The sequence below is a fragment of the Podarcis gaigeae genome (genome assembly GCF_964106915.1).
Source record: "Podarcis gaigeae genome assembly, chromosome: 18".
NCBI lineage: Eukaryota > Metazoa > Chordata > Lepidosauria > Squamata > Lacertidae > Podarcis > Podarcis gaigeae.
In genome coordinates, this window is record NC_139696.1 from 3,990,906 (window position 1) to 4,106,741 (window position 115,836).

A 115,836-nucleotide genomic window follows, 5' to 3' on the forward strand; every position below is an offset into this window, starting at 1 on the left:
GCCCTGTCTAGGGAAGTTTTTAATGTTTGATGTTTTATCGTGTTTTTACTATTCTGTTGGGAGCTGCCTGGAGTAGGTAGGGAAACCCAACCAGATAGGCGGCGTATAAATAATAAATTATTATTAACTGAGGATCTGTTTGATAGTCACAGCTTTTGTGTGCGTGTTAATTGTGGAGCACTGTGCTAACCCCGAAACCCCTCATTTTTCCAGTCTGTCGACGGCCGCCAAATCAGAGTTGATCAAGCGGGCAAGTCGTCTGACAACAGGTCCCGCGGCTACAGAGGCGGCTCAGCTGGCGGCCGGGGCTTTTTCCGCGGAGGCAGAGGCCGGGGCCGGGGCTTCTCCAGAGGTGAGCCTGAGCTTGCAAGTGGCCTCTGTACTTTCAGACTTTGGTTGCGTTGAGCTGGATGCAACTCAAGCCTCTGTTCGGTTCTCCTTCCCCAGGAGCCGGTGGAGACCGAGGTTACGGTGGCAGCCGGTTTGAATCGAGAAGCGGGGGATACGGTGGTTCTAGAGACTACTATGGTGGCAGCAGGTAAGCCCTGGGGAGGTTGGGTCAAAAAACGGTCCCGTTTGCCCGCTGGTTGTAGCTGTGCCTTGTGAATGAACATCTTCTCGTCTCTCCCCACAGCAGGAGTCAAGGCAGCTATGGCGACAGGCCTTCAGGAGGTTCCTACAGAGACAGCTATGACAGTTATGGTAAGCCCTAGATCAAAAGGGAAAGGATACACTGACGTGGGAATGCCTGGAGCCTCTTTTTGATTTTTGCAGGGATGGTAACCTTTGGAAAAGTACCGTTAGGTTCGCTTTGGAGCCTATTTGCCGGCAAGCCTCTCCTTGCCCTCCAAAATCGCCACTCTTCTGGCAGGCCTCTAAGCACTCGCGCCACAGAAAAGCAGGGAGGGGAACCCCCGCCCTCATTAATGCATGCGCCACGCTTAGTCGGACCCAAAGCCAAAATTGCGAGTCGTTCGTGACTAGCGTTTTTTTCCCCCAGAAGCTGGAAATGACGCCAGAGAAACCCTCTCGAAAGCCCAGGAGCGAAAAAGAAAGGGGTGGGAGATAAGGAGAGATAGCGTTGGTAGCCTTGAGGTGCTGCTTTGCAAGCGAGTAGGGGAGGAAAAAATTGCTGGGACCTTTGTCTTTGCTTCAGTGCCTTTACAATTCTGCCTGCTTCTTGTCCTCAGCTACACACAACGAGTAAAAAACCTTCCTGGCTCAAGATCGTCCTTCCAATGGCTGTATTTATAAAGATTTTGGGAGCTTCGCTGAAATCCGTTCTTGTGTAGTCATCTCCTTTGTATTCTCACTTTTGTAGTAAACTCTCAGTTCTGACCTTGTCAAAACAAAAACACAGCCTGGCAGCTTCTAATATGCGATGGTCTGTTCAGACTCAAAGAAAGCTCTGGGTTTTTCCTCTCTCAAGTGTTTTAACGTTGTTGTTTTTTTAAAGCACTTAAGATTTTAGTTCATTTGTGAGCAGAGGTCTGTGTGTGTTTGGTTGTGTGTCCTTTAGTGTGTGTTGTTTTGTTTTTTTATTAAAAAGACGAAGGTTTTGGGGCCCCATTTCTGTGGATTTTTGGGTTTTGTTTTGAGCGAGAAAGGACCGTAATTGTTCAGTAGAAGCTGAGCAAGCTGTGAAGTCGGTTTGTTTTAGTGCATCGTTTTGTAACAAACTTTAGTGTAGCAAGGTAGGCGCTGTAGCCTGGGTATGACTTTATAAACGACTTTAAAAGGCAACCCACCTTGGTATACCTAAAGCGAAACTTTGTTTGTATGTTCAACCTGCAATTTAAGAGACTTTTGCTTGTATGCCATAAAACGTATCCCAGAAAGACTCTGCAAATCTTAACTCGCAAGAGGCTCGTGGAAAAAAAATGTTTATTTCTGTTGTCCTTTTTTTACTGGAAGAAAAGTATATGCCTAATTCAATTGATGTTGTAATTTTGAAGTGGTTTAAAAAGGATTTCTTGTACAGTTTTCCTTTTGGCTTCACGAAGCCTATTAAAAGTCCATCTGAAAAAAAATATTATATCTGCTCTTGAAATTTTACATCTTGCTGCACAACACAACTCTGGATTTGAGCGTCAAAAGTGTACAGTCAGACAGGAAGGGCAGCTAGCTGCAGAGAGGATTTTCAGGCTGGCTGTTGTAACGGTGGTGAAAACAACGCAAATCTTACTGTACTTTTAAGGCCTAGATAGACGCCAGGTCAGGTTGAGGGTGATTGAAGCTGAAGCAAGAGTAGCTAAAGGAGCGTAGCCACCTCCTTTCCCCATCCATGGGGTCCGTTCTCAGCTTGGCTGGAACGGATCCAACCTTTGAAAAATAACAACACGGCTCCCCATTGTCATTTGCACCCATTGTCATTAGCGTGTGAGCAAGAATTAGCTGACACCTTTGGTAGCTTGAAAAGCCAGCCAGACGTTCTTAGCCGACAAGGGAGCCTCGTTCTAACCGGGGTCAGCTGCTGCCGCCGCCGCCGCTGCCAATTCCTTGACAGTGTTCCAAGGCCGATAACTGTGACCTAATTTAGCTAGCTTTGTCGTTGCCTTCTTAAGTTCTGAGAATTCTCTGCTAGCGTATGGAAAACGGCAGTGCCTTGACGAAAAAGCGAAGTGTTGTGCATCCAACAGAGAGAGAGAGAGAACCTCTGGGACGAAAGCTGCTCTCTTGGCTAGTTCATATGTGGGGATAGTTCCGTAATTCGAGGTAACTCCTTTCCTCATGTCCGCATTCTTCCTCCTGTTGAGAGCTCATATTTATATATATATTTTTGAAAGTGAATGTTTTAACCCGTCTGAAAGCAAAAATTTTCTCTGCCAATTTTGGTCAGCTGAAAAAACAACCACCCTTTTTTTAAAAAATCCTCTTTTTTTTTAATCTCCTGTACTGAGTCTTGGTTTTTGTGGCATAAATTCCACGTGGGTCAGAAGGGGTGTTGCGTTCACAGCCATTTCTTTGCCGGTAGGGTAGATGTCAGATGGGGGGAAAAAAACAAATTCCCCCCCAAGGGACTAATGCTCATCTCGGGATACTCTTCGTTAAGACTTAAGTCCACGTAACTGTAACGTTCTCTGCCATCGTGTTTGCGTTTTAACTTTTCCCCCGTAGCCCACGCTTATTCCTAAGCAACCGTTTTCCTCCGCGACTAATGCTTTTTGTGGGGGGGGGGGGTTCAGCTGCCATTGTCCAGTCCGAGGGGGACGCAGGTTCAGTCTCGGAACGCTTGACCCCCACGCTGGACTCTTGAGAGTCAGTGCGGGTTCGCAGAACCCTTTTGTGGGGGAACTGGTTGCTGTGGGGGGGGGGCGGATTGTGTGAGGGTGGGCAGGGTAGAAAGCATAGAGGTTTTGCCGTGTGTGGTATAGATATATTTTTGTAACCCGAGTTTGTCTTGGCAGGTTGACGGAGGAAAAAAAGACCATTGATCAGGAAGTGGTTTTGAGGCTGAGCGCAGAACATAGACCGTAAGCCAACTTCGACTCTTTAGCAGGTAAGGTTCTTGGTGGTTCGCTAGGCGTATGGGTTTTGTTTTCAGATTAATGCTGACATATATATATCCTAAGTTTTCTTGTCTGGGGTGCTAACTGCGTATTCCCCCCTGATCTTTTCTTTCAGTCGCGTGCTGCGTGGAAGAGGACCGGCGAGGAGCACACCGGCCTCCAGGCTGGGCAGCAAAAGCTTCGAGAGCTGTTTGCATTTTTTTAAAATGGATTCAACAAGGCTAATAAAACACAGGGCTACAAATATGGCTGAGTTGTGCACATACGCTGAAGGCAACGGGGAGCCATGGCGGGGGCGTGTTGGCAACACTTGCACCCCCAAAAAGGCACATTGTGGAGTCATTACTAACCTAGTTGAATTACAGAGGAGGGGAATGTAGCTCTTAAGAAAACTGCTTAGGGATGGCTCTAGCCCTCCGTATCTAGGAAGCCTTTAACCCCCCACCTTATTACCCTAGATCCTTTATTTTGGGGCTGGGTCCCGAGAGAAGCCTCCCAGGTTGTAAAGAGTTCTGGCAGAGCGACGCTGAGCATTTAGGAATGAAGGAACCCTTTCCCAGAAGGCTGTTCTGTGAACTAGGGGACATTCCCGACACAGCGCAGGAGGAGTCTGAGGGTAAAACGTCCTTCTACTCTGTACAAGTTAGCTGAGAGCTTTTGAGGCTCTTGGGTTAAAGGGATATTTCTTGGAGAGTGCAGGGAAGGGGCGAGCTTTGCAGCTCACTACTACATTATTGCTTATTTCGTAACCCGTGCTCTGCTTCATTGCAGTATGCGAGAATAAAATCGTAAATAAATAGAAAAGTTTAAATCGGCAGTAAATCATAAGCTTCAAATTCCAACCTTCTACGTATCTGGGAAGGCTTCGCTAAACATGTTTTAATTATGCGCTAGAAAGAGTACAGTAATTGATAAGTATAGGTGCCCTGGGTTCTCCCTACAGATAAAGCTCATTGGCCACCAAAAGCTGGGTTTCAGAAACAGCATATACCGTATTTTTCACCCTATAGGACGCACTTTTTCCCCTCCAAAAATGAAGGGGAAATGTGTGTGCATCCTATGGGGCGAATGCAGGCTTTCGCTGAAGCCTGGAGAGCGAGAGGCGTCGGTGCGCACCGATACTTCTCGCTCTCCAGGCTCCAGGAAGCTATCCGCAAGCCTTGCGCGCCCGGGGGACCTCCCCCCAGGCGCGCAAGCCTTGCGGGCGGCAGCCTGCAGCACAGAGCACGGTGCGCCCCTTGGAGGACGCCCCGTGCTTCGCGCAGGTGTCCACAAGCCTTGCGCGCCCGGGGGAACTCCCCCCGGCGCGCAGGGCTTGCGGACACCTGCGCGAAGCACGGGGCGCCCTTTGGTGTCCGAAGCATGGCGCCCCGAAGCAGAGCGCCCCGCGCGCCGGACAGACATCGGCCAGCCCCACAATCTCGGGGGACAGCGGGGAGGCGCAGAGCCGCCATCCCACTGTTCCCCGACCTGTTCCCCCCCAAAAAAGTAGGTGCGTCCTATGGGACGAAAAATACGGTACCTAAAACACTCAGCCCCAGTAAACAAAAACAGTAGCTTTTGAAGGGTGTAACTTGGTGGATTTATGGCTCTGAATCTGCCCAGCTCCCAGAACTGAAAAGCAATTTGCCATCACCCTGGCTGCCACATATCTCTGTGTGGCAGGAGGCAGTGTCTCCAGTTTGCAAGCTTGCTCGCTTCAGCTCCTGCCCATTTTTAAAACCAGCTTTCGATCAAGTAATTTCCCAGCCTTAAAATGGAAAGTGGGGTGGGTTTGTTTTTTTTTAAGTGTAAAGAGCTTTGTATTAACACTGCAGCCCGAATCTGCTTTTAAGATTTGACCAGAGAGGTTCCCAACGTGACTCTTCATTCAATCATTTAAGGCTGTCTCTGCAATCTTTAAAACACACAAACAAATGGGATGTGGAGAGAGGAAGAAATCAAAACTTGGGCATCAGTTCTTAAAAGAGTTTACCAGTTGCTCAAACCTTTAATTGTGATTTCTACCCATATGTCCTAGGCAGCCTTCTGGAGCACTGGAGAATTTAGTAAATTTGTACAATGCCTTTTATCTGTAGATCTTGGGGGAGTTCACAACATAAAAATATAGGATAAACATCATAAATCTCCCCTCTACCCCACAAACATTTAATGAAAAGGACTTTAATAAGGAAAAGATCTGGTTGAAGAGGAATGTGTTTCGCCTGGTTCCTAAAGCTGTATTAAAGGCACCAGCTGTATCTCCATGGGGGGAAATCATTCCTTAAACTCTTATGTAGGTTTGCAGCCCACTAAATTTAGAGTAGACCCAAATCTCTACTTGCCAGTTTAACAAGGAAGTTTGAGGTAGCTCAGTCCATAGGGCACGAGTCACTTGATTGCAGGGCTGTGGGTTCGAGCTCCTGGTTGGGCAAAAAAAGTCACGGGGTCCCACTTTATGATTCCATGAAAGGATGGAGTAAAATTGCGAGAGAGGAACATAGAAAAGCCATAGCGGCAGACTCCTCACTTAAACATGAGCTGGCGCACGTTGACAAGCCGTGTCCTTCAAATTGATCTGCTCAGAATATGACATAACGCTACATCAAAACCCAAGTCTTATGCCTGACTTGACAACCTTTTAGATCCTTGGGAGATTGCCTAGCCGATGGGTAGGCAAACTAAGGGCCGGATCTGGCCCAATCGCCTTCTCAAACCGGCCCGTGGACAGTCCGGGAATCGGCGTGTTTTTACATGAGCAGAATGTGCCCTTTGATTTAAAATGCATCTCTGGGTTATTTGTGGGGCCTGCCTGTTTTTACATGAGTAGAATGTGCTTTTATTTAAAAATGCATCTCTGGGTTATTTGTGGGGCATAGGAATGGGTTCATTTTTTAAATTTGAAATATAGTCCGGCCCACTACACGGTCTGAAGGACGATGGACCGGCCCAAAGCTGAAAAAGGTTTTTGCTGACCCCTGGCCTAGCCTTAAATCTCCCAAGGTCGGCTAAGGTTCCCCATTGCCCATTGTCCTTTAAGTGTGAGCATAGACTAGTAGCCTTTGACACCCCCCTCTGAATTTTGGCCATCCCATAGTTTAATTGCACTGCGGGAAGATGTGCTTTGCCTGCTCTGAATCTTTCGGCAGAGGGGGGCCAGATTTCTAAAAGCCATGTCTCCAGATGCTGCTCTCAATTGTCATCTTCTGGCATCCTTTAAAGGCAGGAATGCTTAATTTGAGGGTCATGGGTTCAAGACCCATTGGGCGGGAGGTTGCTGCATCACGGGGTTGGACTAGATGACTTTGGGTGGCTTCCAACTCTTCCACAGTTCTGCAATTTCAGACAAACGGGGCTTTTTTCATCTCACCTGCCTGTTGCTCCTCCCTGGGCGCGCACAACATTTTCCAGGAGAGCTGGGTGCCCTCTTTATTCTATTTGCGGGCAAAAAAGCAGGATTTTTAAAACCTGTGCCTGTTTTTCCCAGCAGAGGGTGCTTTATGGCAAGAGAAAAAGATGACAGAACGGTGATGGCCGTGTTTAGAAATAATCTCTGCGGGGAAATAACATACTTGAGGTCACGAGTTGGGGGACCCCTTGTGTGCAGAACTGCGGCTTGATGCTTCCTGTGTTTTCTAAATCGGTCCTTTTATTTAGAACAATGAGGACTAGATTCTTTATTCCCAAGGAAGGGAGGATAGACAGTGGTTTTGCATGCAGGATGGGCTGAGAAGGCCTGAAATCTTGCAGCTGCCAGTCAGTGTAATAATAATAAATTTTATTTATATCCCACCCTCCCCACCCGAAGCCGGGCTCAGGGCGGCTAACAACAATAAAATAGTACAACATTCTAAAATCATTCATTATAAAATTAATTCAAATCATATTGATGGCAGCCATTGGGCTAGAGATTCTGTGAAGATTGTCAAAGGAGGGAGTCAGGCTGTGCCCTGGCCAAAGGCCTGGTGAAACAGCTCTGTCTTGCAGGCCCTGCAATAATAATAATTTTATTATTTATACCCCGACCATCTGGCTGGGCTTCCCCAGCCACTCTGGGCGGCTTCCCAAAAAATATTAAAATGCTGTAATACATCAAACATTAAAAGCTTCCCTAAACAGGGCTGCCTTCAGGTGTCTTCTAAAAGTCTGGTAGTAGTTCTCTTTGACATCTGGTGGGAGGGCGTTCCACAGGGCGGGCGCCACTACCAAGAAGGCCCTCTGCCTGGTTCCCTGTAACTTGGCTTCTCGCAGGGAGGGAACCGCCAGAAGGCCATCGGAGCTGGACCTCAGTGTAGGCAATATCTAGCCAGATGCTCCAAGGGGGGGGTGGTAGCAGCAAGCTGCCCATCCCTGAGTTGCAGCTGAGTGACATCTGGAAGGCTAAAAATCCCACTTTTAGCTTTTAGGGAAATGCCAACCAGACGTTGAGCTGAACTGGCTTCCAGAGGCGACATTCCCAGTCTTCCAAATGACAACAACACCCAGAGTTGAACTGTGGAACTCCCTTACACAGGACGCAAGGACCGTTTTTTCTGCATCTGACCAGTTGCCCCCCTCCTTAGGTGTACAAACACCCCCCTCCGATTTGCATTTGCCTCTCGCACCCGGATGCCCAGAAATAGTATACCTCCAAAAGGTGGTTGCTAGGCGGCAAAATGTACACCAAGGAAACAGAAAGCAGGCAGCAATTCAAAGCTCTTCCCCAGCTCCTTATATTTAGATGCATTTTAATATGGCGATGGGTGCCCTGTTGGATTTCTGCCTGCTGCCCAGCTCTTTAAAGGCCCATATTTGAAAAGAGGCAACCTCTGCTCAGTAGTGAGAGCTGGACCCTCAAGAAGGCTGATGGCTGAAGAATGGATGCTTTTGAATTCTGGTGCTGGAGGAGACTCTTGAGAGTCCCATGGACTGCAAGAAGATCCAACCTCTCCATTCTGAAGGAAATCAGCCAAGAGTGCTCACTGGAAGGACAGATCCTGAAGCTGAGGCTCCAAGACTTTGGTCCCCTCATGAGAAGAGAAGACTCCCTGGAAAAGACCCTGATGTTGGGAAAGATGGAGGGCGCAAGGAGAAGGGGACGACGGAGGACGAGATGGTGGGACAGTGTTCTCGAAGCAACTGACATGAGTTTGACCAAACTGCGGGAGGCAGTGGAAGACAGGAGGGCCTGGCATGCTCTGGTCCAGGGGGTCACGAAGAGGCGGACACGACTAAACAACAAAAGGGGAGGGATGCAAATAATATATTTCACTGGGCAAAATCGGCTGCCTTTGACAGGGTTCCTCTGTAGGGGGGAAGCTGGGCAGAAGGTTTGCCTCTCGGGCCCAACAGAGGCATTCCTACAGAGGGAGCAGGCAGCAGGTGGATTAAAAAAGCCAGCCCATGTTTTGGAGCTCTGAGCCTCCGCGTCATAGGAATGCCTTGCGTGTTTTGTCTCAGCCTCCTGGGTTTATCTGTTCCTCCCGGGGCATCGCATCTTTTTTTCCATCCAAAACATAGGCTACTTTCCATGCTCTCCATCCTTTTCCCCTGGTTCTTCTGAAGCAATAAACAAAAAAACCCCCAGCTTTACGCAGAGAGCTGTGCGCTTGCGCAAATTCCATGCGTGTTTTGGAAGCTCATGGGCAACGCCATTCGAGTGTTTTGTTCCTTTTGAAGCTCCACACCTTGTCGATTTAATAAAGCTATTTTCTGACCTGTTTTGGGGGGAGCCTTGGAAAAACAAGCGGTTGGACCGCGATGGGGCTGGGTCTCCCTTGTTTGTTGGCATGGGGGAGGCCTCTTGCAACTGTTCTTGGGACATTGGGGGATCTTTGGCAAGGACTTGGGGACCTGTAAAGGTAAAGGGACCCCTGACCGTTACGTCCAGTCCTGGCCGACTCTGGGGTTGTGGCGCTCATCTCGCTTTACTGGCCAAGGGAGCCGGCGTACAGCTTCCGGGTCATGTGGCCAGCAGGACTAAGCCGCTTCTGGCGAACCAGAGCAGCGCACGGAGATGCCGTTTACCTTCCCGCCGGAGTGGTACCTATTTATCTACTTGCGTTTTGACGTGCTTTTGAAGTGCTAGGTTGGCAGGAGCAGGGACCGATCAACGGGAGCTCACCCCGTCGCAGGGATTCGAACCACCGACCTTCTGATCGGCAAGTCCTAGGCTCTGTGGTTTAACCCACAGCGCCACCCATATCCCTTTTAAGGGGGAACTAAGAATGTCAGAAAAGCCATCTGGATGCTCCAGGAAGCAGGATTCGAACACAAAAGCAGCCCTCTTCTCTCCTGTGGCTTCCGGCACCTGGTGTTCAGAAGCCATTTCTGCTTTGTGAACAGTTCTCTCGCCAAGTGTTCCTCTATGAACTTGTCCATTCATTCCCCCCCAATTTGATTTATTTCTTACATTTAAAAACCCAATTTCGAGCCCCCCTTCTGCAGTTGCTTATATTTTTTTATTTTCACTCCATGTCCAAGTTAAAGCTAATTATTCTTTATCCAGTATACTCAATATTATTTTTCATCACTGCACATCTTTATATCAACCCTGCTAATGATTTAATCTGCTTACAATAATGTTTTAAATACTCAATAAAACGATTTCCACTCTGAATGAAAAACACTGTCTTCTTGGTTCCTTATTCTTCATTTAAATCTTGCCATTTCTGCATATTCCAACAATTTTTGCTGCTAAATTTCTTTGGGATGTTATCTTTTTTCCATCCCTGGGCATAAATCATTTGGGGCTCCGTGATTGCAAACATAAATGAATTTTTATATTGTGTGGATTTCTCTACCCCTACTATTCCCAAAAGCAAAGCCTCTGGTTTCTAAATAAAAGTTATATTAAACTTCTTTTTTTCAACTCAATATATATAATTTTTTCAACTCAATATATATAATTTTTTCAACTCAATATATATAATTTCCTAGTAAGCTTTTGCCTTCTTACAGCACCACCACATCTGACAGAAGGTAATTTCCTTCTTACATTCCCAACAAACATTTGATTCAGATTTATGCATTTTCGCTAGTCGGTTAGGTGTCAGGTACCACCTATTTTCAAATAATTTTCTTTTACGCACTGTAAACTTCAAATGTACCTTCCACAGTCGTTCCCAGGCTGCCATTTCAATCTTGCGTCCTGTATCCACTTCCCAGTGTATCATTGATGATTTCACTTGTTCCTTTTTAAGGTTAACGATGCGCAGCGAGGAAAAGGAGGAGAGCTTTTATTTCTTCTGCCCTGAGTCTCCCGACAAACTGTGCGGCCCCCTATAGATAACTCAAGTCTCTTTGACGGGACTTTTTCCCCAACGCTGCCGGTTCTTCGCCTGTTGCAACCTCAGTTGGCACAAATGGAGCTGCCCTATACACTTTCATAGGCAGGGCCGGATTATCAACCTAGTAAGGTAAAGGGACCCCTGACCATTAGGTCCAGTCGTGGCCGACTCTGGGGTTGCAGCGCTCATCTCGCTTTACTGGCCGAGGGAGCCGGCGTACAGCTTCCGGGTCATGTGGCCAGCATGTCTGAGCCGCTTCTGGCGAACCAGAGCAGCGCACGGAAACGCCGTTTACCTTCCCGCCAGAGTGGTACCTATTTATCTACTTGCACTTTGACGTGCTTTCAAACTGCTAGGTTGGCAGGAGCAGGGAGCGAGCAACGGGAGCTCACCCCATTGCGAGGATTCGAACCACTGACCTTCTGATCAGCAAGTCCTAGGCTCTGTGGTTTAACCCACGTCCCTAACGAAGCTACTATTGGATGGCAATTGGAAATTAATAAAAATTATTATCGGAGCAAGCCTTATCAAAATGAATGGGCATAATTGGCCCATTCATTTCAATAGGTCTTCCCCAAGGCGGAAGCTCCAACCCAGCCCTTAATAATATGTACAAACTCCTAATAATAATTTAGAAGAGGTGCTGACATATATATTGGAGGTCTTGTGTATATTCAATATATTGGGGGCAGAGGAGCCACACACCACAGATTCAAGGCAGACATTTAGAGCACATGGGAACCCAGTCTTGGCTGGGGAGGGCAGGGTATAAATAAAAATTATTATTATTATTATTATTATTATTATTATTAACTGTAGTTTCTCTGGGAACTGTACCTCTGCGACAGGGTTGGGTGGAGGAGAAACTGCCATTTCCAGGATTCCTCTGTGTGTGTGTTGTGTGTGTGTGTGTGTGTGTGGATTGTCATGCGCTTTAAATGCGCCTCAGATGCGCTTTAAATCCGTGCTGCGGAGGCTGCGATCTGCGGCGAGAGGCTAGAACTGATTCAATAAATTGACTTTATTTTTCCTTTTTTTTTTTTAAAAAAGGAGAGATAGTGATGAATAAAAGGATCAGGGCTTCGGTTATTTATTTATTTACCTGCGCGCTTTACATAACCCTAACCCCTCCCCTCCCCTCCCCATTCATTCAAATGAAACCCCGGATACCCGTCCAATCAGAAGCGTCTCATTATCCTTGAATGACACACACACTCACTCTTTGTGGTCACGTGGGTTGCCCTCCCCCCCCCGCGCAGCTTCCTCTCCGCGTTCCTAAGTGGGTGGGTCCCTTTTCATTCATAAATCCTCTCTGTCCCTTTTAAATCAAAATTAAGGTGTGAGCTACGGGAAGGAAGGCGGAAAGCGGGGAACCCCCTTGAAATCTGAGAGGGAGAGAGAGAGAGGATCCGGAGCTCCGCTTTTTCTCCTGTTTTTGGAGCTTTTAGTTATTTATTTAGATGCGAGTTCACGAATTTAGGTGAGTCCAGAGTATTATTATTGCTATTATTAATTCTAGGGAGCCCTAAATCTTTCCTCCTGCAACATCATTCATTCTCCTTTCCTCTGTGTGTCCATCTGTTAACGCTCTCTTCCTGTTCCCATTCTTTTCCCCTCCCCTTTTTTTCTGTAGCCTTATCATTTTATTCCTAATAATAATAATAATAATAATAATAATAATATTTTAAAATAAGATAAGCAAAGGAAACGTCGCTTCCCTTGTCCAACTCCTCCCACCCCACCCCCCAAAAAAAATCCAGACCATGTTTTTTCTTGCTGGCTTGGATATTTCCAATGTGTTTTCCGCTCCTTTGAAAAAAAATAACAATTTAAATTTAAATTACGCATGCATCACCCAGTTTTGCAATTGAGGGGCGGGGGAAAGAGTGAGATGGTGTCTGTGTGTTGTGATGAACGGAGATGGGTCTCCATTAGGTGAAATTCTCCGGGGTGTGTGTGGATTTTTTGTATTATTATTATTAAATGATCCGCTAGTTTGTTTTGGAAGAAACAGGCTCGTAAAGGACGATTTGTTCCCTTGCTGTCATTCCGGGGCTTGCAATGGAAGCGGGGGGAGGAAAAGGGAGAAACAATCTACATTTTTATTTGCATGAAAGCGAAAGTCCTTCGTCTCCCTCTTTCTATGGGTCTACTCGGCGAAAGCGTGCAGCGCCTTGCAGCAGATCCGAGAAACTGACTAATATTTTCCCGTTGCAAGGAGACAGCTGCAGCCGACCTCCTTAAGGAGGGAAGATAATCATGCAATCGACTTATTTTAATTTTCATTTGGGAGGAAATGATTCGGCTGGCATGATCTGACTCAGCTTTTACGCGGAGTTGAGACATTCCCCCCGCTCACCCCCCCCCATTAGTCATGTCCATTCATCTCAACCTATTTTATCCTTGGATGGATCCAAACGTGGGTGCATGAATTGTTGTTTTTAAAAATTTCTGGATATATAATATATATTTTACTGTGCAGATTAATTTCTCCCCAAACCCCAAACGGAATCGTTAATGCAAATCTAGTCCTTATTATTATTATTTATTTTATTACCCCGCCCATTTGGCAAAGCCAAGAGGGCAAAATTAAAAATATCCACGCTTACCCTGGGAGCAAGCCCTGCACTGAACGCATCTGGCCTTGACTTCTGAGTAGACCTATGCAGGAGTGGGTGTGTTGTTGTGGTGGTGGTTGTGGTTGTTGTGTTGTCAGAAAGGCAGAGAGGGAGATCCTCACCTCTGAAGCCTGCGGAGGCTTTTCTGTTCTGGGTCGGATCCTGCCTCCCAGCAAAAGAGGTGGGGGAATTCCTCTCTCCCCCCCCCCCACTCTCCAGTTTCTCTATCAGCTACCAAAATAAGTACCAGCAGCAGCTTTTATGTCTGCTGCCTCTGTCCATCCACCCTGGTATTTAAAAACAAATAGAAATAATTTTACAGCGGATCCTGTGCGAAGGGAGGGGCTGTCAAGAAACCCAGGCAAATCATGGCTCCTAAACCCTTTTTGCAAAAGGAGAGAGGTGTTCGTTTGCTTTTGCATGCAAAAAAAATGCAAAAGGGTTTGTGTTTATCTATTATTTCGCTGCATTCGTTGCTCGATTCAGAGGCAGTTTCCTCCATTCATCCCTTCTATCTGTTCGTCTTCACATCTTTCCTCCCTCCTCCAAAAAAATCTGTCCTTTTATTGTGTTGACAGCAGCAGCAACCGTTGTGCCTCGCAGCCCTCTTAAACCCCTGCCTTAGCTTTTCTCCATTTCAATTTCTTTTAAAACTCGCTCCCTGTAGTGTCTCTCGGCTATCTCTTACTTAATCCAGCCATTGGCTTAAGATGGCAGTTGTGGAGTTACGACTGGGTAGAACCTCAATAGCCAGGAGAAATCTACCCCAGTGTGGGGAAGAGCAATAGATCTACAGTGGTACCTCGGGTTACATACGCTTCAGGTTACAGACTCCGCTAACCCAGAAATAGTGCTTCAGGTTAAGCACTTTGCTTCAGGATGAGAACAGAAATCGTGCTCCGGCGGCGCGGCGGCAGCAGGAGGCCCCATTAGCTAAAGTGGTGCTTCAGGTTAAGAACAGTTTCAGGTTAAGAACGGACCTCCGGAACGAACTAAGTACCGTACTTAACCCGTTACCACTGGAAAAGCATAGGGAGCTTCCTTGTACAGTGGTACCTCGGGTTACATACGCTTCAGGTTACATACGCTTCAGGTTACAGACTCTGCTAACCCAGAAATAGTGCTTCAGGTTAAGAACTCTGCTTCAGGATGAGAACAGAAATTGTGCTCCGGCGGTGCGGCGGCAGCAGGAGGCCCCATTAGCTAAAGTGGTACTTCAGGTTAAGAACAGTTTCAGGTTAAGTACAGACCTCCGGAACGAATTAAGTACTTAACCTGAGGTACCACTGTATTTGCCTAGTTGCTGTATTAAACCGAGAGCAGCTTGCCCACTGAGATGATTCCTTAAGGCAGAAGTCTGTGTCTGAGCTTCCTGGGCCCTTTGAATGAATGATTGACGCAAACAATTCAGAGGATCTGTCTATTCACAGATTTTGTGGTTTTTTTAGGAGTGGAACCTTCATATATAGCTGCAGTCTATCTCTGATTGGGACGCGGGTGGCGCTGTGGGTTAAACCACAGAGCCTAGGACTTGCCGATCAGAAGGTCGGCGGTTCGAATCCCTGCAATGACGGGGTGAGCTCCCGTTGCTCGGTCCCAGCTCCTGCCAACCTAGCAGTTCGAAAGCACGCCAAAGTGGAAGTAGATAAATAGGTACCCATCCGGAGGGAAGGTAAACGGCATTTCCATGCGCTGCTCTGGTTCGCCGGAAGCGGCTCAGTCCTGCTGGCCACATGACCCGGAAACTGTACGCCGGCTCCCTCGGCCACTAAAGCGAGATGAGCGCCGCAACCCCAGAGTCGGCCACGACTGGACCTAATGGTCAGGGGTCCCTTTACCTTTACCTACGTTTGCTATACTCTACATTTCAGGGTTGTGGGTTTGATTCCCATGTTGGGTCAAAAAATTCTAGACTGTTGGGGTTGGACTGGATGACCTTCAGAAGCCCCCTTCTGACTATGATCCACAGCAGGTAGGGAGTTGATGGACAGACAGGCTGCTTTTCTCATTTCCACACACACACCCTCCCTGATCATCATGGAAGGATTTCATCTCCATGGTGATATGAGTTGCAGGATGTTTTTTTTCCGCTTGCAGGCTTTTAACCCTGCAGCTCCCGGAATTAAAACCGGCAAAGAAATAACCTCATGGCTAGGGGGAATTGGAACTACAACTCCCATCAGCCGGTGCCAGCACCGCGGTTGGGAGACGTCGTTCGAATCGCTGAGAGGGCAGGAGACTGCTCTGCCCTTAAACCCAGTGCGCTGCCTCAGGCTGCAGGACAGACAGGCAACATAGAATAGAATTGGAAGGGGAGGTCCAGCAATGCAGGAATATGCAGCTGTCTCGAACCTGCAACCTTGGCATTATCAGGGCTGCACTCTGACCACCTGAGGTACCCAGGTAAATCCATCACACATAAACACACACAGAGGGAAACTCACAAGCAAGGAATGACAGAGGACCGGGGCTTTCCCCCAGCTTCTGGTAATCAGAGATAGGTAAAGGTAAAGGGACCCCTGACCATTAGGTCCAGTCGTGGCTGACTCTGGGGTTGCGGCGCTCATCTTGCTTTACTGGCCGAGGGAGCCGGTGTACAGCTTCAGGTCATGTGGCCAGCAGGACTAAGCCGCTTCTGGAGAACCAGAGCAGCGCACGGAAACGCCGTTTACCTTCCCGCCAGAGTGGTACCTATTTATCTACTTGCACTTTGACGTGCTTTTAAACTGCTAGGTGGGCAGGAGCAGGGACCGAGCAACGGGAGCTCACCCCGTCATTGCGGGGATTCAAACCACCGACCTTCTGATGGGCAAGTCCTAGGCTCTGTGGTTTAACCCACAGCGCCACCCGCGTCCCTTATAGCAAAAGTAGTCGTACGCAATGAATAAATTCACGGCCAAACCGAACAATTTCCTCCTAAATCACAACGAGACCTGAAATGAAGGCGCTGAAGGTCAACAGCAGCAACCCTCCAGCCCAAGGTTCAAAGCTATTCTGTAGCAAGTAGCACTTTCCACATGCTCAGAGGCCAGGTGGCTGGAGACCACGCAGTGGGGCGCTAAGCTTTTGTGAACTTTTGGGGACATTATGGGACTTGGAGCAAAAAGGCATTAACGGGGGCAGTGTGGGAAATTATTTATTTTGTGGGTGGGTCCACACCATACCTTTAAAGCATGTGACATCCCCCAAGGGATTCTGGGAACCGTAGTTGGACGGCGCTGTCCGTTGTACCTCTGTGAAGAGTAAGAACCACAGCTCCCGGGATTCCTTGGGGGGTGCCATGCGTATTAAGCGCGCGTCCGGTGTGCTTAAAAACTCGCTCGAGCCACGGCCTGACTTGGTGGAAGCCAACTCTCTTATTTAGCTCGAAACCATGTGGACTAGAACCCTTATTTTGGGGGAAAGGGTTGTTGCTCTGTGGCTGCACGCAGAGGTACGATGGGGGTCGGAAGAGAGAGAGAAAGAAAGAGAGAGAGAGAGACCCTTCTGCCTAAAACCCCAGAGAGTTGCTGCCAGCCAGTGTTGGCAACCCCAAACTAGACCAGCGAATGGCTTGGCTCGGTATATAAACCAGATTAGACCAACCAGGAGGACGAGGCAGGATCAGGGCAGTGGGTTCAACCCCTCGCCTCTTCAGGTAGGGCTGCGGAACACCCCTACCTGGAACCCCGGGCAGCTGCTGCCAGCCAGTGTTGACAACACCAAGGTCAATGGGGCCTGACTCCTAATTTCCTCTGGGAGCGTGTGTGTGCCTCCTGCCTTCGCTACGGGTAGGAGGAATTGCATTCAGGTCCTTGCACCTTGCACACACGTGTGTGCATGTGTGTGCATGCTACTAGCTCCTTAAGCGGCGGGTGGGTGCCACAAAACCCCTTCCCACCTCCCCCAGCTATGCACACACTCAGCCCTTTCTGCGTGTCTCCCCCTCCTCATTTTTTTTTTTTTTTTGCAGCCGCCGGGATCAAAGCCGCCCGGAACCCTTCCGCTGCTCTTTCGTGGGGTGGGGTGGCCCCCCCCCACTGCTGCAGCAACCGTCCGCCCCCTCACTGCCTTCCCCTCTTGCTCATCTCTCCCGTTGGCGTGAGTCAACCCTGTGTGTGTGTGTGTGGGCTGATGAGCCAGGATCGTAGCGCGTGCATGTGTGTTTGGAAAAGGCGATTTAATTTCCAGGCTCCCAACTGCGTCTGGGGTGGAAGGGCAGGTTGCTTGGGGAAGAGAGAAGAGGCTGCCCCCTTTTTCCAGGGTCCGGGGTTGGGGGAAAGGCTTTTGCCGTTTTTTCTCAGCCGCTTTTCGCCCCCCGAAAGCTGCTCTGCGGCCTTCCGCTGGCTCCTTAAGGAAAACCATCTGACAGCAGGCAGTGGAAGAGGGAGAGAGAGAGAGAAGGAAAGGCGAGGGAAGAAAGAAAGGGTGCTTTTGCAATCTGCCACCAACCTTCGCTTAAAAATAAATAAAAACACACCAGCCTTTCATTTTGGTTTCCTTCCTCAGTGGCATCTTAAGCTGGCGAGTCAAGCGAGGACCGGTCCATCATCTCCCGGGGTGTTGTAATCGTAGCATGGCGCTGCCGAGGCTCTTGTGAACGGAATCCACCCGTGATCTTCCCTTCCGCGAAAAACATGTGAGCTGCAAAGGGAGGGGAGATGGATTGCTGGAGGTAACCGGGAGAGAAAGAGAAAGAGAGAGAGAGAAAAAGAAGAGAAGAATCAACCATCGACCACGTCGCCTCTTCTGCAAATTTTGATATATGTACATTGCATTTCTTTATTTATTCCCCCCACCCGTTTATCCTTTCTCTCCCCCCTCCCTGCACACCCTGGCCTTCTTTTTTAATTTAAATATATATTTTTAATCTCGTTCTGCAACCACGCACCGCCGTGTCACTGTGTTTTCGTGCCTCCCTTTTCCCCAGGAGGACATCTCTCTCGAGGACGGACAATGAGCGATGATTTGAGCGCATGGGAAAACGCGACGACGGGAGGTGTGACGGTGAGTGTCCCTGCCTTGGAGGCAGGTGGGGAGAGGTCTGCGAAGTCCCCCCCCCCAGGGTGGGTGATATTCTGTATTGCATGCCCCCTCCAGAGAGACAGAGAGGTCTCTCCACTTCCTCCCACACCGGCTCTGGGTAGGAGAGCTCAGGTTGGGCCCAGGTCAGAAATGCCACCAAACTTTTGGCAGGAGTAGCTGTGGGAGTTGCTGGGTTGTGTGCCTGCGGGAGAGGAGCTGCCTTTTGCCCGGTGGATCCTGACCCTGTTCGATCTGCCCAGCCTAGGCAATTTTTGCTAATGCATTAAGCTGAGGAGCCAGAGAGGACTGGTCCATCTTCTCCCAGGGTTGTTGTAATCGGAGCATGGTGCTGCCAGTGCTAATGTATTTTAAAATCTGAGGCTCCCAGTACGTTTCCGAGCACAATTCAAAGTGTTGGTGCTGACCTTTAAAGCCCTAAACGGCCTTGGTCCAGTATACCTGAAGGAGCATCTCCACCCCACTGAGGTCCAGCGCCGAGGGCCTTCTGGCGGTTCCCTCGCTGCGAGAAGCCAAGTTACAGGGAACCAGGCAGAGGGCCTTCTCGGTGGTGGCGCCCACCCTGTGGAATGCCCTCCCACCAGATGTCAAAGAGAAAAATAACTACCAGACTTTTAGAAGACATCTAAAGGCAGCCCTGTTTAGGGAAGCTTTTAATGTTTAATAGGTTATTGTATTTTAGTGTTTTGTTGGAAGCCGCCCAGAGTGGCTGGGGGGACCCAGCCAGATGGGCGGGGTCTAAACAATATTATTATTATTAAAAATATTACCTGCCCCCCACACTCAAGTCCCAGGGCAGGTTGCAATTGAAAACACCAATATTAGAAACGATTTAAAGCAATTTTGCGAATCGAGGGCAAGTTCTCAATCGGCATTGCTTTGACCTAGCGCAGAGGGAAGAAATTATTTCCTGGGCCCACAAGTCTTGGCAGGGATGGCTGGTCCATCCAGCTGCATATTGCCTGCACTGACTGGTAGCAGCCCTTTGGGATTTCAGGCAGTGGCTTTTTTCCAGGCCTACTCAAAGTCCTGAGCAAAAGGCTCAGATTTAAATAGGAAACGGTTCGAATCTCAGTCAGGCCTTTGATCCTGATTTATACTGACGGAGCTGTGGTATTGTGAAATCATGGCAAAAATAAGTAATTGTTGTGGGTGGTGCCTCTGAGCATATGCAGAGTGCCTTTGCCTTGCCACTCTGCTCACCAGTAGAGGAATAAAAAGCGAAGGCATTTAGGTTTGGAGTTTGCGGCTTCTAGCCGCATCACCCGCTCTCTTAATCTAGAGCATCAGTTCTTAAACTGTGGGTCCCCAGATGTTGTTGGACTACAACTCCCATCATCTCTGAGCTCTGGCCTTGCTAGCTCAGGGGCCAGATCCGGCCCAATCGCCTTCTCAATCCGGCCTGCGGACGGTCCGGGAATCAGTGTGTTTTTACATGAGTAGAATGTGTCCTTTGATTTAAAATGCATCTCTGGGTTATTTGTGGGGCATAGGAATTCGTTCGTATTTTTTTCCAAAATATAGTCTGCCCGCCCCCCCACAAGGTCTGAGGGACAGTGGACCGGCCCCCTGCTGAAAAAGTTTGCTGACCCCTGATCTAGAGGTTCTGTGCTACAACTCCCGGGATTGGCTAGCGCTGATGGAGAGTTCTAGTCCAGCAGCTCTGAAGGGGGGCACCCAGTTGTGGTTTTTGATCACATGATGGCTTCTTTGACTTCGCCTAGTATCTGGGAATATTTTTGGGGGTTCTTCAGAGGAAGCCAACCTCAGTCGGTAGAGCAGGAGATTCTTAATCTCAGGTTCGTGGGTTCAAGACCCAGGTTAGGCAAAAGACCCCTGCATTTCAGGGGGTTGGGCTAGATGATTTTTGGGGTTCCTTCCAGCTTGTGATTCTTTAGGAAAAGGGAACCCTCGAAGGGTTTTCTGCTGAATCCATTGCCAGCCATTGCAGATTTCCGCAGCCGGGCCTCTTCCCTTGGTTGAGGGCGCTTGCCTGCCACGCAGACGGACCCGGGTTCAATCCTGCCCACCGCCAGTCGGAAACAGACCCAAGCCACGTGCATTCGCAGAAGGCAGTTGTTGGCTTCCAAATCTGCAGGAAATGCTTTTGATATGTTGTTTGTGAAAGTAAGGACTGTCGTTTGTGAAAGTAAGGGATGCTTGGGATGCAAACAGGTCTGAGTCCCCTCCCATCTCTGCACATTTCCCTTTTCTGAAACAATTCGGAACTCTGTGCTGAGGACCGGCTGGTTGCTGAGTCATCAGTAAGCGACAGTCCCATGGAAGGGGCCAGAGGACTTAATGCGGACTTGAGCACTGACTCAGCTACCGCCCACCACCACTGCTGGCCCTGGAATCGTAGAATTGTAGATTTAGAAGAGACCAACAGGGGTCATCCTGTCGAATGCAGGAGTGTTTTTGCCCAGCGGAGGACTAGAACCCACAACTCGAGATATTCCAGTTTTGCACATGATCACAGAAGAATCAGAGAAGGGGTCCCAGGAGTCTACCCCCTGCAATGCAGGAATCACAGCTTCACGGGCCCAAACTTAAGTTGGGCGCTTTGACCTCGACAGGTAGAAATCTAACAGACTGAAAGTTCTGGGGTCTTTCTCTCTGTGCTGGAAAAAGCCCTGGGTATCTGAATCTTTGGCTGCTAAGAGCCCTTCATCAAAGACCTCTTTCAGGGGGTAAAAGGTAAAGGGACCCCTGACCGTTAGGTCCAATCATGGACGACTCTGGGGTTGCGGCGCTCATCTCGCTTTACTGGCCGAGGGAGCCGGGGTACAGCTTCCGGGTCATGTGGCCAGCAGGACTAAGCCGCTTCTGGCGAACCAGAGCAGCGCACGGAAACGATGTTTACCTTCCTGCCGGAGCGGTACCTATTTATCTACTTTCACTTTGACATGCTTTCGAATTGCTAGGTGGGCAGGAGCAGGGACCGAGCAACGGGAGCTCACCCCGTCATCGCGGGGATTCGAACCGCCGACCTTCTGATTGGCAAGTCCTAGGCTCTGTGGTTTAACCCACAATTGCAAATTATTACTGGGCAGTAATAAGAATAAATTGTTGTTGTTCTTACTGGTAAAGGTAAAGGGACCCCTGGCCATTAGGTCCAGTCGTGACAGACTCTGGGGTTGCGGCTGGAGGGTCAGGGAAGGGCACAGAGTTCTTAAAATTGCAAAGATGGAGGTGTGATTTGAGTCCAAAGTGCTTTCCAATCTCTTTCCTCATGAGAACCTTCTGAGGAGGGTGCCTGTTGCATCTCTGCGTGCTTTGTAACCGCGCTAAGATCACTGACTGAAGTATACCTGAAGGAGCGTCTCCTCCCCCATCGTTCGGCCCGGACACTGAGATCCAGCGCTGAGGGCCTTCTGGTGGTTCCCTCATTGCGAGAAGTGAGGTTACAGGGAACCAGGCAGAGGGCCTTCTCGGTAGTGGCGCCCACCCTGTGGAACGCCCTCCCATCAGATGTCAAAGCGATAAACAACTACCTGACATTCAGAAGACATCTTAAGGCAGCCCTGTTCACAGAAGTTTTTAATGTGTGACATTTTAGTGTATCTTTCATCTTTGTTGGAAGCCGCCCAGAGTGGCTGGGGAAACCCAGCCAGATGGGCGGGGTACAAATAATAAATTATTATCATTATTATTATATGACTTGTGCAGAGACATGGGGGAGCCATCTCTCAAGGGCAGGCAATTCTTGACTTCGCACACCCCAAACTTGTCTGTGAAAGTGAAGAGTGTCTCCATCTGCCCCCCCCCCCAATGGTGGAGAAATGTGCCCTCATACTGCCAGGGAATATATACCCGTATTTTTTGCTTTATAAGACGCACCAGACCACAAGACGCACCTCGTTTTTGGTGGAGGAAAACAAGGAAAAAAATATTCTGAATCTCAGAAGCCAGAACAGCAAGAGGGATCGCTGCGCAGTGAAAGCAGCAATCCCTCTTGCTGTTCTGGCTTCTGGGATAGCTGCGCAGCCTGCATTCGCTCCATAAGACGCACACACATTTCCCCCTTACTTTTTAGGAGGGAAAAAGTGAGTCTTATAGAGCAAAAAATACGGTATATATTTTTCCGAGTCTCCTTGCTGTGGAGGTAGCTTTTACAGAGCAAGGGTGAGGAAACTCAACTCCATCGGCTCCCCTCACCCTTTGCACCCATATACCGTGTCTTTATATTTTCCTCTCCCTTCCCTCCTCCCCCCCCCAAAATCCCACCTTCCAGACAGTGCCTGGCGAAGTGAAGACCCACGATGGGTATTTCCTGCTGCTGATACTTCTCTCCATCTTTATCGGGGGCACCCTGGTGCTTCTCTTCGGCATCCTAATCGTCTGCCGGCGATGCTGCGAGGCCGACCGGCGACACTCCAGGTAACAGGGTGTGGGGAGCAGAATGGGAACCCTAAGGTGGGGAGGTTGTGAAGCGAAAGGCCGGTTCTGCAACCAAAACAGAGTCAGAGAGGCTTGGTCTGAGCTCTGGTCTTTTTCCCTAGCCGCAAAGTAAGATTCTAGACCTCATTGATTTAAAAGACGACTGCTTTAACAACAAGACTTTCATAGCGCCAAACAGTTGGACAGGACTGCCTCCAGATGTCTTCTAAAAGAAAGTTCTGTAGTTCTGATGGAGCGTCTCCACCCCCATTGTTCTGCCCGGACACAGAGGTCCAGCTCCGAGGGCCTTCTGGCGGTTCCCTCACTGCGAGAAGCCAAGGTTCAGGGAACCAGGCAGAGGGCCTTCTCGGTGGTGGCGCCCGCCCTGTGGAACGCCCTCCTGTCAGATGTCAAAGAGCACTACAACTACCAGACTTTTAGAAGACATCTGAAGGCCATGTTGAGGGAAGCTTTTAATGTTTGATGCATTACTGTATTTTAATATTTTGTTGGAAGCCGCCCAGAGTGGCTGGGGAAGCCCATGCAGATGGGTGGGGTATAAATAATAAATTATTATTATTATTATTATTATTATTATTATTATTATTATTATTATAGTTATTTGTTTCCTCGACCTCAGTCTAGCCCTCGGAGGGACGTGTTCCACGAAACTCACTGTGCATTGTTGTCGTTGTTTTAAAAAATAATATTATTGGGCCGTTTGTTACCTCCTGGCCTACCTGGGAGTTGAAGGTGTGTGTGAAAATGAAGCTATTTGGGCGTAGTTGGTAAATAAATGATAGATAGATAGATAGATAGATAGATAGATAGATAGATAGATAGATGGATGGATGACAGACAGACAGACAGACAGACAGACAGACAGATAGATGGGTACCTTGGGTTAAGTACTTAATTCTTTCCAGAGGTCCGTTCTTAACCTGAAACTGTTCTTAACCTGAAGCACCACTTTAGCTAATGGGTCCTCCTGCTGCTGCCGCACCGCCGGAGCACGGTTTCTGTTCTCATCCTGAATAGTGGCGTAGCATGGGGGGTGCAGGAGGGGCTGGCCGCACCGGGCGCAACATCTGGGGGTTAGGGTTAGGGGGCGCAAATCCACAAGTTAGGGGGCGCAAATTACTTGCCTTGCCCCAAGTGCTGACAACCCACGCTACGCCACTGATCCTGAAGCAAATTTCTTAACCTGAAGCACTATTTCTGGGTTAGCGGAGTCTGTGACCTGAAGCGTCCGTAAGCCGAGGTCCCACTGTACACAGCACATTCCCTTAATATGCAAATCATGGCTTATGCAAACCTGGAGCTATTCATCACAGGTTTTTTCTTAGACCTTTTTCATCTCACTCTGTTGCGTACGCCTTTTTCAAGGTTTCCCCTCCCGCCCACCTTCCTTCTTCTCTTTCTTTTTTTCAGAGCCAGTGATGACCCCGAGAAAACAAACACTACCTATCTGGATGACTCTCAGCCGGCTCAAGGTGAGATGCTTGCTTGCTTATTTTCAAAAGCTGCATCCTTTTCTAAAGGAAGGTCTGGTGGTACCCGCTCTGGTTGCTGGGGCCCGTTGCCCTGGAAACGGTTGCTCTCACTCTCTCTCTCTATTCTTCCTCCTGTTGCATCTCCTGGTACCAAACTCAGCAACTCTCCAGGGATGCTGCCTCTCTGGTTTAATTCCTTCCCACTCCCCCAAAAAACTATCAGTGGGGGGGGGATTTGGAGGAGGGGTTTAAATCAGGCCCATAGCATCCTTGGCGAACTGGGAGAAACGACCCGAGTGCGAGAGCAGCTCTCCCCTCCTGCGGTTTCTAGCAAACGGTTTTGTTAGTAGCTATCTATAGGCTTAGGGATGCGGGTGGCGCTGTGGGTTAAACCACAGAGCCTAGGACTTGCCGATCAGAAGGTTGGCAGTTCGAATCCCCGCAATGACGGGGTGAGCTCCCGTTGCTCGGTCCCTGCTCCTGCCAACCTACCAGTTCGAAAGCACATCAACGTGCAAGTAGATAAATAGGTACCACTCCGGCGGGAAGGTAAACGGCGTTTCCGTGCGCTGCTCTGGTTCGCCAGAAGCGGCTCAGTCATGCTGTACCAGTAAAGCGAGATGAGCGCCGCAACCCCAGAGTCGTCCGTGACTGGGCCTAATGGTCAGGGGTCCCTTTACCTTTACCTTTAGGTCTAAACCACAGAGCCTAGGGCTTGCCGATCAGAAGGTCAGTGGTTCGAATCCCCGCGAGATATGTCAAGCCTTTATTTGTTATAATATTGCTCTATTTGCAATCCTTGTTTTGCTGATTTCATTTCATTTTCTAATTTTATGAGATTGTTAATTTGGGGTTTTCATCAGCTGTACGCCATGATCATCACAAGTATAACAAATAAAGGCTTGACATATTTCGCTTTGCATGTCATCAGTCTCTCTCATATATTAGTTTCACCTTTTAAGTTGAATTACTGAAATAAATTAACTTTTCCACGATATTCTAATTTTGCAAGTTTCACTTGTAACTCTGGGATTTTGCTAGCTAGGATGGGTGGGTTTCATGGAGGATGAAGTTAATGGACTATGCAGAACTAGATAAACTAACAGGAAGGATTCGAAACCGGCGAGACCAGAAATTCACGGAAGACTGGAGTAAATTTACGGACTATTTGAAAAGTAATTGTGAAGAAGAGACGACGTTTGTAGGGTTGCAAGAAGTTTTGTGAGGAGTATTATTAGAAGTATTGTAAAAATGGAGAAGGGGGAGGAAGATTTGATAAGAGATGTAAAGGCAATATAAAGTTAAGAAATGCATAAGAAGTGGTTAAAACGGTGGATCATCAGAGGTGCTGACGGAAGTCTAAAAGGATGGTATAAGTGATAGGTTTTGTGGTACGTTTTATAATTTATATGTTAAAATTAATAAAAAAATGTTATAAAATGCCTCCCCTAGATATCACCATTAAGGTGGATGACCCTGACTGCATGTCCAGCTCCAGTTACCGAGACGCGGAGAGCGAGAGATTCCTCTCTTCCGGAAGCGCCACGGGGCGACGGGTGTCCTTCAACGAGGCTGCCCTCTTCGAACAGAGCAAGAAGACCCAGGAGAAAGGGAGGAGGTAGGCGGGGGTCCTGGGTTCGAGAGAGAAGTATAATTAGTAACTTTTTCAAAAATGCATATTTTTCATTGATTTTCCAACAATATAACAATTCCAATTAATGCCAAATTCTACAATTTAATCAAACTGCCCCCCCCCCAGTGAATGAGTTCATTCTTCTACCCTTTTTTCTTCCAAAATTTAAATAAATTTCCATTCCATTCAGATATGATAATCCTTTATATAAGGGATCGTCTTTAAAATAATAAATCCTCGCAGCAGCCCTGTGATGTAAGGACCAGCTGAGAAGCTGTAGTCCCTTGATGGGTTTGATGGCTGGGTTGGGAGGACTTGAACCCTGTATAGTGCATGGGGGTCAGACTAGATGGGCTCTGGGTGGCCCCCAAGGCCTGTGATAAGCCTGTTTTGCGGCTCTGCGTCAGTATTTCTCTCCCAGGATTGCCTACCTTCTGGAGGCAAAGGAAGGTTTCTACCATTCAGTGATGGGACTTGGAGAAAAATATTCAAGTTTTTGGTTTTTTTGTGGGGTTGGAGAGACAGTGTGCCAGAGATGGCAGGGGCTGATGGGAAATCGTGGTCCAAAATGGCCGTCCTGGCAAGGGCTGATGGGAAATCATGGTTCAAAATGTCCATTCTGGCAGGGGCTGATGGGAAATTATGGTCCAAAATGGCTGCGCTGACAGGGGCTGATGGGAAATCATGGTCCAAAAGGCCGTGCTGGTAGAGGCTGATGGGAAATCATGGCCCAAAATGGCCGTGCTGACAAGGGCTGATGGGAAATCATGGTCCAAAATGGCCATGCTGGCAGGGGCTGAGGGAAATCGTGGTCCAAAATGGCTGTGCTGACAGGGGCTTGTGGGAAATCGTGGTCCAAAATGGCCGTGCTGGCAAGGGCTGATGGGAAATCATGGTTCAAAATGGCCGTTCTGGCAGGGGCTGATGGGAAATCATGGTTCAAAATGGCCGTTCTGGCAGGGGCTGATGGGAAATTATGGTCCAAAATGGCTGCGCTGACAGGGGCTGATGGGAAATCATGGTCCAAAAGGCCGTGCTGGTAGAGGCTGATGGGAAATCATGGCCCAAAATGGCCGTGCTGACAAGGGCTGATGGGAAATCATGGTCCAAAATGGCCATGCTGGCAGGGGCTGAGGGAAATCGTGGTCCAAAATGGCTGTGCTGACAGGGGCTTATGGGAAATCGTGGTCCAAAATGGCCGTGCTGGCAAGGGCTGATGGGAAATCATGGTTCAAAATGGCCGTTCTGGCAGGGGCTGATGGGAAATCATGGTTCAAAATGGCCGTTCTGGCAGGGGCTGATGGGAAATTATGGTCCAAAATGGCTGCGCTGACAGGGGCTGATGGGAAATCATGGTCCAAAATGGCTGTGTTGGTAGAGGCTGATGGGAAATCATGGTCCAAAATGGCCATACCTGAGAGAAATCGTGATCCAAAATGGCCGTGCTGGCAGGGGCTGATGGGAAATCATGGTCCAAAATGGCCGTGCTGGCAGGGGCTGATGGGAAATCGTGGTCCAAAATGGCCATGCTGGTAGAGCCTGATGGGAAATCATGGTCCAAAATGGCCATACCTGAGGGAAATCATGGTCCAAAATAGCCGTGCCGGCAAGGGCTGAGGGAAATCATTGTCCAATATGGCTGTGCTGGCAGGGGCTGATGGGAAATCATGGTTCAAAATGGCTGTGCTGGCAGGGACTGATGGGAAATCATGGTCCAAAATGCCCATGCTGACAGCGGCTGAGGGAAATCGTGGTCCAAAATGGCTGTGCTGACAGGGGCTTATGGGAAATCGTGGTCCAAAATGGCCGTGCTGGCAGGGGCTGATGGGAAATTGTGGTCCAAAATGGCCGTGCTGGCAGGGGCTGATGGGAAATTGTGGTCCAAAATGGCCGTGCTGGCAGGGGCTGATGGGAAATTGTGGTCCAAAATGGCCGTGCTGGCAGGGGCTTATGGGAAATCGTGGTCCAAAATGGCCGTGCTGGCAGGGGCTGATGGGAAATTGTGGTCCAAAATGGCCGTGCTGGCAGGGGCTTATGGGAAATCGTGGTCCAAAATGGCCGTGCTGGCAGGGGCTGATGGGAAATTGTGGTCCAAAATGGCCATACTGACAAAGATTGAGGGAAATCCTTACCCTGCCAGGTACACCCTGACCGAGGGAGACTTCCACCACCTGAAGAACGCCCGCCTCAGCCACCTGCCCTTGCCCCCGTCCGCCGCCCTCAAGATCGTCACCATCCACGAGTCCAACGAGAACAGCATCGCCATGACGCCTCGACACCCCCCAGCCAAGCCCAGCCTGGCCATCTTCCAGGTGAGACCCAGAGGAGCCGAGGGGCAGGATCCCAGTTCTTTAATTCATGTTTGTAAGCTTTCTGGGGCAGAGACCCGACTTATTACTTTTATTTTTACCGCCGCCCAGAGTGTCTCAGGTAACCCAGTCGGATGGGCGGGGTATAAGAATATTATTATTATTATTATTAATTTATTTCTTGGCATTGCTGAGGGTGTCCATGGATGCTCAGAAGAGAGTTAGCTGAGGCCTCTCTCAGTTCTTTAATTCACATTTGTAAGCTCCCTGGGGCAGAGACCTGTCATATTCTATTTTTACCACTGCCCAGAGTGGCTCAGATAACCCAGTCAGATGGGCGGGGTATATTATTATTATTATTATTATTATTATTATTATTATTATTATTATTAATTGCTTCGCCTCCCTGAGGGCGTCCATAGATGCTCACGAGAGAGAATTTCGCTGAGGCCTCTCCCAGTTCTTTAATTCACATTTGTAACCTCTTTGGGGCAGAGACCTGTCTTATCACTTAATACTAATTTACCGCCGCCCAGTCAGATGGGTAGGGTATAAGAATTATTATTATTATTATTATTATTATTATTATTATTATTATTATGCCTCTCTGAGGGCACCCATGGCCGCACAGAAGAGAGAATTTAGCTCAGTTCCTTAATTCATATTTATTTGTAAGCTCTCTGAGGGCAGAGACCTGCCTTATTACCTGCAGAGGCCACATTCATGGTCCTAGAGGCAAACGTTTTGTACGGAAACAGAGCGGGGTTGGGGGGCAATTCGGATGTATTTTTGGAAACGCCTCTTCTATTTTTACGCCCGCAGGGCATAAATTTCCAGGAGGTGTGGGAGTGGGTCGGCGAAGCTATCCCTAACCCTTTCTCAACTTCATCTCTTCTTGGTAGCACCCCTTGCCGGAGACGGCGCTGACCAGCCACGGAACCTGCGCCAGTTCTGCCTTGCCGGGGGACACCTATAATTCCACCGTCGAGGCTGGTTCCTCCGCTTCATCGGATTCTGGCGAAGGCACCTCGGTACGTCAGCTTATTTGGGTTACAGATAGGTAGCCGTGTTGGTCTGCCATAGATAGTCAAAACAAAATAAAAAAATTCCTTCCAGTAGCACCTTAAAGACCAACTAAGTTAGTTCTAGGTATGAGCTTAAGAAGTATCTGAAGAAGTGTGCATGCACACGAAAGCTCATACCTAGAACTAACTTAGTTGGTCTTTAAGGTGCTACTGGAAGGAATTTTTTTAGCTTATTTGGGGATAGCCAGATGCACAAATGTAGGATATTGGGGGGTGCCTGGCATGTGAAAAAAGGGATCCTGGAGTCTTGGTAGACTGCAAGTTTAGCAATGAGACAACCATGTGATGCTTTGGTTTTGAGGGACAGGGGGCGGGCGGGTGTGGGGGACTCCCTGGTCCTGAATGGGGTAACTGTGCCCCTGAAGGACCAGGTGCGCAGCCTGGGAGTCATTCTGGACTCACAGCTGTCCATGGAGGCGCAGGTCAATTCTGTGTCCAGGGCAGCTCCATCTGGGACGCAGGATGAGACCCTCCCTGCCCGCGACTGCCTCGCCAGAGTGGTGCATGCTCTGGTTATCTCCCGCTTGGACTACTGCCATGCGCTCTACGTGGGGCTGCCTTTGAAGGTGACCTGGAAACTACAACTAATCCAGAATGTGGCAGCTAGACTGGGGACTGGGAGCGGCCACTGAGACCACATAACACCAGTCTTGAAAGACCTACATTTGCTCCCAGTACGTTTCCGAGCACAATTCAAAGTGTTGGTGTTGACCTTTAAAGCCCTAAACGGCCTCGGTCCAGTATACCTGAAGGAGTGTCTCCACCCCCATTGTTCTGCCCGGACACTGAGGTCCAGCTCTAAGGGCCTTCTGGCGGTTCCCTTGCAGCGAGAAGCCAACTTACAGGGAACCAGGCAGAGGGCCTTCTTGGTAGTGGCGCCCGCCCTGTGGAACGCCCTCCCATCAGATGTCAAAGCAATAAACAACTACCAGACTTTTATAAGTCATCTGAAGGCAGCCCTGTTCAGGGAAGTTTTTAATGTGTGATATTTTAGTGTATTTTTGGTCTCTGTGGAAGCCGCCCAGAGTGGCTGGGAAAGCCCAGCCAGATGGGCAGGGTACAAAAAATAAATTATTATTATTATTATTATGCAGCGGCAAAAAAGCCTACTGCGATTCTAGGCCATATGAATGAATGAATTTTATTATTTCGGTCACAGACCAGTTCCAGCCCACATCAAGGAAGTCATAAAACATGACAGGGATACATTTGAATTTGCAATTAGGTCTAACAGGGATGATACAGATATAGCAACAGCAAAAAAATATACAAATTAAAACTTAGTCAGGGATGTAGGTGGCACTGTAGGTTAAACCACAGAGCCTAGGACTTGCCGATCAGAAGGTCGGCGGTTCGAATCCACGCGACGAAGTGAGCTCCCATTGTTCGGTCCCTGCTCCTGCCAACCTAGCAGTTTGAAAGCACGTCAAAGTGCAAGTAGATAAATAGGTACCGCTCTGGCAGGAAGGTAAACGGCATTTCCGTGCGCTGCTCTGGTTTGCCAGAAGCGGCTTAGTCTGCCGGCCACATGACCCGGAAGTTGTACGCCGGCTCCCTTGGCCAATAAAGCGAGATGAGCGCCGCAGCCACAGAGTCGGCCATGACTGGACCTAACGGTCAAGGGTCCCTTTACCTTTATAACAGGGACAATACAGATATAGCAACAGGTAAAAAACTATAAAAATTAAAACTTAAGTCACTAACATATAACCTAAAATTATAATTTAGGGCCTTAATCGTTATGATAGCACAGCTTGTTCCCTACGTTTTACGGCAGTCGCACAGAATTTGGCTATCCTGCACAATTCTTGCACCCTGTTCGAGGGAATGCCTTGATTCGGACCACACCTGCAGTCCTGTGTCCAGTTCTGGGAACCCCATTTTAAGAAAGAGATTGAAAAGGTGTGCAGAGGAGGGCTTGGAAAATAGACGATGGACAGGTGATCAAATACCGGAAGGGCTGCTTGCCGCATGGAAGATGGAGCCGTTTGACAGTGGAACGGACTCCTTTGAAAAGGACTCTCCTTCCTTTGACGTTTTTAAGCAGAGGTCGGATGCCCGCCTGCCAGGGGCGCTTTGGCTGAGATTCCTGCATTTCAGGGGGTTGGACTAGATGACCCGAGGGTCCCTTCCAGCTCTTAAGATTCGATGTCTCTGTGCATCTGTGGAGGGGACCCCAAATTTGGAGGTTCGAAGCTAATGCTAAGTATGAACCCCATGTTTGCTGTATCAAACGCTCAGGCCTGCAAAACACAGGCTTTTCGCTGCAAAAAACACCCCCCCCCCAAAGTCCTGGCACGGGTTTGGAGAAGATCCCAAATTTTGTGGTTTGCTGTTTATTTTTCCTGCAGGTTCACTCGGGGGAACTCTGTGAGAGACAGAATAACAACAGGAAAAAGCCCAGAAACCCAGAAGACAAAAGTCAAAAGAGATTCTGTCTCTCACAGCTACGATAAAACCTACCGTTAAAATTACGGACTGGTCGTTTTCTTCGTCAGAGGGCAAACGGGCAAATTGGGCAGGGGGATCAAATACTTATTTCCCTCGCTGTATGTGTTTCGCCGACGCGTCTTTGCGCCCAGAGGGGAGGCCATTGTAGCGCGGCGCGTCTCTCTGTGTGTTTGATGGTTAGGGTAGCATTTTTATTCGGGTGGCAAAACCGCCGGCCGTTCCTGACCGATCCCTCCTCCTCCTTCCTTCCTTCCTCTCTTCTCAGTCCGACGGCGCCGGCCAGAGTCCCAAAGGTGCTGGAGTGGGCGGGGCGAGGGAGTCCCCGCCGGCCCCTGCCCAGGGCGCCGTCCTTCACTTCTTCACCCGCCTACGCCGCCATGCCAGCCTCGAGGGTGCCGGACCCTACTTTCGGATCAAGAAATGGAAACTGGAGACGAGTCAGAGAGCATCCAGTCTGGACACGAGAGGTGGGTCATGCCGATGGAGGGGTGATACTTTGGCCTGGGGGGTCGGATACGCCATGCTCCTTTTTTGGTAGTTGCCCGGCTGTGCTGGTCCCGTGGGTTAACCGTGCGGCGAGGTCCGAGTCCAGCAGCCTCGAAAATAAGGGATCAGCAGCCAAAATAAGGGATCAGCAATTACTTTGATGAAAGACATATTTTGTTGCGTGCAAATGGCTTTAGATACCTATTAGGTTCGTAAATTACCATATAGCATATATTCAACACAAGAAAACAGCAACAATTTGTTGTTGACAAAGCACAGCAGGACATAGAAAGGGCCCCATTACCTTCAGTAGCTTATTTAAGGGACATCATCAATAAGGGACAGCAGCGGGACATGGCGCTGGGATAAGGGACTGTCCCACCAAATAAGGGACGCTTGACAGCTATGGTCCAATCTGAGGTCGAGGGTGCAGTATGGAGGCTGTCCGTCAAAGCTGAAACTGGGTCCAAGGCAGGGTGTCGGGTGAGGTCAGGAGCTCCGGCAGGACAGGGTGCGTGCAGGAACAGGCTACCAACAATGTTGCTCCCGCAACTTGGGACTGGGGCTGGCTGGCTTTTATCTGCCCTGAGTCATAGGGTGGCTCGATCCTCTGGCGACTCGCCTCTCCTGGAGGCGAGCCCTCCTCCTGCGGGAACTTAGTTCCCTCCGCCTCTCTGCCCTGAGCCTCTGCAGCTCAGGAGAGGCTGGAGGGTTCCCGGACCCAGAGGCAACCTCACCTTCCCCTGACGGGGCTGAGAGTGGAGCACCTGCAGGCAATGGGTCCTCCATCACCTCAGGAGCCAGAGCAGACTCAGCTGGTGCCTGCACCTGAGGATCCAGCACAGGTGAGGACCCTTCAGGCTCAGGCCCCAGCCCCGGCTCAGCTGGTTCTGGAGGCGGGGACTCCTGTGCAGGCTGGGATTCCTCAGGTTCAGCCTCCGAGTCCGAATCCCAGGCCATCACACCTGCTTTGGTGCCCACTCACTCTCACTGGCACGATTCAAGCGTTGCACCAGTGAACTGGAGGCATCAGTGCAATCTCTCTTGATCTGGTGGTCCCTGGAGCAAAATAAAGCCTTGTAGTCTCTTGTATTTAAGCATACAGTGGTACCTTGGTTCTCAAACACCTTGGCTCTCAAACAACTTGGAACCCAAACACTGTTCTGGTTTGCGAACCTTTTTCGGAAGCCGAATGTGCTCCATTTTGAGTGTTGTGCTTCTGATTTGAGTGCCACACATCCGTTTAGACTGAGGTCTGTCTGGTTTTGCTATTTATTTTGCGTTTTTGTTTTTGCGGCTCTTTTTTGTTTTGTTTTTGTGACTGTGTGGAACCCAGTTTAGCTACTGATTGATTGTGTGACAGCAGTATATTATGTGTTGCTTTTCTTTTATGGATCCATGGTCTCCTTAGATAGTAAGATTCATGTCAAATTCCTGTGTCAGGGGTTGTTTTTAAAAGACTGGAATGGATTAATCCGTACTGCATTACTTTCTATGGGAAAGCGCCCCTTGATTTTGGAACGCTTTGGTTTTGGAACGGACTTCCGGAACGGATTAAGTTTGAGAACCAAGGGACCACCGTAACGTGTTTCAGGTTTGCGATAGTGTTGCTGCGGTTGTTCAAAGAAAATAAAAGAAACACAGCTTTTTTAAAGCATTTGTTAAACTCGCTCTGTAAATATATATATATATATATATCTGAAAAGCCGTAGAATGGAAAGTGACCCCGCCAAAATAAACTTTGCGGTACAAGCTTAAAGCCATATCATTTAAATTGGCTTAATCTTGAAGCGTAATTGGATGAGATTGAAGACTAAGCACGCAAGGTCCTGTGCAAGGTAGTAAAATACTCTTAAGACCTTTCACGGTCTTTGGACTGAGTTGCATCAACAAGAGAAGCCATTTTTTTAATGCAGTAAGAGAGATGTGTTCATCAGGATGAGGCCATAATGCACCCTCTTCCTTCATGATTTCACGATCATTGATTATCTGCATTATCTCAGAGAATTTTTATAAAGTGAAATATCGTCGGTATTTAACTCGGGAGAAACGATTATCCTCCCATTGCACTTTGGTTTGCCATATTTCAAAAAGTAAAAACCAGGACACACCAAAAGTTGTTGAGTTTTTTACTAGAAACCCCCCCCCCAATAGTTTTGTTGTTGATCTTTTTTATTAAAAAACAAAGACGCCAAAACCCCCACGAATTTTTGATTGACTTCCCTAAGTTCCAGGACAAAGTGCTGCTTTTTGGACATCGATTCCACCTTTGAAATCCTGGACCTATGACAGCCCTATGTACACAGAGGCTTTAATTCTGATCAAGACGTCATTTTTATACAGGTGGCGCTGTGGGTTAAACCACAGAGCCTAGGACTTGCCGATCAGAAGGTCGGTGGTTCGAATCCCCGTGACAGGGTGAGCTCCCGTTGCTTGGTCCCTGCTCCTGCCAACCTAGCAGTTCAAAAGCACACTAGTGCAAGTAGATAAATAGGTACCGCTCCGGCGGGAAGGTAAACGGCGTTTCCGTGCGCTGCTCTGGTTCTCCAGTCATGCTGGCCACATGACCCGGAAGCTGTACGCCGGCTCCCTCAGCCAATAAAGCGAGATTAGGGCTGCAACCCCAGAGTCGGCCACAACTGGACCTAACAGTCAAGGGTCCCTTTACCTTTACCTCGGGATAAGTACTTAATTCGTTCCGGAGGTCCGTTCTTAACCTGAAACTGTTCTTAACCTGAAGCACCACTTTAGCTAATGGGACGCCACCGCACGATTTCTGTTCTCATCCTGAAGCAAAGTTTTTAACCCGAGATACTATTTCTAGGTTAGCAGAGTCTGTAACCTGAAGCGTATGTAACCCGAGGTACCACTGTAATTGCTGGTTGAATGGACATCTCTTTTTGCTGGCAAGGCGGGATTCGAGAAAGGCTTGCCCTTGTCCAAAATAATAATATTTTGGTTGTCGTCTCTTCTCTTTCTCTCCCCTCCCCCCAATGTCGTCCCCCCCCCCCTTAACTCTTGGTCTTCGCCACCCGGTCCTTTGCCCAGGCTCTCCGAAACGACACCAGTTCCAGCGGCAGAGGGCCGCAAGCGAGAGCATGGACCAAGAAGACCGTGACCCCCACCAGACGGACATCATCCAATACATCGCCCGGACGGATGACGTGGCATTCAGGCCCGTCGGCGGGCCGTTCCTGCCTGCTCCAGCCAGCTCCACCTTATCCCTCGGCAGGTATTTTTCAGTAGATAAGTGGGCATGGGGCGGCGGGGGGGGACGAGAAGACACAGGTGCAATGGCATGAGGAAAGACGGGGGGAGAATTTCGGCAGCACTGCAGAATTCATGGATTGGGTAGGCTTAAGAGTCATTAAGTCCAGTCGTGACTGACTCTGGGGTTGTGGCGCTCATCTTGCTTTACTGGTCGAGGAAGCCGGCGTACAGCTTCCTGGTCATGTGGCCAGCAGGACTAAGCCGCTTCTGGCGAACCAGAGCAGCGCACAGAAACGCCGTTTACCTTCCCGCCAGAGCGGTACCTATTTATCTACTTGCACTTTGACGTGCTTTCGAACTGGTAGGTTGGCAGGAGCTGGGACCGAGCAACGGGAGCTCACCCCGTCATTGCGGGGAATCAAACTGCCGACCTTCTGATCGGCAAGCCCTAGGCTCTGTGGTTTAACCTACAGCACCACCCGCGTCCCTAGCACCACCTGCGTCCCTTTAATAGTCATAGGGTTGCTATATTTCAAAAAGCGAAAATCCGGACACTAAAGGTGTTGAGCTTTCATTCCCTGAAAATGTTGTTGGGTTTTTCTTTATCTTTTTTTGGTCCAAAGCATGCATAGGCAAACTAAGGCTCGGGGGCCGGATCCAGCCCAATCACCTTCTAAATCTGACATGCGGACAATCTGGGAATCAGTGTGTTTTTACATGAGTAGAATGTGTCCTTTCATTTAAAATGCACCTCTGGGTTATTTGTGGGGTATAGGAATTCGTTCTTTTTTCTTCTATTCTTCCAAAATATAGTCTGCCCCCCACAAGGTCTGATGGACAGTGGACCGGTCCCCTGCTGAAAAAGTTTGCTGACCCCTGGTCCAAAGTTTAGCTTCTTTTATTTTGCAAAAACTAAAAAAAATAAAATTGAAGCTTTTGAGCTTTTTTAAAAAAGATTTGCCAAAATCTACTTCCATACAGTTTTCCCAGACATTAAAGCAGTTTCTGCCTGGGCACCGTTTCCGACGGCCGAATCCTGGCTATGTGGAACCCTATCATAGAGTTGGAGGGTTATTTAGTCCAAACCACCACCCCCAAATGCAGCTGTCCCTTGCTGGGATTGAACCTTCAACTTTGGTGTTATAATCGGGCAGGCTTTGCTGTATTCGTAAGGCAGTTTGCGAAGGGCCTCTCCTCTCCTTCCTGAGCTGCAGCGGCTCGTTTAATAAGAACAAACGAAGGGGCTGCTGGATCTAGTCGCAGTGGCCCATCTTAAGTCCAGCATCCTGTTCTCACAGGGGCCAAAATGCCCATATAATAATAATAATAATAATAATAATAATAATAATAATAATAATAATACATTATTTATACCCCGCACATCTGGCTGGGCTTCCCCAGCCACTATGGGCGGCTTCCAACAAAATATTAAAATACAGTAATACATCAAACATTAAAAGGTTTCCTAAACAGGGCTGCCTTCAGATGACTTCTAAAAGTCTGGTAGTTGTTGTTCTCTTTGACATCTGAAGGGAGGGCGTTCCACAGGGAGGGTGCCACCACCGAGAAGGCCCTCTGCCTGGTTCCCTGTAGCTTTGCTTCTCGCAGTGAGGGAACCGCCAGAAGGCCCTCGGAGCTGGACCTCAGCGTCCGGGTAGAACGATGGGGGTGGAGACGCACCTTCAGGTAAACTGGACCAAAGCCGTTTAGGGCTTGAAAGGTCAGCACCAACACTTTGAATTGTGCTCGGAAACGTCCTGGGAGCCAATGCAGGTCTTTCAAGACCGGTGTTATGTGGTCTCAGTGGCCGTTCCCAGTCCCCAGTCTAGCTGCCGCATTCTGGATTAATTGCAGTTTCCGGGTCACCTTCAAAGGTAGCCCCACTTAGAGCGCATTGCAGTAATCCATCGAATCATAGAAGCATAGAGTTGGAAGAGACCACAAGGGCCATCGAGTCCAACCCCCTGCCAAGCAGGAAACACCATCAGAGCACTCCTGACATATGGTTGTCAAGCCTCTACTTAAAGACCCCCAAAGAAGGAAACTCCACCACACTCCTGGGCAGCAAATTCCACTGTCGAACAGCTCTTACTGTCAGGAAGTTCTTCCTAATGTTTAGGTGGAATCTCTCCAAGCGGGAGATAACCAGAGCATGCACCACTCTGGCGAGGCAGTCCACGGACAGGGTGGGTCTCATCCTGCATACCAGATGGAGCTGCCTCGGACACAGGAGCCAACCAGTTGTCCCAAAGGGAAACTCGCAAGCAGGATTTGAGCACAGGAGCAGCTTTATTCCCTTCTGCTGTTTTCCAGCAGCTGGCATCGGTGCTGTCCTTTTGCAGCAAAAAAGAGGTGCTGGAACTTCACCACAAGCATCTCATTTATTCTCTTATAACGGCAATGGAATATGCAGAAATGATGAAACTTGCTAGAAGAACAAGAAATCAAGATAACAATTTAAAAAAAAATAAAAGAATGGAAACGGTTTATTGAATATTTACAGATAATTTGTTAAATGATAAAAACATCGGCAGGATTATTGTAATAACCTGCAGTTTTGTAAGAGTACAGTGGTACCTCGGGTTAAGTACTTAATTCGTTCTGGAGGTCCGTTCTTAACCTGAAACTGTTCTTAACCTGAAGCACCACTTTAGCTAATGGGGCCTCCCGCTGCTGCCGCACGATTTCTGTTCTCATCCTGAAGCAAAGTTCTGAACCCGAGGTACTATTTCTGGGTTAGTGGAGTCTGTAACCTGAAGTGTATGTAACCCGAGGTACCACTGTAACAGCAATGCAATATGCAGAAATGGTGAAACTTGCCAGAAGAACAAGAAATCAATATAACATTTTTTTAAAAACAAATAAAAGAATGGAAATGGTTTATTGAATATTAACAGATAATTTGTAAACGGATGAAAACATTGGCAGGATTATTGTAATAACTTGCAGTTTCGTAAGCGTATGTATTTAAAGAAGATGAATGAATGAGCAAATGACGTTAATTTGGATATGCGAAAGGTATTAAAATGAAATTTAAGGAACCGCAGAAAGAGGGGGAAGGAAGTAAAGTTTTGAAATGTCAAGATTGTGAAATCAGTGAAATGTATAAACTTGAAAAATGTGTGTGTGTACCGTATTTTTTGCTCTATAAGAAGCACCAGACCACAAGACGCACCTAGTTTTTGGAGGAGGGAAACAAGAAAAAAAAAATTTCTGAATCTCAGAAGCCAGAACAGCAAGAGGGATCGCTGCGCAGCGAAAGCAGCAATCCCTCTTGCTGTTCTGGCTTCTGGGATAGCTGCACAGCCTGCATTCGCTCCATAAGACGCACACACATTTCCCCTTACTTTTTAGGAGGGGAAAAGTGAGTCTTAAGAGAGCAAAAAATACCATATATGAACTTGAAAAGTGTGTGTGTGTATGTATGTATGTGTGTATATATATATATCAGGTCTCGATTATCATTTGCTGTTTTCGTTCCATACGATCCTAAGACCCAAAAGGTTTTTTTAAAGGGAAAATGTACCTGTTGTGTTCTGGATGCAGGATAGAGCCGGCGGAGGAACCCAGCCCCCCCTCCGCTGAGCCCCCCGCTTTGGAGCCGCCGCCGCCACCGCAACAGCCCCCCACCCCCCTTTACCACGACATCTGGAGCCTGCGGGCATCGTTGGAGATGTACGCTTCGTCGGAGCAGGGCAACGACCGGGACTCAGTGCGCAGCGACGGCGGGGAGAGCATCTCTTCGAGCGGCGGCTTGCCCAGCTTCCCTTCTTCCTTGGCGGACGAGGCCGAAGGAGGAGAGGACAGATTGCCGGGGAAAGCCAAGCAGGACAGCGTAGAGTCGGAGGCCGGGACCCGGAAGCTCCTGCAGATGGACAGCGGCTACGCCTCCATCGAGGCTCCCGGCGGGCGCGTCGGCGAGGACCAGACGGCCTCGGAGAAGCGATACTGCTTCACCAGCGCCGGCCGCCGAGCCACCATCTTTGAGAGTTTCGAAGGCCAAGAACCGGAGGAGGAAGATGAGGCTGCGGAAGGGGCTTCCGGCGGGCCGCCGGCCCCAAGTCCGCTGGTTTGGGCCCCCTACGGGCAGCTCTTTCCCACCCGGGACGCATTGCCCCGCCGGGACTACAGCATCGACGAGAAGACGGACGCCCTCTTCAACGCCTTCGTCCGCCACGACCCTCAGTTCGACGAGTCGCCGCTGCGAGCCAAACACCGTTCCCGGACGCACCTCCGGAAGCAGTGGCAGAGGGCCAAACAGTACAGCGACCCCGGCGTCCGATACCCGCCAGCCCTGGAGAGGCACCGCACGCCGTTGCGGAGGGGCGACAGCGTCAACTACCCGCTCGAGGGGCGCTACCAGAGCACCCTGCCACGCATTGTCAGCGCCGGGGACGAGGAGGCGGCACCGGCTACGGCGGAAGCCGGCGACAAAATCCAGGTGATAGAAGAGGAGCCGCCGGAGGAGGCCAAGGGGCCGCCCGAGCCGTATGGCAGCGGTTGCCTCGAGGATGGGCAGTGCCCAGGCCTGGGCGGCCTGGGCAGAGAACTGATGGACAAGATAACCGGGGGGTTGGAGGAAAGGATGTATGGGCGCTTGAAAAAACCAAGAGAGAGTCCAGGGTGCATGGTGGCTGTGGCGGACGCCTCCCCTGACCACAGCCCAGAGTAGAGGAGCAGGGGGACGCCGTTGACTTCAGGGTGAGGTAGCCATCGCTTTCTCCCCAGTCCCTCCCCAGGGCCGGCCTGGGATTTGCCAGCCAACCGGGGCAATGGGGCACACTATCTCAGAGGACGGTGGCCCTGCTGGGGCAGGTACCACGCAAGGGACGTCGCTGCATCGTAGGGGAGTCGCCATCCCGCAGGCATCCCTGTCTCTAGCCGGACTCGGAGTCCGCAGAGGGTCGAGGGAAACTGGTCAAGACTGCGTTTGTGTGACGGGCAGCAGCGGGCCCTTCAGCCTTCTGCTTGTGAGGGGCTGGGGAGGGCGGGATCTTGCTCCCGGCAGCCTCTGCTCCCTTCTCGCCGGTGCCCGAGAGGGTTTGGGGGTCCCGAGACGAGCCCGTTCTCCCTTCCCCCTCCGAGGTGGGTTTGCCAAAGCAGGCGCCTCTATTGCACAGCCCGGACATTACGTTCCAGAGGGGCTTTTTTTCGCTAATAACAGGAGACCCCGGAACCTCGCAGAGGCCCGACTTTTACCTCACGACATTCAAAAGAGCTGGTTGTAGCAGATAACTATAAATGACTCCTTCACCTTTGCACACACACTCTCTCTCTGGTTTTTTTTCTTTTTGCAAGCAATAACCTTCTCCTTTCCTCCTTCTCCCTCCGTCTGTCGCTGGGCGTCCTCGTGGTGGGAGGCAGAAACAACCTCGCCTTCCAGATGGGACAGGAAAGCCTGCCCGCTTAGCCCTGATCTCTCACCCAGGTTTCTTCTCAATGAACTTTCGTTGGCGTGGAACCAGTTCCAGGAATGCTGTTTTATTAAGCTGGTGAGCTGCCTGGGTGGACGAAATTGCCATGGGTTACTGCACAGGTTTGGAGCGGGTTGTGCCATTTTGGGGTACGTACTTGGCAAAGCGAGGCACATGGGTTTCAGTAGAAGCAGCGCGCCCAACTTCTCCTCCGATAGCTCAGGCCTCCGTCTCTCCTCTGTCGCCGATTCTGTTACTCCTCTGTCACCGATTCTGTTATCTTCAACTTTTCCCGTTCAACAAAATTGTAAGCTGTTCCCTCCTGCTTTCATTCCGGCGCCACCATCCCTTGCGCAGAGATATACTAAACAGCTTGATCGGAAAAGGGGTGTCGGAGCTGCTACTTGAATGCTCCCAAGTTTATAGTCCTCATGCGAACTGGGCAGCGGAATGAGAAATACCCTGGTCTTAGCGTCAGCAGATGACACAGGGATGACTAACGTCCGTGTGTGTGTGTCCCCAGTGTTGTTGGACTGCTAGTCTCAGAAGCCAGGAAGTCTAGAGCCATCGGAAAGCCGCCCATTTTTTCTCCCCAGGCTGAGATAGGAGAGCCGCGAGTTTGGGGGTAAGGCCAGCGGAAGAAACAGAGGGAGATCAGCCATAGTCCTCACGCACTTGGCTACAAAAACGTGCCTCTTCCGACACGTTGTTCCGCAATCTGCCCTGTTCTCCAAATCAATGCAAAGGGGGTTCGTGTTATCTTTATAATTTTTTTTAAAAAATATTTATCCACATTTGTGGTTGAAGAAAAATAATAATAATATACAGGTGAAACTCAAAAAATTAGAATATCATGGAAAAGTTCCTGTATTTCACTAATTCAGCTTCAAAGGTGAAACCAATTAACAATCTCAGAAAATCAGAATATTCAATGAAATCAGCCAAACAAGGATTGCAAATAGAGCAATATCGGACCTCTGAGAAGTAGAAGCATATCTCGCTTTGCGTGTCATGAGTTTCACCTTTTAAGTTGAATTACAGAAATAAACGGAACTTTCCCGCGATATTCTAATTTTTCGAGTTTCACCTATACGAGCAGGCGGTTTTATTGCGCCTTTAATTTTTAAGCAGATTATAAGGTGGCGGCAGCAAGCTTTTTCTTTTAACGTATCGTTGCTACTACGCAGCTACAAGCACATTGCTTGGGGAGGGGGCAAACTGACCCATCCATCTCCCAACACCGCCATGCAGGGGATGTGTGCCAAATTCTAACTTTTTCCTTTCCGTGCTTCAATTCTTTTGCATGTCAACAGAGGGGGGGGGTTCAGGGAGGAGTGGGGTGTGTGCGCACCTGTTTGGATGTGTGGGTCCTGCCCTCCAGTTTTCATTTTTTTTTTCCTTTCAAAATCAACGTCCAAAGCACTACTTGAAGGGGTGGGGAATTGAGGGGGGGGCACAGCTGGAAAAGAAGAGAAACTTAATTTTGTAAAAGTGAAAAACGTCTACTGCAAGAGATGCGGCGGGACGATCTTTTCTCTCCCCCCCCCCTTCTTTTGGAGATGTGAGAATATATATATATATATACATATACACATATATTTATTTATTTATTCCAAAGTCCTGGCTTGTTTTGCCATCTTGCTCTTGTCATTGTTGAAACCGTCATAATCGTCTAGCTTGGGAGTCCCGCCTTGCAAAGCGGTTGGACTAGAAGACCCTTCTGTATGTGTGTTTGGGGGGGGTCTCTTCCAACTCTGGCCATCCTATGATCACAATTTGTCTTTTTTTTTGTCGGCGGGGGGCAATGCAAAAGCCTGTTTTTCCCCTCCCCGCTTCGTAAAAGCAGCAGACCAAACCACGAACCTCCTTTCCCCCCCGCCTTTTTCAATGGAGGGGGAAAAGCAAAAAATAAAAATAAAAATACAAGACTTTATTAAATAAACAATGTGCCAACGTTTTCCAATGGGTGTCTGTGGTCTTCTTTCCCCCTTAAGTCGTAGACACTGTCAGCCCCAGAGGTTGTATATAGGGCCTGGCGTTATAACTCCCGGGTGGGGGTTTCGCCAAGCAGGTGTCCTCTAGGTCTGGGGTGGGCAACCTAAGGCCCAGGGGCCGGATCCGGCCCAATCGCCTTCCAAATCCAGCCTGCGGACGGTCTGGGAATCAGCGTGTTTTTACATGAGTAGAATGTGCCCTTTTATTTCAAATGCATCTCTGGCTTATTTGTGGGGCCTGCCTGGTGTTTTTACACGAGTGGAATGTGTGTTTTTATTTCAAATGCATCTCTGGGTTATTTGTGGGGCATAGGAATTCGTTCATTTTTTCCCTTCAAAATATAGTCTGGCTCCCCACAAAGTCTGAGGGACAGTGGACTGGCCCCCAAATACCGTATTTATCACTCTATAAGACACACCAGACCACAAGACGCACCTAGTTTTTGGCGGAGGAAAACAAGAAGAAAAATATTCTGAATCTCAGAAGCCAGAACAGCAAGAGGGATCGCTGCGCAGCGAAAGCAGCAATCCCTCTTGCTGTTCTGGCTTCTGGGATAGCTGCGCAGCCTGCATTCGCTCCATAAGATGCACACACATTTCCCCTTACTTTTTAGGAGGGAAAAAGGAGTCTTATAGAGCAAAAAATACGGTAACCCAGAGATGCATTTTAAATAAAAGCACACGTTCTACTCATGTAAAAACACCAGGCGGGCCCCACAAATAATCCAGAGATGCAGTTTAAATCAAAGGACACATTCTACTCATGTAAAAACATGCTGATTCCCGGACCGTCTGCAGGCCGGATTGAGAAGGCGATTGGGCCGGATCCGTCCCCCGGGCCTTAGTTTGCCTACCCATGGTGTAAGCGCTTGAGTTTTTAATTGTTTTGCTGCTCTTTCGCACAAGCTCTCCTTCAAGGCATAGACAGGTGACTTTGCAGTGTCAGCCCAACCCACATAGAGCACAGTAGCCCTTACGCTGGTTGGAAGCAGCCCTCCGGCGCTTCCGAGGACGCCACCCTGGGACTGATCCTGGCAACGTATACATGCAAGATAGGTGCTCCATCACCAAGCTGGGGCCCTTCCCCAGTCAGTCTAGCCTACCTCACAGGGTTGTTGTGAGAATGAATAACAGTGGACTGAGGATGCCAGCGGGATAAAAATGCAGGAAAGAAATAGAACTCCTGTAATTTCTCACTAAGGGACGCACGGGTGGCGCTGTGGGTTAAACCATAGAGCCTAGGACTTGCCGATCAGAAGGTCGGCGGTTCGAATCTCCGCAATGACGGGGTGAGCTCCCGTTGCCCGGTCCCTGCTCCTGCCAACCTAGCAGTTCAAAAGCACATCAAAGTGCAAGTAGATAAATAGGTACCACTCCGGCGGGAAGGTAAACGGCATTTCCGTGTGCTGCTCTGGTTCGCCAGAAGCGGCTTAGTCCTGCTGGCCACATGACCCGGAAGCTGTACGCCGGCTCCCTCGGCCAGTAAAGCAAGATGAGCGCTGCAACCCCAGAGTCGGCCACGACTGGACCTAATGGTCAGGGGTCCCTTTACCCTTCTGGGAGGGGAAAATTGGGCTATACGTGCAAGAAATGGTGACAAACGTGGAGGCCCCAGGGGTCCAGCTGGAGGCAGAAATTTTACCTCTGATTAGGGACCACATTCTCCCAGGGAGAGGGACCTAAGTGTGTTGGCTGGGGCTCCCTTAATAGAAAAAGATTTTGCCTCCCCTCTCTGTATCTCATAGAGTGTAAGGTGTCCCCCCAAAATCCGAGGGGGTCTTTGCCGCGCCCCAGAACTGCATCCACCCAAACGCTCCTTTAATGGAAGACTTGGGCATCTCCACGTGCCAACACCGGGTACCTCTGGTTACGTACTTAATTTGTTCCGGAGGTCCGTTCTTAACCCGAAACTGTTCTTAACCTGAAGCACCACTTTAGCTAATGGGTCCTCCGTGCGATTTCTGTTCTCATCCTGAAGCAAAGTTCTTAACCTGAAGCACTATTTCTGGGTTAGCAGAGTCTGTAACCTGAAGCGTATGTAACCTGAAGCGTATGTAACCCGAGGTACCACTGTATCTAGCTCAATGTTTTTTTCCTCCCAGGCTGGGCTAAATCAGCACCGCCACCCCCACCCCACCCCCCAAAAAAACAGGCTCAGAAACCCATGGCTCCATTTTGACTTTTATTTTCTTTAAAAAAAAGAAAAAAAGGAAAGGAAGAAAAAAAAAAAGCACTCACTTCCCTTTGCTCCAGCCCTTATAAACAGCATGCAGATTTTTTTATTTTCGTTTTAATAGTGTGGTGATTTTTTGTTGACGTTTTAAATACCGGGTTTTCCCCTCCCCATAACGCCCCCTCCCCACTTTCTGAACTTCTCTTCATCCCCCCCCCCTCAATTTTTGCAGGCCGCGACATTCCCCTCCCCAGCTCTTTCCATTTATTTCAGATACGGTCACAAATGTGCAAGGAAGTTCTCTAAAGATAACTGCAAATATAAACTGCCCTCCCCCCCCCTCAAAAAAGAGGGAGGGGGGAAGAGAGGGAGGAGGGGGCCGAACAGAAAGAAAGAAAGAAAGAAAGAAAGAAAGAAAGAAAGAAGGGGCGGGGGAGGAAAAAATATAATATAATATATATATATTATATAACAGTAGTCTACTACATAAAGTGCGTGTCGATGGCTTTCAAAAATTCTAACATGAGGAGGAATGGCGAGAGGGGAGATGTGCCAAGTCCTGGAGGGAACTCGCCCCCCCATCTCAAAAAGCCCCTCCTCAACCAGGAGCAGCCCCCTCCCACTTCAAAATCCCCCCCCCAAAACAAGTCGTGGGAATCCGGACGGCCGCACAGACAGGATTTCAGGAGGTGAAACTCAGCCACGTTTCTTCTTCTCAGTCTAAAAAAAAGCAGGATTTGCTGAACCGGCGTTGGGTGTCCTCGTCTTCTTCTGCCCCCCCCCCCCCCCATAAAAGGATTGCGTCTTTTTTTTTCTCTTTACAAAAAGATGTTTCTCTTCCTGTTTCTTGGCTCTCTCTTTTTGGATCACAAGCGGGGGTCTACGGGGGGGGTCGGCTACCAGGGATGCTGGCGTGGGGAGGGGGCGGGCAAGGGCATGGCCGGGGGGGGGGGGAGGGGGAGATGCACAGAGAGCCGAGGAGGGAATACGGCCGCCGCCAAGCGCAGTAATTCGGGGCTCTGGCTGCAAAGAGTTTTTGAAAAAGAAAAGGGGGGAGGGAGAGAAAGAGAGAGAAATCGGACGTCAGAAAAAGTTCTGCGATTTATTGCATACTGCTCTGTTGTGTCACAGTTACCCATGTGCAAAAGAGTGCATAATTTAAAACTTAAAAACCCCCACTACAATTATTATTATTAACAACATCTGCATACAGCCCTTCATTCAATAATAATAATAATTTATTATTTGTACCCTGCCCATTTGGCTGGGTTTCCCCAGCCACTCTGGGCAGCTTCCACGAAGACCAAAAATACACTAAGATGTTACACATTAAAAACTTCCCTGAACAGGGCTGCCTTAAGATGTCTTCTGAATGTCAGATAGTTGTTTATTTCCTTCACATCTGGTGGGAGGGCGTTCCATAGGACGGGCGCCACCACCGAGAAGGCCCTCTGCCTGGTTCCCTGTAGCTTTGCTTCTCGCAGGGAGGGAACCGCCAGAAGGCCCTCGGAGCTGGACCTCAGTGTCCGGGCAGAACGATGGAGGTGGAGACACTCCTTCAGGTCTACTGGGCCATTTAGGGCTTTAAAGGTCAACACCAAGACTTTGAACTGTGCTCGGAAACGTACTGGGAGCCAGTGTAGGTCTTTCAAGACCGGTGTTATGTGGTCCCAGCAGCCGCTCCCAGTCCCCAGTCTAGCTGCCGCATTCTGGATTAGTTGCAGTTTCCGGGTCACCTTCAAAGGCAGCCCCACGTAGAGCGCATGGCAGTAGTCCAAGTGGGAGATAACTAGAGCATACACTACTCTGGCGAGACAGTCCATGGGTCTCATCCTGCGTACCAGGTGGAGCTGCCCTGGACACAGAACTGACCTGCGCCTCCATGGACAGCTATGAGTCCAGGATGACTCCCAGGCTGCGTACCTGGTCCTTCAGGGGCACAGTGACCCCATTCAGGACCAGGGAGTCCCCCACACCTGCCTGCCCCCTGTCCCCCAAAAACAGTACTTCTGTCTTGTCAGGATTCAACCTCAATCCATTAGCCACCATCCATCCTCCAACAGCCTCCAGACACTCACACAGGACAACAGCAGGTGACACAATTTTTTTTAAACAATAGAGAGAGCCCCACGCTGGAAAAAAAGATTCCTGCATTGCATTGGACTAAATGACCGCTATGGTCCTCCTTCCAACCCCCCCAGTTCTCCGATTGTGAGAAAAACTGGCAACACTTAATTTAAGACATTCCGTCTTTTAACAACAGGCTAAAAGCAGATCAGAGCTTGCGCAGGCTTTTAAAACGTCTGGGTTGGCCCTTCCAAGCAGAAATGTTTTTAGCAAGCGCCGGAAAACAGTAGGAGGCCCGATGTCTGGGGTCTTTAAAGGCAGAAGGCGGAAAACCTTGGCGAGGCTTAGCCGGGGCAGCTGGCCAGGGCAGAGAGGGGTCTTTTTAGCGTTTTTCATGGCTTTCTGGGCCTGCAGAGGAGATCCACAGAAAACACACCCTGCTAAGTTGCAGCAGGTCTACCGGGAGTAGGTTCAAAGCGAGACAAGAGAGAGCCTGCTACCTTGGCCAAGAAGTAAAAATAAAAACTGCGAGCCAGCAGCGCGACGCATCTGCAAAGAAGCCAAATGCAATCTTCGGCTGTGCTAAAGGGAACCGCTGCTTCCCAAGTCCCGGTTTCGCTTCGGCCCCCGAATTAAAGCAGGAAACCTGCGTCCAGTTCTGGGGCGAAGCCAAAAGCGGCCGAAGGCAAACTGGAACATGGGGTGGGGTTGGTGGTTCACAGAAGGGGGGGTCGAGATGGAGAAAGGTTTAGCCTGGAGGGGGAAGAAGAGATGGAAACACAGCCGCCTGATTCCAAAAATGCAAGAGATTTTCTTCTTTTAATGCTGCAAAGGACTTGATCGAATGAAGGGCCTGGAGGGAAGATTTCGGCTGGATTATTTGGGGGCTTGCCTTGGCCGGGCTGGCACAGCGAAAGCTCAACAGCCCCTTCTCTGGGGGGGCGACGCTCGCCTCCAAATCTCTTTATCTTGGAGTTTTTTTGTGTTTTGGGGGGGAACAACACCCCCCTCCTGATCCAGATTCAGTCTCACTTGCATGAGATACTCCATCTTATTTTCCGAAGCTATTCGGAGACTTAGGAAGGAGGCGAAAGAAGAACCGGAGAGGGAAGGGGAGAGAATGGAGAAACCTGGTTGCGAGCCAAGGAGATAAAAGCTTTGGGGGGGGGGGGGTTGCAAGGAAGAGAAGGCGCCACCGGCTAAGTGCACTACTGCGGCGAGGCCAGGCGGGGGTGGGCAGATCACAGATGAATAATTTTCTCTTCTTTCTTCCTGGGCTGAGCTTATGAATCAGGAGAGCTGGGCGAAAACAGCCAGGGAGAGATTTTGTTATTATTATTTTGTTCGGGGTGGGGAGACAGAGAGAGAAGGAGGAATTCAGGGTTTTCTGCAGAGCTGGGAAAGGGAGGGATATACGTCAAGTCAGATGAAAGCCTCATGCACAAGCTGATCGCGTCTGCCCCGCTCCGCGATTCCTGCTTGCTTAAGGTCAGAGGGACAATACATGCATTAAAAAAAACAAAACCCTGCCTTGGTTAGTACGTAAGAGTCGGAAGCTCCCTCTTAATTTTTTTTTTTGGGGGGGGGGGAATTAAAACACCCCAGAAAGGATGCTAGCGAGTCTAGATGGCTCTGAATGCATGAGAAACACCTTGTAGCAGTGAGTTCCTCTGGTTAACTTGATACTGCCCGGACACTGAGGTCCAGCTCTGAGGGCCTTCTGGTGGTTCCCTCCCTGCGAGAAGTGAGGTTACAGGGAACCAGGCAGAGGGCCTTCTCGGTGGTGGCGCCCGCCCTGTGGAACGCCCTCCCTTCAGATGTGAAGGAAATAAGCAGCTATCCTATCTTTAGAAGACATCTGAAGGCAGCCCTGTTTAGGGAAGCTTTTAATGTTGAATAGGTTATTGTGTTTTAGTGTTCTGTTGGAAGCCGCCCAGAGTGGCTGGGGAGGGCGGGGTATAAATAAATAATTTTATTATTATTATTATTATTATTATTATTATTATTATTATTATTCCCGCTTTATACAATTCTACGAGTCAATGACCCATGTTATTCAGCGCTGCCAAAAGTGACTGCCAAGGGCTCTCCTGGAGACTAAAGCTGGGGCCTTCTGCATGCAAAGCAAGCGCTCTAACCACTGGGCGGCACCACCTTTCCGGAAAAAGAGAGGAAAGCGGAGAGGAAGACCTACAGACCTGCGGTGGGCGATGCTCAGGCCGTCACTGCTGCTTGCAGGTGGACAGCTTCCGAATCTTGCTGCTGGTGGAAGACGAGGCTTTGCGCGAAGGGTTGGATGAGGCGCTGGCCCTCCGCTCGGCCTTCGTCTTGCTGCCGATCTGGGCTGGTTCCGTCCCGTTCATGCAGACCGGCTTGGGGAGGCCCCGGCTGCAGCGGCTCTGCCCATTCTGCCTCACTTCTTCATCAGGCACCTGTCCTGGAAGGCAAACGGAGGGCAACACGGAAAAAAGAAGAAGAAAAAAGGAGGTACAGGGGAGGTCTGTGCCACGGGGCATGCGCAGAGGGCCGACGAGAGCATCTAAACCTCACACGTGGGAACTTCCTGGGAAATGGTTTATAAATGAATTGGGAGGAAACGCTCAAAATAACTTTTAATTTTAAAAAAATACACAAACCAGATGCATTTCTTTTAGGGAGAATTGGTATAGAGCAGGCATAGGCAAACTCGGCCTTCCAGATGTTTGGGGACTACAAGTCCCATCATCCTTTTGGTAACTATAGCAGGCATAGGCAAACTCGGCCCTCCAGATGTTTGGGGACTACAACTCCCATCATCCTTTCGGTAACTATAGCAGGCATAGGCAAACTCGGCCCTCCAGATGTTTTGGGACTACAAGTCCCATCATCCTTTCGGTAACTATAGCAGGCATAGGCAAACTCGGCCCTCCAGATGTTTTGGGACTACAACTCCCATCGTCCTTTCGGTAACTCTATAGCAGGCATAGGCAAACTCTGGCCCTTCCAGATGTTTGGGGACTACAACTCCCATCATCCCTAGCCACTGGTCCAGTTAGCTAGGGATGATGGAAGTTGTAGTCCCAAAACATCTGGAGGGCCCAGTTTGCCTATGCCTGCTATAGAGTTACCGAAAGGTTGAAAGAAAGAAAAAGAAGTGTTTTATGTATGCCAATGGAAAGAAGATTCAGTACCAACCAAGGAGGAATGCCAGACTAAATTAATGGACCATGCCAAAATGGCAAAAATTAAGGGATTAATAGGGAACCAAGAGGTGGGGGAACTTTATCAAAGACTGAAATGTTACTGTTCTGAAATCAATTTAAACCGAACAGTTAAAAATTAATGCTAAAAAGAGAATTAGGAAGAAATTAATAATTGGGGTAATGTAGGAATTGCAGTGTTATATATAAATATATAAACACAGTGGTACCTGGGGTTAAGTACTTAATCCGTTCCGGAGGTCCGTTCTTAACCTGAAACTGTTCTTAACCTGAAGCACCACTTTAGCTAATGGGGCCTCCTGCTGCCACCAGAGCACGATTTCTGTTCTCATCCTGAAGCAAAGTTCTTAACCTGAAGCACTATTTCTGGGATAGAGAAGTCTGCAACCCGAATAACCCGAGGTACCGCTGTATATAAGAAACCATAAACGGAGTGCTAGGGGGGGGAGTCAAAACACACCTATCTGTTGGATTGTATTTCTGTTAAAATATTTCCGAAAAGTTTTATTTTCAAACTTGGGTTTCCGGCTGGACTACGGCTCCCATCATCCCTGGCCGCTGGTCCTACTAGCCAGGGATGATGGGAGTTGTAGTCCGACGACAGCCGGGGACCCAGGTTTGAGAAAACGCTTGATGCTTAAAGTTCACCATCCTATCTTTTCAGCAGCCGACCACATGCCCCCGCATAGCTGTCAACGTTTCCCTTTTTAAAAGGGAAATTCCCTTATTCCGAATAGGATTCCTCGCAAGAAAAGGGAAAGGTTGACAGCTATGTGCCCCCGTGGAGTTGGGTTGGCGGCAGCCCTCCCTGCTGGATCTGGCCAAAGAGGAGCTAGCTACCTAGTTCCAGGACCCTGTCCTTGCTGCAGTTAACCGGACGTCCCAAAGGGTTGCCCCCCCCCCGGGGCAGGACCTGAGTTCGAATCTCCCCACTCGAGATCCCCAGCATTTGCTGCCTGCAATAGGAGAACCGTGGTGAGCAGCTATTGTAGACTTTTCCGCATCCCCCCCCCCAATTCTCTTTTAAAGCCTGCCTCTTACAGGAAACGTTGCCATTTCTGAATTATTATTATTAATCTCTTGAGGCTTCGATCCTGCCTTGTTCCTCTCCCAAATGGGTTTCGAGGTAGCGTGTGCATTGCCCTGCCCCAAGACGACCCTACAAAGTAGGTTTTGGCGGCGAGAGGCACAGCGAGCAGGAGGATTCGAACTCGAATCTTCTCCCAGGCAAATCTGGGACGCCGCGAGCGCCGGCGCCACAGCTGGGTCTTCTCAACTACCGCTGTGATAGGAATTTTATGGTCTTAGATATATGGCAATGTTCATAACCGCACGTACATAGATCAGCACAGGAAGGCCAACCTGGAACCATTTTGATTCCTAAACCGAGCAAATCTTTTCTCTGCAAGGTCAAACTGGAAAAGCCTCCCCATTGTCTTTTCCTTCACAAATCCTGTCTTAAGGGCATGTCTGTGTTTGAATAGGGTGTGAGCCTGTCACCTGGCCCAGGAACTAAGTATTTATCATTACAAAAGACTGGCCAGGATCCCCAATCAAGTAACCTGCCAGACAGGAGATAAACAACAACAGGAGAAAAACAATATTAAAATTTCTGTGATGTAGGTGTGATGTATCGGAGGGGTGGTCTTAGGTTACACCCCTTCTGTGATGTATGTATGATGTTTCTGGGGGTGGTCTTGATCTACAGGGGGGCAATTTCAAAAGTCTTTATAAGGCCTTGCGCGCCATTTTTCTGGGTCCTCCTCCTCCTGCATGTGAGGGGAGCACCCTGTTGCAACAGATCAATAAAGGCCAAGCTTACTAGCTGCTTTGCTTCTCAATATTCTCTGGTTGGCCTCTGTTATTTTCTCCTACCCATAGGGAACCTATGTAAGGACTCTATATGGGCTCTTGGATTCCCCATAAGGAAAAAGGGCCATTTTTGTTTACAACACTGCCCGGCAACGCCATGCCAGGGGGGGGGGGGAACACGAAGAGTGCAAGCGATTTGCTTTTCCGCAAGCAAGCGTAAAAAAGTATATAAATGAGGCAGAGCGACAATTGCTTAGCTCAGCTACGGGGGCGGGTGGGAGGGAAGGCGGACGTCAATCCTGCCTTCGGCTAACAATGCCCTCTGCGATCCGCGTCTGCTGCTCTCGCACTCGCTCCCCCCCCCCCACATGCCGGTGCCTCCCGGCAGATCCTGCCAAGGTAATTTTCACGCAGAGGAGCGGTGGCTTTTTCAAGCCGGATGACTCAGCCGGAGCCAGGAGAAGGGGCGACTGCAGATTGCTTTTTCGCCCAAGGACGCAGATTCCCGTCACAGCACCCCCGGGGAGACGTAAGTCGCCACCGTAAAGGACTTACGCACGACCCAAAGCGTGTTGTCCTTTATCCCTGGGGAGTGCCAGGCCCCCCCTCCAAAAAAACAACACGCCATTGCCTAAGACCTTTGCAAAAGGGGTTGCTTCAAAGACCCGTTGCATGGATCCCCAGAGGTGGCGTTCTGCTCAGCTCTGCTCACGAGTAGCACCACATTCATCCCCATTTATTTATTTCAATTTGATGTGCTGCTATATCTTTTCTTTTCGGGTGGCGCTGTGGGTTAAACCGCAGAGCCTAGGACTTGCCGATCAGAAGGTCAGCGGTTCGAATCCCCGCAATGACGGGGTGAGCTCCCGTTGCTCGGTCCCTGCTCCTGCCAACCTAGCGGTTCAAAAGCACGTCAAAGTGCAAGTAGATAAATAGGTACCGCTCCGGCGGGAAGGGAAATGACGTTTCTGTGCGCTGCTCTGGTGTGCCAGAAGTGGCTCAGTCCTGCTGGCCACATGACCCAGAAGCTGTACACCGGCTCCCTCGGCCAGTAAAGCGAGATGAGCGCCGCAACCCCAGAGCCGGTCACGACTGGCCCTAATGGTCAGGGGTCCCTTTACCTTTACCTGGCCTTTGCAGGACAGTGGGGGGGGGGAGCAGAAGTGTGGCACAATGGTTAGAGCGTTGGGCCATGAGCTGGCTGACCAGGGTTCAAAACCCCAATCCACCCTGAAGCTCTCTGGGTGATTTTTGGGCCGGTTGCTGTCTCTTAGCCTAAGCTACCTCGCAGGGGTGCTGCAAGGATGGAACAGGGAGAACCGCCTTGAGGTCAGTGGAAGGTAGAGGTGGAATGCAAATGTTAACAAATAAAAGCAAAATAAAAACAATCAAGCAAAAAGACACCAGCTGAACCTTGTACCGAGTCAGTGGATCATTCTTATAAGAGCACCTCTTTCAGAAATCAGTGCTGGGGTTTTGGGTTTTCCTCTTCCCTCCCTGTCCCCTTTCCCTTGCGTGTCGTGGAGGGTTTTGGTTTTTCCCCTCCATCTTCTAACGCAGTTGTCCTGCGGAGATACCAACTGCCTCGCTTTGTTTGCAAGCTGCTCCCGAAGCCATTTGGTCAGGGTGCACAAAGGCAATTAACAAAGAAACGAACAGAAACAAGGCAATTAACAAAGAAACGAACAGAAACAAAGGGCCCCCCCCCCCGCCATTGCTGCAGAACCTGACAACACCCTGCCTTTCTATTCATATAGGAAGATATCCACAAAAGGGTTTCTGGAGAGAGTGGCAAACCCCTTTGGGTTCTTAACCGTGGGGTTCCCAGAAATGGGAGAAGGTGGTTTTTTTTTGGGGGGGGGGGAGCAGAGAGAGAGGGAGGGAGGGAGGGAGGGGACCTTTACTTTCCAAGTAAAGAATAGTGTGTTGAGAATTTATATATATATATGAAAGTACATTCAGCCAAGCAACATCAATTTTTAAGTGTTTCGGCAGGGAAGGAGGGAGCAGAGGAGGGGGGGATGCAAAGCAGCCCCCCCCCAAAGCACCTTCTTCTTCTGATCAATGGGAAACTTAACAAGTTTCCCTCCCCGCAATGTAAGCCAGCTCCTGCCTCCGCAAGTGACTCACTCGCCTGGTTTTCTCTTCTCCCTCCGCTGCCACCTCTGCCTGCAGCTTAGCTGGTGTTCTCAAACGCTGCGGGAGTCGCAATCCCGATACAGGGCTCGTGTTTTTTCCTGGCACTCTCTTAATACGGCACCCCGAACCCTATGCAAAAAGGGGACCCCTCTGCTACGCCGTCTCTCTCTCTCTCTCCCCCCCCTGCCGCAGATGCAGAACCTGACGACACTCCACATTTCTATTCATATAGGAAGATATCCACAAAAGGGTTTCTGGAGAGAGTGGCAAAACCGCCACTTTCACCCACAGGGGTCCCCCGTCGGTTGGGGGGCTTCCCGAATCTGCAACCATGCGGCGCCGTTCAAGCACGCAGCCTCACGGCAGCTGCTTCAAGCAAAGTCCCTAACTCCCAAGTTGCTAGACCTCATGACTTTGGAAAGCAGGACACCCTGAAGGGCCGGAAGGGAACCGGTCCCCGTAGCTCGCGTAGCTGCGGAGATGATGAGGGCTATTTCAATATGGCGGTACCCTAGCTCATGTGTTTATTTCTTAAAAGCCGTTCCACGGGCGACAGCGAGCGAGCCAGTGTCCCTCGCAACTGTTTTGCTCGACGGCCGTTCTGCCCAGGCAGGTATCTCAGGTGGGAAAAGCCATTGGCACGTGAGGTTAAAACCCACGCCGATTCCATGTTAGTGCAGGGTCAAGGAGTTTGTATTTTTCTCCTCCTCAACCCCCCGAACCCTGGCCGCGTGCTCTAATTTAAGGAATTCTGCCCAAGCGGCTGAAATCTTGGGGCTCCACCCTCGTGCCCCGCCAAGCTTTTATTTGTAGTGTGGTAGGAGAAGAAAATAGGGACACGGGTGGTGCTGTGGGTTAAGCCATAGAGCCTATGACTTGCCAATCAGAAGGTCGGCGGTTCGAATCCCCGCAATGACGGGGTGAGCTCCCGTTGCTCGGTCCCAGTTCCTGCCAACCTAGCAGTTCGAAAGCACGTCAGAGTGCAAGTAGATAAATAGGCACCGCTCTGGCGGGAAGGTAAACGGCGTTTCCGTGCGCTGCTCTGGTTCGCCAGAAGCGGCTTAGTCCTGCTGGCCACATGACCCGGAAGCTGTACGCCGGCTCCCTCGGCCAATAAAGCGAGATGAGCGCCGCAACCTGAGTCGGTCCTGACTAGACCTAATGGTCAGGGGTCCCTTTACCCTTTACCTTTAGGAGAAGAAATGTATTTAGCGTTAAGGCTGGGAGTGCGTACCGAATTCTAACCGAACTTAGCCTCCTGGATGTATACTGTGCTTCTGACCGCGGGGGCAGAGAGCAGCTGTCCTGGCTATGAATTCTGCTCCTCGGATTTGTGCGAGCTTCTTTTAGAGCCATCCAAGGCGGTGGCCCATGGCTGCCCCCTGTGGCAGTGAGTTCCACAGTTGAACGCTTTCAAATATCTTAAGGGCTGTCACACGGAAGAGGGAGCGTGCTTGTTTTCTCCTGCTCTGGAAGGTAGGACCCGAATCCATGGCTTCAGAGTGACAAGAAAGGAGAGGTTGGGTGGCCATGTGTCATGGATGCTTTAGCCGAGATTTCTGCACTGCAGGGGGCTGGACTAGATGACCCTCGGGCCCCTTTCTCTTTTTCTATGAACTCTGCACTGTGCAAATGACATTTTCTTTAGTCTGTGCTGAATGACCCCAGAGTTCCATTATTACGAGAGAAAAACCCGCCTCCCTGTCGACTTTTTCCACCCCAGGCACAATCTTACCTTTTCTTATAACCTGTCAGGAAGTATTTTCTGACTGCACAGCCCTAGCTAGAGGTTTTTGCTCCACTCGCAAAGGTTCTTCTCCCCGGGCCACAAAATGTTTGGCAACTTGGGATTATTTTGCACCCGTTCTGAGCTGGAGTTTTCAATAGCGGTGTGTGTTTTTATGTCTTCCAACCGTTCGGGAAGATCATATAAAACTCAGGGGATATTCTTCGACAGATAACCGACCCTGCCGTAAGCCGAACTGCAAAGCTTCTAAAGCGAAGAGTCGGATTGGAAACATTTTTTTTTTTTTAAAAGGGAGAATTTCAAAATGCAACAAAGCTTTTTATTTCGCTCTTCAAACCGAAGGTCGCGGAAGGCGGAAAAGAACAGCTTTTCTCCGGAAAAGAAAACCTTTTAAAAGCAACAACAATAACAATAAATCTGGATAAAAGGGGGTGGGGGGCGGCCGAACTTTTTAAGAGCCGGTGTTCCCCAGGAGAGATGGGGTGTGTGTGTGTGTGCCAAGGATGGGAGAAGCCAACCCACCTCGCTGTCAAGAACGCCGACTGACAGCTCTCTGGGATGCAGCTGATTCAACAGGCGGCAGATAACGGCAGCGATTAACGCCGCAGCGATGATGATCCGCCGCCGGTGACAACACAGCGCAGAGAGGCGGGGGTTGGCGTTTTGCGCCAAATTGGCTGGAGGTTTCAAGCTAGGACCACCAGCACGGCCAAAGGGAGCCGTAGAGGCCTGAAATTTCAGAAGGGCGCTGGCAGGGCATGGCACAGGAGGGGAGCTGGGGCTCTGGGTGGGTGGAGAACTTGGAAACTGTGACCGGGGAACACCAGGAAGGGGCCCTGGCACGGAACTGCAGCGCTGAGAAGTGCCGCCAAGAACGTACATTAACTTTCCAAGAAGGCAAGGAACTGGCAAGGTGACCGGCCGCCATTTGGGCATTTTTGGAGGGGCACCTATGGTTTAAAAGGGGTTCTTTCCCCCAATGACCTCCCGCCCACCCATTCCCGGTTCGAGGCCAGGGACTGGTCCTAGCTGGTGGAAAAGCAAGCCGCCTTGTTGTCTTCCTCTTTCGCCTGAGCTCTCTTGCCATCTAAGCTAAGCCTCCTTCCTTCCTCTGAGCTGGTGGCAGCGGCGGTGGAATCTCCTTCCCCGAAGAGGAGTGCAAAATATCCTTCCTGATCTGCGCTCTCGTCCTCTCTAAGCCCTGCCTCGCTGTCGTCACCTGAGGAAAACGCAACATGGGAGCCGTCAGGGAGGGTGGGACACGCGCGCAGCAGGCAACCCAAGTCGGAGGTGAAGATTTCGGCGGCTTGCAAAGGAGCAAATCAAACAAAAGCAATCGAAATAGCTGAACGCGACAGATGCTTCAAGTCGTCCCCCCAAATTCAGCTGAAAGGGCAACTTTCATTCGCTCATTGCAAACGGTCTGTAAATTTTGATAACAAACCTGGTTTGCAAAGGGCAGCTGAGTAATTTCGATTGCAACTGCAAGTTGCATGATTACTGCAAACCTTGGAGACACAAACCACCTCCTTTCAGGTGATTTCAGGGACACAACGAAGGCTAGTAATTTCTCCTCCCCTGCTCCCCTCCCAGCACATCTGCAGGGAAGCCGTTTCCCTGGTAATGGATTCCACTGCAATCTGCACAATATTACGGCTGCTATTATTTTAATTCGTACCCCGCCCAACATCCGTAGATCCTGGAGGTGGTCCGCAACACGAAATTGCAATGTAAAAAATGCGAAATGCATAGCAAGGAACGATGCAAGCCACCTTAACAACATAGCCAAGCACTGAAACTGAGCTCTTCTTAGCTTGTAGATCATCCCTCCCTGGAAGCCAGTGCTGGATTTATGCAAAAGCTAAACAAGCCCCCAAAAATGTAAAGGAAAAAAACACCTGGATGTAGATTTCCAAAATATGATAAAAAACAAATGAAATAAAACCTACATGCAGCAGCAGTGTTTTGTGTTGTGTAGGCTCCTAGGATGTAAGTCATGGGCCCACCTGCTAGCCTGCTCCCTAAAATATCCCTGGTTTGCTCCTTTCTATATATAGGGTGCCTACATTCTGCATGGACTAGTTGCATGGCCACATGGGCAAATGGCTTGAGATATCTGTTAGGTCCATCAATTGCCATATAGCATACGTTCCACACACAAAAACAGCGAGAATTTGTGGCTGACAAAGGACAACTGGACTAGAATGGGCCCCATTACCTTCAGGACCTGAGGGCCGCATCAAACCTAAATCTGGCCCTGACCCAAACTGGTGCCAAACGTCTTGCTCTGCTTTCCTTTGGACCCCGCCTTTGAGGTCTTGTCATCTGCCCAGCCCAAGACCTCTGGACACACGGCCCAGGCTTGCGCCCCGGGGAAGTCCCTTTGATGCTGTAAATGCATCAATTTGGCTTCACCCCCCGAGATGCTCTCCATAGTCCCTTGAGATGGACGGGTGTTGACAACAATTAGCGCCTTCAGTAGCTTAAAGGTCCAGTTGCGGCTGACTCTGGGGTTGCGGCGCTCATCTCGCTTTACTGACCAAGGGAGCCGGCGTCCAGCTTCCGGGTCATGTGGCCAGCAGGACTAAGCCGCTTCTGGCGAACCAGAGCAGCGCATGGAAACGCCGTTTACCTTCCCGCCAGAGCAGTACCTATTTATCTACTTGCACTTTGACGTGCTTTTGAATTGCTAGGTTGGCAGGAGCAGGGACCGAGCAACGGGAGCTCACCCCGTCATTGCGGGGATTCGAACCGCCGACCTTCTGATCAGCAAGTCCTAGGCTCTGGCGTTTAACCCACAGCGCCACCCGCGTCCCTCTTCAGTAGCTTAGGGCCTCATCAAACCTAAATCCAGCCCTGCTGTAAACTTGGCTGGAACCCCAACGGCCAACGGCAACCATCCCCTGCCGCCTCCCGTCTCCCTTACCTGGCACGGTGAAGTCCTGAGTGTAGATGATCTCGTCCTCCAAGTAGTCATCTTTCAAGTCGTCGTCGTCCTCCTCTTCATTGTAGCCGTGCAGGTCTTCCAGGTAAGGCACCACCGTCATACTCCGCCATCGGTCCTTCGTCTCCGGGCTGGGCGGGATGGGGACCAGAGGGTCGGCCTGCGTGTGCTTTTTCCGAAACCAGCTGCAGGAAAGGAGGGGAAGGGAGCGAGTGGAGATGGGTCCTCGGGGACAGGAACCCTTGACTCACGGAGGGACCCCAGGGGTCATCCAGCCCAACCCTCTGCAATGCAGGAATCTCAAGCAAAGACGGCCACCCAACCTCTGCTTCAAAACCGCCAAGGAAGGAGAGTCCAGCACCTTCCAACAGTGGTCAACATCGGGAAGAGCTTTCCGACAGAGTCGGAACCTCCTTCCTCGTAACTCGAAGCCATGGGTTCGAGTCCTAGCCTCCAGAGCAAGAGGAGAAAACAAGATTTATCAGCTACTTTAAAATGAGGCTGCATTTTAAAATTGCATTTTAAGCTGTATTTTAAACTGGTTTTCTAATCTTTTCTTTTCTTTCCCCCCTATTATGTTTTTACTGTGATTTTATTGGTGTTAGCCGCCCTGAACCCCGGCTCTGGCCAGTGAGGGCTGGGTATAAATAAAATTTAATAACAATATTAACAATATTATTCCCCCTTCCATGGGACAGCCCCTCAGATATTGCAGGCATTTCCAAAGGCCTAATTTAATCTGGCCGCTTTGGCAGTAAAATCCCCCCAAAAGCTCAACAACTTTGTTTGGCCCTCACGCATGTTCACTACATCAAATCTGGGCCTTTTTGAAAAAAGTTTGGGTACCCCTGAGATACTGGGAGAAGGCTCTCCTATCTCTTTTCCAGGCTAAACATACCCAGCTCCTTCAACCGCTCCTCATCAGGCTTGGTCCCCAGACCCTTGATCTTCTGGGTTGCCCCCCTCTGCACACCTTCCGTCCTGCCAACATCCGTCTCACCAAGACAGCGCTGAACTAAATGGACCACTGATCTGACCCAGGTCCTGCCCTCGGCAGCAGGAGGAAACAAGCTTGCTCAAGTTCCATGATACAGCCTTGGAAGATGGCTCTCATTGGGTCCATCTGGATTTAGTGGTCAGTCTCTGGGTGAATCTTACAATTGCGGAGCTGGAAGGGACCCCAGGGGTCATCCAGCCCAACCCCCTACAACCGAGGAACCTTTTGCCCAACGTGGTGCTCTAACCCATGACCCGGAGATTAAGAGCTACTCCAGCCTGGCGGGTTGGGGGCACATTTCCTTGTGGGCAATCTTCCAAGGGCCATGTGGCAGTGACGTGGGCGGCCAGAGGCAATTCTTTAAAGATGGGCGGAGCCATATTTGCGAATCTTGCCTTTGTGGCTAAATTAAAAACCGCGCGAGGTCGCCCCTAGGCACACAAAGAGCTCTCCGTTTTTCCAGGTCGTTTTTCCAGGTCGAGAACCTGTGCCAGCCAGGCGGGAGCCCTCAAGGGGTGGAGCACAGCCAGCGAAAGGTGTGCATTTTAGAATCAAAGACTTGTAGAGCTGGAAGGGACGCCATGGGTCATCTAGTCCAAGCCCCTGCAACGCAGGAGAAATTTTTTGCCCAACGTGGGGCTTGAACCCCACCCGGAGATTAAGAATCTCGTGGTCTACTGGCTGAGCCTCCCCAGGAACCCAACAGCAAGGGCTAGCCCTCTCCTTCCAGACTGGGGACTGGGACTGGCCGCCGGAACCACATAACACCGGTTCTGGGAGATCTGCATTGGCTCCCAGGACGTTTCCGAGCACAATTCAAAGTGTTGGTGCTGACCTTGGAAGCCCTAAACGGCCTCGGTCCAGTATACCTGAAGGAGCGTCTCCACCCCCATCGTTCAGCCCGGACACTGAGATCCAGCACCAAGGGCCTTCTGACGGTTCCCTCCCTGCGAGAAGTGAGGTTACAGGGAACCAGGCAGAGGGCCTTCTCGGTGGTGGCGCCCGGCCTGTGGAACGCCCTCCCTTCAGATGTGAAGGAAATAAGCAGCTATCTTCTCTTTAAAAGACATCTGAAGGCAGCCCTGTTTAGGGAAGTTTTTAATATCTAACGCTGTATTGTTTTTAACACTTGATTGGGAGCTGCCCAGAGTGGCTGGGGAAACTCAGCCAGATGGGCGGGGTATAAATAAATAAATAAATAAATAAATAAATAAATAATTCCAGCTCTTCTCAGGGAGATAGGCTACTTTTCCACCCATCTGTCCACTGCAAGGCTCTGAAGAAATCTGCCAATTGGCAATGGTGGGGAGCGCAGAGTTCTTAATCACACCAATAGCCACCTATCAAGGTCAGCATCTGGGGAGTCCGTGTGTTGAGAGGGGAAGCAGGCGGATTCTTTTTACAGCTGTGTCAGGCCTACCAAGACTGCAGATGCCATCTGGGAGTTAAGGATTTCCTCAAAAATAACAGTCAGACTTTTGTTATAAATCCATTTGCTGTCATTTGCCTGAACGTTTGCTCCCCGTCTGCTCCAGCTGGGATTTCCGGACTCTGTATTTTTTTATTATCATTTCTTTTCTTGGAAGGGGAGATGATGGCATCAACACACACTCCCATCTAGAATACAGTGGTACCTCGAGTTAAGTACTTAATTCGTTCCGGAGGTCTGTTCTTAACCTGAAACTGTTCTTAGCCTGAAGCACCACTTTAGCTAATGGGGCCTCCTGCTGCTGCCGCGCCGCCGGAGCACGATTTCTGTTCTCATCCTGAAGCACTATTTCTGGGTTAGCGGAGTCTGTAACCTGAAGCGCATGTAACCTGAAGCGTATGTAACCCGAGGTACCACTGTAATATTAATGTTAATAAATACATTTATACCTCTCCCATCTGGGAGGCTCCCAACAGAATATTAAAAACACGATAAAACATCAAACATAAAAAACTCCCCTCAACAGGGCTGCCTTCAGATGTCTTCTAAAAGTCAGATAGTTCTTTATTTCCTTGACATCTGATGGGAGGGCGTTCCACAGGGCAGGCGCCACCACCGAGAAGGCCCTCGGTGGTGGTATTATTACTATTACTATTATTGATGATGATGATGATGATTATTATTATATTTGTCTACTCCCTCGCCTGTTTCCAACACTTCCTCCTTCTAGTCTGCTCCTTCTTCTTCCTCTCACCACCAATACACAGGCTCTGAGCCTTCTTCTCCTGGCTGCCTTCCACCACTCCTCAGCAACCAGCCGGTCTATGGTAATATCTCAGACCATGAGGACTAGAGCCTTCCCTTTACGTTTAGGGGAGAGAGCACAGACATTTTGCCTGCGAAAAGGTTCTGAGTCCCCAATCCGAAGCCCTGGACAGTTATCCAGGCAGCTGGCTCGGACAATCCTACAGCGGGGCTGCCTTTGAAGCTGTCCCAGAAACTCCAGCGGGTGCAGAATGCTGCAGCGAGGCTCCTCACGGGGTCTCTGCCATGGGAGCATATTCACCCAGTGCTTTTCAAGCTGCACTGGCTCCTGGTGGAGTACAGGGTCAGGTTTAAGGTGCTGCTTTTGACCTTTAAAGCCCTTCACGGCCTAGGACCCTCGTACCTACGGGACCGCCTCTCCCGGTATGCCCCACGGAGAGCCTCAAGGTCCATAAATAGCAACACCCTAGTGGTCCCGGGCCCTAAGGAAGTTAGATTGGCTTCAACCAGAGCCAGGGCCTTTTCAACACTGGCTCCAGCCTGGTGGAACGCTCTGCCTCATGAGACCAGGGCCCTGCAGGATCTGATTTCTTTCCATAGGGCCTGTAAGACAGAGTTGTTCCACCTGGCCTTTGGCTTGGAGCCAATTTGATTCCCTCCCTCTCTTTCTTTTTTCTTTCCCTTCTCCTCCTGCGAGGAGGCTACATTTTATTATTTTAATATTGTATTTTAATTTTGTTTTTAAGTTGTAATCATTCAGCTTGTTTTTATTATTGCTTGTAAGCCGCCCTGGGTCCGGCCTTGGCTGGGGAGGGCAGGGTATAAAAAAAAATTATTATTATTATTATTATTAGCAGTTGGGCCAATGGTCTGACTCAAGCCAGACTGCAGCTTCCCACAAAGACTGGGATGCGACAGAACGGGCAAACATTAGCAGCGCAGGTGGTCAAGACATAGCACAGAATCATAGCACTGTAGGGAGCCTGAGGATCATCTAGTCCAACCCCCTGCAATGCAGGAATATGCAGCTGGTCCATACAGGGATTGAACCTGCAACCTTGGCGTTATCAGCACCATGGTCTAACCAACTGAGCTATCCAGGCTCGTTTTGATTTGCTCGATTTTAAATCCCTTCTCTTTCCCCCCCACCTGCGTGTGCCCTACTTAACACAGGAGTAAAAAGGTTCAAACCCTGCGGAGAGATATTGATTGCAGCCCCCTCTGGGAGATTATATTCAAACATTTGCATATGGCGAGGATGAGAAGGGAAAGTGTGGGGGGGGGGGAAGGATTGTGATTGTAATTCAGAGTGAGGAAGCGGAGGGGAAACGAAGGAAGGTTCTCTCCTGCATTTTCTGGGGAACGGGAGAGAAAAATGAAACCACAGAAACAATTTCCATGTTGTTTGCATGTGCAAGCTAAACTGAATGCAGGATGGCCCTTCCCTTCTGGGATTGATTTATTTTGTGTGTATGTTGGAGGTTAGTCTCAGGACCTCCTCCCCCCCGAGTTCTGTAGAAGACGGCTTTCTGGGTCATGTGGACAGCAGGACTGAACCGCTTCTGGCTCAACGGGGACACTGTGACGGAAACCAGAGCAGCGCATGGAAACGCCGTTTACCTTCCCACCGTGGCGGTACCTATTTATCTACTTGCGCTGGTGTGCTTTCAAACTGCTAGGTTGTCAGGAGCTGGGACAGAGCAACGGGAGCTCATCCTGTCATTGCAGGGATTCGAACCGCCGACCTTCTGATCGGCAAGCCCAAGAGGCTCAGTGGTGTAGACCACAGCGCCACCTGCGTCTCTGCTAAAAAGGTGCGCTTAATTGGTCTATGGAGTTTTTTTTTTTTTTAAAAAAGTGACGTGCTATAGTGGGAATGGCTTTTGCTTTGCACATAGATCACAGATTCGTAGGATTGTAAGGGACGACGAGGGTCCAACCCCCTGAGGGTTTCGGGTTCAATCCCTGATCTCTCCAGGTAAGGCTGGGGGAGCCCCCGCCTGCCCTGTTTCGCACCCACCTTGGTGGTTTTGCCAGATCGGTGGTGTGTGTGCTTGTGGCCCCTTGCAAATCTACACCTGCGATTCTATGAATGAACAACAGAGCTGTAAAAACAGGGGCGAACGTAACCGATAGGGCAGTGGGTGGGAAAGCTGGAGCCGTCATGGTGGAGTCTCTGCAGCCCTCGTTTCTGGGGCAAGAGGAGCCCTAGGAACGGAAGGGTTGAGTCCCATCTCTCCGGGCAGCGCTGTGACAGGAGAGAACCTAAAATAGTAACGGTAAAAGCCCTGGGAGGAGGTTGCAAGGGCCCAGTTAAGGCAGCCTACAGCCTCTCTGCGGCTGGGTCTCTGGGGACGGCCCTTCAGTTCCAGCTGGGTTAGCGTGACATGAAAGAGCTGACAAAGCACCACGAGGGTGGAGGGAAAAGGGGGGCGGAATGGGAGCAGCCAAAAACAGCAGAGACAGTGGGCGCAGGTGCAAACAGGCACCTCAGAAACCTGCAGAGAGGTCTGGTCAGGGGAACCTCTCTGCATAGGAGCAGTCGACAGAGACTCTCAAATCTTAGCACCGTGGGGGTTTGAGCCCTGTGTTGGGCAAAGGTTCCTGGATTGCAAGTGGGTGACTCTCGTGGTCCCTTTCCGACTCTGTGTACGGTCTGTAGTCCGCTGGCAGTAGGAATGCAATATGGGCATGTCTTTAAGTTAACATCTTACATTGAAAACCTGAAAAGTACCAAACTATCGAAGGCTTTTCACCAAAGCCAGACTAAACGTCTTTTCTTCCGCCGTGTTGGATGGGAGGTTGAGAGGAGTTCCCTACCAGGACAGACTTTGCTCGTGTGCTCAAGACATTGATTCCATAAAACGTATTTTGTTGCACTGTGCAAAATATGAGCAAGCCAGGGCTGAACTGATATGACCCTTGCTGGTACCTTTCCCGGGAAAATAAGAGGCTCACTATGTCAGGTTCCTATTGGAAGACCGGACAAACGCTAGAACATTAGCAGTCGCAAAGTTTTTATCGGTGGTTGCAAGAACCAATGATCCCTATCTTTAAGTCTGAACAAAATGCTTGTTTAACCTGGAGGCAGGCATTTCCATGCGCTGCTCTGGTTCGCCAGAAGCGGCTTAGTCCTGCTGGCCACATGACCCAGAAGCTGTACACCGGCTCCCTCGGCCAGTAAAGCGAGATGAGTGCCGCAACCCCAGAGTCGTCCGCGACTGGACCTAATGGTCAGGGGTCCCTTTACCTTTAACAGATTCCACATTCCATTCCAGCCCTTCATCCTGGCTCTCCATGCCCCCCCCCCCCCAGCAGCTGAGCCAGCATTCCACACCTCCTGAGCATGCTCTGTTTTGACGGAGGCGTTCTACTGGGCATGCTCCGTGGGCACGGAATGCGGACTTCGCTTCTGGAGGGGAAAGACGGAACAAAAAGGGAACTTCGCCTTTTGGGATCCCCCCTCAAAAATACAGCGGTACCTCGGGTTACATACGCTTCAGGTTACAGATTCCACTAACCCAGAAATAGTGCTTCAGGTTAAGAACTTTGCTTCAGGATGAGAACAGAAATCGTGCTCTGGCAGCGCGGCAGCAGCAGGAGGCCCCATTAGCTAAAGTGGTGCTTCAGGTTAAGAACAGTTTCAGGTTAAGAACGGACCTCTGGAACGAATTAAGTACTTAACACGAGGTACCACTGTATATGTATTTTGCCCTTCTGCAAACCTTTGGGGGGGGGAGCCTCCCATGCTTACCCATTCTTCCACTTGCGTGCAGATGCAGACATTTTTTTCCGGGTGAGGGTCCACACTCGGAACATCGAGTTCTCTATTAGTACACAGGATCCCACCCACTGACAGTTTTATTGGGGAATTCCATACCCGCTGTGGCTTTTACTAGGGCAACGCAGCCTTTCCTCCGAAGCAACTGCATACTTTTTATCGATCCGCCAGCGAGCTTTGAAAGCTTCCCCGAAGGCTTTTTAAAGAACCAAATGGGATGCTTTTCTTTTTTTAAAAAAAGGGTTGTAAATTACCGAGCGCTGCTCCCCCCTCAGCTCCCTTTTATCCTTCCTTCCTGCTGCCTCCGAGCAAAGCAGCAAAGAAGCGGTCCGTGCCCAACCACCGCCACAAAAAAAAAAAATCCCATCACAATCAGATAGAAGGAAGCAGTAGAAGAAGAAACCTCAAGCACTCACTTGTGGTGTCTTATCTGTTGTATCGAAAACCTCTTGGCTGGTTCGTATTCAAGCATTCCTGGAAAAGAAAGGGGAGGCAGAGAGAAACATTTTAAGTTAGGCGTCAAGGACCAGGCAGCTGGTGAAAAAGGGGTTCAGAGCTGTTGCTGTCATCCCCCATTAATAATAATAATAATAATAATAATAATAATAATAATAATAATAATTATTATTATTATTATTATTATTATTATTTAAAAAATTTGCCACCCTTTACCCATAGATCCCAAGGCGGTTCACAATCACAACATAAAATTATGGTAAGGTAAAGATAAAGGGACCCCTGACCATTAGGTCCAGTCGTGGCCGACTCCGAGGTTGCGGCGCTCATCTTGCTTTATTGGCCGAGGGAGCCGGTGTACAGCTTCAGGTCATGTGGCCAGCATGATTAAGCTGCTTCTGGCGAACCAGAGCAGCGCACGGAAACGCCGTTTACCTTCCCGCCAGAGTGGTACCTATTTATCTACTTGCACTTTGACGTGCTTTTAAACTGCTAGGTGGGCAGGAGCAGGGACCGAGCAACGGGAGCTCACCCCGTCATTGCGGGGATTCGAACCGCCGACCTTCTGATGGGCAAGTCCTAAGCTCTGTGGTTTAACCCACAGGGCCACCTGCATCCCCATAAAATTATGGTATGAAGACACAAAACACCTACCGTATTTTTTGCTCTATAACACGCACCCGACCATAACACGCACGTAGTTTTTAGAGGAAAATCCGTAGGCATGCCACCCGTAGGCATTCCCTCCATAACACGCACAGACATTTCCCCTTACTTTCTAGGAGGAAAAAAGTGAGTGTTATGGTGCAAAAAATACGGTAATTTGGGGAGCATTTCCATGCTCTCTGTGGGGGCAGGAGAGGAAGGGTCCCTCCAGAGGCAGCCAAACGGACACCTTCTGGGGTGCTGTTGGACTCCAACTCCCATCTGCCTATGGTAAAGGACAGAGGGATTTGTAGTTCCAGAAACAACTCGTGGGCCCCACATGGTCTCCTTGTTCAGTCTGAAGTGCCCTGTAAAACTCAGAAGGGTTTTCTAGGAGACAGCAGGGTTTTCCTTCGCTGCTTGTCTAACGCGGATGCACTTCCATCTCCTAACAAACTGGCGCACAAAACAGACCCATTTTTGTTTCGAACGTATTGTTGCGGGGTGGGAAGAGAGTCACAACGCGGCCAGGTCCTGCCATTGTGGCGCCGGCACCTTCCCACGGGCCGATTTGGCCGGGGAGGAGCGCTTTTGATCTTGCTCGGCCTCCGCTCAACACACCTTGTAACGCTGTCGTTTGCACTGGGAGAGAGAGGAGAAAACGCTTTCCGCGGCATCCTCCCTCTGGCTCCAGGCCCAAGCGAGGAGAGGGCCCTGGTCGGAACAGAGAGAAGCCGGAAAGCTGCCCCAGCACGAAATGCGGTGTCATGCGGCGATGCCCTCCTGTTGTACAAAGCGAGCTCACGAAACCCTGCCGGCTGCAAACTTAAAAACCTAAAAGTGCGCTGGGGTGCCTGAAGCTAATCGAAACGCAATGCCGAGACGTCCTCTCTTTCGAACGCCAATTTGCCTGGCGGGGTTTTCTGCTTGCTCACAGGGTCTCGCACAGAGCTGCGGCAGGAAGACTCCTGAGGTTTTTTTTAACTGTCACATCGCAATTAATCAGTTATGATTAAATGGGCACAAGATGTATGATGGAAGATTGGGAAAAATTATGGAAAACCGATTTAAAATTTACAGATTGTTCCCTATTGAAGGAGAATTACATGAAGATGATGTATAGATGGTACACGACACCAGTTCAGTTAGGGAAAATGTACAAAACTAGTTCAAATATCAGTGGAAGACAGAAGTGCCTGGCATGCTCTGGTCCATGAGGTCACAAAGAGTCGGACACGACTAAATGACTAAACAACAACAATTCAAATATATGTTGGAAGTGTAAGGAAAAGGAGGGGACATTTTATCATATGTGGTGGGATTGTAAGGTAATTTTAAAAATTTGGGAAATGATATACAGCGAATAGAAGAAAATGTTCCATTTAACATTTGTTAAAAAACCTGAAGCATTTTTATTAGGGATTGTAGGGAAAGATCTGCCCCAAAAGCTGAAAAACATCTTCATGTATGCAATAACGGCCGCGAGAGTTTTAATAGCACAAGGATGGAAGACTGAAGAAACCCCAACTAAAGCATCATGGCAAGAAAAATTGATGGACTATGCAGAACTGGCAAAACTGACATATAAGCTATGGGACAAGGATAACTGTGACTTTAAAGATGAATGGGAACCCTTTACAAAGTATTTGAAGACGCAACAAAGCGAACTGGAAACTGGACTCCTTGGCTGGCTTGGAATAAACATTCACAAACTTTTTATTGATAATAATCAGCTAAATAGTTTGAGGATCTATACAACTGTGTAACATGCAGAAAACAGCATTTTTAGAGAAATCAAAGACTGGAACTGAGGGAAGTCGGAGGGGTGGGTTCTGTGGGGGGAGGGAGGAAAAATGGGGGGTGGAATAAGGATGATATGTTTCTGGATAATATGTTTTGTTTCAATTTTGAATAAAAAAGTTATTTTAAAAAATTAAAAATGAACTGTCACATCGCAGAGAGTCCTGGGAGCTTAAAGGGTCCAAAGGGGGGGGAACAGAGTCTGCCAGGTTGAAACCCACATGCAGCTGCAAAGCTCGCTGGGTGATCTTGAGCCAGTCATGATCTCTCAGCCTGACCCCCCTCACAGGATTGTTGTGAGCATAAAGGGAGGGAGGGAACATTGAACATGGTCTTTAGCTCCTTTAGAAAAAGGTAAAGGGACCCCTGACCATTAGGTCCAGTCGTGAACGACTCTGGGGTTGCGGCGCTCATCTCGCTTTATAGGCCGAGGAAGCCGGCGTACAGCTTCCGGGTCATGTGGCCAGCAGGACTAAGCTGCTTCTGGTGAACCAGAGCAGCGCACGGAAACGCCGTTTACCTTCCCGCCAGAGCAGTACCTATTTATCTACTTGCACTTTTGACGTGCTTTCAAACTGCTAGGTTGGCAGGAGCAGGGACCGAGCAACGGGAGCTCACCCCGTCATTGTGGGGATTCGAACCGCCGACCTTCTGATCAGCAAGTCCTAGGCTCTGTGGTTTAACCTCATCCCTTAGCTCCTTTTTACTGCAACCATAAAAAAATTCTCACAAAGCTGCTTTTTCCATAATGCTCCATTTAGGAACTGTGATTATTATTATTATTAAACCAAGGTGCGGAAGACAATTCTTGAGGAGGAATTGTGTGGTTAATGGCACCACCCAACACAGAGGGTTTGCAAGCTGGCCCACCCCCCAAATTGGTGGGAACTTGCTCTGGAGACACACCCAACGCTCAGGGAGCAAAGCTGTTCTTGTCTGGGCCGGCTTTTAACGGACGGAAGCCCAGCTCGGTTTATGGGGCTCTTTTAAATCTATTTTGGCACGCACTTCATCCCGTCAGGAGCGTGGGGGGGGGGAGCAGAGACGCAGGCTCTTGCTATGTGTTTCAACATGCCGTTGCGGCCCTTCAGACGAGGCGGGCTGCAAATCCAAGAATAAAAGCAAAGTCTGTCGCTGGAGAAAGAGGACCAGCTGCTTGGAGAACAGTTCCGAGCCGGGCCTTATGTAACGGCGCTCTGAAGAGATAAGATGCGGGAGCCTTACACCAGAGTGATAACCGTCGCAAAAAAAAAAAAGGAAAATCAAAATAGCCGTGCAGATGGCATTGGCTGCAAGGGGGAGGCAGGTTAGTAAGGCACTCGGGGAGAGGCAGGAACGAAGCAAATGAGGACTGCAAGTCTCCTTTGAAGCACGATTTCCGAAACGCAGAAAAATAACCCGTGCATGCAGCGCCGCCTGCAGGAGCCTCTCAGGAACTGCAGCCTTCTGAAGCAGCGGAGGAAAAACCCAGTTCATAGAGTTGGAAGGGACCACGAGGAAACTAAGGCCCGGGGGCCAGATCCGGCCCAATCGCCTTCTCAATCCGGCCCGCGGGCGGTCCAGGAATCAGCGTGTTTTTACATGAGCAGAATGTGCCCTTTTATTTAAAATACATCTCTGGGTTATTTGTGGGGCCGGTCTGGTGTTTTTACATGAGTAGAATGTGTGCTTTTATTTAAAATGCATCTCTGGGTTATTTGTGGGGCATAGGAATTCATTCATTTTATTTTATTTTCCAAAATATAGTCTGGCCCCTGACAAGGTCTGAGGGACAGTGGACCGGCCCCCTGCTGAAAAAGTTTGCTGACCCCTGTGCCCAACCCCCTGCAACGCAAGAATCTTTTGCCCAAAGTTGGGCTCGAACCCACGACCCTGAGATTAAGAGTCTTGAGCTCTACCGGCTGAGCTACCCCTCTGGCACTGAAATAAGAGGATGGCTAAGAGTGATGCACGAAGATTCCCTACTAGTTCCTCTTCCCCAATCAGGATGTGTGCCTATCTCTCGCTTGCGCTCTGAATTTTTCAATGAACCGAGTTGCTTTCCTCCTCTCTCTTTACTCAAAGCTGCCAAGCTTCTAGTGCTCATCAAGGCTGTAAGGGAGGCCCAAGAGGCCTCCTTCGCTTCTGCCAGAAGCTGTTCCTCTTTTGCAGGAATTGCCAACGATCGAGGAGTGGCAGACGAAGATGATGGACCATGCGGAGCTGGGCCAAGCTGACCGGTAGAATCCGGAACCGAGACGACCAAAAATTTCAAAGAAACTGGAGTAAATTTATTTGGTACACGGACAATTATTGTAAAAATGTGAAGACACTAGTATTGAAATAAATCTGGCAACGATAAAATTGGAAAGCCCTTTGTGACCACAGAGAAAGAGGCACTTTATAAAGGTCAGAAATTGACGATCTAAAGTGCGAGTATAAATATCTGAAAATAAAAAAAACAGTTCAAGGGATGGAGGGAAGTCACAGGCTCGGCAAAGAGTGTATTGTTTGTCAATGTAATGTTTGGAATACTGTGTTAAAAAAGAAAATTATAAAAACTATAAAAAGAAGAAGAAGCTATTCCTCTGCCCTGCTGCCTCCCCCCCCCCCCCGCTCTTCTGTAGAATTTTAGAGCTGGAAAAGGATCCTGGAGGTCATCCAGGCTGACCCCGCAAGAGTCTTGCAAAGGCAGCGTCCCCGGCTGCTGGTCTGCCAGCAGCCCCTGCTGGAGGTCCCTCCGGAAAGAGGGCATCTCCTTCATGGGCCAGCTTGCTCCACCACCGAGCCGTTAGGAAGCTCAGCCAAGATCTGCTCCCCTGCTGTTTCCAGGCTTGGAGGCATAGCTCTGCCCTCTGGAGCAACAGAGAATGAAAGTTGGCTTTGCATTCTGTGGGAGATCCCTACAATCATTCACACACACACACACACACACACACACCGTATTTTTTGCTCTATAAGACTCACTTTTTCCCTCCTAAAAAGTAAGGGGAAATGTGTGTGCGTCTTATGGAGCGAATGCAGGCTGCGCAGCTATCCCAGAAGCCAGAACAGCAAGAGGGATTTCTGCTTTCACTGCGCAGGGATCCCTCTTGCTGTTCTGGCTTCTGAGATTCAGAATATTTTTTTTTTCTTGTTTTCCTCCTCCAAAAACTAGGTGTGTCTTGTGGTCTGGTGTGTCATATAGAGCGAAAAATACGGTGTATATATATATATATGGGGAGAGGGAGAACTGTTTGGGGCAACGACTCACATAAACAGACTGGAAAATATGTACCCCCCCCCCACAAAAATCAAGTTCGTTTCCTGAGAAGCATTATAATAATAATATTATAATAACTTATTATTTATACCCCGCCCATCTGGTTGGGTTTCCCCAGCCACTCTGGGCAGCTTCCAACTAAAAACAATACAGCACCGGACATTAAAAAATTCCCTAAACAGGGCTGCCTTCGGTTGTCTTTTAAAAGCAAAATAGTTGTTTATTGAAATACATTTCCCTTGCTGGAGAGAGTCTCTTCCGAAACCTGTTGGAAATGAATAAAAGGCCCCCACCGTTAAATATTTACTGAGCTGTACCATAATGGCTGTTAGATAAGGAATCAAGTGTTTTGAGTGCTCTTAGAAAGCTTTATCTTGCCGCGAACAAAAGGCAATAGAGCGTCCTGGCTTGTTCGTTTGAAAAAAATAAAAGAGGCCCCTCACAGTCACCTTGCTAACCTTGCGATACGATACGATATCTTTATTGTCATTGTTCCTTGCAGAACAATGAGATTGGAAAACTACATAAAACTACCACAAACCTACATAAAAACTACATAAAACATTCAAAAAACCCCTAAAACTCTGAAACACCATTTTAAAATACACTATACTATAGAGACCCCTTATGCTGTGTTTAGAACCAGAATTGCATTTGCATAGAAACTGTTTCTCAGGCGGCTAGTCCTGGCCTTTATAACCCTGGACCTTCTTCCAGAAGGCAGAAGCTGAAAGAGATCATTTCCGGGGTGCGCACTATCCTGCGCTATCTCTGCCGTTTTCTTATGGCACCTGGAAGTGTAGATTTGATCCAAGGTGGGAAGAGCGCACCCAATTATTCTCTCTGCAGTCTTTACAACCCTGGACAGCATTGTTTTTCCCCTGGCCTTGCAGCTCCCAAACCACACGCACAGACCATAAGTTAGTAAGCTGTGGATGTTGCCTGTGGATGTGGGGCAGAAAATGTTTCATTGGATGCCTGGGTCTGCAAGAGCTGGGCTGGTTGACATTTGTTTTGCTTGTACCTGTTAACTGATGTCTCGATTTTCCATTTTTACGGTTGTCCTATCGGGTTGCGAGGGAAGGGCGGAGGGGAAATCGGTGGAGGTCCAAAGCCTAGAGTGCTACAAGGTCCCAGGAGAGGCCAGGGTTCAAATCTCCACTCGACTGTGAAGCTCACTGTGCAATCTTGGGGGGCTAGCCAAGGCATCTCAGCCCTAACCTACCTTGCAGGGTTGTAGTGTGGATTAAAGGAGGAAGGGGAGAAATATTGTAATAGGAATTTTATGGTCTTAGATATATGGTAATGTTCGTAAGTGTACCAACCAAGCACATACATAGATCAGCACAGGAAGGCCAACCTGGAACCATTTTGATTCCTAAACTGAGCCAATGTTTTCTCTGCAAGGTCAAACTGGAAAAGCCTCCCCATTGCCTTTTCCTTCACAAATCCTGTCTTAAGGATATGTCTGTGTTTGAATAGGGTGTGAGCCTGTGACCTGGCCCAGGAACTAAGTATTTATCATTATAAAAGACTGGCCAGGCTACCCAGGAAATCCAATCAAGTAACCTGCCAGATAGGAGATAAACAACAACAGGAGAAAAACAGTATTAAAATTTCTGTGATGTAGGTGTGATGTATCTGAGGGGTGGTCTTAGGTTACACCCCTTCTGTGATGTATGTATGATGTTTCTGGGGGTGGTCTTGATCTACAGGGTGGTAATTTCAAAAGTATTTATAAGGTCTTGCACACCATTTTTCTGGGTCCTCCTCCTTCTCCTGCATGTGAGGGGAGCACCCTGTTGCAACAGATCAATAAAGATCAGGCTTACTAGCTGCTTTGCTTCTCAATATTCTCTGCTTGGCCTCTGTTATTTTCTCCTACCAATAGGGAACCTATGTAAGGACTCTATATGGGCTCTTGGATACCCCATAAGGGAAAAGGGCCATTTTTGTTTACAACACTACACACAGCACACAGAGGAAAAGGCGGAATGCAAATGCAATTAAATAAATGTAAAGGGTTGCAGTACACCACACAGTCAGTTTACCTTCAGACTTTGCCACCTGGCAGTGAGGAAGCTACAGACTGAGAGCATCTGAAAGTGCCAACTATTTGGGATCATTTGGAACTATTGGGGATTATAAGAATTTTAAGGTCTCGAATATAGAATAACTATTCATAATCACACACATATCTAAATATATGAACCATGTGTCTGAAACAGTATGGAAGAGCAATCCTGAAGCCATTTTGACTCTGCCAATGACCTCAGATATTCTTCTGCAGGAAGCGAGGCAAATGGGGAAAGCCTTCCCATTGTCTTTTTGCTTACAAATCCTGTCTTATTTGTGTATGAACAGGGTGAGCCTGCAACCTGGATCCAGGAACTAAAGTGTTAACCATCACAAAAGAATGGCCAGGCTGCCCAGGAAAGGCAATCAGTGACCATTATCAGCTATCCTGGCAGACAGGATTTCTGTTGTAGGCCGCCTCCTTCTGTGATGCATGCATGATGTTTTGGGGGTGGTCTTGGGCTACAGGGGAGGCAATTTCAAAAGTCTATATAAGGGCTTTCGCACCATTGTTCGGGGTTCTCCTCCCTCCTGTGTGTTTTGAGTGGGGACCCTGTTGCAACAGAGCCATAAAGATCAGGCTTACTAGCTGCTTTGCTTCTCAATATTCTCTGGTTGGCCTCTGTTATTTTCTCCTACCGATAGGGAACCCACTTAAGGACTTTCTACAGGCTCTGGAATATCCCATAAGGGAAAGGGAGCAGTTTTTCTTATAGCAGTTTGTTCTATTTGCTCGAGCATAAGAGCAAATCATGGGACACGGGTGGCGCTGTGGGTTAAACCACAGAGCCTGGGACTTGCCAATCAGAAGGTCGGAGGTTTGAATCCCCGCCACAGGGTGAGCTCCCATTGCTCGGTCCCTGCTCCTGCCAACCTAGCAGTTCGAAAGCACGTCAAAGTGCAAGTAGATAAATAGGTACCGCTCTGGCGGGAAGGTAAACGATGTTTCCGTGCACTGCTCTGGTTCACCAGAAGCGGCTTCGTCATGCTGGCCATGTGACCCGGAAGCTGTACGCCGGCTCCCTCGGCCAGTAAAGCGAGATGAGCGCCGCAACCCCAGAGTCGGCCACGACTGGACCTAATGGTCAGGGGTCCCTTTACCTTTACCTTTAAGAGCAAATCACACAGCCACAACCTTTTCCGGGGTGGAACTTTTCCTACAAAGCAAACTTGGGACATCATCATCATCCTCATAGGGCACTCACCTCTAAGCAGATCTGAAAGCAAAGGGCCGCAGTCCTCGGGAATCGTGTACTCCCCTTTCCCAATGTTTTCAAATAACTTATAAATATTATCGCCCTCGAAGGGATAAAGGCCAGTCGTAATGTTGTATCTGCAAACAGACAAAAGGCACAGGTGTGATCAGCGGCGTGGATCTGCAGAGAGGCGGCTCAGCTTCCCGCTCTGGTTCTCTCGCACATCACAACCTTGCTTGAAGCATCTTGTGGGGGGGTGCTGAGGAGAGGGGGAAGTGAGACCCTTCCTGTCCCAGCTTCATCTCCTTGCCAAGCCCACCAGCCCCCTTCATTTCGATTATCCGTTTGTTGGTGGCACACTGGTACCTCGGGTTACCAACGCTTTGGGTTACAAACTCCGCTAACCCGGAAGTGGTTGCCTCGGGTTGAGAACTTTGCCCCAGGATGAGAACGGAAATCGTGCGCCAGCAGCGCGGCGCCAGCGGGAGGCCCCATTAGTGAAAGCGTGCCTCAGGTTAAGAATGGACCTCCGCAACCAATTAAGTTCATAACCCGAGGTACCACTGTATTTATTATACGTCAACCCTATAACGCGAGAAGTTCCCTGGGTGGCTTAACGATAAAAGAGGGATTTGGAAGGAAAAAGAGAGAACAATTTAAATTCAGAACAAAGCACAAATGCATACGGCCGAATTCCTCCGTGTTGGGTGCATCTCAGTCTGCAAAAGAGGGGTTTTGATTTGGCGCTAAGATAGTTAAAGTAAAGGTAAAGGGACCCCTGACCATTAGGTCCAGTCGTGGCTGACTCTGGGGTTGCGACGCTCATCTCGCTTTATTGGCCGAGGGAGCCGGCGTACAGCTTCCGGTCATGTGGCCAGAAGGACTAAGCCGCTTCTGGCGAACCAGAGCGGCCAGTAAAGTGAGATGAGCGCCGCAACCCCAGAGTCGGCCATGACTGGACCTAATGGTCAGGGGTCCCTTTGCCTTTTTACTTGCCCTCCCATCCGTACATCTCACCAAAAACTTCCAATATAAAAAGGACAAAATACATACTAAGAACAGCAGCAAACCAATAATCTGCCCCCTTCCATGACACAATGGATGTCAATCAGCCAAAGGCCTGGTTAAAGAGGAACATTTTCACCTAGCACCTAAAGGTGGAGAACAAAGGTGCTAGGTGAAATTCCGGGGGGGGGGGGGAATTCTGCAAACAGGGAACCGCTGCAGAAAAGGCTCACTCTTCTGCTGCCACCCTGTAGACTGAAGAAGGGCCTCCGGCGATGATCTCAGGGTCCAGGTCAGTTCACATGGGGAGAGGCAGTCCTCAGCCGTTTACAACCCATTGCAGTAATCTAACCCAACCCCCCTCTTTGACTGCAACGCTCATCGGGCGGGCCTTGGGGAGGGTCTCTCTCAGCCTAAAGGTAAAGCGACCCCTGACCATTAGGTCCAGTCGTGACCGACTCTGGGGTTGCGGCGCTCATCTCGCTTAATTAGCAGAGGGAGCCGGCGTACAGCTTCCGGGTCATGTGGCCAGCAGGACTAAGCCGCTTCTGGCGAACCAGAGCAGCGCACGGAAACGCCGTTTACCTTCCCGCCGGAGTGGTACCTATTTATCTACTTGCACTTTGACGTGCTTTTGAACTGCTAGGTTGGCAGGAGCAGGGACCGAGCAACGGGAGCTCACCCCGTTGCGGGGATTCGAACCGCCAACCTTATAATCAGCAAGTCATAGGCTCTGTGGTTTAACCCACAGTGCCACCTGCGTCCCTCTCTCAGCCTAAATTACCTTAAAGGGGCATTGTGGGGATTAACAGAGGACGGGGAGAAGCCATACACACAAGGAGGTGAGCTCCTTGAAGGAGAAAGGAGTGGGATTGAAATCCAACGAATAAATAAGATGGTACCCCCCGACCCTTTTTGAAGGGTGTAGCCTCCCCCACTTCGAATACAGAATTCATGGGTGGGGAAGGCTGGCTTAGAAAGCTGCAGAAGGAGGGGGAAGCTGTGGCAGTGCATTCGCAATGAGTGCTGGGGCACAGTATGGAATTAAAAGCCCAGAGCTCATCCAAGAAAGGGGGTTCAGAAGAATGGCAGATGAAGATGATGGATTTTTCAGAGCTAGCTGCCCTAACTGGAAGAGTCTGCGACCAGGAGGAGGAGGAGGAGTATCAGGAAGAATGGACAAAATTTAACGATTATTTAGTTAAATATGTTAAGCTATTTTAATTGGAAGCAGCTTGCAGATACTTAATTGGCTTAGGATTCTATGTAAGTTAAGTGATGAATTAATATGATACAAGATTTAAATATGTTAACGTTCAAGTTAAATTTTATAAGAACGGCGATTTGGAAAACCGTTAAAAGGATATGCATTGAAATTCAACCAAGGGGAAGCGAGGAAGTCACTTAACAATGTCAGTAAGTGTACTTTTTAAATAAGGTTATGGTTTATATTTGTTTAGAATTTTGTGAAAATTAATTTTAAAATTTGAAAGAAAGAAAGGGAGTTCTAGGCAGTGGGGTGGTGGACTCGGAACCTGCCCAGGAATGCCGCCTGCAGAGGCCAGGGCCGCTGTGAATTTGCCGGTTTTGTGCTTACAGCGTGACGCCAGCCGACCAGATGTCCACTTTGAAGCCGGAGAAGGTGTCCAGGCCGTTGGCGATTTCCGGGGGCTGAAAAGCTGGCGAGCCCTGGCTCGTTCGGCACATGTCGTCCTCTGCGAACGGGTGCAACGCCTGCGGGAGGGAGATAAACGAGAGAGGCGTGGGGAGAGAGGGGGAGAGCGCGGGTTAATCCCAGGTCAAAAGCAAAGGAAAACCAAGAATCTCCACTTATCAGCTCCCACATTCTGAAGAATCAGAGGAACGCCTTCCAGTCTCTCATGGACCAAACCCAAGGTGGGCCCTGGGGCTTTGGAAGAAGGGCACTTCTGAGCCCTGAAAATTACTGTATTTTTCGCCCTATGGAGCACACCGGCCCATAGGGCACACCTAGGTTTTTTTTGGGGGGGGGGGAAAATAAAGAAAAAAAAATTATTACCCCCCCAGGCGCAGGGCTAGGGAAGCCCGAGCTTCCCCCGACCCCAGAACAGGCTGCTATCCGCAAGCCTAGGGAGTTCAGCAGGAACTCCTGCGGGCTCCCCAGGCTTGCGGATAGCAGCCTGAAGCCTGGAGAGCGAGAGGGGTTGGTGCGCACCGATCCCTCTCGCTCTCCAGGCTTCAGCGAAAGCCTGCATTCGCCCCATAGGACGCACACATATTTCCCCTTCATTTTTGGAGGGGGGAAAATGCGTCCTATAGGGCAAAAAATACAGTAGTTGGGGACGCGAGCAGCTATTCCCGTGTTATTTTACGGGAGATCCTCATACTGCAACAGCTCCTAGCAGAGTCCCATCAATTGGCTGGGAGCCACACGTCACAGAGAGCGTGGAATAAATGAGAAATGGACTCCCATCGGACGACTTGAGAGCCGGTCGTGAGCAGGCGTCTCTGAAGGCTGCACCTATGATGCAAACCACATCTGGAATACGTCGCCTCCAGGATGACGTGAAAGGTTTCAGAAAAGGGCAACCAAACGGCGACAGGGAAGAAGATTTTGGATTTGATATCCCGCCTTTCACTCCTTTTAAGGAGTCTCAAAGCGGCTAACCATCTCCTTTCCCTTCCTGCCCCACAACAAACACTCTGTGAGGTGAGTGGGGCTGAGAGACTTCAGAGAAGTGTGACTGGCCCAAGGTCACCCAGCAGCTGCAGGTGGAGGAGCGGAGACACGAACCCGGTTCCCCAGATTACGAGACTACCGCTCTTAACCACTACACCACACCGGCTCTCTTATTACAGGGGGGCTCCCTTATTAGGAAAGCACGCAGGGTTTGGAACTTTTCAGTTTAGAGAAAAGGCAAGGGGGCTGCGGCATGATGGAAGTGTTTAAAATTACACCTGGCATGGAGAAACTGGGCAGAAACTAGGGTGAGGTTAGCGGTTTCCAGTAAAAACCTTCTCTTTTATGAGCTGCTCGGCAGTGGAACAGACTCCCACGAGAGATGGTGGACTCTCCATCCTTGGAGGTTTCTAGGCAGAGGCTGGATGGCCATCTGTTAGGATGCTTTTAGTTGAGATTCCTGCATTGCCGGGGGTTAGACTGGATGACCCTTGGTGTCCCTTCCAACTCAAAGATTCTCTTTTTTCCTGCCTTACACACGCCATGACTGGATTTTGCTTTGTACCCAGTGACCGGTTCCGATCATTTGTTCTTTGGACTGTTTCATGCCATTCTTAATACAGTGGTACCTCGGGTTACATACGCTTCAGGTTACAGACTCCACTAACCCAGAAATAGTACCTCGGGTTAAGAACTTTGCTTCAGGATGAGAACAGAAATCGTGCTCTGGCGGCAGTGGGAGGCCCCATTAGCTAAAGTGGTGCTTCAGGTTAAGAACAGTTTCAGGTTAAGAACGGACCTCCGGAACGAATTAAGTACTTAACCCGAGGTACCACTGTAAATGCTTTCGTTAAAAAAATGCTTTCAAAGATAAGTAAAACAAACAGGCTTCGCTCATGGCGATGCCCCCAACGAGTGGCATTTGTGGTGCCACTGAACCTGGAGGTGGCATGAAACTGCCATAACTTGCAGCCAACGAATGAGTTTTATCCAATCCCCTTTCGAAGACTTGGATAGCTCAAGTCAGACAGCTGGGATAGCTCAGTCGGTAAGGCACAGGACTCTTAATCTCAGGGTTGTGGGTTCGAGTCCCACACTGGGCGAAAAGATTCCTGCATTGCAGGGGGTCGGACTGGATGACCCTTGGGGTCCCATTCCAACTCTAAAATTATATGAACTTAGCGGCTGTCACCTCTACAGTCACAAACATGTATAGGAGCCCCTGAGAGGTAGGCCTTACCTTTCATATACCCCATAGGTCACTGTACTCTGTAGGAGATTTCCTCCTTTAGGTTCCAAAAAATACCAGAGGCCTGCTCTATAGTAACCAGGGAGTGTGGCTGCCCCTATTCTGTGGGTCAGTCACTATCCACACTTCTTGTAAAGCTCCTTGATACAACAACGTCTTCATTCACTTAAGAAGCTCTCCCAGCCGGATGAGAAGTTCTATTGCCTCTGATGTTTCTTCTGTATTGCTTCTAAAAATCTCTCTTTTGTCATTTGTGTTGCTTTCTTTTTGGTGGCTTACCGTATTTTTCGCTCTATAGGGCGCACCGGACCGTAGGGCGCACCTAGTTTTTTTTTGGGGGGGGGGAAATAAAGGGGGGGGGGAATTATCCCCCCCCCCAGTCCCAAAGAGCAAAGAAGCCAAGACAGCCAGCAGGATCCATCCAGCTGGCTGTCTTGGCTTCCTCTTTAGCCACGCACAACCTCTCCAGCCAGGAGAGGCTGCGCACAGCTTTGGTAGAAGCCAAGACAGCGAGCGGGATCCATCCCGCTCGCTGTCTTGGCTTCCTTTTTAGCCGCGGGGCTGGGGCGGGGGAAGCCCGAGCTTCCCCCGACCCCAGCCCCCAGAACTGGTCCAGGAGTGGGGGCAAGGTTGCGCGCAACCTCCACCTTCGGGCTCCGAAGGCTTGCGGATAGCTGCCCAAAGCCCGGGGTGCACAGCACTGCGCTCCCCGGGCTTTGGGCTGCAGGCTGCTATCCACAAGCCTTCGAAGCCCGGTGGGCACTCCCACCGCGCTCTGAAGGCTTGCGGATAGCTTCAGCAAAAGCCTGCATTCGCTCCATAGGACGCACACACATTTCCCCTTCATTTCTGGAGGGGGGAAAAGTGCGTCCTATAGAGCGAAAAATACGGTATCTCCTATTTTTGTAAACTGCCTTGGCGCACACAAAGAGGGAGATTCGTAGGCAAACAAAAGGCATGCCTGAGCATGGGAGCTCAAAAAACGTACCTCTGCCACGCCCAGATCCGAAATCTTCAGCGTCCCGTTGGTCGTGAGCAGGAGGTTTCCTGGTTTGATATCCTTGTGGACAATCCCTTGGCTGTGCAGGTATTCTAAGCCGTCGATAAGCTGGCAGAAGTACCTGCGTGTGGAGAGGGGAGAAGGAGAGGGGGAAACCTGGATTCAAAAAGGACGCAAAAAACAAATTCATTGAGATTCAAGTAATCCTTTCTCCTGGGCATGGTCGGCCAATTGGTGCCAAAGAAGGACAGAACTTTTTTTATGTATACAACAACAGCAGCAAGAATACTCATCGCGAAGTATTGGAAGACACAAGATTTACCCACCCGGGAAGAATGGCAGATGAAAGTGATGGACTATATGGAACTGGCGGAAATGACTGGCAGAATCCGAGACCAAGGTGAAGAGACGGTGGAAGGAGATTGGAAAAAATTCAAAGTTTATTTACAGAAACATTGTAAAATTAAGGAATGTTAGAAGGTTGTTGGAATGAAGTAATGTGGCTATAGCAGAAATGATATAAAGGATCAGGTTAAAATTGATTTATTAATTGGTGAAAGACGAGAATTACAGTATACTAAGACAAATTATTAGGATAAAAACAAAGCTGGAAAGGATTTGCTGAAACATTTAATTGAACTAGAATACAAAAAAGGGAGGTGTGGAGGTGGTCAAGGAAATAAGCAAAGGACAGAAAGCTATGTAAAGGTCTGATCGGTGTTTTTTTAATTGTTTTTGTATTTTTTATGTCTTTGTTATTTTTCTTTTTTATTGTTGTTCCTTTTTGTAATTTTCAAAATTTGAATAAATATTTTATATATATATAAAAATATATAGAGAGAGAGCGAGCGCAGAATAGAGCAGTATGATTACTTGAATCTCTCATTCATATATATATATATATATATATATATATATATATATATATATATATGCTTTCGTAGATTTTCACGGGTACAGGAATGCAGGTTTTGGTGTCCTCGGGTGTCTTCCCGTGTAAAAGTTGGGGTGTCTAGGCGACTAGCCTGGGAACTTCCTCTCTGCCCAGAACATTGGAGGCTAGACACCACACCCCCTCTACAGTATTTATAGGAACTCAAACATTGAGATCCCGCTCTCCACGCTTGCTGCCAAATATCAGTAACATAATGATTCTGTGGGAACTGGAGCACCGGAGAAGGGGAGACAAAGGTTTTCAGGAGTCGACGTCAACAGAGGTGCCAAGGTGATCTTGCAATGAGATCAGGACGACAGAGCAAGGGAAAACACAAACCCTTGGCCCAGTATCCCCGAAGGAGCGTCTCCACCCACATCATCCAGCTCCGAGGGCCTTCTGGCGGTTCCCTCCCTGTGAGAAGTGAGGTTACAGGGAACCAGGCAGAGGGCCTTCTCAGTGGTGGCGCCCGCCCAGTGGAACGCTCTCCCATCAGATGTCAAGGAAATAAACAACTAGCTGACTTTTGGAAGACATCTGAAGGCAGCCCTGTTTAGGGAAGGTTTTAATGTCTGGTGTTTGATCGTGTTTTTAATGTTCTGTGGGGAGCCGCCCAGAGTGGCTGGGGAAACCCAGCCAGATGGGTGGGGTATAAATAATAAATTGTTGTTATTATTCAGTTTCCACTAGCACCAAAGTCAGGACTGCTCAAACAGGGTGGGGGGGGCACATTAAAGGGCACCCGCCTTGCTTAACTTACCCATGCGCTTGAAAGACGGGGAACTTTTTGTCAGGGACGCTGTCCAACATCTCCTGCATTCCACACACGCAGTATTCCATCACCATATACGTGAGAGGAAGAGTTAAGGAAGCGGCAGCCAGGCAGGGTTAGAAAAATCAGATATACAGTGATTACATACGCTTCAGGTTACAGACTCCGCTAACCCAGAAATAGTACCTCGGATTAAGAACTTTGCTTCAGCATGAGAACAGAAATCGTGTGGTGGCAGCAGGAGGCCCCATTAGCTAAAGTGGTACTTCAGGTTAAGAACAGCTTCAGGTTAAGAACGGACCTCTGGAACGAATTAAGTATTTAACCCGTGGGTTAAACCACAGAGCCTAGGACTTGCCGATCAGAAGGTCGGTGGTTCAAATCCCCGCAATGGTCCCTGCTCCTGCCAACCTAGCAGTTTGAAAGCAGGTCAAAGTGCAAGTAGATAATTAGGTACCGCTCCGGTGGGAAGGTAAACGGCATTTCCGTGCTCTGCTCTGGTTCGCCAGAAGCGGTTCAGCCCTGCTGGCCACATGACCCGGAAGCTGTGCGCCGGCTCCCTCGGCCAATAAAGCGAGATGAGCGCCGCAACCCCAGAGTCGGCCACGACGGGACCTAATGGTCAGGGGTCCCTTTACCTTACCATTGTATGAGCTAATCGTCAAATGGCGCCTGAAATCTAGGTCGCCACAACAGAACTCGTAGTCGCCATTCTCCCCCCCCTCCCAAAAATGAAGTTTATTGTTATTATTGTTCATTTCACTTCTGTACCACTTTGTATTTTAAAGGGAAAAAATCTCAAAGTGGTTTATAACACATTAAAAGATCAAATAAAAAAAAATCCACAACAAAAGAAATTCAAGCGTCAAAGAAATATTTCAGATCCTTCACTAAGGGAGATGTTGCTTCCCCACCCCCTATTTATCTGCCTAAATAATTTATAGAGCTGTCCCATAGCAGAAGTGCTCTAGGAAGCTAGTGGGGTACAGGACCTGGGAGATCAGGGTTCGAATCTCCACTCGGTCACGAAGCTCACGGGGTGACCTTGGAGTCAATTGCAGCCTCTTAACCAGTGATGGCCAAACTTGGCCCCTCCAGCTGTTTTGGGACTACAACTCCCATCAACCCTAGCTAATAGGACCAGTGGTCAGGGATGATGGGAACTGTAGTCCCAAAACGGTTGGAGGGCCAAGTTTGGCCATGCCTGCTCTTAACCTACCTCGCAGATTCGTTGTAGGGAGGGTGAACCATGTACTCCTTGCAGGAAAAACGGTGGGAGATAAATGCAAGGAATAAGCTCTTTTGTTTCCCTGCTTATGAAAGCTGGTGGGGCCAGCCAGATGGAGATGTAAGTCTCTAACCTGACGCCCAGAGATCTCTACGTGGTCACAATTGGACCCACGCCAGCTGCAAAATGCGCCTGGTGAATTTCAAACACTGCAGCCAGGCCAGAAGGGACGCGGGTGGCACTGTGGGTTAAACCACTGAGCCTAGGACTTGCCGATCAGAAGGTCAGCGGTTCGAATCCCCGCAATGACGGGGTGAGCTTCCGTTGCTCGGGCCCTGCTCCTGCACACCTAGCAGTTCGAAAGCACGTCAAAAGTGCAAGTAGATAAATAGGTACTGCTCCGGCGGGAAGATAAACGGCGTTTCCGTGTGCTGCTCTGGTTCGCCAGAAGTGGCTTAGTCCTGCTGGCCACTTGACCCGGAAGCTGTATGCCGGCTCCCTCGGCCAATAAAGCGAGATGAGCGCCGCAACCCCAGAGTCAGTCACATCTGGACCTAATGGTCAGGGGTCCCTTTACCTTTAGCCAGGCCAAGGATTTAACAGAGGGAGTAAGGCCAGGGCTATTGACCTACCTTGCTTGATGGGCAGGAGTTTTAGGTAGTGAAACGTGTCTCTCGTCAACTGCCACCTGATTCTTTTAACTCAGTGTTCCCCAACCTTGGGCCTCCATCTGTTTTTGGACTACAACTCCCATCATCCTTGACCACTGGTCTTGCTAGCGAGGGATGATGGGAGTTGTAGTCCAAAAACAGATGGAGGCCCAAGGTTGGGGAACACTGAGTTAAAAGAAGACGGCAAGGGCTGAACCTGAGACCTTCTGCACACCATGAAATGGGTGGCTTTGCTTCTTGGGTACCAAGGCAGTAGAGGCTTAGAATCCACAAGGCTCGCGAGAGAGGGGAAACGCACAAAGTCTGAAGCCGTACATGCCCCAGACAGGGGAGAAAGGATATATCTTCTGCTTCTCTTCGTTGTACAAGACGTCAACCAGCTGGATGACGTTCTTGTGCCGCAGCCGCCGAAGGAGCTGAATTTCCCTGGAAGGAAAAAGAGAAATATAGATATATGCAGGTGACCAAAACAACCTCCTCTTTGCAGAGGGAGTCAAGGGAGGACCCTCCTTTCACTCTAGGAATGAATTCTGTTCCTTGGGAGAGAATGGAGGCTCAGAGGCTGTTCCTCTCTTTTAAATCAGAACCAGTGAAGCCGGTGAAGGTCCTGTGTGAGTGTTTGGAGGCGGTTGGAGGATGGCTGGCGGCTAACAGATCGAGGTTGAATCCTGACAAGACAGAAGTACTGTTTTGGGGGGATAGGGGGCGGGCGGGTGTGGGGGACTCCCTGGTCCTGAATGGGGTAACTGTGCCCCTGAAGGACCAGGTGCGCAGCCTGGGAGTCATTCTGGACTCACAGCTGTCCATGGAGGCACAGGTCAATTCTGTGTCCAGGGCAGCTGTCTACCAGCTCCATCTGGTGCGCAGGCTGAGACCCTACCTGCCTGTGGACTGTCTTGCCAGAGTGGTGCATGGTCTAGTTATCTCCCGCTTGGACTACTGCAATGCGCTCTATGTGGGGCTACCTTTGAAGGTGACCCGGAAACTGTAATTAATCCAGAATGCAGCAGCTAGATTGGGGACTGGGAGTGGCCACAGGACCACATACCACCGGTCCTGAGAGATCTGCATTGGCTCCCAGTACGTCTCCGAGTACAATTCAAAGTGTTGGTGCTGACCTTTAAAGCCCTAAACGGCCTCGGTCCTGTATCCCTGAAGGAGCGTCTCCATCCCCATCATTCAGCCCAGACACTGAGGTACAACTCCGAGGGCCTTCTGGCAGTTCCCTCATTGCAAGAAGTGAGGTTACAGGGAACCAGACAGAGGGCCTTCTCGGTGGTGGCGCCCGCCCTGTGGATCGCCCTCCCACCAGATGTGAAGGAAATAAGCAGCTATCTTCTCTTTAAAAGACATCTGAAGGCAGCCCTGTTCAGGTAAGTTTCTAATGTTTGATGCTGTATTGTTTTTAACACTTGATTGGAAGCTGCCCAGAGTGGCTGGGGAAACTCAGCTAGATGGGTGGGGCATCGTAGGTAAAGGTAAAGGGACCCCTGACCATTAGGTCCAGTCGTGGCCGACTCTGGGGTTGCGGCGCTCATCTCACTTTATTGGCCGAGGGAGCCGGCGTACAGCTTCCGGGTCATGTGGCCAGCAGGACTAAGCCGCTTCTGGCGAACCAGAGCAGCGCACGGAAACGCCGTTTACCTTCCCGCCGGAGCGGTACCTATTTATCTACTTGCACTTTGACATGCTTTCGAACTGCTAGGTTGGCAGTGAGCAATGGGAGCTCACCCTCTCGTGGGGATTCGAACCTTCTGATCGGCAAGCCCTAGGCTCTGTGGTTTAACCGACAGCACCCCCTAGCTGCTACTAAAATTCCGGAAATCCTTGCTGCGAGCTTTATTGCTTGCAAGTCCTTCGCCGTGGCCTCGAGCTCCCCCTTCTTTGCAGGAATGGCTTGTTGGGAGAATTCTGGCCAGCGCTGCCTTGTTGCAAGAGGCTTGCGCAAAGTGTTTTGCAAAGCACTTGCGAGGCTAAACCAGCGACGCAAAGGGGCGCTTTGATTTCTAGAGAATCCGCCCCCCTCCCTCCCACCCTGCGCCTGGCCTTCCTCTGCGGTTCAGGCTGCCAGTTCTTGGCAACCTCTGTTGCTTCATTCTGACACCCAAAAGCTCAAAAACAGGAAGAGTGACTCTTGCTCTGTGTCAAGCTTTGGGGAAAAGGGAACAGCTGATTGGCAGCAGGAAGGGAGAGAGAGAGAAAAGGCGACTCGTGAGGAGGCTCCGGCTGCCAAGCAGAGGATGCTGCGCTTGTACAAGGGGACAGACTGTTCCTTCCTGCAGTTTGGGGCCATGTCTGCCCACTCCCCCACCCCTCGGAGCGAGGCCCTGTCCGCTTCCTGGCTAGCTCCCAAGGTAGATGTTGTGGACAGCTGCAGTATTCTGACAGTGCAAATTGCAGGACACCATATAAAGGAAGCTGTAGCCGCTCACTGCTGCCATCTCTGTGCAGCTGCAGCTTGGACAGACACCTTGGGTTGAGCTGCTAGCCCAGGGGTAGGCAACCTAAGGCCCAGGGGCCAGATGCGGCCCAATCGCCTTCTCAATCTGGCCCACGGACGGTGCGGGAATCAGTGTGTTTTTCCATGAGTAGAATGTGTCCTTTGATTTAAAAGGCACCTCTGGGTTATTTGTGGGGTCTGCCTGGTGTTTTTACATGACTAGAATGTGTCCTTTTACAGTGGTACCTCGGGTTAAATACTTAACTCGTTCCGGAGGTCCGTTCTTAACCTGAAACTGTTCTTAACCTGAAGCACCACTTTAGCTAATGTTGTCTTCTGCTGCTTGCCGCGTCGCCAGAGCACGGTTTCTCTTCTCATCCTGAAGCAAAGTTCTTAACCTGAGGTACTATTTCTGGGTTAGCGAAGTCTGTAACCTGAAGCGTATGTAACCCGAGGTACCACTGTTTTAAAAATGCATCTCTGGGTTATTTGTGGGTCATAGGAACTTGTTCATTTTCCCCCCTTCAAAATATAGTCCGACCCACCACATGGTCTGAGGGACGGTGGACCGGCCCATGGCTGAAAAAGGCTGCTCACCCCTGTGCTAGCCCTGCAGGGGCCAGAACCATCTGGAACCAGGCAAAGCGCCACCGGCAGGAGGCAGCCACACGCTGCAGGGGGAAAGTGCATCAAGGGTGTCTGGGACAAGGTAACTTGTGCAAGCGAGCCAAGCCACACGCACAAACATACCGGGGGAAATAACACACACACACACACACACACACAGTCTGGCCTGCATCCCTTTGGAGAAGAGCTGTAGCTTAGTGGCTTAGTGACAGAGCAAAGGTTTCGAAGGATTCGGAACTGTCCCAGGTCCTACCACTACACCACCTGCTTTCTCAGAGTACAGTCGTACCTCGGAAGCCGAACGTCTCGCAAGACGAACATTTCGGCTCCCAAATGCCGCAAACCTGGAAGTGAGTGTTTTGGTTTGTGAACGTGCTTTGGAACCCAAATGTCCGCTGCAGCTTCCGACTGGCTGCAGGAGCTTCCTGCAGCCAATCAGAAGCCACACCTTGGTTCCCGATCATTTTGGAAGTCGAACGGAATGGATTCCATTCGACTTTCGAGGTACTGCTGTACTTCTTTGATGGGGCACCTCTATAAATTAAGTAGGTAAATAAATAAATAGGGGGAAAGCCCATTGTCTGAAATATTTTCCTTGAAGCTTGAATTTGTTTTTTTCTGGATTGTTTTATTTGATGCTTGAATATGTTGTAAACCACTCTGAGATTCCCCCCCCCTTAAAATAAAAAGCGGTATAGAAATAAAATTAATCATAATAATTTCATTTAAAGAAAGGCACCAATTCACACAGTGATACCTCGGGTTACATAAGCTTCAGGTTACAGACTCTGCTAACCCAGAAATAGTGCTTCAGGTTAAGAACTTTGCTTCAGGATGAGAACAGAAATCGTGCTCCGGCGGCGCGGCGGCAGCAGGAAGCCCCATTAGCTAAAGTGGTGCTTCAGGTTAAGAACAGTTTCAGATTAAGTACGGACCTCCGGAACGAATTAAGTACTTAACCCGAGGTACCACTGTGTGTATGTATGTGTGTCTGTGTACACACACACACACACACACACACACACACACACACACCTGAGTTTCTAACACTGGCTTTGTAGCCCAGGGAGAAGCACTCACTGCATCCAAAAATCACATCCCTGCTGAAACATCTGTAGAACCCCAGGTGGGTTAAGGCTGAGCCAAGGTTTACCCACGGACTGTCTACCTCCCAGACCCTTTTCCTTAGGACTTCCTCGCTGGGCCCTCCGGCCAGCATTGCCCTAGCAACGAGTTCTTTAAAAGGACAAGAAGTCCGCTGACAGGTTCACGCAAGGATTTCCCCCTCTGTTTACCGTCACCATGACAAGGCAGGATGTCGGAATCTGGCCGGTAGCCAAAGGCAGCCAGATGGCCAAATCAGCAAGCGAAAAGCAGCGGCAGTGGGAGGGAGAGAGGAGGGGGAAAAGAGAAAAATTAACCTCCCCTGGCGCGATCGAGAAGCTTCTCCCGGAGAGCCAGAGAGGGGCGTTTGTCCCCAGCCACTAATTCAGGTGCGCTGCTCTATTGAACGGCAGAGTACAGGAACTCAAAGCGGATAACTCTTTTCACTTTGAGGGCCACATTTCCTCCCAGAGGCCGCAGAGTGGCAGTGGGAGGGGCCAGCGGCAAAAGTGGGCGGAGCAAGGTGATGTTTACCTTTGTAGGCTAGTTGCTACACACATGCTATCCGTCCAAGGAAGCAAGCGGCATGACTGAAGTTGAAGGACTTATTTCCATGCAAAACCACCCTAGGAGGGTGTGTAACAGGGCAGGGGGTGGCTGAAGCAGGGGGTCTCCCCTAGCCTGACCTGGAGAGGTCAGGGCTTGAATCTGGGACCATCAGAGGGTTGGACTAGATGACCCTTGGTGTCTCATCCAGCTCAACAATTCTATGATCTGTGTATGGCCAATTCCACTATGGTAAAAAGGTAAAGGGACCCCCGACCATTAGGTCCAGTCGCGAACGACTCAGGGGTTGCGGCACTCATCTCGCTTTCCTGGCCGAGGGAGCCGGCGTACAGCTTCCGGGTCATGTGGCCAGCATGACTAAGCCGCTTCTGGCGAACCAGAGCAGCGCACGGAAACGCCGTTTACCTTCCCGCCGGAGCAGTACCTATTTATCTACTTGCACTTTGACGTGCTTTCAAACTGCAAGGATGGCAGGAGCAGGGACCGAACAATGGGAGCTCACCCCGTCGTGGGGATTCGAACCGCCGACCTTCTGATCAGCAAGTCCTAGGCTCTGTAGTTTAGACCACAGCGCCACCCGCGTCCTATGTACTACGCTGCATCACTTAAAAAACAAAATCCTTGCGGGCCAGTTAAGGGCACCTATCCAGCAAATCTGTCGTTGTTCTTAAACCCAATCCATCCTCATTATCCGACTAAAACCAATATGGTAGGCCGTGCAAATGAGCCCACAGAAATTTCCACACCCCCGGGAGAATTTCCATACCCGTATATTATCTCATTACTGATAACCATCCTGCAAAATCACAGAACTGTATAGTTCGAAGGGACCACAAGCCTCATATAGTTCAGCCTCCTGCAAGGCAGGAAACCTCTGCCCCATGTGGGGTTCGAACCCACAACCTTGAAATTAAGAGTCTTGTGCTCTACCGGACTGAGCCAGTGGCATAGCGTGGGTTGTCAGCACCCGGGGCAAGGCAAGTAATTTGTGCCCCCTAACCCGTGGATTTGCGGCCCCCTAACCCGTGAATTTGCGCCCCCTAACCCTAACCCCCCGATGTTGCGCCCGGTCCCCCCTGCACCCCCCACGCTACGCCACTGGACTGAGCTATCCCAGGAATGATGGGGGTGGGTGGGAACCCTATCCAGACTGCAAATGTTTCCTTAACAGCTGCCTGGGGGAGAACTTGTTCGCCATGGGAGAGCCATTAAGGCTGGGCCACTGGAAAAACACACACACACACACACACACACACACACAGTGAAGTCATACGTCCACATTCCCAAGAGCTCCCTGAGAAGAAGGACTGACTGTTAAACCACTCTGGAAATTGTAGCTCCGTGAGGTGGATAGGGGTCTGCTAAAAACGCTCAGCATCTTTAACAAACCGCAGCTCCCAAGATTGTTTAAAGCGACCATACACTGTTTTAAATGCACAGGGTAAAAGGGGGCCTAGGATAGAAACAGAATACCATATGGCAATGACCCCCAAAACAGGAATTTTGCACTGCTGTGCTTTATGCTTTGGAACGTAACGGCTATTTGCACACAGCTTAAGACATTAATATATATATATATATTAAGCCCTTTAGAAAAATGCTCAAATGTAAACAAACAAGCCACTCTCTCTCTCCGAATACTCTGGGACACCCAAGGAAGCTGGACAGACAAAGGTACACCGTATTTTTCGGTCTATAAGACGCACCAGACCACAAGACGCACCTAGTTTTTGAAGGAGGAAAACAAGAGGGGGGGGGAATTATGAATCTCAGGAGCCAGAACAACAAGAGGGATCGCTGCGCAGTGAAAGCAGCGATCCCTCTTGCTGATCTGGCTTCTGGGATAGCTGCGCAGCCTGCATTCGCTCCATAAGACGCGCACACATTTCCCCTTACTTTTTAGGAGGGAAAAAGTGTGTCTTATAGAGCAAAAAATACGGTAACTCCTCCCTCACGGAGCACATGGTCAAATGATGACATTCCCATGAGAGGCAGTGAGGGCCAATGACTCTGAAGGCTTTAAATGGAGATGGGGCCAATTCGAAGGAGGAAGCTGCTGTGAATTGCGCAGGAAGAGTGTGCTTTTGCGCTCTGGTCCTGCTTGTGAGGTTGCACAGGCTACTGTGAGAACAGGATGCTAGATTAGATGCTAGCTCCACCCCCCTGGCCTGATCCTGCAGCCGGACCATAGCTGTCAACTTTCAGATTTGAAAATAAGGGATCAGAAGCCTCACCTGTCCCAGGGACAGTCTATGGGATATCCAACAATCCGGGATAGCAGCGGGAAATGGCGCTGGAATAAGGGAATTTCCCGCAAAAAAAGGGAATCCTAGAGTTGGCAGAGACCACAAGGGCCATCGAGTCCAACCCCCTGCCAAGCAGGAAAGACCATCAGAGCACTCCTGACATATGGTTGTCAAGCCTCTGCTTAAAGACCTCCAAAGAAGGAGACTCCACCACACTCCTGGGCAGCAAATTCCACTGTCAAACAGCTCTTACTGTCAGGAAGTTCTTCCTAATGTTTAGGTGGAATCTTCTTTCTTGTAGTTTGGATCCATTGCTCCGTGTCCGCTTCTCTGGAGCAGCAGAAAACAACCTTTCTCCCTCCTCTATGTGACATCCTTTTATATATTTGAACATGGCTATCATATCACCCCTTAACCTCCTCTTCTCCAGGCTAAACATGCCCAGCTCCCTTAGCCGTTCCTCATAAGGCATCGTTTCCAGGCCTTTGACCATTTTGGTTCCCCTCCTCTGGACACGTTCCAGTTTGTCAGTGTCCTTCTTGAACTGTGGTGCCCAGAACTGGACACAGTACTCCAGGTGAGGACTGACCAGAGCAGAATACAATGGCACTATTACTTCCCTTGATCTAGATGCTATACTCCTATTGATGCAGCCCAGAATTGCATTGGCTTTTTTAGCTGCCGCGTCACACTGTTGGCTCATGTCAAGTTTGTGGTCAACCAAGATTCCTAGATCCTTTTCACATGTATGGCTCTCAACCATAGTGTCAGGAAAGACTGACAGCTATGAGCCAGACTCTTTCAATGTTCTTAATTGCTAACATCCAATACCTAGATGAAGGTCTACCGGGCTTGTGTGTTGAGCACGCTGCTTTATGGAAGTGAGTCATGGGCAACTTACACCCACCAGGAGAGATGCCTCAAGGCCTTCCGCATCTGCTGTGTCAGGTAGATTTGGGGTATCTTATGGTGACAGCAGTCACAAAATTAAAAGACGCCTGCTTATAGGGAGAAAAGCGATGACAAACCTAGACAGCATCTTAAAAAGCACAGACACCACCTTGCCAAAAAAGGTCCATATTGTTAAAGCTATGGTCTTCCCAGTAGTGATGTATGGAAGTGAGAGCTGGACCATAAAGAAGGCTGGTCGCCAAAGAATGGATGCTTTTGAGTTCTGGTGCTGGAGGAGACTCTTGAGAGTCCCATGGACTGCAAGAAGATCAAACCTCTCCATTCTGAAGGAAATCAGCCCTGGGTGCTCACTGGAAGGACAGATCCTGAAGCTGAGGCTCCAAGACTTTGGCCACCTCAGGAGAAGAGAAGACTCCCTGGAAAAGACCCTGATGTTGGGAAAGATGGAGGGTGCAAGGAGAAGGGGACGACAGAGGACGAGATGGTTGGATAGTGTTCGCGAAGCTACCAGCATGAGTTTGACCAAACTGCGGGAGGCAGTGGAAGACAGGAGTGCCTGGCGTGCTCTGGTCCAGGGGGTCACCAAGAGGCGGACACGACCAAGCAACAACAACATGTCAGGACAGAATTCCACACAAAGATGTGTTCTCCTGAGCCCACATCCCCCATACGTTCCCACTCCTGTCTCAGTGACGTCACGTCCACAGAATGGAAGATGGCAGGATCCCCCAAGGACATGCTCTATGCTATGGGGAGCTGACTTCCGGCCCCAGGCCCACTGGCAGACGTCTGCAAAAGTGGCATGAAGGCTGGCAATGCCAATCTTGCCGTGGGGGAACCCCTTGCAGAAGACCACAGTGCCTGGAGATAGGAGTCTGTTTGTACATCCACAGCGGTGGCCAGAGGAGGAATGACCCCCGGGAAGAGCGGAGAGAGAAGAAACGCCCTTGTGCAGCTGCAGCAGAACAACCGGGTGCCTTTGTCTGCCCCGGCTGCAACAAAACATTCCTATCCGGCATCAGTTTCTAAAGCCACAGGAGGCGTTGCAACCTTCCAACAGCTTGGCGAACTCCTCCATTGTCTCCCGAGGCAGACGGATGCCAACTACCGTATTTTTCGCTCTATAGGACACACTTTTCCCCCTCCAAAAATGAAGGGGGGAAGTGTGTGCGTCCTATGGAGCAAATGCAGGCTTTCGAAGAAGCCTGGAGAGCCAGAGGGGTCAGTACGCACCGACCCCTCTCGCTCTCCAGGCTTCAGGAACTACCTGCAAGCCTGTGGAGCCCGGCGGGAACTCCCGCCGGGCTCCGAAGGCTTGCGGATAGCAGCCTGCAGCCCGAAGCTGTTCTAGCTTTGGGATGGCTGTGCAAAGCCTCTGCAGGGCGGCGGGGTGAAGGCACCCCGCCACCCTGCGGAGGCTTGAAAGGCTGTCCCCAAAGCCAAAACAGCGAGACGGGGCGCTGCACAGCCCTCCGTCTCGCTGTTCTAGCTTCTGGATGGCTGCGCAAAGCCTCTGTGGTCCCCAAAGCTGCGCTCCAAAGGCTTCAGGGATCTTTGAGGTTGGCGGTGGGGGAAAGCAGCTCTTCCCCCCACCGCCAGCACCACAAGCTTGGGGGGCAATGGCAAGGCTGCACACAGCCTTTGCGCTGTTCCCCGACCTGCTCTTGAACGCACCTTGTTTTTGAGGGGGAGAACAAGAAAAAATTTTTTTTTCCTGTTCTTCCCCCTCCTATGGTCTGGTGCGTCCTATAGAGCGAAAAATACAGTACTTCCAGCTGGTCTTGGCCAGCGAGCAGGGGAAAGAGAAGGGGAACAGAAAGAACGAAAGCCTGCCCTACGCTGAGCTGCAAAGCCCGACCTCAGAGGAACTAGGCGCACCAGAGCTAAAAAGGAACTGAAAGGCAGTGGATGTCCAGGAAGAGCTCCTCGCGACGGAGCAAAGGCCACAGCTGTTGCTTACAGCGCCGCAAGATGGGCCGCAACAGATGCAGGGGCCTAAACTTAGCCAGGGACTCTCATCAGTTCTTCCACCTTCACTGGAACTCTGCATTCTGCTTACAGGGGTAGAAGGCACGCTGCCCTCCAGGTCATCTCAAACTCCAACTCCCATCAGCCCCGGGAGCCAGCTGGGTCAAAGGTCAGGGGTGATGGGAGTTTTCGTTCAACAAGCTTCGGAAGGCACAGCCACCCCGGCTGCCCGCAGCTTAACCCCTGTCAGTGACTTGCTTGTCTGCACTTTCCTAAAGCTTTTTTGTTTTCATTTCTTTGCGTTGAGAAGCTTTTCCAGTTAGATGGCAAGCACTCCCATTTCAGGTGTTGGAATCGCGGAGTTGCAGAGTCAGAAACAGACCAAATGTGTCCTCTAGTCCAATCCCCTGCAAAGTTCATGCTGTGTCACTTTTAAACTCACATTCACCCGGTGCTATACCAGCTGCACTGGCTCCCGGTGGAGTATAGGATCAGGTTTAAGGTGCTGGTTTTAACCTTCAAAGCCCTATACGGCCTAGGACACTCGTACCTACGGGACCGCCTCTCCTGGTATGTCCCACAGAGGAACTTCAAACAAAAACATCTTGAAGGTCCCAGGCCACAGAGAGGTTAGGCTGGCCTCAACCAGAGCCAGGGCTTTTTCGGCCGTGGCCCCGATCTGGTGGAACACTCTGTCACAAGAGACCAGGGCCCTGCGGGACTTGACATCTTTCCGCAGGTCCTGCAACACGGAGCTGTTCCACCAGGCCTTTGGCCAGGGAACAGCCTGACTCCCTCCTTTGGCAATCCTCACAGAACTTCTAGCCCAATGGTTGCCATTAATTTGATTGGAATTAATTTTATAATGAAATGATTTTAGAATGTTTTATTGTTGTTAGCCGCTCTGAGCCCGGCTTTGGCTGGGGAGGGTGGGATATAAATAAAATTTATTATTTATTATTATTATACCCGGTTCTCCTTGCACTGCCTGCAACTTTATTTCTGCTGTTTTTAAGGATGTGCCTGCAAATCTCCCTGGGACGATATACGTGGAAGGTGAGGTCACAAATTAATACATAACAAGCGGCAGAGTCTTAAACGGAGGCACTGACTTCACGGGCAAAGGCCCGGAGGTAATTGTTGGGGTAGCTGCCTGCCAGGCTTAGTCATGTAAGCCCTGGCAAGGGAGCAGGCAGAATCACAAAATCACAGCGTTGCAGAGTTGGAAGGGACCCTAAGGGTCATCTAGTCAAACCCCCTGCAATGCAGGGATCTTTTGCCTGATGTGGGGCTTGAACCCACGACCCTGAAATTAACGAGTCTCACGCTCCACTGACTGAGCAAGGCAAAAAAAGAGAAGAGTTATGGAGGAGGGTACTTGCAAAGCACACAGCTCAGGAATAACACAACACACGCAAACAAAGCGGGGACTTTAACCTTGCAGGCGTTTCCACTCTCTGTTGTGAAACTTAACACACGCAATTTATACAAGGTGAGTCTTTTAAAAGAGGCCCCCTGGAACATGTGTACTCTGTATCCACGGGGGCTCTTTTAAAGGACTCACCCTGTATTTCTAGGCCTTATAGCTTTGCCAAAGCTAGCTGTGGGCTCTAGAATTATCCAGAAGGGGATAAATGACGCTGGACGGTTATGTCCAGTCAAAGGTGACTATGGGGCTGCAGTGCTCATCTCGCCTTCAGGCCGAGGGAGCTGGCGTTTGTCCGCAGACAGCTTTCCGGGTCATGTTGCCAGCAGGACTAAAGCGCTTCTGGCGAACCAGAGCAGCGCACAGAAATGCCATTTACCTTCCTGCCGCAGCAGTACCTATTTATCTACTTGCACTGGCGTGCTTTCGAACTGCTAGGTTGGCAGGAGCTGGGACAGAGCAATGGGAGCTCACCAGTGTTGGACAGATTCGAACCGCCAACCTTCCAATCGGCAAGCCCAGGAGGCTTAGTGGCTTAGGCCACAGCACCACTCGCGTCCCTAGAAAGGGATAATGGAAACTTTCATTGTCAACAGCTAGGGTGAAGCTCTTCTGTATTTAAGCTGGCATATCCAGAACGCTGGAGGCAGCGGGGAGGGGGTGCAGGATCCACCAAAGGAGAACTATGCACAGTAATCTGACATCAGAAATGGCACATTATCCAGAAACCAGAACACGAACATTTCAGTCCACCAGGTCACTCTGTTCCTGATCTTATCTGAAGGCATCAGCCTGAGAACAAGAGAACTTTGGCATAAGGGTGCTGAATCAAAACCTCTATTTTCCCCCATTTATGTCAGAAAAAAGACAATGGCTTTCTACCTTGCTATGAAGGTTAATTTACTTAGCTTTTGCTGTTGCAAAAGGCCGTTTTGCCTCTATTTATGCTCTAACTGAACTGCCACAGAGTTTTGCATTCCACTGCCAGCTAACTCCAACATTTACACTAGTGTTAGAAACGCAGGTATATAAGCTATTCTCTGCATGCTCCTTGAATAGAGATGAAGTTTGCTTCAATTTTTTTTCTACTAGCCTAATGTCTATCACTTAAAATTATGGTTGCCTTTTTATGTAGAAAGGCGATTTACCAGTAAATCATCAGTGAACGTCTCGAGCCTAACTACTCTGACCTTGGTGACTTTCCCACACTATCATCGGTTGCATTTTTGTTCTAAAAATATGAAGAGCACATAGCAGAAAGTGGTGTAAATAATGGTGTCAGTTCTGTCAAGCAATGAACATTTATTACAAAACTTTATGCAGAACGCTTTGGTTTAAGAATGGACTTCCGAAACAGATTAACTTCGTAAACCAAGGTACCACTATACATACCACCCTATTACTAGGGTCGCTGTATTTCAAAAAGTGAAAATCTGTACACAATTCGTTTTGCCCAAATTTGTCCAGCTTCTTCTTTTGCAAAATCTCAAAAGAAATTGAAGCTATGACCGGGAGATTAGACGTATGGCAACCCTATCCCCTGCATGTCTCAGGGCAGGATAAAATCAGAATATAAAACCACATAAAGATGTGTGAACACCTGCAATTCATCCTTAATGCTTTTGGCCTCCGTTTCATACGAAGGAGAGAGATTCCTGGAAATAAACTTGCCTGGGAGGGAGATACAGTGGTACCTCGGGTTAAGTACTTAATTCGTTCTGGAGGTCCGTACTTAACCTGAAACTGTTCTTAACCAGAAGCACCACTTTAGCTAATGGGGCCTCCTGCTGCCGCCGCACCACCGAAACACAATTTCTGTTCTTATCCTGAAGCAAAGTTCTTAACCTGAGGTAATATTTCTGGGTTAGCGGAGTCTGTAACCTGAAGCGTATGTAACCCGAGGTACCACTGTACATCCCCGAGGATGTGAGGAAGTGGCAGCCGGTCTCTCCTTCCTTCTGATTAAACTGCATTTGCACAGAGAGACATTCTGAGTAAATAGCACTTGCAAAGAGAGGCGAGAGAGAAGAGGAACCGAGAGGGGCTGCGATGGAGGACCACAGCACGCTTGGAGTTCGATTCACATCAGCGCAGAGGGGCTGACATGATGAGAGCTTCGGCCGAAACACCAGGAAGGCCCCAGGTCGGCACAGAACCGCCTTCTCAGCCTCCTGCACAGATGGAACCTCAAAGGGCGATGCGGATAAGCTGTTTTTTGGGGGTAGTTTCGATTCTTCCTCTCTCTCTCTCTCCGGCAGATCTCGTTTTTCCAGAAGCGGAAAGAAAACCTGGTTCTGAAGGCCTGTCCGAAGAAGCAATAATAGAGCGAAGCTGATTCACTGGCGGCAGCGCTCACAGCCCCCCCCCCACATGAGTCAGGCAATGGACAAGGGAGGCGAACGTCTCCATCCAGGCATTTATCCAAGATTGCCTAAAGAGGCAGAAAAACCCCACAGGGCTGATGCCGGAACAAGCTGTGTGGATGCTGGCTTTTAAAGAGGGAACCAGCTTGTTTTGGGAGTCAGGGGTTGGCACTGTGACAGTATTTTCAGATACCAATACCTGGGTTGTTTTTTGGGGGTGGGCTATTGATAAGGTTAAACCACAGAGCCTAGGACTTGCCAATCAGAAGGTCGGCGGTTCGAATCCCCGCCATGACGGGGTGAGCTTCCGTTGCTCGGTCCCTGCTCCTGCCAACCTAGCAGTTCGAAAGCACGTCAAGTGCAAGTAGATAAATAGGTACCACTCCGGCAGGAAGGTAAACGGCATTTCCATGCACTGCTCTGGTTCACCAGGAGCGGCTTAGTCCTGCTGGCCAGATGACCCGGAAGCTATACGCCAGCTCCCTCGGCCAGTAAAGCAAGATGAGCGCTGCAACCCCAGAGTCGGTCACGACTGGACCTAATGGTCAGGGGTCCCTTTACCTTTACTGATAAGGTGGACCCTCACATTTAAAAGGCCTGGGAGAACTGCAGGGGCACATGGAGGAAGGAAAATGAAAGCAGGCAGGTGAGGATGAACCAGCCTGGAGGGGGGGGGGTATACTAGCTGGATTAGACTCCTCCAGTAATATTTGACTGCAGAACTGACACAGAAATGCAGGGAACTGTCTTATCTTATACCGAGTCAGACCAGTTGCTCCGTCTAGTTCAGTGCTGTCTACACCAGGGTTTTCTAAACTTGCGTCTCTACCCGCTTTTGTACTACAACTCCCATCATCCCTAGCTAGCAGGGCCAGTGGTCGTGGATGATGGGAATTGTAGTCCAAAAGGTCATTAAAAAGTACACGGTTTACCAACCCCCTCCGTTAATTCCTATGACAACCCAGTAAGGTAAGGTAAGAGGCTGTGACTGGCTCTAAGGTCACACCGTGAGATTCCTGACGGAGTGGGGATTTGAACCCTGATCTCCCAGGTCCTGGTCCAACAATCTAACCGCTACACCCCAATGGCTTCCTAGAGTCATTCTGCCATAGGGCAGCTCTATAAATCAAACAAATACAGTGGTACCTCCGGTTACAGACGGGATCCGTTCCAGAGCTCTGGTCGGATCCCGAGGTTTCTGCAACCGGAGGCGCCTGTTCAGCACATGTTTCTGCGCATGCGCGAGTGGCGAAACCCAGAAAAATACGGTACTTCCGGGTTTGTTGCTTTCCCAACCCGAAGTTTTTACTACAGTGGTACCTTGGGTTAAGTACTTAATTCGTTCCGGAGGTCTGTACTTAACCTGAAACTGTTATTAACCTGAAGCGTATTTAACCTGAAGCATATGTAACCTGAAGCGTATGTAACCTGAGGTACCACTGTATATGGGAAAAGGAAAAAAAATGTCACTTTCAGAAGTATCCGAAATGTTTCCCTTGAAGCTTGCATTTCTTTTAGTGTGGATTTTTTAATGTAATCTTTTAACATGTTTGCGATGTTTTTCTTTAAAATATAAAGTGTTCTTGAAATGAATAATAAAAAATAGATTCCACAGCAAAAAAGAAAAGGAAGGTGCCCAGACATTCCACTGTGGTGACCATAACCTAGGTTTAAGGTGCCAATTGGGCAATTACCATATTTTTCGCTCTATAAGATGCACCAGACCACAAGACGCACCTAGTTTTTGGAGGAGGAAAACAAGAAGAAAAATATTCTGAAGCTCAGAAGCCAGAACAGCAAGAGGGATCGCTGCGCAGTGAAAGCAGTAATCCCTCTTGCTGTTCTGGCTTCTGGGATAGCTGCGCAGCCTGCATTCGCTCCATAAGACGCACACACATTTCCCCTTACTTTTTAGGAGGGAAAAAGTGAGTTATAGAGCAAAAAATACGGCAATCTTTTAACATGTTTGTGATGCTTTTCTTTAAAATATAAAGCGTTATTGAATTGAATAATAAAAAATAGATTCCACGGCAAAAAAGAAAAGGAAGGTGCCCAGACATTCCACTGTGGCGACTGTAACCCAGGTTTAAGGTGCCATTTGGCAATTAGCTTACACACCTGAGTTTCTAACATTGCTAGCAACGTCAGAAGGGCCACAGGCGCCTGAGGAAACATGGGTTGCCTCTACTGGCTGCAAAGTGAATGGCCCAGGCAAGCCTCAACAGCACTGCGCTGTTTTCCTAGGCTGGCCAGGACATGGCAGGGCTTGTTTGCCAGCAGGTCCCAGGGCAGGTTACAACAATTTAAAGACCAGTGTGAAACACAGGGAGAACAGGCTGCAGGTACAAGGATAGGGTACATCCTGGAAAAGGACACCTGAGGTGTCAAAGGCCAGGGTAAAGAGGTGCCCCATCAGTCTTTGCTGAAAGCAGTTCAGTGAAGGAGGCAGCTCAGTGGGGAAGGAGTTCCACACCTCAGCCTGCACAACTGAGGTTATCCTGGTTGCATTTCCTGGATTCGGAGGACAGGGGCCTGTCAGGGCTAGTCTAGAGTCCCAGGCAAGCCAATCCCTAAACCTAGAGCTGCAGCAGCTGCTCGCTTAGCTCAGATGTAAGTTGTTGGGAGGGACGCGGGGTGGCGCTGTGGGTTAAACCACAGAGCCTAGGACTTGCCGATCAGAAGGTCGGCGGTTCGAATCCCCGCGATGATGGGGTGAGCTCCCGTTGCTCGGTCCCTGCTCCTGCCAACCTAGCAGTTTGAAAGCACGTCAACGTGCAAGTAGATAAATAGGTACCACTCCAGCGGGAAGGTAAACGGCGTTTCTGTGCGCTGCTCTGCTTCGCCAGAAGCGGCTTAGTCCTGCTGGCCACATGACGGCTGTACGCCGGCTCCCTTGGCCAGTAAAGCGAGATGAGTGCAGCAACCCCAGAGTCAGTCACGACTGGACCTAATGGTCAGGGGTCCCTTTACCTAAGTTGTTGGGAGCTAAGGACCTGGGCAAAGGAAGGAAACCACAGCCAGCAAAGCAGGAGGAGATGCTGCTGGAGTTTACACCTGCACAGCCAATCTAGAGGGTTCATGCTGCCTGGCCAATTACAGAAGCAGATACTGTACAAAGGGAAGAGGCACTCTTTGGCCCTCCAGAAGCTGCTGGAATACAACTCCCATCATGTTCAACCACTGACTGGGAGTTGTAGTCGCAGAATCATCTGGAGGGCACCCAAGTTAATCACCCTTGTTCTTGAGGATACTGGCCCAATACTACTGGGGAGAAACTGCTGCCCAGGAGACCACTTTGAACAACCCACGAGCACGACAATATCCAACCACGCAAGATGCCTCCAGAGGATGCGGTCGCATTTTCTATAGCTTGCGAGCCAGTGGGTTTGTTGAGCTCCAATCTATATTCCAGCTCTCTTTTATTTTTGCCATTTCTGGTTATTCCCTGGAAGGCGATTCGCTCAAGTGCACCCCACCACTGAAATGCGCCGGAAAGTGAAGCTGGGAAGACACTGGCAGGGAGATGCCCTTCCTTGCAACATCACAGAGCAAAACATCCCTGGCCCAGACAAGGCACAAAAAGAAACCTAGAAAGACTCACAAGGGGAGAGGGTGCAGGAGAAGGGCCCACCTGTTTCTGCCCAGGCTGTCGCCCAAAGCACCTTCTGACAGCCCTGAGAGGGAATCTCGAACTGCTCCTCCTGCCTGAGGAAACAACTCTGACAGACAAGGGGCACCAATCACCACCCAGCAAGAAGTACACATCTGAACATGGAAGTTGAGCCAGCCAGTGGCAGACCATAATATTTGCAAACTGCCCCAACCTCCGACGGCTGTCCTGTGGAACCCCCATAATCAATCCTGGAGCTCCCACTTTTACGACAGAAACGCAAGCAGATGGCTGTTTTCTCTGCTTCACAACCACACATTTTTCAGACGTACAAACCATTTCCCCTTCGAAGGCCACATAACCCCAGGGGAAAGGGCAATCCGCTGTAGGTCAGAGCCAGCAGTGAGAGAGAGGGGGCTGGGCCTTATGCAGGTATGGCCAAACTTGGCCCTCCAGCTGTTTTGTGACTACAACTCCCATCATCCGTAGCTAACAGGACCGGTGGCCAGGGATGATGGGAATTGTAGTCTCAAAACAGTTGGAGGGCCATGTTTGGTCATGCCTGGCCTAATGTGTGCACCCATCCCAGCTGCTTTGGGACTACAACTCCCATCATCCGTAGCTAACAGGACTAGTGGTCAGGGATGATGGGAATTGTAGTCCCAAAACAGCTGGAGGGCCATGTTTGGTTATGCCTGGCCTAACGTGTGCACCCATCCCTTCCTGCCTTTCCGCACCCACTTCTCCCACCTGTTCGCACTTACACAGTGGGCAGCATGTATCCTCCTAGGCCAGAGGTTCCCAACACTTGCTGTAATAAGAACGTAATAGCCAGCCTGCTAGATCAGGCTAAAGGGCCTGAGACCGGCATCCTCTTCTCACATTGGCCAAGCAGACGGCCCCATGGGAAGCCCATAAGCACGACCTGAGTGCGAGAGCAACTCTCCCCACTTCTGAGTTCCAGCCATGGAAAATTCCCTCCAATGGAGAAGGCAAAACACAGCCACCGGACAAAACCCATCGACAGCATCCTCCTCCAATTTGTCTAATGCTCTTTCAAAGACATCCAAGTTGGCAGTCATCACTATGTCTTGTGGGAATGAATTCTGCAGTAAAGGTAAAAGGTAAAGGACCCATGGAAAGTCTAAGGGGACTCTGGGGTTGCGGCGCTCATCTCGCTTTCAGGCCGAGGGAGCTGGCATTTGTCAACAGACAGCTTTCCGGGTCATGTGGCCAGCAGGACTAAACCGCTTCTGGCGCAACAGGACACCGTGACGGAAACCAGAGCACACAGAAACTCCGTTTACCTTCCTGCCACAGGGGTACCTATTTATCTACTTGTGCTGGCATGCTTTCAAACTGCTAGGCTGGCAGGAGCTGGGACAGAGCAACGGGAGCTCACTCTGTTGCAGTGATTCAAACTGCCGACCTTCCGATCGGCAAGCCCAAGAGGCTCCGCGGTTAACACCACAGTGCCACCCGCGTCCCTGGCATTTCTGTGCACTCTGGTTTCTGTCACGGTGTCCCACTGCGCCAGAAGCGGTTTAGTCATGCTGGTCACATGACCTGGAAAGCTGTCTGTGGACAAACGCCAGCTCCCTTGGCCTGAAAGCGAGATGAGCGCCGCAACCCCAGTCGCCTTTGACTGGACGTAACTGTCCAGGGGTTCTTTACTTTATTCTGCAGTAACGTGCTACGAAGACACAACTATGCTCAATTTTTGTAGGTTGGGCCCACCCTCACCCCCAAACCTCCTCCCACCCCCCAAAAAACCCCCAACACTCACTTTTTAACATTGGCCTCCCCGTTGGGGATCCTCCGCAGCTTCTTCTTCTTCAGGATCTTGACTGCTCTCCTACAGAGGGTTTCGGAGTCCAGCATCTCCTTGACCTTGCCGTAGGATCCTTCCCCAAGCAGGTCCCCCATCAGGTACTTGCCTATGAGTTTTGCCCTTTTCCGGCGGGGCTGGTAGATCACTTCCGTAGAGTCTATGCGGTGGATGAAAGTATCCATGCCCACCGAGATCAGTTCGCTTTCGACAAACATGCCCAACTGCTGGGAGTCCTCCATTGCGAATCGAAATGAGCCAAGCCTGTTTGCGTTCTACGACAACGATGACAAGTGTGCGCGCGCCAAAGGTTTAAAAATCCACTTTCCTGGTGTGTCGGATGCTCCCTTTTTACTCCCAATTCTTTTGGGGTGGGGAAGGATGTTCAGCGGAGGTAAGTAGAGAATTCCCAAAAAGATTGTACAAACGTTTTAACTTACAAATGAAAAATAAAAGCCTATGAGAACTTTTCTCTCGAGCCCACAAGGGCTCTGCAGAGATCCAGCACCTCGTTCCAATACTTATAGAGCTTCTCTTAAACAATGTGGATGGGGGAAAGCAACAAAGTTGATTTACAGTCAGCTTTAACTTCTTTTTGGGGAAAAAAAAATCTCGTTTTTGCTGCTCCAAGTCTTTCACATCAGGTAATGTTCTCCTGAGGAAGTCCAAGGTATTTCCCCCCCTTCCTTGAGGACCTAAGTCATCTTCTAGAATACTTCCTGCGTTTGGAAACTGAAAGCTAGTCTCTCGGAGGGTGTTCCATCGCTAGCAAGGCATGGCAGCTCCTGTTTCCAAACGGTGAGGTGAAGAATCAAGGAGCCCAAACCCACCCTCCGGCTTTGACCACTCTCGCCACCCAGGTACGACCTCCGATGAGAGTCCTCTCAGCCGTTCGGAAGCTGGAACCAAGTCTCTTTAAAGGAATTTTCAATACTGATTTCAACTGCTTCTCTTCCGCCCTTGACAAAGGATCGAGGCCTTCCGTGTCTAGTAGGTACTACCAGGGGCATCCTTCAACCACTTGGGGTCTACCTGACACATGATGTGTCACCCCACTGCTTCAGGTATTAAGGTAGGCAGGCAGGCAGCTCAAACCCTATTCAAGTCTCCCAGAACTAAGCACCCACAAAAAAAAGAGAGAGAGAGGAGGGGATGGTGCTTGAGCAAGCTCTCCTGAGGCAAGTTTAAGCTTACACAATTCATCCAGCTTAAGCAACTGTCTTGAAAACAGAGGGGAGGCCTCTAATCATCTTACTCTTGGGGAACCCCTCTACCATCAAGCTATTCTGCAGCAACACCAGGCTTTTGAAGGCATCACTCAGAACAGATTGATCCCATTAGTGCCAGACTCCTGACCGATCTTGCTGAGAGTAAACAGACACACACACACCGTTCTGTTTATGTGGCCTTCCGATCTAAATAAGGAAATGCAATGTGATGTTCACAAGCCCACAGAGTCAAGAGAAAGTTATCCTTGGCACATGAGTTGGGAAAAGGAAAAAAAAAAAGGAATTGGGAGATTTTCCCTAGACAGGTAATTGTACCGTTCCCACAAGAGACCAAGATGCCTGTCAAACAGGTGGGGAGAATATTAACTTTGGGAAAGGGGGGGGGAGGAAGTAGACCCTTCCCTCCCAAATTCCTAATGGGACTCTTTTGAAGAGCTTCAATAATCCCCAAGTATCTTCCTCTTGACAAGATTGGCACCCACAAAATTAGGGAGTCCTTATGTGGAGTCTCCTCTCTCTACAAGAGAAGGGGTGGAAGGGAAATCTGTAGTATGGGAGATGCCTAGTCTCCCATGCATTCAACCCAGAGGGGGGAAAATGTTAAGGGACAGAAAGTACCTGGTCCCTTCTCAGCCAGAGAGAACTTAAGAGCTAAAAGAAAAACAAGTGCCAATTGGGACTGGGAGGCAGCTATAATAATTTCCCCCAAATTGTGGCAATTAACGAGGGCTACTTAAAGGGTGATAGCTCTCTGCAAAGGCAAGTGGGGTGAGGGAGAGAAAATCTGACCCTAACAGAAGGGGCAACAGAAGCGAAAAAATAACACCACCACAAGGGAAGAAAAGGTAAGGGTCTTCCCTTCTCAGAAGGGTTTCTAAATTGGGGGGAAAGGGGAGGGGAAAGAGGGAAGTCGATTAACGGAGACACCTCTGCTTAATGTAATACGCTTTGACTTAATTCCCCGTCACAATTTCTAACAGGAGGAATCACTAACAAAAAATGAGGCAAGTATCCTTTCAACTCAGGATCACTCCTCCCCAACGAAAAAGGGGGTTCAATTCCTCATGAGATTCAACTTAAAAATTAGGGTGGGGGAGAAGGATCTTTCCTCAAGAAGGGACACTGGCTGTCAACCAAGAGTTCCCTACAACTTCTTCCCCAATCTTTAAAGAATGGGGTGGAGGAAAATAAATGTCACCCCCCCCCAAAAAAAAGAAAGAAAGAAAAAGAAATAAAGGGTTGGGAATGGAGATTAACTAATGGACTTTCACTAATAAAAACTGGGGAAGAAACTTTCCTCCTTAAGAGGAAGAAGGGCCCTGAATTGCCAGAGGAGTCAACTAACAGAACTCCTATCAGTCGATTCGCCTTCCCTAAAGGACAGGCAACCGAACTCCCCCCCCCCCACAAAACCCCAACACCAAGTGTGTGCCTATATATATATAGACGCACACACTTTTCTCTGTTTAAATAAAAAATATAAATTATATAAAAATAGCTTATTCCGCCCCCCTCCCGTCCACAGACACACAGACCCTCCCCCCTCCGCCTCCCCCCCCCTGCAAGGAGAGCAACCCCCCTCTCTCTCACACACACGGCTTAAAATGAATATGGGGAGTCTGCTGTTTATGAGGGGCAGCCTTCCCCACCCCCCCAGGGAAAAAAACCACTAGGCCCAAGCCCTGCGCTCAAGTAGCAGGGGGGTGAGTCAGAGTCCTTTTGGGACCCCTCCCCCCTCGAGCCTGACGGGGGAATAGGTGGGGGGGTTGGGGGGGCTCTGCCGCTCCCCAAGGGGCGGCTATGTGGGGGGCTGGCTGGCCGGCTGCTCCCCTCCCCTGACTACGTCAAAGCCGCCTCGCCCCTCTCCTTGCCTTCCTGCCGCCGCTAACACGCCGCCGCCATTTTGTTTACCTCCCCCCTCCTCCTCCGAGCATGCGCAATCCGCGCGCTCTAGTACTGGCTAAAAAAAAAAACCCCGAAGAGGACGCCCCGCCCCACCGCGGCGTCTTCTACGCTGTCATAGGTCACTTCCCATCGTCGTCCTCGCCCGATTGGCTAAGCGGCCTCCGCCTCGCCTCGCGGGAGGTAGAGGAGACGGTCGGGGATTGGGTGGCCGGGGGCGCGGGGCGGAGGACGCGGGGTTGCCATGGGGACGCGTAAGGGGAAGCCGGCTTGGGCCCGCTGGACGCCTACGCGCGCCGGCGCCAGCCAATGGGGTTCGACCCGCCTGACGCTGCTGGACTACAACTCCCACAATCCCCGGCACGGCGTCTAGTCAGGCCGGGGCTGATGGGGGTTGTAGTTCGAGATGTCTGAGGGGAATTAAAGAGGAAGAAAAGGACACGGCTGAATAGGAGCCAAGTCCTAGGGGCCAGGGCGGCCCCCACAATAAAATAGTTGAGGGGGGCCTACGGCCCCCACGAAGTTGACGGCCATTCCCATTCAAATGACGTGTGTGGATCAATAATATGGGGCAAGGCTTACCAGGGTGTGCCCACCCCGCAATATTTTATTCAAGTTGGCACCCCTGAATGGTTGGCATCAGTCTGTCTGTTTAGGGAAGCTTTTAATGGTTGTTGGTTTTTAAAAACTTTTATTTTGCTTTAAACAGGTACATATAAATATAGACAACCAAAATTACAAAGGAAAATTCCTTAATATACAAAAAACTACAAAAAATATCGAAGTACATGGCACAGAACATAAGCAACTATGGGGAAGATAAAAGAAAAGGGGAAAAAATAGAAAAAAAGGAAGATGAGCCATCATTATTCCTATCAAAAATGTTTGATGCATTACTGTATTTTAATACTTGGTTGGAAGCTGCCCAGAGTGGCTGGGGAAGCCCAGCCAGATGGGCGGGGTATAAATAATAAATTATTATTATTATTATTATTATTATTATTATTATTATTATCAAGAGACAACGCAGGAACGCGCCATTGGGAGTGAAGTCAAACTACTTTGGACTGGCAGCGGCGAATTATTGGTCTTTCCAAATTTCAGCAGCACCTTGCGCAGCGGCAAAAATCGGTGTCCTCTCTCACTTCTTGTTCTCGTTCACTACATTATAGTTTACAAATTCTCGTTGACAAAGCTATTGCACTACCAAGTTTACTGTACACTTGTGAAACATGGGCCACTTATAAACGCCATCTCCAACTCCTCGAAAGATTCCATCAACGGTGTCTCCAAAATATTTTACACATCACTTGGGAAGAAAGGCGAACTGATGCCAGCGTACTGCAAAAAGCAAAGATCACCAGCGTTGAAGCAATGATTCTTCAACATCAACTTTGCTGGACTGGTCATGTTGTGCGGATGCCCAATTATCGTCTTCCAAAGCAACTATATTCATAACTTAAAAATGGAAAGCGTAATGCTGGTGGTCAACAAAAGAGGTTCAAAGACTCTCTCTCAAGGGAAATCTTTAAAAATGTAGTATAAACACCGGAGGAGTCAAAAGAAACTTGATCGGACTCCTGCTACCTTAGCAGCTGAGACCTTGGTGCTTGCGGACGGACAGAGGTCAGCTCAGGTTGTGGCCAGTTCCACCATCAGACAAACTGGCATGCCTGTCATTTAAGGGAGCAAATTTATTTTCCATATCTTTATTTTCTAACTCCTTCCTTTTTGCCTGTAATTGTGCTTAACTTATTTTATCTTTATCATTAATATATTGATTTCCCAGTGTCCCCATTTCTTCCTCTAACTTTTTCATCTCCTCTTGTTGTTTTCCCCACAATTTACTGGATTCCCTAATCCTAATTCCCCTCACCACTGCTTTCATTGTATCCCATATTATTGGCTGAGTACTTTGCCCCTTCTCATGAAACTCCCATATGTCTAATAATTCTTTCCCTATCTTATTTACTGTTTGACTGTTGCTGAAGATCCTTGTATCTAACTATCATCTTCTGGCTTCCTTATAATCTTTCTTTACTTTTAATACCATATTAACCAATGTGTTGTTGGTTACCTTTATTATTCCAGGAGGGAAACTTCTTAGGGCTTGGAAGAGCTGTTTGAAAAACTCACAGGCACCATGTCAAAGCGGGAGTCGGAAGCAACAGTTCACCAGCCACCAAATGAACTCTTTATTCAAAGAAACCGAACAGCTCAGGCCTAGTGAGCGCAGCGTTCCGGTAAAGGTAAAGCCATATCCTCCAACATTTTTCTAATGAAAATAGGGACGTCCCATTCCATAACGATAATTTTACTATTTATACCCCACGCATCTTACTGGGTTGCCCCAGCCACTCTGGGCAGCTTCCAACATACTGTATATATAATCGTAATTCACCATCAGACCACATAGCATGTCCATGGCTATAGCCTGCACCCAAAAAAATCACACATCCATTGTTTCGTGGGGCCGCAAAGGCACAAAAATGTGATTACAAAGCACGGATCCACATGGATCCTCAGGATTTTTGCAACGGGCTACCCAAACTCACCGTCAAATCACATATCATGTCTGTGGCCACAGCATGAACCACAAAAATCATACATCCACTGTTTCTTTCAGAATATTGTTTTTCTTGTTTTCCTCCTCTAAAAACTAGGTGCGTCTTATGGAGCAAAAAATACGGTACTAAAACATTAAACATTGAAAAAACAAAACTTCCCTATAGGGCAGAGGTTTTCAGCCTTTTTGAGTCCATTGCTCCCTTGACCAACTACATTCTTTCTATGGCTCCCCTGTGGGGCTGAGGAGCCCAGTTATGCTACCCCTTGCCTGCAGAGCTGGCAGCCCCTCACTCCTTTTTGAACATGCTCCCTTGTGGAGTGTCTCCTCAGCCTCCTCCCCTCTTGGGGGTCCTCTGGTCAGTTGTAGGTATTGCCCTTGGTCTCTGAGCTGCCCCCCTGCCCTAAAAAGAGGTGCTTCTTCACACTGCCCCACAGGCGCCTGGGAGGCACCCCCTGGCCAGCTCCAGAGGCACCATTCGCCTGTGGTACCTAGGGCTGCTGCAACAAACAGCTGTGCAAGCCTTTGGGAGGCAGAGATGCAAGAGGGCATCAGAGGGAGGGAAGGAAAGAGGGACAGAGGCCAGTGTTGCCCACGGCACCTCTGGTCGTCATTCAGGGCACCCCAGGGTGCCACGGCACACAGGTTGAAAACCACTGCTATACGGGAGTGCCTTCAGATGGCTCAGGGGTTGGGTAACTCCATACCCTCCCAGCACTTCTCTAATGAAAATGGGATAAGTGGGACATTCTGGGATCAAATTAGAAACCGGGGGCGGCTTCTCTAAATCAGGGACGTCCCTGGAAAATAGGGACACTTGGATGGTCGTAAATCTCCCCACTGCTGAAGAGGTCAATGTGACTTCCTTTCCGAGGGAATCCTGCCCTGGCACCAGGCTGGACGGTTCTGCAAGCAGATCCCCTGTTTGTGCATTGTAGGAGGCTTCACACCGGCTAAATTTAGTGCCTTTCCTACAGATCAGCAAAGCCAGGCTTTGAGCGAGAGACAGAGAAGGGTTGGGTTATGCCTGGAACCTAAGAGAAAGCTGCTAGCAAGTCTGTTCAGGGCGGTGGGTGGGGAATCTCAGGCCTTGGGGCCCCAAATGCAGACTTCCAAGTCGACCTGACCTTCCAGATTCTTGCTGTAACACAGACCACACCCCTTAGCTGAAGCCACACCCCTCTGTCCAGGCCACACCCCTCACCAGCCCTGCTTTGCACATTCCTCGAGTGTTTTTGCCTGACCAAACCGTGTCCCGGCATACCTCTGATAACGCCTCTAGCCTGTTAGGATGGCAGATGGAGTAGGGTGATGTTGTAAGAAAAATACGGTTGATATGTGGAGATACAAAAGCCATCTTCTAATCTCTAAAGCAGAGCATTCCAAACTTTGGTGCACTTTATAGATGTGCATCATTTCGTGACGCCGTAATTCACTTTTTCTGGGACGCGGGTGGCGCTGTGGGTTAAACCACAGGGCCTAGGGCTTGCCGATCAGAAGGTCGGTGGTTCAAATCCCTGCGACGGGGTGAGCTCCCATTGCTCTGTCGCAGCTCCTGCCAACCTAGCAGTTCGAAAGCACGTCAGAGTGCAAGTAGATAAATAGGTACCGCTCCTGAGGGAAGGTAAACGGCATTTCCGTGCGCTGCTCTGGTCAGGGGTCCCTTTACCTTTATCTTTAATTCAGTTTTACCGGCAAACCTTTCCAGCCCTGGGAGGAACGCAGGGAGAGTTTGTGTGACTGCGGCTACAAACTGCAGCTGACACACTAACGTGTTGTATGTTTATGTTGTGAACGGCCCTGCAATCCTCCAATGAAAGGCGGTATAAAAATTTAAATAATAATAACAACTCTGCATGCAAAGCAGAAGCTCTCACCCATGGGTTGCCGTCTTTATCACCACCACCATCATCCCTGTGGACTGACCCAGTTCCCTTTGGCAAATTGCAGAACCCTAGAGTAGGAAGAGGGACACGGGTAGCACTATGGGTTAAACCACAGAGCCTAGTACTTGCCGATCAGAAGGTCGGCGGTTCGAATCCCCGCAATGACGGGGTGAGCTCCCGTTGCTTGGTCCCTGCTCCTGCCAACCTAGCAGTTCGAAAGCACGTCAAAGTGCAAATAGATAAATAGGTACCGCTCTGGCGGGAAGGTAAACGGCGTGTCTGTGCGCTGCTCTGGTTCGCCAGAAGCGGCTTAGTCCTGCTGGCCACATGACCCGGAAGCTGTACGCCGGCTCCCTCGGCCAATAAAGCGAGATGAGCGCCGCAACCCCAGAGTCGGCCACGACTGGACCTAATGGTCAGGGGTCCCTTTACCTTTAGACTTGGAAAAGACCCCTAGTTGAACCCTTTGCAGTGCAGGAATCCTTTCCCCTCCAAAGTAGCCCACAACCCTCAGTTTAAGAGTCTCACGCTGTACCAACTAAGCTACCCTGCAGGCAACTGTTCCCTGCACCATCCCTGGAAAGAGGAACGGTTCCTCACCTTTCCTGCACATTTCTGGGTCGTTCCACTAGGAAGCAGCAGAGGCATGCAGAAGTGGCGCTGCTGATGTAAATGACATATCTCAGCGTTTAGGAGAGGCAAAGGCGAGGGAGAAAGTGGCTGCCTTTAGAAAGACCTTTGTCCCATCTCCCTGACGTTTCCTCAGCAGCTAACTTTCCCCAGAAAGAGCCTGTCAGATGAGGCCAATAGTGGCCTACCGAGCCCAGGATCCTGTTCTCACAACAGCTGTCCGATGCAACAGGACCTGAGCACCCCTCTGGCCGTTTCGAGCAATTGATACCTCCCCATTATTACTATTCTATCCTCACAATGGTGCTGGAGGAGACTCTTGAGAGTCCCATGGACTGCAAGAAGATCAAACCTCTCCATTCGGAAGGAAAACAGCCCTGAGTGCTCACTGGAAGGACAGATCCTGAAGCTGAGGCTCCAAGACTTTGGCCACCTCATGAGAAGAGAAGACTCCCTGGAAAATACCCTGATGTTGGGAAAGATGGAGGGCGCAAGGAGAAGGGGACGGCAGAGGACAAGATGGTGGGACAGTGTTCTCAAAGCGACCAGCATGAGTTTGACCAAACTGCGGGAGGCAGTGGAAGACAGGAGGGCCTGGCGTGGTCTGGTCCAGGGGGTCACGAAGAGGCGGACACGACTTAGCGACTAAACAACAACAACAACAACATCATCCTCACAACAACCTTGCAGGGCAGCTCAGCCTGAGGAAGACCGGTCCCTCAGTGAGCTTCTCTCATGGCTGAGGATCCCAACCTTGCTCTGTCCCAAGCCGGCGCCTGTTTGCCACTATATGCACAGCACCGCTAACTCTCCCTTTAAGATCGCTGCTTGCGAGTGGTGCAACGACCCATTTTATTTATTTTTTTGCAGCGAATGTTGGCCTCCAGTTTGAGAATCCTGGAAAGGGCCCACCCAGCTACTGGGAAGCTCTTCCTTGCAGGGGAAGCCGGTTCCCAGAAGGGTGTGTGTGTGGGAGGCTGGATCGATTGAGCTGGGCCTGCATCGCAGGAGAAACCTGAGCGCTCAAGAGAGTCGGTGCCTCTGCTAAGGCTGCTCCTGGGTTGGTTTGCATCTGCTGCAGCCGGCCAAATCCCCCCTTCCTCCTCCCGAGAGCCAGTCTGTCTGTCTCTCGCAAGAGGACGCCGTGTCCCGCAGAAAACCCTTGACAGACAGCTGCCCTGGCAGAACTGAAGGCCGGCAAGCTCTGAAGTGGCTTCCCCAGGTAGATTTTGGAGAAACACCACAGCGGAGAACACTTTGAGAGAAGCAGTGACGTTCTTATCACCAGGAGTGCCAGCTTGGCCCTGCGGCTGTGGGTGCAACGCAGCTGTTGTAAACAAAAAATGCCCTTTTCCCTTATGGGGTGTCCAAGAGCCCATATAGAGTCCTTACATAGGTTCCCTATTGGTAGGAGAAAATAACAGAGGCCAACCAGAGAATATTGAGAAGCAAAGCAGCTAGTAAGCCTGATCTTTATTAAACTGTTGGAAAAGGGTCCCCCCCTCCCCCCACGCAGGAGGGAGGAGGAACCCAGAACAATGCTGTGTAAGCCCTTATATAGACTTTTGAAATTGCCTCCCCTGTAGCTCAAGGTAAGGTAAAGGGACCCCTGACCATTAGGTCCAGTCGTGGCTGACTCTGGGGTTGCGGCGTCCATCTTGCTTTACTGGCCAAGGGAGCCGGCGTACAGCTTCTTGGTCATGTGGCCAGCAGGACTAAGCCGATTCTGGCGAACCAGAGCAGCGCACGGAAACGCTGTTTACCTTCCCGCCGGAGCGGTACCTATTTATCTACTTGCACTTTGACGTGCTTTCGAACTGCTAGGTTGGCAGGGGCAGGGACCGAGCAACGGGAGCTCACCCCGTCATGGCGGGGATTCAAACCGCCGACCTTCTGATCGGCAAGCCCTGGGCTCTGTGGTTTAACCCACAGCGCCACCCGCGTCCCATGATATAGCTCTACTTTTAAAAAATGGTTCTGGGACCCTACAGTTCTGTGGGGCACAGATGTATTTATTTCTGATTAACTCTGCAAAAGCAGAGGGGAATGCAGTACAGGGCTCTTGTATTATTTTGTTGCAGGGGAATAATTTGGGATTAATTAATAACGAGTAGAGATTGGGTTTGTCTGGATACAGCTATGACCACTGAGAAGCTTACCCAACTTCTGAGAAAAAGGGTATTGTTGTAAACAAAAATCTGCCCTTTTTCCCTTATGGGGTGTCCAAGAGCCCATATAGAGTCCTTACATAGGTTCCCTATTGGTAGGAGAAAATAACAGAGGCCGACCAGAGAATATTGAGAAGCAAAGCAGCTAGTAAGCCTGATCTTTATTGGTCTGTTGCAACAGGGTGCTCCCCTCACACGCAGGAAAGGAGGAGGAACCCAGAACAATGGCGCGCAAGGCCTTATAAAGGCTTTTGAAATTGCCACCCTGTAGATCAAGACCACCCCCAGAAACATCATACCTACATCACAGAAGGGGTGTAACCTAAGACCACCCCTCCGATACATCACACCTACATCACAGAAAAGGCAGTCTAAAACAGAAATCTTAATGTTTTTCTCCTGTCCTTGTTTATCTCCTGTCGGGCAGGTTGCTTGATTGGATTGCCTGGGAGCCTGGCCAGTCTTTTGTAATGATAAATACTTAGTTCCTGGGCCAGGTCACAGGCTCACACCCTATTCATATCTTAAATGTGCCCTTAAGACAGGATTTGTGAGGAAAGAGACAATGGGGAAGTTTCCCACTTTGACCTTGCAGAGAAAACATTTGCTCAGTTTAGGAATCAAAATGGTTCCAGGTTGGTCTTCCTGTGCTGATCTATGTATGTGCTTGGTTGGTACACTTGTGAACATTACCATATATCTAAGTCTTCAAAATTCCTATTGCACAGCATGCATGGCCCTGGCACCGAAATTTGTGGGTGCCCAGGCCTCAGGGAGTTGCAGACCCTCCAAGTGCCCCTATTTTCCAGGGATGTCCCTGACTTAGAGAAGCCCTCTCAGATTCCGAATTGATCCCTGTCCTCGGAAACCCAGCTTGCAGTTTCTGCTGTTTATGGAGGGAGAAAGAAGGACAGCAACCTGCTGGTTCAGATAATGCAGGGAATTTCCAAAGGCGTAGGGAGAAGGGAAACAGAACAAAAAAAATCAGGGAAGTGGCTTCTCGTATGCCAAGCCTTCATTTCCACGACCTTAGGTCCAGTCTAGCCAAACAGTGAACTGTGGAACAGACTGGCTTTTACGTTGCTTATGAGTATTCCAGAGTATTCCCCTCCCTTGCTTATGAATATTTCAGACCCCTTGCCCTTAAACGTTCAGCTCCCATTAAAACCAGACAAGAAAGTTTCTAGTGCCCTTTACTTCTGGAGATGTAAGGACAGACCCTCCAAGTGTCCCTCTTTTCCAGGGACAAATTCTGGATTTACAGAAGCCGTCCTGGTTTCTGTTTTGATCCTAGAATGCCCCGCTTTTCCTTAGGATGCCCCACTTTTCATCAGAGAAATGTTGGAGGGGCTGGAGTTATGTGACCCTGCTCCCCCCAAGGAGCCAAGGAGATAAGTAACTATGTAACTTTAGAAGACATCTGAAGGCAGCCCACTATAGGGAAGTTAAAAAAAAAAGTTAATGATTTATTATGTTGGAATAATAATAATTATCATGGAATAAAAGGTAAAGGGACCCCTGACCGTT

General features: G+C 49.6%; 3 protein-coding genes and 1 long non-coding RNA gene across 7 annotated transcripts in view; 3 read left to right on the forward strand and 1 right to left on the reverse strand.

Moving 5' to 3' along the window:
* CIRBP (cold inducible RNA binding protein) overlaps positions 1-3,753 on the forward strand; it is a 6,407-nt gene extending 2,654 nt beyond the window's left edge. The window contains exons 4-8 of one of the 2 annotated variants that reach the window (XM_083720778.1): positions 214-352; positions 448-538; positions 635-702; positions 1,191-3,499; positions 3,625-3,753. In XM_083720778.1, the coding sequence (XP_083576904.1) occupies positions 214-352; positions 448-538; positions 635-702; positions 1,191-1,207 (315 nt within the window). In that variant the 3' untranslated portion in view covers positions 1,208-3,499; positions 3,625-3,753. The remainder of the gene's footprint in view (positions 1-213; positions 353-447; positions 539-634; positions 703-1,190; positions 3,500-3,624) is intronic. The other variant, XM_083720779.1, reaches the window with a different exon arrangement.
* Positions 3,754-17,985: 14,232 nt separating this feature from the next.
* CBARP (CACN subunit beta associated regulatory protein) lies at positions 17,986-40,740 on the forward strand. Of its 2 annotated transcripts, XM_083720341.1 has the most exons (10): positions 17,986-18,120; positions 18,284-18,360; positions 22,631-22,776; positions 24,208-24,269; positions 25,722-25,887; positions 28,043-28,214; positions 29,114-29,242; positions 32,013-32,214; positions 35,282-35,465; positions 38,990-40,740. In XM_083720341.1, exons 2-10 carry the CDS (start codon positions 18,310-18,312, stop codon positions 40,113-40,115), a joined length of 2,238 nt encoding a protein of 745 aa, XP_083576467.1. In that variant the 5' UTR covers positions 17,986-18,120; positions 18,284-18,309; the 3' UTR covers positions 40,116-40,740. The 2 variants fall into 2 exon arrangements, with proteins under 2 accessions (XP_083576467.1, XP_083576468.1); XM_083720342.1 differs by lacking the exon at positions 17,986-18,120 and having other exon boundaries at positions 18,190-18,360.
* A 4,280-nt stretch (positions 40,741-45,020) lies between these two features.
* On the reverse strand, positions 45,021-105,595 carry STK11 (serine/threonine kinase 11). Of its 2 annotated transcripts, XM_083720568.1 has the most exons (10): positions 103,887-105,595; positions 85,180-85,263; positions 82,927-83,016; positions 81,221-81,353; positions 77,922-78,058; positions 75,329-75,456; positions 66,322-66,379; positions 58,916-59,118; positions 49,290-49,528; positions 45,021-46,047 (listed from the first exon to the last, which is right to left on the reverse strand). In XM_083720568.1, the coding sequence occupies exons 1-9, from the start codon at positions 104,168-104,170 to the stop codon at positions 49,314-49,316; spliced, it is 1,332 nt and encodes a 443-aa protein (XP_083576694.1). In that variant the 5' UTR covers positions 104,171-105,595; the 3' UTR covers positions 45,021-46,047; positions 49,290-49,313. The 2 variants fall into 2 exon arrangements, with proteins under 2 accessions (XP_083576694.1, XP_083576695.1); XM_083720569.1 differs by lacking the exons at positions 45,021-46,047; positions 49,290-49,528 and adding an exon at positions 56,287-57,208.
* Positions 105,404-106,562, forward strand: LOC310835884. The gene is made up of 2 exons (XR_014559763.1): positions 105,404-105,547; positions 105,591-106,562. It is a non-coding gene; the product is annotated as an uncharacterized lncRNA (long non-coding RNA).
* The last annotated feature ends 9,274 nt before the right edge of the window (positions 106,563-115,836 follow it).

What these genes read in the sequence shown, in the direction of transcription:
- CBARP (XM_083720341.1), top strand. Translation starts at nt 18,310, where the DNA reads ATGAGCGATGATTTGAGCGCATGGGAAAACGCGACGACGGGAGGTGTG. An exon ending in CGACGACGGGAGGTGTGACG is followed by an intron (nt 18,361 to 22,630) that starts GTGAGTGTCCCT and finishes CCCACCTTCCAG; the next exon opens with ACAGTGCCTGGCGAAGTGAA. An exon ending in TGACTCTCAGCCGGCTCAAG is followed by an intron (nt 24,270 to 25,721) that starts GTGAGATGCTTG and finishes TGCCTCCCCTAG; the next exon opens with ATATCACCATTAAGGTGGAT.
- STK11 (XM_083720568.1), bottom strand. Translation starts at nt 104,170, where the DNA reads ATGGAGGACTCCCAGCAGTTGGGCATGTTTGTCGAAAGCGAACTGATC. An exon ending in AACGAAGAGAAGCAGAAGAT is followed by an intron (nt 83,017 to 85,179) that starts ATATCCTTTCTC and finishes TCTTCCTCTCAC; the next exon opens with GTATATGGTGATGGAATACT. An exon ending in GCTTTCAGATCTGCTTAGAG is followed by an intron (nt 66,380 to 75,328) that starts GTGAGTGCCCTA and finishes TTTCTTTTCCAG; the next exon opens with GAATGCTTGAATACGAACCA.